This window comes from Notothenia rossii (assembly GCF_949606895.1).
Source record: "Notothenia rossii genome assembly, chromosome: 2".
In the NCBI taxonomy this organism is placed as follows: domain Eukaryota; kingdom Metazoa; phylum Chordata; class Actinopteri; order Perciformes; family Nototheniidae; genus Notothenia; species Notothenia rossii.
This window is the reverse complement of record NC_136904.1, coordinates 43078762-43202232: the sequence shown is the minus strand read 5'-3', so window position 1 is coordinate 43202232 and position 123471 is coordinate 43078762. Positions and strand designations below refer to the sequence as shown.

The 123471-nt window shown below is 40.7% G+C and overlaps 6 protein-coding genes across 10 annotated transcripts; 3 read left to right on the top strand and 3 right to left on the bottom strand.

Annotated features, from left to right (window-relative positions):
• Nucleotides 1-8988: 8988 nt before the first annotated feature.
• Nucleotides 8989-20270, bottom strand: LOC307029097 (tryptophan 5-hydroxylase 1-like). Of its 4 annotated transcripts, XM_079664707.1 has the most exons (12): nt 19404-19488; nt 18555-18594; nt 16799-16939; nt 16470-16653; nt 16223-16320; nt 16065-16132; nt 14787-14983; nt 11806-11941; nt 11567-11693; nt 11047-11142; nt 10426-10559; nt 8989-9819 (listed from the first exon to the last, which is right to left on the bottom strand). In XM_079664707.1, exons 1-12 carry the CDS (start codon nt 19427-19429, stop codon nt 9645-9647), a joined length of 1422 nt encoding a protein of 473 aa, XP_079520833.1. In that variant the 5' UTR covers nt 19430-19488; the 3' UTR covers nt 8989-9644. The 4 variants fall into 4 exon arrangements, with proteins under 4 accessions (XP_079520833.1, XP_079520832.1, XP_079520834.1 ...); XM_079664706.1 differs by lacking the exon at nt 18555-18594 and having other exon boundaries at nt 19404-20270; XM_079664708.1 differs by lacking the exon at nt 18555-18594 and having other exon boundaries at nt 8989-9784; nt 19404-20270.
• A 2261-nt stretch (nt 20271-22531) lies between these two features.
• Nucleotides 22532-58955, top strand: LOC307028142 (AP-2 complex subunit alpha-2-like). 2 transcript variants are annotated; one of them, XM_079662946.1, is made up of 23 exons: nt 22532-22778; nt 24547-24615; nt 28944-29086; nt 29212-29405; nt 29985-30114; nt 31442-31543; nt 31648-31756; nt 33131-33281; nt 34734-34902; nt 36975-37112; nt 37196-37378; nt 39932-40029; nt 41149-41380; nt 42292-42456; nt 42685-42777; nt 48057-48220; nt 49021-49103; nt 49287-49377; nt 50346-50468; nt 50548-50664; nt 52009-52078; nt 53907-54041; nt 56221-58955. In XM_079662946.1, exons 1-23 carry the CDS (start codon nt 22712-22714, stop codon nt 56296-56298), a joined length of 2904 nt encoding a protein of 967 aa, XP_079519072.1. In that variant the 5' UTR covers nt 22532-22711; the 3' UTR covers nt 56299-58955. The 2 variants fall into 2 exon arrangements, with proteins under 2 accessions (XP_079519072.1, XP_079519073.1); XM_079662947.1 differs by lacking the exon at nt 42685-42777.
• A 4091-nt stretch (nt 58956-63046) lies between these two features.
• LOC307030234 (protein C19orf12 homolog) lies at nt 63047-70862 on the bottom strand. Its single transcript, XM_079666545.1, has 4 exons — nt 70678-70862; nt 68790-68895; nt 67070-67236; nt 63047-63854 (listed from the first exon to the last, which is right to left on the bottom strand). The coding sequence occupies exons 3-4, from the start codon at nt 67227-67229 to the stop codon at nt 63589-63591; spliced, it is 426 nt and encodes a 141-aa protein (XP_079522671.1). The 5' UTR covers nt 67230-67236; nt 68790-68895; nt 70678-70862; the 3' UTR covers nt 63047-63588.
• A 6340-nt stretch (nt 70863-77202) lies between these two features.
• On the top strand, nt 77203-83184 carry LOC307029293 (tumor protein p53-inducible nuclear protein 2). Its single transcript, XM_079665109.1, has 4 exons — nt 77203-77403; nt 78998-79137; nt 79243-79384; nt 82074-83184. Exons 2-4 carry the CDS (start codon nt 79017-79019, stop codon nt 82300-82302), a joined length of 492 nt encoding a protein of 163 aa, XP_079521235.1. The 5' UTR covers nt 77203-77403; nt 78998-79016; the 3' UTR covers nt 82303-83184.
• A 17-nt stretch (nt 83185-83201) lies between these two features.
• Nucleotides 83202-89378, bottom strand: LOC307029292 (uncharacterized protein F13E9.13, mitochondrial). The gene is made up of 6 exons (XM_079665108.1): nt 88572-89378; nt 87830-87912; nt 87564-87744; nt 86708-86858; nt 85742-85869; nt 83202-83446 (listed from the first exon to the last, which is right to left on the bottom strand). The coding sequence occupies exons 1-6, from the start codon at nt 88642-88644 to the stop codon at nt 83256-83258; spliced, it is 807 nt and encodes a 268-aa protein (XP_079521234.1). The 5' UTR covers nt 88645-89378; the 3' UTR covers nt 83202-83255.
• A 49-nt stretch (nt 89379-89427) lies between these two features.
• Nucleotides 89428-97423, top strand: ccne1 (cyclin E1). Its single transcript, XM_079665107.1, has 12 exons — nt 89428-89565; nt 90094-90144; nt 90360-90447; nt 90756-90818; nt 91121-91287; nt 91544-91679; nt 92583-92729; nt 92922-93017; nt 94603-94737; nt 95625-95736; nt 95845-96002; nt 96426-97423. Exons 2-12 carry the CDS (start codon nt 90131-90133, stop codon nt 96654-96656), a joined length of 1347 nt encoding a protein of 448 aa, XP_079521233.1. The 5' UTR covers nt 89428-89565; nt 90094-90130; the 3' UTR covers nt 96657-97423.
• Nucleotides 97424-123471: the final 26048 nt, after the last annotated feature.

Sequence of the window (123471 nt, the reverse complement as noted above, 5' to 3'; positions counted from 1 at the left end):
TCTCACCCTCGCAGTTGGTTACAGGCAGTGTCAGAAAAATCCTGAGCGCAACAAAAACATTGGGGAATGTTGTCTGTAGTCCATGTTTAAGCACTACCTGCAGTCTGATTGCAGGAGTTGTATCTGGCTCTGTGCTGACAAAAGACCTAAACTGGATCAGCTCATCTCCTAATGACTTATCCAAGTCAGTAGGATATGACGAGGGGAGAATATTGGCCCGTCTGCGGAGATCAGTGTCATCACAGCAAATGTCAAATAGGACTCCAAAGTGATCATGTATGTCTTTGTATGCATCCAGGCATTTGCTAAGTCCTGAGAGCAACCTGTCAATAATTACATTGAATGTCTCAACCTGGATTTTTTTACTGCCAGTCAGTACCACCTCGTGCTCCACTGTCTCGTCATCAAATACTCCTCTTTTACCAACACGGTGAGTCTTGTGCTGGTATGTCTGTGTCACGCCGGTGACGGCCCGGGCAGATGTCTCAAAGTCCGAAAATGTCCCTCGTAGTGATGCAACATAAGTGCGCAGCGATTCCAAAAGTCGCACAGCGGTCATTAGGTCAATGTCTTTATTTTGCAAGCCAGTGCTCGTAAGCTTGAATTGGTGCAGTACAGTGTCCCAAAATATCGTCAGCAGAGCAGTCTCTAGTTTACCAAGTTTGCCACACAGCGCAGAGGCCTCTCGCCGTGTGTCCTGACGTTCTTCGTCATCAGCCACCAACGTTCGTAAAGCCCCTCTTATTGCAGTGTAATTCTCACAAAGAGCTCTTGTGGAGTCTCCTCTGCCGCTCCATCTTGTACAGGAGAGAGATGTTGGCGTCAGTATGACGTTTTCAGTGAACACTTTATTCCATCGGTGGGTAGAAGCAGAGCAAAAAGCATAAAGTGCTTGAAGTATATCAAAAAACTGGCTTGCTTCACGACAACTATTTTCAACACAGTTGACACCAACCAAATTCCAGGAGTGTGCTGCGCACGGAATGTAATGTATGAGTGGGTTGCTTTTCTTGAGATGAGCTTGCAGCCCTTTATATTTTCCTGACATGTTGGATACGTTGTCATAAGCCTGGCCATGGCAGTTTAAGAGATCCAGCCCCATATCAATGACCATATTCATCACACAGTCAGCCAGACTTGACCCATTGTGACTGTGAAAGGGTTAAAATCCAATAAATCTCTCAATAACTTTTCAGAGGAGTTCAGCCTGAGCACCGCGGTGTCCCGCCGGCACAGCATTTAGTCAATATCCAGCATCCAGGGAAACAGAGCGGGAAATCCACCTCACATTGTCCGCACCGGGAGCCTCACAGGGCGGACTCCTAAACTGCTCGGGAGTCAACCCTGGCAGAGGGTGTGCCTATTGTTCTATAACTGTGTTCCAATTGGTCCATTTGGACTTAACGTAAATATGCCCCGGAAGAAAAAATGGAAAAAGAAAAATCTCCAACGAGGCTTTCTGGGGCAGCATAGACACGTCTTTTCTGTGTTAGAGTTTTACTCGCTACAGGGTGTAGCCTACTTTGAGGGTTTGTGACTTTGCATACCGTTTACATGCAGACAAAGCTACATAACACACAAGGGGACGGGTAATAACCAGAAAAGCATATGATGGGACCTTTAATTTACAAATATTTATTGTGGCCTTGCTGTAATAATTATCATAGTAATAATAGCAAGACATTTGCTTCTTGATTGTGGGGTAAAGTGATGTTATGGGTTAAATGCAGATTTTTATTTTTACTTAATATTGTATTTGAATGTCAGAAAGGTAAAATGTTTATAAAGAGAGGAATTTAATCTGTATTCACTGTGTCTATGGCAGTGCAGCAAAGGTTTGTATATACACACATTTACATATATGAACATATGTAAATATAATTAATGAAAAAATGTGCCTCCTCCGCTTGGCTAGATATTTCAAAAATATATGCATTAGGGCTTCATATTTGGCTTTATTCAGATACTGCCAAGAAGTTGTATAAGCAAAAACAACATTTTAGTTCAGTATTTGTAGTTTCATATGTTGGAGGCACATCCATTGGGCGTTTCTGTTGTGGCAATAACTATGTCCTGTAATGGTCGGTTAAAAAAGATCAAGAAAAAATATTTACAGTTGATGAGTTTTATAATTAGCACTTATTTATATATGAACCAGTATTGTTGATAGGGGAGCTGATATGTCAACTATCTTCGTTAAATAACTTGTATCACATTCAGTCACATTTGATAATCATACCATTTAAGTTATTTAAAAAAAAGTTCATGACAATTGTATTAATATTTATTAATATGGGTCTCCATTGTATTTATACTCCGTCCTGTAGAAGCAAAACATTATACTGTCGCTTCACAATGTGCATCGTTTGTGAAACATGTTTTATGTGTAGTGAGGTCCGCTAAGGTACACAAAAGGGTGTTACCACCATTGTTTTTTCACTGTTGTGTGCACCCACTGAACTGTTAATACTAGGCCACACATACAGTTGAATGTACTGTTAATTGACTCCCTTTAAAAGATTATGCTTGCTTATTTTTATGTCATTACTAACTAATACTGCTAATGAGTCCCTCTAATTGTTTGAGCAATGCTGTATACGCTGCATAGCCTGTGCTGCTTAATTTGACTAACACACATGAAATGTGCTTTCTCTACATCATTTATCATTGTAAGATAATTGTAGTTCAATGCATTCACATTACATGTAAGTGCGTTAGTTGCTTAATATGCCTATTTGTTAATTATCGTATACTCACACACAGTATATTTGCAAATAGCTGTCCACCTTGTCAAATGAGTGGTTGCTTTGCTCAGCTTTTCCTAACATGAGATCATTTATTGTGGGTAGCTTCTCGGAAACCATTGTGGTTGTTACGGTTCCACCTTGTGGTATGAGCAGTGCATAGCAGAAAACTAGGTGATGACATGTTTGCATTTTTAGTATTAATACCACCATCCATTTGTATAGACTGATTAATGGCATAAGATACCCTGAACATTGTGGCCCGAATTGTATCATTTTAATGTATTTAAATAATACAATATTTTAAATGTCATTATATATATGTATACATTGTTGACAGATCTGCTGTTTAAGTGGCCGTGACAGACCTCACTTTTACCTCACCTACCTCTTACCATTGATACAAAATGCTAAATTGGCTATAATTTGGTTTGATGGAAAGGATGTACAGTATGTCTCAATAATGTCTTATCAGACATGTGAAACTAGACAGAACATCCTGAACTCTTGACCTATACACATTATGCATTTTAGAAGGTGCAAGCAAAGCATAAAAGTTCCAACCACAATTCTAGGAAGGCGTTTTTGACACCTTGACAACGATTACAATGATTGAGGACAACAATGCACACAGGATGAGAGTGAACTGTGTGCAGACTTGATGATTTTAGGTCCAACATCCAGGAGCGACACATCTTATGGGGCTTTCACACCAAGGCGGTTCCAGGGCCGGTTCGGAGCTAGAGCCTGAAAAGCACAGTTTTTTCCCGTTCACACTGCAGCGGAGCCGGCTCTAAGCTCCAGAATCAGGTTTGTTTCAAGCACCAAAAATGTGTCGTCTAGAAGCAATACGTCACGCTTACGTCTGAGGGGGGCGAGATTAACCTGAGCTAACAGTTAAAGGCGAGTACGGCAAATAAAAGTTGTAACAAGCAGTAGCTCTGAGAAAAGTGACTAGAACCAACCCAGTCTCACGGCATTTCGTGTTATAGTCACAACATTTAATCTATTGATTCGTATTCACCAACACGATTTTCCTCTTTTTTTCGTGTCACACAGAACGATTTTAAAAGCAATGTATTTCTATTGGTAGTATGTTTCGTGCCTGCACCACATCTTTTTGTCCGATCGGGTCTTGGAAGACCGGAAATTGTGTGGTTCATAAAAACATTTTCTTACTCAACATCAAGCCACGATTATTGTTTTTATTTCAAACCGTATAATGTCAGACTTTTTTTGCCGTCCGTTAGGAAAATAAATGGGGCTCAGAGCCTCAGAATATTGAAATCTATATTTTTTTAATCTTTCGTTCCTTCTAATTTGTTATTCTTTTCTAAATAACACACCATTATTTACTCAACAATAACAGACAATTATCCTTGTTTTTATTTATTTGTTTAATTCTATAATCTCTGGCTTTTTTGGCATCCGTCAGGAACTGAATTTCAGAATAAAATAACCGGAAACCGACGTAGGCCTATAAGGGAAATTTCGAACATCATTGCGATACACACCGGGGGTGTTTCTCAATGTCGAGGACGCTTGCTTGGTAGCACATGTCTTCCGAGTCACTTGCTTCAGAAGCGAGGCAGGAATCCTTCCTAGACTCGGAAAACGGATATTTGTGGAACAGGCTAACAGTTGTGCAGGTGCGCATCATATGCGAGGCCCCGCCTTAAATGGAGCGCGATTTCCGCCAAAGATTTGGAAATTGGTCCGTGCGCAAAGCATTGTGGGGATTTTAAGACTGCGGAGTCTACACATGTACAGCAAAAAGTCTTTCCGGGCCGAGCGACTGATACGGAAGTGTAGTACCGCCGTTTAGCCACAACAAATATTTTCCTCAGTTCGGCACACTTCCTGTGGGCTTGATACACACTCACTGAACTGATTACCCAAGATCCTCAGCTATGGTTTAAGCTCGGTGATTGGATGTTTTAGCCGCAATGCACGTTGGGATATGGTGTTAATGCGATATGAAATCCGAAAAACATTTCGGAGTTTAGGATGGCCGAAGACACTACACTACCCATAATCCCCAGCTATCGTTTGGGACTGCAAACCCCGTGATTAATCTTCAAGCTCTGGGATTGGATGTTGGAGTGGCAGTGCGCCAAGGTTACGTTGAGTGTCAAACAGCTCTTTGAAATCGAACGAAACCACGACAGACTATCCAAAACTGGACTCGAACGGGACCAGACCCTCCCTCCGAACTACACATGCTGGCTATTGTGTTTCGCAAAATGTTCTATGGGACGTCTCTACTGGGAACGTTTTCGTTTCCCACAATTAGAAGTTGCCAGTATTAAACACACTGGTGTTATCAAATTTAAAACATATAATGAATAAATGGGTGAAAAATGCTTGTGTCCACAATGGGCAGCATTAATATATACCCACATGACAGCTCATTGTTACTTTGTAATTCTACTCCACAACAATTCAGAGGTTAACCTGGTATTTTTATTCCACTACATTTATTTTAGTTACTTTGCAGATTCTGATGAATGATGTGAAATATAAACAACCCTTAAAGCAGACTTTAGTTACACCTGAGTAAAATTCAGGGAAGGTGATTGTCAAGTGCCAACAATCAGGAGAGATATTTGATAGTTGGTGCTTGAGAAGACTAAACATTTATCTGCAGATCTCTATAAAATATATTCATTACTCGTTATTCTCTACTAATAGTTAATTAAAGACTATAATGGCTATTTTGCACATCCCTTTCAAGATTTCCTAAAGTTTATTGACATATTACATTATATGTTAGATGCTTTAATCCAAAGCGATTTACATGCTCAATACTGTTGACAATCCCTACAGGAGCAATTTGGGGTGAAATGTCTTGCCCAGGGACACAACGACATGCTGACTGCAGTGGGGTTTGAACCTGTGACCCCCTGATCCGAACACCTAAAGACAACCCACTACGCCAAACGCCTCACGCCTCCGTCATATCATATCATAGGGAGGCTTGTCGTGCAGTGGATATATAGTCTTGGTGTTGGGAGTTGGGAGGGGGTCACAGGTTCAAACCCCACTGCAGTCAGCATGTCGTTGTGTCCCTGGGCAAGACACGCTCCTGTGGGGATTGCCCACAGTATTGAGTATGTAAGTCACTTTGGATAAAAGCGTGTAACAAGTAACATGGAATGTAATGTAATAATATACACAACTACATTGAAGTTATGCAATGAATGAAGAACTTGGGTCGCAGGTTCCTCAACAGTGCATTACAAGACATCTATCAATATGTGTGTGTACCTCCACCATTAAACTGTCATATTCTGCACATTTCTTATAATATCTACATACATCTTATAACAGTATAATTAATATGTATAATATAAGTTAAATTAAGTGCTTCAACATAGTTAACATTGCAGGAAAGCAATATATTAGACGTTAAGTACTTTGTCAGGCTTAATATTTATCTGTAGATACCCCCAAAGCTTTTTTCTTATTTAAAAGAAGACCTTAACCTAAAGTATTCTTTAATGTTTAAATAAAGGTTAATTCGTTTTTCTGTTTTGCACATCCTCCTATTAATATCTTTGTACTTCCGGCACTAAACTGTTATATTGTAGAGATAACTTACAGTATATTCTTGATTTTTTATATTCCATATTTCTATCATTGACCTTCTACTTTCCCCCTATTTTGTATGTACTCTTAATATTTTTTTTCATCAAATATAACATGTTAAAAAAATAATTCAATAACGTGCTTTAACCACTAGGTGGTACATTCTTATATTCAAAGAAAATCAGTAATATCTTTAAAAACTACAAGTCCTTTTATATCAGCTGTGCACCGTTATGGTGTAAATATAACCTATCTACCGATTGGATCAAATATAAAAGTCAGCCGAATTACTATTGATACTGCGAGGAGACGTATTTTGTGAAAAGAAATGTTGCTGATATATTTATGATCCACGTCACATATTCAGTTTCGGTGGCAGTTCTTCCAGTTTGTCTAGAAGTCTTCTAATCAGGGCTCTATAAAAAAATAACTATGGCGGATGTGTGATATTTAATGCATTCGAACCGTGTGATGACTTCCAAAGAGAAAATCAAGCACATTCGGAATAAAGTATTATTTTCTTTAAAAAATCAAATGTTTTTCGGATTTCATATCAATGGGTGTGTATCGCAATGATGCTCGAAATGTCCGTTATAGGCCTACGTCTGTTTCTGGTTATTTTATCTTGAAACTCAGTTCCAAAAAAGCCAGAGATTATAGAATCAAACAAATAAATAAAAACAAGGATAATTGAGTGTTATTGTTGAGTAAATAACAGTGTGTTATTTAGAACACACCAACACACCATAATACTTCACCAACCTACTACCAATAGAAATACATTGCGTTCTGTGTAACACGAAAAAAAGGGGAAAATCGTGTTGGTGAACACGAATCAATAAATGAAATTTCGTGACTATAACACGAAATGCCGTGAGACTGGGTTGCTAGAACGCAATCAGGCTTTGTGTGATTCTGTTTATTTGTACCTTACTTTGACCATCAGTTCGCTGTTATTGATCATTGTGGAGAGCAGGCAGACGTTTTGTTTTGTATTATAGCAGTCATCGGATGGAATCAATACATTGGCTGCACAGGTTGTCATGTCCGACTATCACAAGCGGAATCATAATGAAAAATATGCCAGTAAAATGTGCCTGTAGAAAACGGCTTATGCCACAATAGGATAGCAACAACAAGTAGTCAAGATAGTCAGTTTAGTTAGTTTAGGTTGCTATGCTAACATCACCCATTTTATACCAGAGAAACTTTCAGCGTTGTGACGCTAAACAGCGTCAATTCAGACTGACACACATTCACTTATGGGGAATTGGGGATATGTATCAGCTGCTTGTGTGACAGTCGGACAGTGAATACTTTACAGCGGCCACTGCCGTGTGAGCTAACCCGGAGCTAACGGGAGGATAAACTCCGGTGGGAGAGAAGCACTGCAGCGATCGGTAAATGCCGCTGAAACACATTAATAAACAATGAACCACGGAACTCGGGAGAAAAGCATAAGCTTGGAGAAGTCGTTATTTTATTTAATCTGGCTTCGTATGATTAAAAGCAACACGATCATCGACCCGACTCAGTCCCCCATTGTTGTTGTAGTGAACGCCGTTGGGGAGAAAATCAGCGACGTAAACGGTGACGTCAAGACGCAGCAGCGGCAGCACCAGTCGGGCTCAGGGCGGTGTGAACAAAACGGGGGCTGAAAAGAAAAATCGGTTCCGAACCAGAAAAGCTCTAGCACGGAGCTAGAACGGGAACCGCGTTGGTGTGAAAGCCCCATGAGAGAAAATAGTGACAATTTTGTTAAGTTTGTTTCTGTTAATAAATTAAAGTATAAAGTTTGCATATTTTAAATTGAAGTTAAAATAAATCTAAATTCTAAACATGACATTGACAATGTGTTCTGCTTTCATGAAACATTTTCCTATCCACTTTTGTTAAAATTTCATATCATTACTATAGTTTTTATTTGTTCCATTTTAACTTTAAATTGTAATTGTTTCATTCAGTAAGAGTTGAACCTATGTGACCTCCTTCTCACTCAAAGAAAGGAAAGGGAATGACACCTGATGAAGAGAGGGAGGAGGGAAGAGACTATACAAGATGACGAGTGAAGAGAAACGGGAGAGCTGGGGGGACATTTTTTAGGCTTGATTTTGGGTCTTGGCTCTTGGGCCTTGGGCCCTGGGCCTGGGCTTGCTTTTGTACTTTTACCTTGTGTCCTAGTAAAACGTTTGTATATTTATTTTTGCTATTTTTTGGATCTTGTAAATCCTCTATTTTTGTTAAAATACCTAATAAAACTGGTTTGTACTTTGTACGTTTCTCCTCCAAGGGCAATTTAGATACTGTTCTGGGGTCTTACCATCCCACCAACACCTACTGCACTACACTCTCCGTTTTGCCATCCTGGCGGTCGGACATCCGACGCTTTAGTACCTGAAATAAGTGATACGACGGGCAGCTGGTGTTAGAGGCCACGCTGTTAGCTGCCCCTCTAAACAGATACGATGATCTTGCGTTTATATTCTGGGGGGTTTACTCCTGAAGGTAGGACGGCCGTTTTCCGGAGCCTTATCAGCATCGGAGCTCGGTATCGGAGACGACCTAGATATTAACATTGGTTGTATCGAAGTTAGATTCCTTTTCAACATATACAACTTAAAATAAATTACTACAGCTATAAGGTACCCCTTAAGGCAAGACATTATCCCTCCACTATTGTGTTATGATAAGTGAAATCAATCATAGAATTATGTATTCTCACATTACTTGTTGCATTTATTACATTTTAAATTGAACAGCCAAGTTCTAAGCTTTTGTTTGGTGTTCAGGTAAGTCTACTCGACTTTAACTAGCCTCAGGCCCAATACAATAAATGCATGACACACATAAGACTTTATATAGGAAGTTGACATAGTCATCTTTTATGGATAGCATTTTGAAAACCAAAATATATCAACTCACGATCATGAACTGAAAAACACATGAAAGACGAAAACAAGGACAAATGTATGGAAGTGACCTGGCAATATAAAATGTAAATGCTGCCAAATATATAGATTTAAGCATATTGTTGTGATGCATACCTGTGTAAAGACGCCAGCAGCATCAGTCGGGATTAACATGCTTATTTAACTGATTTTTTGGGGGAAATACAGCACGGGTCTTTTTACTTGTTTGATTAAACCTCTTCTTAGGGCTGGATGGTCGTGTACATATCCCTCACTTTCCTGTTAGTTTTTTTTAACAGTCTGCAGCTTTACACAACATTTATATGTCTGGCCAATCATGAGGCAACAAGTACTGTTTAATTATAACTTGATTAAACTCCATATAGTGTTTTCTGACCCCTCCTCAGTCCTTCAGATGTTTGTGGAGTCGGTTTAGGGCGTCTTCTACAATGTCCAGCTCATGTCGGATGTCTTTCACCATGCTGTTGATGCTGTTGGTGTCCTTCAGGACGTCCACACTCTGGGTGTAGGGGTCGTAGCGTACTGTGAATGGACGCCAAATGGTCTTAGCAAATTCCCTGCAGACACAGCAATGTTTCTCTATTAGTAACCCAGATAAATGTTTCACATCACTTTAACAGCGTCGAAATACAAAAACATTCAACAACCATATTGTTGTGTGCGGCCAATTAAAAACATTTGAAAAGTGAAATTCAGAATTCTAAATACAGTACAAGTTCCGAAAAGGGCAAAGGAAGGACTTAATAAGAAGTTACATTTAGAAATGCAACATAAACAACAATACTGTGAGTTATCTCCTTGGGGAATACACAACAAAAGGAATTGTTAAAGCTAAGCTAATGTTTTGGTATGCTAACAAAATGTTTAGGTAGGTTACAGATAGAGGAAATGCTGTTGTTAAATAAATAGTTTGACATTTGGGCAAATTCACTTATTTACTCTATTTCCAAATGTGACAATTGACAATTGATACTAATCTCATGTCTGTGTGCAAAGTATAGAGCTAGAGCCAGGAGGTAATTAGCCTAGCTTAGCATAAGCAATTTAAAGCAGACTAATTCAACTCTATGAAACATGTTACAGTGCTAGGTAATTAATTTATGCAAGATAGGTTGCCCATTGCAACTGGGATTATTTAAAATGTTGGGCGGAATTCTACTGACCTCATTTTGTTCTTGGCGTCCTCAAAACTCTCAGAAACAAAGTAAACGTCTTGGAACGTAGTTATTTTGCACTCCTGGTTACAGGTCACCACAGGGTCAAACTGAAGGATATGGGCCTTGCCAGACAAAGCATGCTGATGGAAGAAAGAGACATATTGTAGACACATTTACATATTGAGAGAATGCCGCTCCAAACCTGATCGGTCATGTAACATGGTTTTGGCTGACCGAAACATTCAAATGTGAAGTACCCCACTCAAAATTCTCCGAAGTGCTAGTAAAAGCTAGTTACAATTTCCCCCCCAACACTCATTGCTGTGTATGGGCTAATGCTACAGGACTGACTGATAAGGTCAGTATTGGTTCATTCATATAAATTGAGATCATTACAAAAATAAATAAAAATACTGTTGCTGTATTAAAAATATATGGTTTTGTTATAAACCAGGAACTGTAATGTGCAAAGAAAGTGTTTTCTGGCACGAAATCTCAAGTAATTTAATTTTATAAAGATTATGAAAGAAAGCCTAAGCAGAGCCACAGTTAGTTCAGAGTATGAGCATAAAGTGCAGTAGATGATTGTGTATTGTATGAAGCTAGACAAAGGATATCATGTGTTACCTGGAGTTCACTGATGGAGGAGAGGAGTCCAGCTCCATAGGCCCTGAGCCTGCCCTCCTGCTTACAGAGACCAAACTCCACTGTGAAGAAATAACACTAGAACAAAATAGGTTGTCATTTGGACATTATCCTATTCATCCACAGTATTAGAATGTAAGTAATAGATGTCGTTGAAAACATTTGTAAATTCAAACTTTAGGGAACTTTGAACAAACATTAATGCGATATTGAACAATGGCAAGCCATTGGCAATTATCAGTAAGCTGCTCAACAACAATCCATTTTATAAGAGATTTTGTGCTTAAATCAAACCGAGGAGACAAACACACTCATAATGTGAAACTGAGAGCTGGTTTCAATAAAATGGGGGCATTTCACTCAAATAAAAGTGTCAATGTGTAGTAGTATATATAAGTGGACAGTATACTGTATACTTCTTTGGCTTTAGTCTCCTCTTTGGTTTCTTTCGGTGGTGTGTGTTTGCATGTGTGTGCATTTGCGTGCCTGTGTGTGTTCTCACTGTGGCCAGTTTCTGAACAGCATCATCTGAAGCTCCCAGCGAAGCTAAACCAATCTCCTGAGAGAACTGGGCGAAGCTGGGCTCAGCCAGCAGAGGAACATGACCCAGCAGTTCATGGCACGTGTCTCTGCATCAAACACACATTTGAGAAGGCAAATGTGGGTAGGTGTTTACAACTCGTGATCATTGCAACAGTAGTACAAAGTGAAAGTCTTGTGCGTCTGCACATTTGTACTCACGGCTCAGGAGTGTACAAAGGGTCGGAGCTGTGACGGACATACTGAGTGCAGTGGAACACTCTGAAGGCCAGGCCCGCCAGAAAGTCTCTGGGGGAGAGGTACCCTGCTACTGGCCGAATGATGAAGCCTGAGCGCTCTGCACACACACACACACACACACACACACACACACACACACACACACACACACACACACACACACACACACACACACACACACACACACACACACACACACACACACACACACACACACACACACACACACACACACACACACACACACACACACACACACACACACACACACACACACACACACAGACTGCCTGTATGTTTCTTTGGTAGAGGTACTTTCCATTGAAAACATGAAAAAGCCAAGTCTGTGAATTACCTGGATTATCAGGAACAATGGGCTTTATACAAGAACCGCAAACAGAATTAATCTTAAATAATCCCTATAAAGTTTATTCAAGTGAATGCAGGTAAACAGTCTGTGTGAAAGCATTGGGATAAATTCCCCATCGTCTGACAGCAATTTAGCATATTGACTTTTGAGTAAAATAAATGAATGAAACCAAAAATAAGAACTGTTTTAGCTCCATTTTACTTTCCATTTTACTTTCTTCAATTGATAATCAGACAAGTAAAAATTACATTAAAAGGGAGTCTTGGCCCATATATCAGATGGCTACAAAATGAAGCAGTAAGTCCAAGTGACTTTCACTGGAAACTTACCTAAAATGTAAGTGTTATCAGCTTATTTTAGTAGTAGTAGTAGTAGTAGTAGAACCTTTATTTATCCAGGAAAATCAATTAAGAACAAATTCTTATTTACAATGATGACCTGACAGGAGGCAAAAGCTTCCTGAGGGGATGGGGTTTGGGAGGAAAAAAAAAAAAAAGACAGACTCCGGGCACTACAGAACCCAGGAGACAACACAGACACATAGAGCAAAGATGACAGGCATAGCAGTTAAACATATAAAAACTCTAAAACAATATTGCTGTGGTTCAATCAGTCATTGAAATCAGCATCAGGCAAAGCTACATGTGTGTACCAGGGTGTCAATAATAGTGACATTGAAGGTGAGGGGGGAGACAAAGATTTTCATTTTCAACGTTTTTTGAATGACATTCCAGCTATCTGCTGCTGCAAATTGAAAGGCGGAGCGGCCAAAGGATGTATGGGCTTTGGGGATCTTTAGCAGGATGCTTGTAGCTGACCGGGTGTTGTGCGTCGGGGGTGGGCGGAGTTGCAGTAATTGTGTGAGGTAGAAGGGGGTGAGGCCTAGGAGTGTTTTGTAAACAAACATCAGCCAGTGGATGTTGCGCCTGGTCTCAAGAGAGGGCCAGTTAGCCAGAGAGTACAGGTCACAGTGGTGTGTCCTGTAGGGGGCATTGGTGGCGAAGCTGATGGCGGAGTGATACAGAACGTCTAAATGATCGAGAGCTCCTTTACACGCCGAGCGGTAGATGGTATCGCCGTAGTCGAACAGAGGAAGGATAGTCATCTGGACCAGAGAGAGTTTAGCAGATGAAGTGAATGAGGAGCGATTCCTATATAGAAAGCTGAGTCTAGCTTTAACCTTGGTCTGAATTTTGGAGAGATGTTCTGAGAATGACAGATTACTGTCAATCCAAAATCCCAGGTATTTATAAGATTTAACTATTTCGAGGTCCCGGCCATCGGCGGTCACAATAGTGCCAGTTTGGGAGGCACCACTGCGGCCAAACCACATGATCTTGGTTTTAGTGGTGTTCAGGACCAGGCCAAGGGCAGAGAGATGTGACTGGATTCTCTGAAAACTATCCTGAAGAGTTTTTAGGACAGTATCTGGGGAAGGGCCAGCAGTGTACAGAATCATATAGGTGGATAGAGGAGTTGCCCACTGATTTCTCCATGTCATTTATATATATTGAGAATAGGATGGGTGCTAGAATAGAGCCTTGTGGTACTCCCTTAGAGATGGATAAGGGCTGTATCATCAGATTTTCTGATTTTACACACTGGGTGCGCATGGACAGGTAGTTTTCAAACCAGGCTATCGATTGGTTAGAGACACCAATGCATCTAAGCTTTCCCAGAAACAGTTGGTGATCTACAGTGTCGAAGGCTTTGGTAAGATCGATGAAAATGGCAGCACAGTATTGTCTGGAGTCAAGGACATTGATGATATCATTTAGGACTTTGAGAGTCGCCGTCTCACACCCATGACCTGCACGGAACCCAGACTGCATGTCAGATAGTATCTTGTAAGTCTTCAGAAACCATGTTAGCTGTTTTTTTAACTATGTGATTGTCCGATTCCTCCCGATCTTATTGCAGATGTTGGTGTTTGCAGCATTTAGTTTTAATAAACACTGCGCATGTTTCATGAAGTTGGTGAATGTTTTCTAAATGCTGCGCATGTTATCAAGTTGGTGAAGATCTTTCTTCATTTGCATGTGCACATGTGTGCTTTTATATTTGCATAGTTTTTTAAACTGTCGCGTGTTTCTCCTAATGGAAGTGTTTTGGGCCGTTCTAACGCGTTTGCCCCTGTCGGCCACCGTATATCCGAAGCCCTGATTATACTAAGGTTACTTACCATGAAAGTGCACCTGCTCACGTACAGGTGGTATAGACACAGAACACAATGAGCACTCAAAAAGTAAAAGAGCTTCAGGAAAGAATAAAGAAATGTTCTTGCATGAGGCCCAATTTTTTTTTAGGCCCATTGTTGTTTAAATACATATACAAATGAATCTTTGACCACAACCAACAGTCCATTTACCGTTATTGTAGAGATTAGAAGCACTCCCATACTTGATTCTAGACATCATAACTCAGTATTGTAAGTCAATTTAGACCTTTCGTAGGGAAATTTGGCAGAAAATACTGATAGTGAATACTGAAAAATGTTGTGGCTTAAACACTCTGTTTGTATCGTGTTGTTTGCTGAGACCCGCAGAATGATCAAAGCGGGTTGAAACGTTACCTTTGAGGAAGTGTGAGACGTCCTCCAGCTGTGGGATGTTGTCCTCGCTGTAGTTGCAGTATTTGGTCAGCAGGGGCAGGTTCTTCAGGTACTCCTTGCAGGCATGGCCGGGGTACAGCTTGTTGAGCTCCCTGTACACCACCCCCCAGGTACGCACCTCCTCTGAAGTGAAGTCTACACGAAGAATAGGATCGCCACTGACATACAGAAAGAGTCAGCTTTGTGACGTCAATACAATAGTATAGAATATTGGTGTAACAATGTAATGAATCAATAAATATTGTGTTATTTTGTGATACTGTATTATTGGATCTCAACAAGTATTACTTTGGTTTAACTCGTAACTATATAACTGATCCAATTTTCTGTCATTGCAGTAGGTCATTGAGAAAGCTGTACCACCACCACGTTTTTCCTTTCAATTTTTTACATTTTATATTTGTAATTGACAAAACTAATTTTTGAATAGAATCCCATATTAGAAAGTAACTCAAATATCTTTGTCCTTCTAATGTAGTTTACACTAAGGGTTGTAGCCAGGGCAAGATTCTTAAGATGCATTAAATTGGTTAACAAGTAATTAAATGACATGAGTTGCTTTTTGTTTTGAAATGCTTTTACGTCAAACATTCTTCACATTTTAATTCCATCTAGCTTAATGTAGTCTGACACACTGAATTAGTAATCAAGGGACAAACAAAGTTTTGTTTAATTCAAAACTTATACAAAACTACAACCTTTCCTGACGTATTTGCTTGTTCACCCAAATTCTTTTGAGTTTGCCTTTATGCTTTATTTTCCTACTTGCTTTCTATTTTTCAAAAGTTATTTTTCTCAAAACTATTCATTTGATTTAGCCCTTCGTTGCTCTATTTATTTTATGTCTTGCAGGGATGACATCTTTTGGTGGGCTGTCCCAGAAGTTAGCATTGCAAGGGTTTCTCAGACAGTCTAAAACATGACCTTTGGCTAACAAATGTTTATGATACTTAATTTATTCAGCAGCATAATCTTCAAATATTAACACCACCTTTATAATAGTACTATATGATGCTCATGACTTCATTTAAAAAATGATTACTTTAAGACGAGAGAGCCCTTAAGTGCTTAAACGCCATTTCCAGGTTTAGGACTAGAAATGTACTCGTTATGTTTTGGGGTTGGTGTTCCCTGAAAGGGTTTATCCCTAAATGTTGAAACTGGTCACCTTCATTCGTTTTATTCATCAATGCAAAATGAAAGTGTTTGCATGACAGTCAAACAAACAATGAAACTTACAGTTTGTAGCTCATGGCCAAATCAGCAAAATATGTTCTTCTTTTACGGTACATGTTGTCTTTAAATCCCTGCAAAAACACACTCACAATATCAGTATCCATCTTCATAACTGTCTTATTCTATTAGTAAAGAAGCACCTCTGTGACTGCCCTACATACCGGATGGTCAGCATCTAACTCAGAGCCATACATCAAAACCCTGTTTGCTGATAGATCCAATTCAGAGATCTTCTGTGGGAACCAGGGGACAGCCATATCTGAAACACAATATAGAAATATAGAAATATGTTAGGTTCTGATTTTCTGTGTCGATATTAACAAAACAGCCCCTGCATTTTAACCATATACAGTGATAATGTTTGTTGTAAGGTTTTTTTAGTACAGTCAAAAGTCATCTATGGCTTACCATCCTCAGGTATAGTGAAGTTCTCTGATGGAGTTATCTCAACTATATCAGTATGCTCCCTTAGCAGCTGAGTCAGCTCCTTGAGCTGTTCATTGTCAGTGTCACAATCCACAAAGATCTCAAAGTCGGAATTTCTACGTTTGGACTTGCGGGACTCAATGTGAACAAGGTTGACGTGTTTTTCCTGCACAAACATAACATAAAAGATTAACTTAACAAGTGTTAAAGGTTTGAAAACATTGATCAAATTAAATGAGATAAGAGAATTTCAACCGAAAAAGATAACAGTTAACACTTTGTTAAAACATAAGAGTTAATAAAACACTCACCTGAAAAAGCCTAAGTGCTTTGATGAGACCACCGACTTCATTTTTCAATGAAAATATTATGGTTGAAACATCTCTCTTGGAGCTGGTGGGCCTTCCAGTGGAGACGGTCCTATTGTCTTGATGCTCTCCAAATGTACTGGCCTTGAAAAATGGATATTGTAAACATCAGTGAGCAACAGAAATAGTGAGACTGTAAATAAAAATGGATCGAAAACTTTTAGTGTAAACATAAAAATAAAACTAGTTCTTATGGCATGTTTTGGTTTAACGCATGCTCATTTACATTGTATTCACACAGAGCGTTCAACAGCGCTCTCTTGAATTACATGTTGAAATTCTCTCTGCATGCACTTTGCATCACATGCGCGTCCCACACTACTGCCCTGTCTGAGCCAAAACACATCAGGTAACGTTTAATTATATTACTGGAGCGAATATATTTCATATTTTCTATTTCTATTTCTGTTAACATGCGGATCATAGCTTCAGTCAAAGTGCACCATTTATAACTTGTTAAAATATTATCATTTTTTTCGCTAGCTAGCTTACTGTGACCATGTGGGATGTAGCTTGATTAGCATGCTAATTAAAGAGTTTGAATTAATGTTTTTTCATAAATGTTTTTTGCACTTTAAACTCTTAGTTTGCACAAAGACATATTGTCATCTTACATTGTTAAAGTTTCTTTCCCCATTTGTTGTTAGCTTGTTAGCTGGCTAACTCACTACATGACACTTCACATAGTATATGACAAATTGATGTCTATTCGACAAATGAATGTGCAATGTCTGCTTGTGAAAGGTTTGACCAGCCGTGACATCAACGCGTTTCAGATTTGATTTTAACCTATTTTAATTTCTGTCATCATGGTAGAATGTGGTCCTGGACACACCAAGGCCCTAATCCGTATAAACCCTAGGAATTTAACTGACGTCAATGTCTAAGTGCATGAGTTTGAGAGAAAGCGGGTGCTTTAAATGGTTTAATCAGGAACTAGACACTTCGCAGATTCTGCAATCACACAAAAAATCTGTTTAAAGAGATTACACTGAGTCAGGATTAGCCTGCAGTGCACAGCAGCACTCACACTACATGGCAGCATTCAGGTAGGTGACTGTTTCATGACATACTGCGGAGCAAAGGTCGGCCCAGGTGACTGTGTCACAGTCGATAAGCAGCTTGTGCCATTTAGAAGCAGCTTTTATAATATCATCTAGGCAAACCAGCAAAAATATGAAATACAAGTCTGCTGGATCAGTGATGCAAGGTTGCCTCTATAGCATTGAGAGAGGTGGACGGGAGTGAAAGTTCTCTTACTGTTGGAATCAGACAGATAGGTGATTAATATGCGGTGCCCCCACAAATAGAATCAAATTCTGTGGGAAACACTAACGGCCATAATGAAACAATTTAAATCCAGGGGTTTCAACTGCTCTTACATTTGATTCAACAATACTGTAGCTATGCTCAGTTCAATCAACTGAAACGTCTTTTTCCTTCCTGAGCCTAATGCATGAAGCAAAATGGTGGATAATAGGGTGAAGGGAAAGCAAGATTTGGAACGGTCCTACAACAGAACAAAAAGTAGACACAATTAATCAGATGACGTGCGCCTACACATGCATAAGAAATAAATGGCCCATGGTGCTCTGGCACAACATGCTGGATGTTACCACATTACATGCTTACAACACCTTAACTGCACGCCACACCCTGGAGATTGCATTGCGGGTATAACACATGCACATTAAAGTACCTTGGCAAAGAGCTTGCTAACGTCACAAACGAGGAGGCACCTAGAAGACACACCACATCGCCACAAGCACATTGAAGACACTGATCAGGGGTGGGAAGAAGTTTCACAACCCAGCTATTGCCCAACAACTTGATGAAGTCTCACAAGTGAAAAGGAAGAGGTCGAATGCTTGAATGTCTGCAGCTGGTGCTCACACTGCCAAAGACCTGGATGCAAGTATCACAACGGCTACCAACCAATTTTTTTCCGAGTGCATGCACTGATAGAAAGTACAGTGGATATTAAAACTGTTTGTTTTGACTTGTCGTACTTTTTTTATTGTTAGCAACAATCTTAATTGCTAGCTGTAATGATTTATGTGATTCTATTTTTATAATGGCAGTCCTAATAAATACATTTTTAATTGTATTATTGGCTTTTAAAGTCAAAATCGCTGCAAAAAACCATACATTGTAAAAGGTAAAAAAAAAGGTTGATGTGTGTCGATTAGTAGAAAAAGAACAAATACTTTGTTCTTTCGTTGCTTGGTGAATTTGTACCCATATCTGGAAGTTTCATTTAGATTTGTAAAAACATTTTGTTTTCTCTGCATGGCAATACAGTTAAAGTCATATGAGGACATATTAAAATAAAAACATTTATGTTTTTCCTAAAATTCTGGGTGCTGAAATATTTTTGATTAAAAGATATTACAAGAAACAATAAGCTATGTTTCAAATAGTATTGAAAACTGGTAATCCTGTACCTGTATTGTGCATGGAATAGGTTAAATCAGAGGGTTAAAACAACTCCTGAGAAAACAAACATTATTCTTTTGTTAAGGCTTTTTATATTACCATATGGACTTACTTCATTGTTGTGCTGCTTCTCCTCATTAGCAGGGTTTACAGAGTCCAAAGACCCTCCTCTGAATGGCACCTGTTCTTCAGACTTGTTGACATACATGCCTGTTTCTAGATCAGCAGTAGAAATGCAGTTGTTTCTCAATAAAGTTGTTCTGCACAAGCAACAGCTAAGTTTGAAGTAGATGACAGTTAGTTCTTCGAAGGAAACACAGCCTTCTCTTGGCAGCAGAACAGTGCAGTAGTAGTTCAGCTCAGAATGAGTGGCCAGCTGTACTGTTGCACAGAGCAAAATGCTGAGTGTTTATGAAGCCGCAGTGGGTGGGGGGCATGGAGAGGGAGCAGCCATTTATTCCAGCAGAAGAGAGATTAGTACTGGACACGATTAACACACTTCGGGGAAATGCACCACAATGACTGCTTCAAACGTGGCAATTACGTTTTTTTGTTCTTAAATTATTGGTAAGAATTATAGGAAGGATAAAGGCTTACAAAGCACTTTTCCTTTTCAAAAGTTCAACAAGCTTCCAAGGAAAGAAAGCACAAACTAAAAGTCTAATAAAAAAGAGCAACAGCAATGCCATTCAAACATAAAACCAGCCAGAAAGAGGAATAGAAGAAGTAAAGATCTTATGGCGCGTTTCCATTTAGATATCATTGTTTTGGTCTGAATTAACTAGGCCGAAAGGTTCAGTCACCAAACCAAGCTTCGAAATCAATTCGATACATTTGTAATTGCACTGTCAATTTTTGTTTTCACATGCCAACTTTTAAGAGTTTTCTCAAGTTGCACTGTTTCACTGTGGTGGTTTCGAAAATGCTGTTGACGTTGTATTGCTGGCTTGTTCCTTATACAAACTGTACATTTAGTTGTTCTGCTCATCAATCCATGCTATGGAAAGATCTTGTGAGTGTTTCCCTCAATCAATTGTCTTTACATACTGTTGCCAAGGTAGTTATTTCCAACAGCTTTAGTTGGTTATTCACCAATATACCTAGAAAGCATGGAGGGTTAAGGTTTTTACTGTTATGAGCAACCATCATCTTTACTAGTTCTGGCCATCAGTAGCGGTTAGGAGTAACATTTATAAGGTTTCCCCTACTGTAAATGAGTGAGTCAGACATCCTCATGGAGTAGCTTAGGATTTGTGGCTGCATTCATCAACTTTATTTGCGTCACACATGCTAATATACTGCATTGTTTTACATCTGTGCATCTACTTGCTTTATATATAGCTGAAGTATGTGTATGTGATTTCTAAATAATTGATTTATATCAAATATGACATTGACTCCCAACGTTCAAGAAAGAAGTAAAGCCATGTTCTTAAAACTATAACTATTTTAAGTATTATCTGGCCTCCTCCTGGGAACATAACAAAGACTGAGGATGTGGCTTAGTGATTTGCTCTCACACGATGAATGTGGGTTTATTAGGCTAAGAGAGGACAGATGGGATAAAACCACACAAATGTAATGGTTGAGTAGTCATATTGTGTTTAAATATTCAAGTGAAAAGTCAATATATATTATATCCATGATTGTTTTGTTTTTTTATCTTCTGTATGTGCTTATTTGGCAAAAATTACAATAAAGACGAAATTCAATTGTATTTACTCCATTGTAACAAATTATAGAGGATTTTTCCAGGAAACGAGAATTATTGGTTGCAACGAACAATGTAAATATACTGATGATTTAATTCAATATCTGTATGGCTCTGCAGTTAACCAGCTGTAGGGCCAATGTCGACCGATGGAGCAGTCTTTACTTGCATGTCTCACGGATAACTGACGTAACAAATGCTCCAGTATTGGTTACGGTGTATACATTGATCTTACTTTTACTATTCATCCCTAATATCTTTCATTTGAGGTGAAGGCGAATCCAGCTTAAAGAAAATGTTATGAAAGTCTATGAGAAACTCCTCATCCTTCTTACTTGTTTTTTTCCTCATTGAAAATGTTCCCTAAAAGTTTGAGGTCTTAATTTCTGGTTTAAACATTTTTGCAATACTGTATGATGTTTATCTTGTAAACTATAATCCCTTTTAGAGTCTAAAAGCTGATAAAGCAGGTTGTGCTTTAGAGCAGCTATCTTTTGATTGACAGGTCGTTACCACGCTATTGTCAAATATTTTGAGTTGTCTGTGTATTCTGATTGTGTAGTCAGTTTTTAGTTCATTTGAGTTTATTGTAAGATGACTGATCCTGCTGATCCATTTAAGAGGAGAAGGACCCCCTTCAGTCCAGGGCCCAGGGCACATGTTCACTTCACCCATGCTGTTATCCATCTATGATGAGTAATTTTAATTATATCAAGAGACAGGAAGTCTCCAGCTGGTTCTTTAATTGTGTCTTAAACAGTAGCCTAGTACCTCTAGGAGGCTCCATATGAGACCTGGCATATTTAAACACATTTACAACCGGATCTGAACCAGATTTGAGAAGCTTGATGAAAATCAATCCTAGTGTAATCCACCTGCTTTCTGTTCATACAATTAGAGAACACAGACCTTTGTGCAGAACTGATTGTTTCAGGTATCCAATGTATCCCACTGTTGTATAGTCTCTGTGCAGGGTCATTCCGAAACACATGTGTTTTTTTTGTTAGTTTATTTTATTATGCTGTAGCCTACTGAAACATAGTAAAATAATTTACATGGATGATATATGTAGCAGCAAATCACTTTTCTAAAAAACTGATTGAATGCTACTCTTTGTGTTAAACTCAAAAAGAAGCCAAGAGACTGCTGTGAAGAATAAAATAATCATGTGTATAAAATATATACACATGTATATTCCGAGACTCTCATTTCACTAAGAATGGTAGGGGGGGGCTAAGAATTAGGAAAAGGACACAAATGACCAAAAACTGTCTGCAATATAGGCTGGATTGTACAAGCTTTTGGGAAGACAACTTTTCCGAAATCGTCTTGTAAAGATAGCCAGCACAACTAAAATAAAGTACGAAAAATACATTTATTTTTTAAATCTACTTTCCCCCAAGTCGTGCACATATATATTTGTATGTGATAAAAATGTCTCATTCGCCATGTTGTTTACTCCACATGTATGGAACGCAGCCCTTCTTTTTGGATGTAGGTTGGCTTGTAGGTGTAGGACTCTAGAGGTCTGTATGAAACCGGACGCAGCCGCTCTGGTTCCTGTCGATCTCCGTCATATATCGGGGCTCCCTGTCCGGTACTGCTGCGGTTGCTAGCTGCTTAGCACACTTTAAAACAAAGTTACTCTATATTGTTAGGCGTTTTTTAATTCAGAAGATTAAACGTAACGTTAAAAGGGAGTATACAACATGCCTGCAGTCTCAAAAGGTGATGGGATGCGTGGCCTGGCCGTGTTCATCTCTGACATCAGGAACTGTAAGTTTGTTTATCACACACACATACACAGTTGTTGGATAGGCATGTAACAAGCTAGCTGGTGTAACGAGGATTAGCTATATGACTGATGGTTTTCAGAACATGTTTCCCATGCCCCTTACTCATACTTTTTGTAACTTCGGCGACCTTAGACGACTTTACTCGACCACTTTGCTGGCTAGCCCACACTTGCTAATTAAAGCTAGCCGCTAGCTTCCACTTGCTAACGTCACGTCGAAGGGCGTGGACCGACGGTTAAATGGAGATAATGCCAAACTGCCCATTTTATTAGCCTTTTGCATTTTAAGTTGGTGTGTTTTATAGTTTTCTGCCAGAAACCAAGCGAATCCTTTCCAACACACTATATATATCTATCTGTTTTTTGTTTCTGCTTTAACGTCACAGCTGACAGTTGAGCCTTTGTGAGGACGTGCACGTATTCAATGATGAACTGAAAATCTGTGGTCAAGGATATTTCACATGTTGCCAGGATCTCTTTCTCCTAACATAGGCTAAAAATCCGCCCAACTATACTTAAAAAACGTTCACTGTGTTTTCAGGCGTCCAGCTAGAGACATTCAGAAGAAATGTCTGTCAGTTGTACACTAATGTTACCATATGCTTTGCTTAACATTTCCTTTCTCCTTAAGTGTTTATTCAGCATTTTGGATTCACTTGCATTTATGATGTGCGCTCAAATGAGGAAACAGATTTCAGTCACCAAAGAAAATACATTATTATGAGGTGACTTTTGCATCCTATATAGCCCATCATGATTTATTATCTTGTTATTATGACCTAGTCTTATAATATAAAGTCATCACCCTGTCATTTCACGGCTTAATGATTTTAATTATTTATGAGATTGATTCTTGTAACAATGATAACTGTTTCAGATGATACTGTTCACAGCTGTATCAGAGTACACTTAGGGGCCAAACCAATGCAATGGGATTCCGGATAGTTAGTAAGTGTAATGGCTAGCAGCTACATTATAATCCCCACAGGTGTTTATGATCACTGAGTGCTGATGCGGCATCTGAGCTGCAGAGGTTGTTGAAGGCAGACTCACTCTCATTAAAGACAACAACTGTTTGCATCTGCTCACCTCAATCTGTTTCCTCAACACTGAAACGTATCTGTTAACAGTTTCCCTAAAAATATCTTCTGTTGAGCTGTTCTGTAAACCCTTTCCTAATGACCCTGTTGCCATAACAACACATTACCTAGGTTCCCACGCCTACACTCATAATCAGCGACCCTCTTCTCAAAATGAGGATATACACAAATGGATCTCGAAGTAATGAGGGTTTTTATTGTATACATGTATTTGGAGATAAGTAATGAAATAGTGATCATAGAAAAACATCTACAATTGTCTCTGTAGAATAACAACATGGACTACAATCTCAAAGAATGCTTCCAGCACCTTATTTAAATCCATGACACCAATCATTCAGGCTGTTCTTGGAGAAGATGAAGCTACCCAGTACTCTAAGTATCCTAATGAAGTGGTTTCTAGCTGTAGCCATTACCAATATGTCTCTGTATAGTTGAGCTCCACCGTCCTTTATAAGAACCTCATAGAAGAGCCACGATGTTGTATTGGCGGACATATCGTTGTGCATGAGGAACACCTAATGTGGATTTATTTCCTCTTGGCTCATAAAATGAAAAAAACCTCATTGTAAACAAGAATAGGATCTATTCAAATGTCTGAGTATTCACAGCAACATGTAAAATGCTCAATGTCTTGATCTATTTGTAGGTAAGAGCAAAGAAGCAGAGGTCAAGAGGATAAACAAAGAACTGGCCAATATCCGTTCCAAATTCAAAGGTAGGTGAACAACATAGATCAAATTGTACAAGCACCTGCTCTGTTTCTTGATTCAAATCCTTTTCCTTCCATGTCACATGTTTTCCTGTTGCTGTTTAATCTGCTCTGCTAACTCATCTTGTGACTGTGTCCCAGCTTTTTTTTTTTTTCCTCACGTTTGTTTTATGTTTCTGCGCTGTAAAAAGTCCACACACCTCTCTGTGAATGTGTGTGTCCTGTTGTGTGTTGTTTCTCCTGCCACCTGTTCCATGCTGCCTATAATTAGTTTGCTTCAGAATGAATCTGCCCAGCATTCAGGCCTATGTTCATGATAATGTGTTCTCTATGGGCCCTTCAGCCTGTACAAGGCCAACTTTTCAACTTGATCAATGATCTCATTGATTGTTTATGTTATGTGCTCTCTCAAGTTACAATTTTGGTTACGTCAAATCCAATGTTGGAAAGTTGTAGGGGAGAAGGTCTCAGATATTGTTTGACTATCCATCAAGCCCTTAGGCCCCAGCCACACGAGGACGCATACGGCTAAACAAATAGGATTAACGCAAACGCAATCGCAAAAAAGCTTCCGTCCACACGCAATGTTCACCGGATACTGTCTGTCCACACAGACAGCTCCGTTTAGCTCCAAGCACTGGAGAAGCTGCAGTACATATGCAGGAGCCTTTATGTGGCGCTGTAACTTCCTCCACCAAAGCAGCGAAGAAGCATGGTTGTCATGGTTGCCCTTCTGTTTAATCTCCGCGGTGGGGGCCGAGGGAACCGGGCAGAGTTTTTCGCCAGTCAACGTGTGTTAAAGTTGAAATCTTCCGGACAAAACTATAAAAGTGCCGGTCAAAGGTCTTCTTTGTTATTTATTGAGTTTTAAAACAAATGAATAACGACTCTATATAATAAAATAATATAATACATGGAGCCTCTCTTTTTCCTCCCTCTCTTCGGACAGCGTCATTGTCTGTCTCAAGCAGCAGCTGATCCAGAAATGAGTGACCCGACAGTAAACATAAACATATTTATAACTAGTTTAGGTAGTTTGAGAGGTAATTAAAATAGCTAAGGGTGATGATCTGACTTGAAGTGTGTGTTTTGTTCAGTTCACCGCTGCATCACAGCGGGAGGAGCTGCAGGTGAGCAGAGCTGCGTTTCTCCGTCCTGTCAGATTAGACTTCACTCGCGTTTATGTCCATATCGAGAGAAAGATAAATCATCTGAATTCATTGTGCAGTTTACTTTGACGCGGGGCTGAGCAGCAGAGGTGGGGAGAGGCGGGGCTATTGCCTCATCATTATCAGAAAATGATCGTATAGGGCAGGGGTCTGCAACCTTTTTGACCAAAAGAGCCATTTTGCTCCTTTTTCCCAAACATTTTTTTGTCTGGAGCCGCAAAACATATTTCATAGCTTGATAGCTAATAAAGTTGCATTTATTGTTATATCAGACAAAAACTACAGTTTTTTTGCATTTATTAGGCTATTTATTACATTATATAAAACTGTTAACCTCTAATAAGAAACAAAGAACTCCTATAAGGACTGCTACAGGATTTGATTTGTAGATTTGATTTGTTTTTGATCTGTATTTTTGAAAATTATGTAACTTTTTTATTTTATTTTTAGCATATTGTTTATTATATTATAACTTAGTACTTTTTAGCATATTGTTTATTGTTTATTATATTATAACTTAATACTTTTTTTAACGCATTTCAGATATGCTACACTAAGCTGTCTGTGGCTCTTTCCTGCCGTAACGCTGCAAATTTCCCCTCTGTGGGACTAATAAAGGGATTCTGATTCTGATAAGGAGAATTAAAAATAATACACAGGCCTACTTTAAAATAAATTAAACACAGCACTTGGGGAGTCCTCTGCACATTTGAAGGGAAAAAATATTATTAAAATGGGCCCACTTTGAAATAAATAAAACATATAGCTGCAACCTAAAAAGAGTTAAAAGTAGGGTAGGTAAGAATGGAGAAACCAGCTCGAGTGCGCTAGAATTTGAAAATACACAACCGGAAAAAATATGCCTCTTCCTTCAGACTTTCTTACAGAGTCCCTCCTCCAACACACACGAAGGCGCATCATCAATGAGGCCACGAGATAAGTTTGTGCACAGATGGAAGGCTGACAGGCAGGTAGGCCATCCAGTTATTTTAGCCGGGCCGGCTAAAATGATTGGTCGTGCTTTTTACAGCGCTACGGCTTCCAGAGATTAATTTTTGTATGTATTTATTGTCAAAGCATTTAATATATTCATTGCTATCGGGACGTTAAGAGCATTCCATGGAATATAACAAAAAGTGTTTTCTGAAATGAATTACATACCCGATTGAATTAAGACTGAAGATTGTCAGCTGTCTTCCTCTCCCTTGTTGTTCCTCGATACGTAAAGGCTGCAGCACCGTTGACAACTTCTCTCTACATATCAAACATACCGGTAAACCAGCATCGTTTGCTGTGAAAGCATATAACTCTGTCCACGCAGAATTAAATCCTGTGTTCCTCCGGTACTTTTCTTTGATTTAACCATAGTTCGCTCATCGAGCCGGGGGTCCCCGCGCGAGCGCCTCCAAGAAAAGGCGCTCGCGTGGGACCGTAGCAGGATGTGACGCATATTTTAGTTGAGTTGACCTAATTAAAACCGTTTTGTTTTTTATTTATGTGTGTCAGTATCACCTCAAAATACAAGATACGAAACATTTTCAACCATGCAACAAAATATAAATAGTCCTACAAATACTTTTATTTTATATCCTTCTTATTTTTGTCTAAGCTCAAGGGAGCCAGAGCAGAGGGCTTAAAGGGCCGCATGCGGCCCGAGGGCCGCGGGTTGCCGACCCCTGGTATAGGGCAAACACACGGAGCCGTTGGACCCCCCAGAGCGTTGCGTATGCCATTCTATCCACCTTGGGACCCGTTATCGTTTCCGCAGTTGTTTACTGTCATATTCGGTCGTCTTCGTGTGGCTGAACGGTCTATATGACACTAAACAGAAACGCAAACGACCGTTTTCGTCCTCGTGTGGCCGGGGCCTAAGCAATCTGACCACGTTAGTGTTTTTCATCAAATGTTTGTGTGGGGTAGCCCAATATTTGATCAGAGCTTTGTTATGCATCTGCCAAGGCTTTACAGTGTGTGTAGTGTCTAGTGTGTGATTTATTTACAAAGACTGACCGCCTCAACAACTAATCTAGTCTCAGATGAAATGTGTACTGGGCATTATTATGAACGAGGGAAGTAACTGGCTGAAAAAACACGATGATTTTCAAACGTTTAATCACAAGTAGTGAGCTAATTCAAATTGTAGCCATAGATGCAAGTATTTAAGATAAATTTTTCAGCAAAATACAAATCAGCGTAATGCTTACCTTTTTTTTAATGAATTACCAATCATTCCCCCCTTAATCATGCCACCTCCCTAAACATTAGCCCCTAAATTGTCCTCTGCTTTTGTTCCATTGCGACAGACTAACAGAGCTGTAAGTAGCGGGAGAGATGCTCTGTGGTGAATAACTATGACCAGGATGCACCCTTTGTGTCCAATGTTAACAGTTAACACCTTTTTATTAATCCCAGTAGGGACATCCAGTGACCGAGCAGCAACAGCATTAAGAGTAAAACACAGGATAGGACAGTAAAGAGTTCACACAAGAGTAGTTGAGTTTACATTTATACAAATTAAAGTCAAGACAATTATGAATATGAATAAATATTTTCAGTGCAAGCCATATGTCATATCACAGATGACCAACGTAGGCTTTCAAAACGGATTCCTTAAGGGTAAACATGAGACTCACTTAGGCTTTTTCAGGAGTTAAATGTGGTATAGCCATAAATAATATTCACATTCTCACAATTGAAGTTAAGGTTTATTTAAGAATAAAAAAAACTTCAGTAATAATAAGTATTTATGAAGATTAGAATACTGCACCTATGGATGCATTAACATCCATAGGTGCAGTATTTTAACCCTGAATTAGCCCTAGATATCCTAATAAATCATTTTAGTCCCACCAGTCATTTGTCTTTTTAAATTGAATGAATAAAATCCAGCTTTTGTTTGTATTCTAATCAACTTTTGGTGTGTGTGTGTGTGTGTGTGTGTGTGTGTGTGTGTGTGTGTGTGTGTGTGTGTGTGTGTGTGTGTGTGTGTGTGTGTGTGTGTGTGTGTGTGTGTGTGTGTGTGTGTGTGTGTGTGTGTGTGTGTGTGTGTGTGTGTGTGTGTGTGTGTGTGTGTGTGTGTGTGTGTGTGTGTGTGTGTGTGTGTGTGTGTGTGTGTGTGTGTGTGTGTGTGTGTGTGTGTGTGTGTGTGTGTGTGTGTGTGTGTAGGAGACAAGGCTCTAGACGGCTACAGTAAAAAGAAGTACGTCTGCAAGCTCCTCTTCATCTTTCTCCTGGGCCATGACATCGACTTTGGACACATGGAGGCCGTCAACCTCCTCAGCTCCAACAAGTACACAGAGAAACAAATCGTAAGTTTGCCCTCATGATCACACACCAAGCTGCCATGGAAATATGTTTGTGTACAGGTGTGGGACTAAGGAGTATACAAATATATTGTAATTACACTAAAACATTCTCCCATGTGCCTTTCCAGGGGTACCTGTTCATCTCAGTGCTGGTGAACTCTAACAGCGACCTGATCAGTCTCATCAACAACGGCATCAAGAATGACCTGGCCAGCCGCAACCCCACCTTCATGAACCTGGCCCTGCACTGCATCGCTAATGTGGGCAGCAGAGAGATGGCTGAAGCTTTTGCCTCTCAAATTCCCAGCATCCTGGTGGCAGGGTTTGTACATCATAATGATTTTGTATGAAGACATTTCAACTGGTGAAGTCTCAAACTCAATTCATTTGATCCACAAGCAGTTTAAAAATGCAAATGTGAGCCTGAAAGACAAATACGCCCTCTCTGGGCAAGACCTTTTTAGATATTTTCAGGTAAGACATTTTGTTAAACCCCAATTTCCGTCTTTTCCACATACACCCCCAAAATGACCTCGTGATTTGGAAATTGTACATAACAAAAAGGGTTTCATTTCAGAAATGTATAATCTTCTTATGACACTGAACGCTCATACCCTCGCTAAGAAAAATCTTGGGAAGCTGAATTATGGTCAAATCTTAGAGATGAGTTCTGTGATGCAGCTGAGAATATATACATCAACATCCTGTGCACGCCTTGGGCTGATACAATTGAATGTCCTGCACCGGATGCTTAGTTCTAAGAAAGAAATGAAAATGAATGAAGATCATGGTCTCAATTGGGACCCTGTATGATTGTACCTGTTCCTTTTAATAAATAAACTGAAAAATACACGTGTAATCATAAGACATAATGGTGTATTGGATTGACTTGTGCCTGCAGGGACACGATGGACAGCGTGAAGCAGAGTGCAGCGCTCTGTCTGCTCCGGCTCAACAGGACCTCTCCGGACCTGGTGCCCATGGGAGAATGGACCGCACGAGTGGTGCACCTGCTCAACGACCAGCACCTGGTAAGACTGTCCCAAGTCCTTTCCGTTCCATAAGGAGTCTGAACAAGTGTGTCATGTGTTCTCCTGGGGTGTGACGGTAAACAAATCTCACGGTTCAGTTAATACCCCGATTTAGACCCCATTTACAAGGGAACGTTTGTGTTTACGCACCGTATGCGTTTTCAAAAAAGTCTTCCATTCACACGCATTCGGCTCAATTAACGTGTCCGTTCAGACGAGACCGCTCGACCCGCTGGAAACGCTGTAGTACATATGCCGGGCCTATAAGTGGCGCTGCTGATGCCACAAAATACACCTAAACAAATATTTTCCCTAATGGCAACAGGTCGCCATTGCCTTTTTAAGAGATAATGTGCAGCAAGTCACTCAGTCGCGATCCTGCTCACCCTGTCGGTGTCCTTAGCAGCAGTCTGTTAGTGGAAAAAAGTCAGACCCTTGAAATGAATTCAGAATTGAGTATTCAGCAAAGACGTGTAATGGAAACACAAAAAGCATCTCTTATGGCTGGATTGTTTAAAAATAAAGTAGCATCTCTTATGGATGGGGTATACAAATTTGCATTCAAAAAGCATCTGGCTACTGCTGTGAAATGATATCATGTGTATTCCTTCCTCAACACATGTTGGTAACACCTTCAAGAAGTTTCCGAGCTTGTTAACTTAGGAAACGCAGAACGTCCATCAATCTACATGCCTTGAGTTCTGCACCAGACCGTGACGCTACGCTAACGTGGGCTGGTTTGTGACGCAGTGTTTGTTGTCTTTGGAGTCTTGATTGTGTCATTTGTTCACTGAAATGTTACACACAACTCACTGTTTGGTTCTTACCCATAACTGTGCGTCATGGTTTCATGTTCAATACAATGGGGAAAAAACCCTTTGTTTCATTTCTTCAATGGTTTTACAGGTTCAAGTTTCTTAGCTTTTTGAATCTGCATTCACTGCAACAATCTACGTACCATGTGTTCTGCATGCACTGTAACTTCATGTCACAGCGATTAGTTTTGTCTCTCCATCTCACCCCTCGTGTGTGTGTGTGTGTGTGTGTGTGTGTGTGTGTGTGTGTGTGTGTGTGTGTGTGTGTGTGTGTGTGTGTGTGTGTGTGTGTGTGTGTGTGTGTGTGTGTGTGTGTGTGTGTGTGTGTGTGTGTGTGTGTGTGTGTGTGTGTGTGTGTGTGTGTGTGTGTGTGTGTGTGTGTGTGTGTGTGTGTGTGTGTGTGTGTGTGTGTGTGTGTGTGTGTGTGTGTGTGTGTGTGTGTGTGTGTGTGTGTGTGTGTGTGTGTGTGTGTGTGTGTGTGTGTGTGTGTGTGTGTGTGTGTGTGTGTGTAGGGAGTAGTAACAGCAGCTACCAGCCTCATCACCACTCTAGCCCAGAAGAGTCCTGAGGACTTCAGAACATCCATCTCTCTGGCTGTGGCCCGGCTCAGCAGGGTCAGTGTTTCTGTCTCTTTACATGATAACTTCATTCACTGAGGTCAAAGATCAAATCTAAAATGAAGCTATATCAATGTGTTACCTTGTTCTTTCTTGTCCAGATTGTGACTTCAGCATCCATCGACCTACAGGACTACACGTATTACTTTGTTGCTGCACCATGGCTGTCTGTCAAACTGCTACGCCTGCTACAGTGCTACCCTCCACCTGGTATGTTATTACACTTATGTGTTTCTGAACCACAAATGATTATCCAGTGGAGAAACATACAGTCCTATCACCTGAAAAGTAGTAGAACTTAATCACTGGTGCGGCTTTCACACCAGCGCTTTTCCCGTTGTAGCTCTGTGCTAGAGCTTTTCTGGTTCAGCTCCGGTTTCAATTTTCTGCTCCTGCTTTGTTCACACCACACAAAGCCGGGGTGGTACTGCGTCATTGCCTCATCGTTTGCGTCATGACGTAACCGTTTACGTGCCTGCTTCCTAAAAGCCAAACCGCGAGGAAATCCCTCACATCGACAACAACAACAATGGCCGATTTGTATTGAAGCGCTGTTCGCTTTGGTTATGCTCTTACGAAACAAAATGGAAGGCATGGGACGACTTTACAAGGAACGACTTTGCAAGGGACGACTTTACTTGGACCTTTCCAAACATCACATGCGAAATTCAAGACTTCTTTGCGGTCTTCAGGAGGTTGATCCCGCCCATGCCCCTGCCGCCGCCTCGACGTAAGAGACGTAAACGGCGCCGCCTCTTAGCTCCGGAATCTTGCTAGACCGCCAATTTTCTGGAGCTGGAAACGAACCGGATTCCGGAGCTAAGAGGCGGCACCGCTGCAGTGTGAAGAGGAAAAAAACGGTACTTTTCAGGCTCTAGCTCCGAGCCGGCCCTGAAAACGCGTTTGTGTGAAAGGGGCATGGGTAAAGTGGGCAACTTTCTTTCTCCAATAATATTTTTACACTATTTAATTGGATGATCAAACATTGAGGGTAAATGTAGTCAATAAAAGCAATAGATTCCTCATTGCTACTCTGTGGAAAGATACATCAGAATTCTCCTGCTGCTCAAGAGTTGTAGTTAGGCACCGTGTTTCGCCTAAAACAAGAACCACAGCATTTTCCCCCAAAATTGTGCCGGTCAACGTGTCTGGAGATTTCAGTGTTCCAGGCCAAATGTCTATCAAACATTATCTGTGTTTATGATTTAGCCTAAGAGAAAACGAATAAAGGCTTTATAAAGAAGGACTTCATCAAGGCAAATGACATGTAGGCTTGTCTGGCTTTTTTTTCTTCTTTTCTGTATGAATGCCATCAGAGACAAATGTTTGGACACCCTTGTTTTAAATGAATATAATTTCAATTTGTATAAAATAGAATAGTTGCATGAATGGATTTTTGACACTAGATGGCACCAGAGTAGGCAAATACATTTCAGAAAAAAATACATTCTATGAGATATGTTCAAATATATCAGCTTTTCCTACTATTTTGGATATGGAAGTGAAAAACCTTGCTTTGAGTCCCAGCTAAATGTCTGTTTTTAATGGCTTGAGTTGTTCAGGACACGCTGTCTGTTGTTGCAGAGGACGCAGCGCTGCGCAGCCGCCTGACAGAGTGTCTGGAGACCATCCTCAACAAAGCCCAGGAGCCCCCCAAGTCCAAGAAGGTCCAGCACTCCAACGCAAAGAACGCTGTTCTGTTTGAAGCAATCGCCCTCATCATCCACCACGACAGGTCGGTCATACTCCTCATGTAACTCTGGTTAATTCCCCGGGGTTTTATAATTGGGCCACTGGGTAGACTTTTAGTAAATCCTGTTGGATTCTAACATGTTGTGTTCAGTCCTGTAGCCACATAGCATCTGCGCTGTTTTGCAGAAAGGCACTTGACAGAGCCCCCCCCCCCCCCCCCCCATCCATTGTCAATCAAAAACAAAATACTTCCAGGCTTTTTTAAACTAGTGTTTATGACAATGATCTCTTGAGAACATAGCCCTGCCAATATAGAAAAGATTTGACCACTTGTCTTTTATCTTCCTATTTAGGCTACTTTACATTTGTTGGTCTTTATTAGGCCTGCAACAAACGACTAATTTGATAATCGATTAATCAAACGATTAATCGACTATTACTGTATGCCTTGCACAATTTCTCAAACGCTCTTATTTAGCCATCAACTTTTAGATTTAGCTTGAGGTTGTTTTAGGCATGTGGAAACTAACAATGAAGACAATAAAGATGAATACTTGATTCAAAAATACATATATTATTAAATTAACTAAACACATTTTGAACAAAATTAACATTGCTTTTTCCTTAAATTAAATAAATAATATTTCACATCAAAAGAAACAACAGTTTTTTAACAATCGTATTAAATAATGTGATAACAGAATTGTAAACAGAATAGCTGAAACTTTAACAAAATAAATAACTCAGTTACCTCGAATCATTAACCCATGTTTGTATAATGTAGTTAACTCCGTGTGTTGCTGCTAGCATACATAACACCTGACGTGGAAACGTTACTCGTGGATGGGGCTACAGAGCTACTAGAAAGATAGTCGAACCCGGTGCATTCCTCCGTCTGAATGAGGTGCACTTTTGCTAAATGTTTAGACAAATTGCTCGTGTTACCGCCCTTACATGATAAACTGTTATTGCACTTTTGGCAACGAGCATTGTCCACATCGAGACGGGTAAAGTTTAACCACACCTCGGAGCACGTTCTCTCCGCCATCTCCGCAGTGTGTTGCTGCATGTAGCAGCTACGTGTGTGTGTAAACTGACCCGCCCCCTCACACACAGGCGGAGAGAGAGATCTCGTCTGATCGAAAATACATCATATACGCATTTGTTTGTCTTTTTGCATATTAGAAACGAGTTGGCGGCACTAGGACTGCGATATAATGTTTTTGTAGCAATAATACATGACATATATTTTTTAAATGTCTCCAGTACCGATAAAAAGACCAATAACATTGGAGCTTAACGGAGCGTAAAACACACGTGATGACGTCACCAACGATTCAACGACTGAATTAGTTGGCAACTAATTTGGTAATCGATTTTAATCGATTAAGTCAATTAGTTGTTGCACCCCTAGACTTTATTTGTCACCTATGTGGGGTTCTAGATGTTGAAATGTGTGTTGACTCTTCATCTAGCTGTTGTTCTGGTCCCTCAGTGAGCCCACCCTGTTAGTACGAGCCTGCAACCAGCTGGGCCAGTTCCTGCAGCACAGGGAAACAAACCTGCGTTACCTGGCTCTGGAGAGCATGTGCACGCTGGCCAGCTCCGAGTTCTCTCATGAGGCGGTGAAGACGCATATAGATACTGTGATCAACGCTCTGAAGGTGAGGCCTTCGTCAGCTGTCTGCTTTGATAAGCTGTGATGTGGAAATGATGAACATGGCTTTTTCTTTGTTTTTTTTTCCACCATTTGACTAGTGTTGGGCTATAGAGTCTGTCATGCCACTAAAATGCAGTGTTTTCTTCTACTAATTGATAGTTGTCCCTTGACAAATGTTGAATTGTACTTCTGTTCTAAGATGCAAAGCTGTGATATGGCAATAAGTGAGCTGTCTGTTATGGACATTGGTATATCAGCGTTTATGAAAACACAACAATAATGAACAGCCTATTTGAATGGCTGGCAAGTTCATACGAACAATCAGTTTACTAACAGATGAACTGAAGGTTCTTATAAAGCAGGACTCCAGCTAACAATAGTTTTCGTTAGGGGTGCACCGAATGGGAAATTCTTGGCCGAAACCGATACCGAAAATAGGAAACAGTTGGCCGAAAACCGAATGCCGAAAGGCCGAAAATGATTAATAGAAATATATATAATGTATACATTTTTTACCAATGTTGTTCAGCTTCCTGATTATGGAAAAATACATGATTATGGCTAAACTTAACTTAAATAATAATCACTAGTATGGGTCCATAAAACATTTATTCAGCACTTTTGAATGCATACAGTACACTAATTCCAAGTCAAGTCCATTTTCTTTTCTCTGTAGGATAACTACAACAAAGTGCATTCAGAACAAAGCCAAGGTGCTTTAAAACTGCATAAACATCTAGGCCAGTAGGCCTGCAACAAAATAGTGTAAATAAAGACTAACAGCCAGGCCTTCAACAACAACAAATGCACCTATAAGTGCATGCATACAAATGTGCAAAATTGATAAATCCACATGAATGTAACTATTTACAAATGAAATTACAATTGAATTTCAAGAATCTGTAAATAAGGCTGTCTGTCCTCATAAGCAAAGTAGTAAACATTGTATAAAGATACATAAAGTGAAAACTGGATACAAAATCCACAACCAATTACAAATTAAATTACAATTTCAAGAATCTGCAAATAAGGTGGTCTGTCCTCATGAGCAATGTAAACAACATTGTATCATTTAGATACCGAAAGTACAATATATTGAACACTGTGCTGTCATTTCCCCCTAATGATAACTTGAGATGGTGAATTATAACTCACAATGAAAATTGTTCAGGAAAGTGGGTATAGAGTAGACATGTAGAACTAGATAAGCTTATGATAAGCCAGCCTTGTCTACTTATTAAGGAAAAGTGGGAGGTTCTTTTGAATGAACATTAGCTTCTCTGCTTTATCAGCCATAAGTCTGCTCCTCTTCTCATCAAGCACATGAGAGGCAGCGCTGAACAGTCTCTCGCTGTCAGTGCTTGTGATTTGATCTTACTCCGCATATTTGTCCGGGTGTTTTGATTTCAAGTGGTGGATTAATCCCGAAGTGGTGAAAGTCTTTGCAGTTACACCCCCTCGAGAAATGTCAGCTGAACACGTTTTACAAATCGCAATCCGCACCTCTTTCTCTGATATTTTTAAATATCTCCAAGCGCCAGACATGTTGGCTGTGAGCCAGCCGCGAGCATGGTCGCGCGCCGTGCTTGTCGCCGCGTTTTGATTACGTCATCACAACAACACGTTAGCTTACCAACGTAACCCTGTTCTCTGACATTCGGTGATATTTTTTCGGTTCTAAAACCCTTTCGGCCGAAAGAGCCTTTTTAACCATTTTCGGCCGATCATTTTCGGCGGCCGAATATTCGGTGCATCCCTAGTTTTCGTTATTATATAATCTGACAATTTTTTTCTTGAATCATCTATGAATTATTGAAATGTATGTATCTATGATTTTGTTGGCCAACAATTTTTAAATATCTTGATCACTGCCGATATTGATGTCTGCCTGCTCTGCTCACATAAAGCGCTTCCTAAACTAACAGAGCATTAAGAGATAGAGAGAGCCTGAGAACCTTCACTGAAGGTTGCTAATGCAATCGCGAGTAGAAGAGAAATATGTTGTATATCAAGCTTTGTTTTCTTATATTGTTGGCCATAATCATTTGTCATACATTTCTGCTGATTTGTATACAGACAGAGCGAGATGTGAGTGTACGCCAGCGGGCCGTGGATCTGCTCTACGCCATGTGTGACCGCAGCAACTCCAAGCAGATAGTGGCGGAGATGCTGAGCTACCTGGAGAACGCAGACTACTCCATCAGAGAGGAGATAGTGGGTCATCAGTACAGGCCTGGTCATCATTTTCTTCTTCTGTGTATGCCTCTCCCCCTGACTCACTTGCTTTTCTTCCTCAGGTGCTCAAGGTGGCTATCCTGGCTGAAAAATATGCTGTAGACTACACCTGGTACGTGGACACCATTCTGAACCTCATCCGCATCGCGGGGGACCACGTCAGCGAGGAGGTGTGGTATCGAGTCATCCAGATCGTCATAAACCAAGACGATGTCCAAGGATACGCCGCAAAGACAGTCTTTGAGGTTGGCATGAAGATATCTGTCATCACACTCAGAATCTTCCTCTTAAGAGTCCTCTTATGGTCCACCATCATGTGTTATAAGGCCCCTGTTCATGAGGACATCAAGGGGAATAAATAGGGACTAAGTGGCAATTGGCTGAAACATTCAAATTTCAGCAATTAACTTGTCTTTTTTCGTTTAAAAACTGTAATGTCTTTTTTCCTGGTCTCCAAAGGTTCCTAAGACTAACGGGACTTACAGAGCAGCAGCCATGAATGTCCTAAATCTTTGTTTGCTCTAGATCAGGGGTGTCAAACTAAAATACACAGTGGGCCAAAATAAAAAAATGGGTACTAGTCGAGGGCCGGACTGGTTCAATGTTTATTGCAAAACTTATTGAAATTAACTTATTGCACATATTAAACCTGGAACTAACAAAGCTTAAATGATTGCCTATAAAAACAACATTAAATAATCAGTTGCATTAATTTCTTATGGCTCTATCTGCAGCTTGTCCGGGGTCATTTGTTATGATCAGATTTTTCCACAGGCCAACAACAGCTTCAAAAAAACAATTTCCCTCAAAGAAAACTAGAAATGCTAGTTCAAGCCAAATTACTTGGCATCTCATCTTGGGTGCAAGTTCATCAATGTTTGGGGTCAGGCTCTGAGCTGAGGAAACCCTCAGGATTGACTGAAGGTGTGTGTGCAATATACCGGCGGGCCAGATCTAATAGTAATTAGAAACTAGAGAATGCAATTCCTGAAGAAATTGCTAGTGGGAATGCTTTGTGCTGAAAAGCTGACGCTAAACTGCTATGCTGAAATGTAATGTGCAAGAACAAAGTGAAGACTTTAGATTGAAATGATACATGAAAACTGGGGGCTTGAATGTGTGATGAGAGAAGAAAGTAAAAAAGCTTGGAAAAGCAGCAGAATGTTTGAACTGCAAACTTCTGAACTAACTTGATGGCGAATGATCTGTCGCCATGGCAACTGTGTTTGATGACACTCCATAATATGCCTAGATGTGTTGATGGCTGCATCGTTACCAAACCTGTGAAGTTTTGGGCCATTTGGAGCATTTTCACTGAAGTTATGAGAAAACCGTGTTTCATGGCGAGCCTTGTGTTACCATGGCAACAGCATTTGAAGAAATCTCAAAACTCTCACGTAGATGTCTTCACGGCTGGACTGTTGGCACACATGTGAAGTTTGAGCACTTTTTGAACATTTTCATAGGACTTAATGTAAAGCGGCATCGTCTTTTATGGCGAGGGATGCGTTGCGATGGAAATGGCATATGATGATACCCCATAATTGACGTAGAGCTATTGAGGGCAGGACCATTAACCATTATCTGAAGTCTGCTGCTCTGAGCATGTCAGTTGGAGTTATGACATCATCGTGTTCCATTACACAGGTGTTTATATTTGAGCTAATGAGGTGTGCAGAGATCAAAGATTTCCATTGTTCTGAATGAGAGATAAACCTCTTACATGTGAACATTTTGTTGAAGAACCGTAACAGATATCTGTGAAATTTTAAAGCGTGAAGCATGTCAAGGACCTTGAGTATCTGAAGTGTTACTTTTGTGTAGTTTCGGGTTAATAATGTGGCCTTCTTGGCAGTTTAACTAAAGATGTGCGGCTGCTGCTGTGAGGAAATATTAGCCTGAAATTACAATGGGCTTTAATGGAGGCATGTTGAAAGTTTTGGTCACTTCATGCCCTCAAGAGGCATTTTGCACAATTTTTTTTAATTTTTCAAGCTACGAGATGTTTTCCTATGTTTGTCATGAACAATTATGTCTCAGGAATGTAGGCCAAGGGTTTGGGAATGATGGCAGGTTTAAAAAATATATATATATGAAGGCGAATTTCAAACTGTCCTCCACTCTAACTCTGCCTCGAGCTGCGCAATGTTAAAGTTAAAATGTTAAGCATTTGATGAATTATGGGATGTATCTCGGGAATTATGAAAGTTATGAATGAGAAAAGTAATAGCCATCGATTCCCGACTGAGCTGAACGAGTTTGAACGGAGTTTCTGCCATGTGGAATGTGGGAGAAGAAGAGGGTCAAAATAACAGGCGGAATAATAAAGAATTTTGTGCGTAGAAGAACAGATAGTTGGAGGGCCGAAATTAAATCCACCAAGGGCCTGATTTGGCCCCCGGGCCTTGAGTTTGACACATGTGCTCTAGATGCACATCTAGGCCAGATGTACCCCTCATGAATGAGGGAGTCATTTGAGATAATAACAGGAAGCCTGCAAAGGAAAGTTGTAATGCATTTCTCTTAATGCAGAGTTATACAGCAAGTAACTTTACAAATGTGAGCTACCTATAAACTAAGATCGCACTGTGAAACTGAAAATATATATTGAATTAAACAACATTTAAAAAAAAAAATGGTATACTTGTGCTTAACATTTTGACTTGTGCTTAACATTTTAACTGTGTGGAGCCCATACTGACAATATTGGGTGGCTGAGCAACACCTCTGCTTGCAGTAGATATTATGTATAGATTGTGTTCCAACCCAATGTTGTCATGCTTTGTGAACTCTTGTAGGCACTGCAGGCTCCAGCCTGCCACGAGAACCTGCTGAAGGTGGGGGGTTACATCCTCGGAGAGTTTGGAAACCTTATTGCTGGGGACCCACGCTCCAGGTAAACTGCAAGCATTCATATGGTTTTGTTTTCCACATTTTGAGATATTTGAATAGAATTGTTTTTTAACAGCAAATGGAACAGCTGTGTCTCTTTGAGAGAATTAGTGTTAATTTCGTTGACTAAAACTGACGAAATATGTTCCTCAACGACCTTTTTTCCATGACTAAAACGAGACGATGACGAGACGGCACTGACGGCAGTAAACAATAACTGTAACAAAATCATCATGCAATATCGTTGACGAAAAGTGACGAGACGAAAATGTAGTTTACTAAATAAAAACTATGCCAAAATCTCTCTTTAATTTCGTTGACAAAAAATGAGGAGACTAAATATTATCAAAGATAACGTTACATTTCTGATAGTCAGTTCTTTGGGAGAAAGAAATAATGTGATGGGCCCATTTTCGCTACAATGAGGCGGAGAAAAAAAGCGAATGCATTGTTTCATCAGAAGAGAAGCAATGTGGCCATAACACAGCTGGTAAAAACACCACAAACTGATACTCTCTGCAAAGCTTCTTAATCATTCAACCTGTGTTTTTCATCATGTGAAATAAGTTTGACTAAAATTATTGGTTTTGGCTAGAATAGTTTGACTGAAATGTTCTATATAATCTGATGACTAAAAAAGACTCAACAGTTTTCATTGACAAAAAGTAGACTAAAATAATTAGTTTTCTTTGACTAAAATAAGACTAAAATGCTCAGACTTTTAGTCGACTAAAACTTGACTAAATAAAAACAGGATGAAGGTGACTAAATATGACTAAAACTAAAAAGGAAATTTAACAAAGGACTAAAACTAAATAAAAAAATAGCTGATGAAATTAACCCTAGAGAAGTATCCCCGTTTCTCTCAAAGTTTTCACCTGGACTATTTCTTGTTTACAAAGTACTGTTAATGAAGTCAACACTACCTGCACAGCTAGATGAGACAAGTTCTAATTAAAAAAACATTTTGTAATGTTTGTGTAATCTGGGTGAACCTAAACTAAACATGGTGCTGTGTTTTCCATAGGAAACAAGCAGCAGTGTAATATACAAGGGACATATTGAGTTAGTTTTGTGAAGAGTCTCGATCTGACCTGAATGTTTTTGTGTTCTCCTCCCTCAGCCCTCTGGTCCAGTTCAACCTCCTCCACTCGAAGTTTCACCTGTGCTCGGTGCCGACCCGGGCCCTGCTGCTGTCCGCCTACATCAAGTTCATTAACCTGTTTCCAGAAGTGAAGCCCACCATCCAGGACGTGCTGCGCTCAGACAGCCAGCTGCGCAATGCTGACGTGGAGCTGCAGCAGAGAGCCATCGAGTACCTGAGGCTCAGCTGCATCGCCAGCACTGACATACTGGTGAGGGGGTTCTGCAGGAAGTACACCAAAATACTGATTACGCCAAATTCTATCAGTCTGGCCCACACTCAAGCTTTCACAAAAACAGGTTAAAAAAAAGTCAGCGTTGATTTACATAACAATGAAGATCTGTACCAAACAAGGACTTTTGATTAAGTTTGTGGAATACCGTGTGTTGCCTGGCACTTCTTTGTAGCAACACAAGACTTCATACCAAATATTACCCTTACTGAGATTTGGATATTGAACTAGTCCATATTGCAACTTTTTGATAACCTCTTTTTTACAACATAGACTCAATCAGAGCTCGACGCTCGTGAACTGTCAACAGGAGGGCCGGGGGAGCCTCGCTGTGGGGAAGCAGTGTGTGCGGAACTTAAATGATGCCGTTTAAACAAATTTAAATAATTGGTTTGAACGGCATAATATTAATGACGACCGTCCGTTCTGTGATTCTCCAGAACACACAGATGGCCAATCCGCCCCTGTGTAGCATATTATTTCGCCCCTGATCGTTTCACCACGGAGGAAAGCAGCAGCAAGTCGTCTGAAGTTAAAGAGAGCGTGGCTGCGTTGCGTGCACGGCTTCCTCCTGCAGGTAACGGGGAGACGCGCTCTGGCGGCGGTCTCGTTCAGGATCCGAAAATACAATTAAAATATTTTGCTTACTTCTTCCACTTATTCCTAGTGTGCCACTGGTTACGCTGCCTCGTGCCAATGGTTGCCGACCCCTGCTCTATATGTTTAACCGGCCACTCCTTTGGTGTCTTATGCAAGATGAAATGTGATTACTCAATATCTGTAAAATCCCTGATTTCTGATAATAATAACAATAATAATTACTGCTCGTAGTACAGAGGTGCAGCAGCTGTGTGTATTGCCCAGTCCTCACTGTCGCTGTCCCTCCACAGGCCACGGTGCTAGAGGAAATGCCTCCGTTCCCAGAGAGAGAGTCCTCCATCCTGGCCAAGCTGAAGAAGAAGAAGGGCCCCGGCAAGGTACCCGACATGGACGAGGCCCGCTGGAATGTCAACGGCAACACGGAGCACAGCGAGAACACGGAACCAACCAACAAGGTAACTGCACAGCTTTCTGTAATAATAGCTTTATGTTAAAATTGTAAAAATGTTTATTCTTCACAAGTATAGAAAACCTATATCGTGTTGCTTTTACTGCTTAGCCTTCATTCTACCTTTATTCCTCTATTATAACATTTCCTTGATCTTCAACTGTACTTGTCTTTTCTCCTACTTCACCTCTTCACCCTTCTATCTTCTCTTCTTTTTCTTTTCCTTCTCCATCAGTCTTCTCCTCCTTCTCTGGTGGCAGACCTGCTTCCTACCAACAGACCCCGTCCTGCCTCCTATAGTCCCACAATCCTCTCTGCTGGGAACATGGTATATCGATAGCTAGAATCCATACGAATTACAGATAGGAATTGCATAAGAGGTTAATGAAGAGTTTGACATTATTTTGCTGGTTTGGATCACCCTAATTCAGTGTTTGTTTTGGATATAGTCTTGGTCTTACACTTTAGATCGGAATGCTTTCATTACTTTTACTCACATTTTGATTAATTGAGTCTAGTTTTGGTTGACCAACGTTTTTTTATAATTTTGTTTGTAGCCTTTATTTAACCAGGTGAAAATCCCATTGAGATCAACAATCTCTTTTTCAAGGGAGATCTGCAGCACATTGGTTACACATAAAAACAACAGAAAACGAAAAGGACATCAATACAACATAATTACAGGGGTATACATTAGCAACCTATTCACAATGACAGATATCTAATAACATTTCATCTATCCAAGCTTTAAAATGATGCAAGGGAACCAAAATGCTCAGTTTCAATTTTTTGTGCGTAGTGTTCCAAGCTAGAGGAGCAGCACACATCAATCAATCAATCAATCAATGTTTATTTATATAGCCCAATATCACAAATGTTACATTTGTCTCAGTGGACTTCACAGTTTGTACAGAATATCAGTATGACAATACGACACCCTCTGTCCTTAGACCCTCACATCGTACAAGGAAAAACTTCCAGAGAAAACCCCACAGTTTAAAGGGAAAAATGGGAGAAACCTCAGGGAGAGCAACAGAGGAGGGATCCCTCTCCCAGGACGGACAGACGTGCAATAGATGCCGTGTGTAAATTGAAAAGATAATACATTTGCAACATAGGTAGTCCAAATGTTTGGAAATGCATGTGTGTATAATAGGAAGATGAATCCACGAGGATATCCATCCAGGACTTATGATCCAGGACCGCAGCCACGACTCAAGATCCAGGACTCGCAATCCATGACACAGGACCGCAGGATCATCCATGACTCCGGATCCCGGCGTATATAGACACCAAAAAGAAAGAAATTTGGGGAAGCTGGGTTAATCGGAACATGAGAGTACACAGGTATAGACAGAGAGAAGGAAGAAGTAAGATGTCCCCCGACAAACTAAGCCTATATCAGCAAAACTAGGGGCTGAATCTAATCAGCCCTAACTATAAGCTTTATCAAAAAGGAAGGTCTTAAGCGCACTCTTAAAAACGGATAGGGTGTCTGCCGTCCGAACACAAACTGGAAGCTGATTCCACAAAAGTGGAGCTTGATAAGAAAAGGCTCTGGCTCCCATTGTACTTTTAGAGACTCTAGGAACAACCAACAACCCTGCATTCTTGGAACGCAATGCCCTAGTAGGACAATAGGGTATAATGAGTTCTTTAAGGTAAGATGGCGCCTGCCCATTAAGGGCTTTGTAGGCGAGAAGAAGAATTTTAAATTCTATCCTGTGTTCTATAGGGAGCCAGTGTAAGGCAGCCAGAACAGGAGTAATGTGGTCCCTTTTCCTAACTCTGGTTAGTACACGAGCTGCAGCATTTTGAATCAGCTGAAGCGACTTGACTGACTTCTTGGTACACCCTGATAATAAGGAGTTACAATAATCCAGCCTTGAAGTAACAAATGCATGGACTAGTTTCTCTGCATCGTTTTGAGGCAAGATATGCCTGATTTTTGCAATGTTACGTAGATGGAAGTAGGCGGTCCTTGAAATGGATTTTATGTGGGTGTTAAAGGATAAATCCTGATCAAATATAACACCAAGATTCCTTACAGTCTCACTGGAGGCCAAATTAATGCCATCCATAGTTAATATATCTTTAGATAATTTGTTTCGTAGATTCTTCGGGCCAAGTACAATAACTTCAGTTTTGGTCGTGTTTAACATCAAAAAATTTAAGGTCATCCACGTTTTTAAGTCCTTGAGGCAGTCTTGAATTTTATTTAGATGATTAATTTCATCAGGCTTGATTGATAAATATAGTTGAGTATCATCCGCATAACAATGAAAGTTTACAGAATGATTCCTTATAATATTGCCTAACGTAAGCATATATAGGGTGAACAAAATAGGTCCAAGCACTGAGCCCTAAACATAAAAGCTTTAGTACCTAAAACAGTCCTAGCACTTGGCAAATGTAATAAAAACACATCCTGGGATATCAGGCAATAGCTACTTGCCACTCTCTGTGAGATCAAAGAGCAGATATAAGGTGGTAGTTTACCCAACATGGCTTTATAGATAAACATGTACCAATGGCTGAGCCTCCGTACAGTTAGTGAAGGCAGACCTGCCCTGGCATACAGGGTACAGTGATGAGTAAGTGCCTTACAGTTAGTAACAAATCTCAGTGCGCTGTGATAGGCGACATCTAACTTTTCCAGGCAATGGGCAGGTGCATTCACATAGATCAAATCACCATAGTCCAGCACAAGTAAAAAGGTCGCAGTGACTAGCCTTTTCCTGGCCTCAAGCGAGAAATAGGACTTGTTTCTGAAAAAGAAACCTAGTCTAACCCTCAGCTTTTTAAGCAGGTTATTGACATGAAGTTTAAAAGTAAGACAATCCTCAAACCAGATACCAAGGTATTTATAACAGGTAGCCACTTATAGTACTTGTACTGCATAGTAACAATATCTAAAGCAGTCTCTGGAGTCTTTTTTGCTTTTGAAAAAAGCATTACCTTGGTTTTCTCAACATTTAAAAGAAGCTTAAGCTCAGCGAGCTGAGTCTGAATAATGTTAAAAACAGCCTGTAATTTAACACCAGCCTCCTTAATGGAGGGACCTGCACAATATATCACGGTATCATCCGCATAAAAATGTTAAGTAGGTTCATCCACATTTTCCCCTAAACTGTTGATATATATGGAGAATAAAAGTGGACCTAAAACAGAACCTTGAGAGACACCATTAGCAATGTTTAACCACTCAGAAGACAGCCCATCAAAGTGAACACATTGGGACCTTTCAGAGAGGTAGTTCACAAACCACCCCACTGCATGGCTGGATATGCCAATACTGAGTAGCCTCTGCTTTAAGATGCGATGATCGACGGTATCAAACGCTTTAATAAATCAATAATAGAGCTGCACAACTCGGCTTATTATTTAAAATACTCGTAATGTCATTCACCACTTTCATTGTCGCAGTGATGGTGCTATGTTGCTTAGTCTTAGTCCTCTCTCAATTGTTGGATTGTACTCATCAGATTATAATGAACATTTTAGCATGTCTAGTGTAGCATAAGCCAATCATTGTTTACGTGTTTAACAGACAGAGAGATGGGAGGGGACGAGAATAAGGGGGAGCTTTTAGTAAATAGTATAATATTAGTGTAGCCCCATATTTATCTGCAGTTGTGCACATATACAGGCTTTAAACATAATAATAATAATGTCAGCCAATAACAAAGCTGCAGAGCATTCAAATGTGTATGATGTTCATTTGAAATTCACCATTACAAATGAAGCATCTAAAGATCTTCAGTCATCGGCCCCTTACAGAAGTTGACCAAGTGTCTAAGAATCAGAATCGGATTATTGCCAGGTTCGTTTATACATACAAGTGTTAGTGTTTCTTGGTGAAAACATAAACATTATAAATATATTATTTTGAAACTATTCAGCATTAAGAAAAAGAATGAAGACAAGTTTTTAAACCAAATTTAAATATACAATAGAAACTAAACTTAAAAAAAGAGTACAATGAATATATATTATACAAACTGCAGTGTATTATATTATATTTTAAGGTGGAGGGTTGTGCCGAAATGTGCAAATACATATGAGCTTCAGTTCCGCTTAAATGTTTCAGCTCTAGAAATCACAGAATTAATTACATTATTTTAGAATTGTATTTAGCCTGCCATTGTGGCCCTCATAGTTAATTACTACTTGTGTAAAAAAACGACACTTCAGTTCCAAGACTCAAGGCTTTATAGCACATGTGTCAAACCCAAGGCCCGGGGGGCCAAATCAGGCCCTTGGTGGATTTAATTTCGGCCCGCGGGATAATTTTTAATTACTATTAGATCTGCCCCGCCGGTATATTGCACGCACACCTTCACTCAATCCTGAGGGTTTCCTCTGCTCAGAGCCTGAGCCCAAACATTGATGAACTTGCACCCAAGATGAGATGCCAAGTATTTGGCTTGAGCTAGCATCACTAGTTTGTTTTTTTCTTTGAGGGAAATTGTTTTGTTGAAGCTGTTGTTGGCCTGTGGAAAAATGTAATCATAAGAAATGACTCCAGAAAAGCTGCAGATAGAGCCATAAGAAATGAATTTAACTGATTATTTAATGTTTAATGTTGTTTTTTTTATAGACAATAATTTAAGCTTTGTTAGTTCCAGGTTTAATATGTGCAATAAGTTAATTTCAATAAGTTTTGCAATAAACATTGAACCAGTCTTGCCCTCGACTAGTACCCATTTTTTTATTTTGGCCCACTGTGTATTTGAGTTTGACACCCCTGCTTTATAGAATGGTGCAGTGACGAGCCCTAAAACCCGCAAGTGAGTTAGCATTTTAACCACTTCCTGTTCCCTCGTCTCAAAGAGTCAATAGATTTCTCCATAGGATTTTGGAAAATAGCTGGAAATAAGGTCTGTGGTTGACAAATATTTAAGAGACGGATCATGTTTTCTTCGACAACATTAAATAAATCCGCAGTGACACCACTGGTGATTTCTGAAGAGTTTAAGTGTCTGAAAAACAATGGTTGTTACCAAGTTGCTGATTAGGACTACAGAAGTTGTCGAGGACGTTGTACGTCATTACGCCGAACACGTAAACACTCCTCTAAGTTTGTCTGCCCCTGGTCTGCTTGAAAGCAAGTTCATGCCTCCTGCAAACTGTTAAAACAAACGCTTCAACTTGTACAATTTTGAATCGGTATTTTTGAATATCGATCTTAAGTTGGCTTGACGTTGAAGTCGTGCGACCCTGCTGTACTAGGCTGTAGTTCGTTTATAGCATAACGTTAGCATTTTGCTTCTGGCGACTAGATTTATGATTCGAAAATTATAAAAGTAGGTTAAACATGTGGAGATTATCCGGCTGAAAAAAACGTGCATTTATCTAACAGGTTCGTTTTCCACAGACCTTATTTCGAGCTATTTTCCAAATTCCTATGGAGAAATCCCGTTGCTTTTTTGTCGAGGCAACACATGCGCAGCTTACTTCCGGGTAAATACGTCACCCCTGCACCACTCTATAGTCATGTGCACAGTAGCTACAGTGTAGATATGGCAATGAAAAACGTCCTCCCCTTATTGTGCTCGTGTGTATTAGGTGTGTAACAGTGCATGTTTGCTGGTGTTTCTCTGGCAGGCCCCCAGCCACCCGTTCACAGACCTGCTGAACATGAACTCCAGCCCTGCAGCTGGAGCTAGTCTGTTAGTGGACGTCCTGTCAGACCTCTCCTCCCCCGCACCCACCCCCACCACCGGACCCGGACCCGGACCCACTGATGTGTGCGAGGAACACTTCTCCAGGTGAGATATATATTAATATGAAATTGTGATTTAGTATGAAACAGATTAATATAAAAAAATCCAAACTACAGATGCTGAGGTATCCTGCCACTATTCTCTAGTACTGGATATTGCATTTCCCATAATGCAACTGGATAGTTTATTTTATTGGACCCATTTCACTTGCTAAACCCTCACTCCCCTTGTATGTTTTTAAAAAAAATGTTTACCATAGATGGTACATATTTGATTTAATTGTATCAACATGTACATGCCTCTGTATTGATTATGTTAGTTTAGTCATCTTATCTTAGCCTTTTGTATCTGCAATGGCCCTGCTGAAACCATGTGCATTTTTAAGGCTATTGGATCAATTAAGGATTTACGATTTATATGTACATATTTGAAAAGCCTGTCTGCATCTTTTACAATTAATCTGAAATATTCTGCTAGCGTTACATTTTGACACAAAGTTATAATAATAATTCATTGAATTTAGTTTAGCACTTTTCCAAGTGCTCAAAGCGCTTTACATACATATTAAATATATTGGACATAGTAATTCATTGACTACTGTAGACAATACCCAAGGGAGCAATTTAGGGGGAGGTGTATTGCCCAAGGACACAAGGGCATGTTTACTGTGGTGGGGGTCAAGGTGAGATTGAGCCTGTGCTTCCCTGCCCCCCCGATCTGATGATCAGCACACTAAACCTCCCCCTAACTAAGCATATGGGTTGACAAAGTGCAAACCATATGTTCTCTATGCTCTTTTTGGACCCTAACCCTTATAATCATGTTGTGCCTTTTTTAAATTCCAGGTTTGTTTGTAAGAACAACGGTGTTATCTTTGAGAACCAGCTGTTGCAGATTGGACTGAAGTCTGAGTACAGGCAGAACCTCGGTAAGTAGATATTAGTCAACAGTATTTATTTTGCATGAGTTCTGCATCTGTTCCTTTTTTTTCTAATCTCATCCGTTGGTAGCATTAGAGATGTAGAAAATAACATGTGAAATGGGATGAGTAATCATATGACTTTGAAATGTAGTGCATAGTGTAGATAGTTTACCTTCTATCCTCCCACAGGTCGCATTTACGTGTTCTACGGCAACAAGACATCTTCCCAGTTCCTCAGCTTCTCCTCATCAGTGACAAGCAGCGACACACTCAAGACTCATATCCTTCCACTGCTCCGACTTCTTCTTACAGACCTGAGTGTACTTAAAGGGATCGTTTGTGTGAGGTTGTTCATGGTTGGTGTATTAAAACCACTCAATGGTAGTTTCCCCACACTCAGTTTGGAGAAACAGACAGGATTTGTGACAGGAAGGCAAAGCAATATACTGCCCACTAGTGCTAAGACCTTGTTAAAAAGTGTAAGCTATATTAAGAATATTTCACTGCTTTACCTTGCTGTCAGACAGCCCTTTCCGACGTGTAACTGATGCCGGTATATCCATCTATGCTCTCACCAATGCCACCAGACACAATATGAAAAAAAACATGATGTTGTGATGCTGGTCAACTGCTGCCTCCACCATTCAGTTTGTTTGAGTTAATGCTTTCCTTTGGTTTGTTTGGATTCAACAAAGTCACAATCACACAAACAAGCTAACTGATGAAGACAGCACTATATCAGCAACTCCTGTGTACTGCTTTGTAGAATTGTATTTGTTTCTCAATGGAGTCTGATGGGTATGTTTGACAGCATAGAAAACTCCCAGCTCCCTTTCGGAAATGTGGACTGTTTAGCTGTCATATGGCAAGCAGTGAAAGCATTCTCCATATAGCATACACTTACACAAACATCTATTTGTCTTTCTTGGTAGGCCTTTCTTTTATGTTCCTAAAATATTTGTCCTGCTGCCCCTGACCACAGCGGTACATTAGTATTGGCCTCCATGTGATAACTCCCATCTGTTTCACCAAACTGGGGGTGTGCCAAGGGTAATTGACCTTACTTCATACAAAACATCCAAATGAAGTGTAAAATTGTCAAGGACTCTCTGCATACCACTCAAACTGTCAATAAAAACAATTCGAGATTCAAACAAAACAAAACCTACGATGTGAATAGGTGGTAAGCTTTTTTATGTTTGCCAGTGTCATTTAAGTGTCTGTGGAGTCCTTGACCTTATCCCCACAGCTGAACGTCCACACTATGCCAGTGGACCCCACAGTGGAAGGGGGGGCTCAGCTCCAGCAGATCCTCAACATCGAGTGTTTGTCAGACTTCTCAGACACACCGGTCCTCAACGTCCAGTTCAGGTCGGTGTCTGAATCAAACTTTTGTTTCTCGTGTATCAGGTTCCTCTATGTGCTCATTCCCGACTCTGTGTGTGAACAGATACGGGGGAACTCTTCAGAACATCGCAGTGAAACTCCCTGTGATGCTCAACAAGTTTTTCCAGCCCACGGAGATGACATCAGAAGACTTCTTCCAGCGCTGGAAGCAGCTCGGAGTGTAACGCTTGCTTTACATCATCAATGCACCACGGTCCCGTGCTTCCATAGCATTGGTCTATGACAGTGATCATCAACTGGCGGGCCACAACCGGCCCGCCAGACATTCTCATCCGGCCTGCACGGCAGGGGTGAATGTGGCGTTGGCGGAGTGGTTAGTGCGTTCACCCCCCACTCCGGTAATGTGCATTACCGGTAATGTGCATTACCGGTAATGTGCATTATCGGTAATGTGCATTACCGGTAATGTGCATTACCGGAGTCCATCAGAGAGGCAGCAGCTGCGGGAAAGTAGACTGCGTACTGCGTAGCCTTCCCTGCCCTGAAGAAGAAGTGATCCTTCGTTAGCATGAAGAGTCAGCGTTATGTGCTTCGCAGTACCCGAGCGTGCTCTCCCTCCCCGGTCATCAACTTCAACCGGTTTAAAATTCTGGGCTATATATTAAAATCGCTGGCCCGCAAAAGTGTCTATTGGACACATTTGGGCCCTTGGACAAATGTAGTTGATGATCCCTGGTCTATGAGCATGCAAGAGTTTACAGAAGAAAAAAAAAGGCCAAACGGATTTGATATTAAGCCAAACATTACACATTTTACCACTAGGTGGCAGACATTAATCTGCGGCTGCTCGGGACCTTTATCCTGCAGTGTTTACACATTTTTGGCCTCCCCCACCTCTAATTAAATCTGATCTCCTTCATGTTGTCGGCCTGTAAGACACTAGTGGCTACGTTAGTCCATTCATAAGCATATTATTTTAATCACGTTCTCATATTGCGATTACTAATGCAATAGGTAGGATTTAGTACTGACGACACACATTGCTTCTTTTACCTTCCATAAGCTAAATGTGTCAAATATATTTAGTTTTTTATCTCAAAGAAGCTATTTCAATATGTTAACTTTGGCTTCGAGAAATGAGATTTTCTTTTTAAATGAATTATGGACCAAATAATGTATTAATTTACCAAAGAAATAATCTTTATATTGAGTAATACAAAGGTTCAGATGGCCGGTTTTATATTAGATGTTGTTCCAAGAGGATAAAACATCTGGATTATCCAGGCCAAACATTGTTCAACACTCGGGTAGCTGGCCTTTTATTTTGAGCTGCTTCTGACCGTTCTCCTAAGTTTTAGGTTAAATTACCTGTACCTAATTCATATTAAAAGAATGCTTAATCCACAACATTATAATTGGTTCTCACCCACCATTAACTTGAATTTGTAAAGAAAATTATGAAAGTAAAGGATGAACAACCTTTAATTTTGTTTTAGAAATATTCCTTTAAATAAAGTTTTCACCCTTTTAATAAGTCATTATGCTGTCTCTTCCGTCTCCTCAGTCCTCAGCAAGAGGTCCAGACAATCTTCAAAGCCCAACACCCCATGGACACAGACGTTACCAACGCCAAGGTACAAAAAACTGCTTCACTGTACCTGAAACCACTGTGTGTGTGTGGGGGGGGGGGGGGGGGGGGGGGGTTTAGGACTCACCACTGCGGTTTCACCACTCGAGAGACTCTGAACAGATCATTTAACGGTTCACTGAATTTATAGCAGCTACAGTAGTTTTGTAACCAGGTGAAAGTTTAAGTGACCTTCAGATGGTCTCGAGTGCCTTTTTTGATAATGTTCTGCAGTTAACCATCTGCACCAACATGAATGTTTTGTGACCATCTCTGTAACACTGGTTATCCGATAGGGTTGGTCAGCCAGGATATAAAAGTCAATCCACATCTTGAGTCATGGTCTATTAAGACCACATTGTAGTTGACTTCAGCTCAACTCTTTCTGCAATGTGATATAACGTAATCCAAGTGAGCCACTGCATTGACCAATCACAGACTTGCAAGCACACATTCCTGGTAGATCACTTTCCAACATGAGCGCAGTATTTCTACTGTTTACCAAACAACTCGTTCATCTGGTACTCCTTGTATTATAAACTACCTCTGGTGTAGACTGGGATTTTAGCAGTGGCAAACCGTCAGGGCCTTCAAGGTATTCAGAGACTACCCTGGAACACTTGGATAAAACAAACAAAAAAATCGATTTAATTATATGAATAAATGAGAATCTGTGTTGTTGATCTGTAATATTAGAGTGTTACGTTGATTTGTTTGTCCTTCTCAGACCATGCACTACGCATTTCAGTGGTTTTGTGTTAGAAAAGAAAGCAACCAATCAGATCTTGTTCTGGGTCTCTGGGTAGAATATCCTTCAACCAAGGTATTCTACATCCTTGATAGAATGCCCTGGCCGTTGCACTGAATGAGAGCGTACGTTTGGACTGACAGTTTGATCAACCAATCATATATTGATTTGTAGCCAATGGGCGTATTCTTTCAGAGTTTCCCTCGGTTCCAGGGTACTCTAGAAGGCCCGCTAGTTAACTGGCTCGAGACAGAGGATCAGATGAATGCGACGAAGCAATTCATGCCATTTTATTGTTTTTAATGTTGGAATGACAAGTGCAACAGGTGAAGATGAAGTTGTTGCGGAATTGTTGTGAGTACCCTTTTCAAGATGACAATTCAGTGAAAAGACGGACATTATAATGGCGGGGGGTGTGTGTGTGTGTGTGTCTACAGAAGGTCCAGTTGTGATAGACACGGTTCACCACTGGATTTTAGCCTTTGCAGACCATTTACTTGCACAATAACCTACACACTACAGGGAAGGGAACACTCCAAAAAGCAGAACAGGGCCTCTTTAAGACTACACTTACTAATGTTGGGGGTCCAAGGTGATGGTCAGCATCACAAAACACAATTCTAACTTTTTCTGACAACATAGTATTATCAATCAATCAATCAATGTTTATTTATATAGCCCAATATCACAAATGTTACATTTGTCTCAGTAGACTTCACAGTTTGTACAGAATATCAGTATGACAATACGACGACACCCTCTGTCCTTAGACCCTCTGTCACATCGTACAAGGAAAAACTTCCAGAGAAAACCCACAGTTTAAAGGGGAACATGGGAGAAACCTCAGGGACAGCAACAGAGGAGGGATCCCTCTCCCAGGACGGACAGACGTGCAATAGATGTGTAAAATGAAAAGATAATACATTTACAACATAGGTAGTCCAAATGTTTGGATCGTATGATGAATACGATATGAATACTCGGCCGTTTTTGGGCAGACAGGGATGTAAACCCCTCCTTCACTGGTTGGTGAGTGTGATATTTCATGTTTATTTTGTCCTCTTCTCTTCTGTAACTTACTCTGCAGATCTTAGGTTTTGGGGTAGCTCTGCTCTCTGGGGTGGATCCCAATCCTGCAAACTTTGTGGGAGCTGGAGTCATTCACACCAAGAACACTCAGGTGGGCTGCCTCCTCAGGCTGGAGCCCAACCCACAGGCAGAGGTACACACACACACACACACACACACACACACACACACACACACACACACACACACACACACACACACACACACACACACACACACACACACACACACACTATGGCTGACCCGAATACCATTTTTCGGGCTCCGGATATTCGGTAGTAATCAGCAGCGAATATTCGGTGCGGAGAGATTTGTATTTTTTTTTCCAAAAGGTTTCATAACACGCTCAGAATTCGAGACACCTGACAACACGCTGTTAAGCAGAAGCGCAGAAAGAGCATACTATTACCATTTTTATTTATTTATTGTCTCAGTACTCGCAAACATTAAAACTAAATGTGTCCTCTGCATTTAACCCAGCCGCAGTGCAGCGCCCGGGGACCAAATCTGGTTCCAAATTCCGTCTATAACATTTTACAACCTGAACAGTCAAACAAAGATACAAAACACATATTTCTGTTATAACAACAATACTTTTAATAATATAGCCGTAACAGTAGGCCTAACAGGGTCATACTTGTTACCTTGTTACCTACTTGTTAAATTAAAAAACTAATATAAAAAAACAGTTCGGTTGCCTGCTTGTAACTATTTTCCAAACAAAGTAAGTGCACGTTTTTATCATGTGTAACGTTACTGTTTAAACGGCGGATAAAGCAGCTTCCTCATGGCAACTTGACAACAGCTAAGCTAAGCTAGTCTACTACTTACAGCATCCAGGTGACTTTTCAGAGTTGTTGTGTCACCGTGGTAGGCCAGTTTCTTACCGCATATTTGGCACACTGCCTTCTTCTTACCGTCGTCCAATTTAAAATGGTCCCACACAGCTGAAGTCTGCGGCATTTTGTGGGTGAAGCGAGGTGAAGCGTGCCGTTTGCGTTCGTGACTGTGAGTGAACGCGATGTCAGGAGCACAGGCTGAGATTGTATATATTTCCGCATTTTAACAGTGCAATTCAAAAGTATAAATATAGTATAAGAATATGGCAATTCGCCTTTATTAATAGCATACATTTAGAAAAAAAACAAAAAACGAATATCCGAATAATGAAATTGAAACCCGAATAGTTGGCCAACGAACGAATATTCGGGTACGGCACACACACACACACACACACACACACACACACACACACACACACACACACACACACACACACACACACACACACACCTGTCCTTGTTTTGTACCATCAACCTTAAGTGGGTTTGCAATGTATGTTGGAATAAAATGAAGATACATATTTCAACGAGTGGTGAATTCAATATAAATTACTACTTGTGAATTTAAACGAGTAGTACATTTCTGAAAGCTTTCCCATCTTATGTATAGCATCACGCTGTCTGCCGTAATCTGTTTCTAATGATATTATAAGGCGGAAGTCTAAACAAGCCATTTGGTATGGTAAAAGATTCAAATGACGCATCAAGCGCCCCCTATGATGTGACGGCTCACAGAGCCTGGGTGAGAAAGCTTGAGTTGATAACCACCTTTGTAGAACCTGTAATGATCAGAACACCCACAGGGGGAGCAGATCAGATGGTTCTGCTCACCTTGTGGCCCTTCTTTTTTTATTAATGACCGCCTCGCTGCACATTATCCCGCTTATTACATGGTTACGCACTAAATAAACCAAACTCTTGACTCACAATATTGATTTAAAAGGATTTCATTGATTTTAAAAATGATCATACTGCTTCCGCTCATAAAGGAAGTGTGTTCCACTGCGTCACGCTCACTAAACTGCGGCGACAGCATCATGGATCCAAAGCTTCCTGCTCTCCACAAATATGAAAATGAATATTAAAAAAGAATGGTGCTTTTCGATGGAGAATACTAATGTGGGTTGTCAACAGCTGACATGACATCTGACATTGTCCAGACTTCTTTCTGCCGATTGATACGACTGCACATGGTCCCTTGATCCTTCTCAGAAACGGTCTGTTCTCCTACCAGACCTCTGGAGTGTCCAAATGTGCCATCAGAATTTAGTATTCAACTAAGCAGTGTAATAACAATAATAATAATAGTAATTATTTGTAAAGCACCTTTCATTGCTAAAAGCAATCCCAAAGTGCTACAAGGGGCATCAAATACATACTTAAAAACACAAGTTTAATAGTTTAGTGTAATAACCGTGGCTCTGCAGTACCCCCCCCATGTCTCTGTGTAACTATGCTGTCCCCCTGCAGATGTACCGCCTGACGCTGAGGACCAGCAGGGAGTCGGTGTCTCAGAGACTGTGTGACCTCCTCTCTGAGCAGTTCTAGCTCCTCACCTTCTCTCTCCCTTTATTTAGCAAATGATGTATTGTACAGTGTAAATTCTCTTTTTTATTTGACCTACTCCACATGTAAATGGAGTGAAATGTACTTTCCACACGTAGCTTTACTAATGCGTCACTGCTTTAAACCTGCCTTGTACTTTGTGTGTGTGTGTGTACTCGCACTGAGCCCCCCTGTTCTGAGTGTGTGTTTGCTGCTCACTGCCTTTCTGTCAGACATTGTGAAGAGTTTACTAGGACCCATAATTAGTTATTTCACAATCCAGTCTATAAAGCTTAATTATCGCTTATAGCACTGTATAATTAGAATTAGAAGCCCTCGTTAATATGCATAATGTTATGTCATTATAAGGTACTCTAATTGTTTGTTCTTTGCTTTGAGTTACAAAATAATTAAATCTATGCAAAAACAACACACTAAACCTAAGATGAATTGTGACTCGAAGCAACCAATGAGCTCTGTGTAATTTGTTATTGCATTGTAATGCCTTATGACTGGTCATAATGTATAACAGTTATGGAATTTATAATTCACTACAATCCTTGAAACAACAAAACAGTATAAGTCATTATAAAATGCTTTGTAATTTACAGCTAGATGACAGCAGGATCTATAAACAGCGCTGTCAGCAGATTATAACACATTATTAGTGAGTGTTCAAATGCGTTCTATACATGAACTGTAGGATCTTTCCACTGATCTCAACACTGAATCCAGTTGTTCTGATCAGAGCTGATCTCAGAGGGTTTCCTCCATTTCTCCCACACTTTGCACTCGCTTGATAAAACAGCTAGATCACAAGAGTACATCAGAACATTTCACTTATTGTCATCTCAGGAGGAAAAATAAAGCTTTATATTGTGATACTTTTTGGAAAGTAAAAAATAGCTTTGGATGCTACCATTTCTTTTCCTGTAGTGAGAATTGTTGAGCTACGTTGTGCTAACAAATTTACACCAGATTGTAGGCGGTTGATGAGAATGTCAAAAAAAAGAAATAGTTAGGAAATGGACCCATTTGATAGTTAAGAAATTCACTCTAATAATGTTATCTACTTAACTCCACACAGCTGTGCCTGTTTGTTACTCGGCCAACAACAGAACACGCCTTTCAATACGGAGCAATGTTATATACATAACTATATAGACATGTAACCATGCCACACAAAGCACTGCCACACTACTACTTGCACCTAAATGCATCTGTTCACTGCCCAACTGGTCGTTTCTATATTTCAACAGTGTATCTTCTGTTTTATTAAATATACTTTTATAATCCTTGACGGCATATCTGATGCTTTGCTTCAAAGACTGGCCTAAATGTGAAACAAAACGTCTTTCCACCACCTCTAAAGCAGTGTACAAAGGAAACTGCCGTTTTCAAAATATTTACAATTGACCTGATAAGGTCTCATTTTACACTGCTCTTTGTATGCATTTAACAAAAAGGACGTGTTTCGCTACCATTGCACTGAGCTAGGCTAGCTCAATGCTACGCTTACCATCTCCTGGCTGTAGCGTTATATTTAACAGGCTGATATAAGAGTGATATTAATCCTCTTAGCAAGAAAGGGAATAAAGGTATGTTGATGGTTCATAATTATTGATCAGTAACATCAGTGTGAAATGGTTTGGCTCTAAGGGCACCTTCATCTGGACCTGAGAAACTTTATGTGAGCTCGTTTTAACAACGGCTACGGGCACATAACCCATCATAAGGTTTCACACTGTGATGGTCCCTTACTTTACACCGGCTCAGGAGTTTTCAGAAAGATATCCCAGTGTCACGCTGCAGCTTCATTCAAGAGAAACGAAGGGATTTAAAACAGGGTGAAGCTGCATAAGACCAGTAGACAATAAGCGCTGGTGTTCTTTCACCCTGTTTAGGGAAAGGTAGCATTTGGTCAACATGTGTCCTGTTGGAGGAACTAACTACATGTTCAACTTTGTTTTGCTGTTGCCCGGAAACACCACTTTAATTGAATGCTGAAATGTGAAATAACGCTTGTGTTAGCTAACATATTTGCCTTTGTTGGAGTCTTTATAAGATCATATATCAATGTATGTAGTGCTTAAACTTATATGTATCATTATGGCATTAAAATGTCTAAAAATGACAAGACATATTATATTTGTGTTTACATTATTTGAACCCAAGCCAACCCAGAGAAATGGGTAATTTTCTGTAATAGCTTTTTTTCTCTTTAAAACCTGGATTTACCCACAAATATTTGTTTAATCAAGTTTAATTTTACTCAGTTACTAGAATTGTTTTCTCTCTTAAATTTAGGAAATAATATCTTACAGTTTAGGCCTATCTTTACTTAAATCTCCAACTAACTGCTTCCTGCAGGTACAGTTCTGTTCAGGTGAAGTACGATGTGATCCTGAACCGTGCTTTACAACTCTTTGGTTTGGAGTTTGGGTCCTCGGTACTTTATCTAGTAAACACAGTGGTTACTATCAGTGGATCAAGTTGTCTCGATTCTGATGTTTTCGGTGCCTTCTGAGGTGTGTTCAGTCTCTGTGCTGGACACAGATTTGAAAAGAAGAAAAGGCTGGATATCTTGTTTCTATTTAAATGTAATGTCATTTCAACATCCAAAAAGTGTTTTCATGAATAAAAGATGATGCCTTTGTAAACACATTAAAACGTACATTGCTTGTTGAAGGTTAAATGAACAGTATTATAGAGTACAGTGGAAAATGTGTATATCACTCGGTTTATGAAGATTTTGAACTGAATCATTCTTATAAATGCTGTTTCAATATTTTTCTTATTTGTTATCAAGTACTCCATACTACAGTACAGTGTTTTAATTTGCAAGTAAATTGAAATTTGTTTAAATCTGTTAAGTCTCATGATATAGTATAATACAATAAAAAAAAAAAAAACAGTCAATAAGATAGTATAAAGAAAGAGAAAATGCTTATAATTATCTGCATTCATCAATTTGACCCAGAGAAGCATGATCACTGTTTCCACTATACTGTATATTCAAGATAACTTGACTCACAATTAAACATATGTTTCATATTATATTGCAGGCCCTTATATACTCAGTTCAGTGGAGCAGGTAGAGACAGATGTGTGTCTCTTTGGAAGAGTCAAAAACAGCTGCAGCAGGTTCCCTCCATCACCTGTGTTTTAGAGAAGCGCTGACGGGGAAAGAGAAGTGGTGACGGCTGATATTTGTATCCCGATTTCATTGGATATGTTAATAGTAACACGTTTAAATATTAAAGAGGACATATTTTCCTAGTTTCAGATTCACATCAGTATTTGCTGCCTCTACTGTGACATGTCCCCATGCTTTAATGTTCAAAAAGCTCTTTATTTTTCTCATAGTGCCTGTGCTGTAGGGCTGTGCCCGAATATTTGTTCGTTGGAGTAGGCTACTATTTGGGTTTCAATTTCGTTAATCGGATATGTTTTCTCTTTTTTTTTTTTTACTGCGGCTGCCAAATTGAATTTATTGAAATATCCAATATCAACGTAAGAGCTTGTGCCTCTTCGGGGGGTGCTAACACTTAATCATACACTTTATTCTTTACTTTCTCCGTCTTAATATGCACGTTGTTTCCATAGCAACAACAGTTCCTGTCAACAGCGCTAACGCTCCTTCAAAATAAAAGCATGTCCATACAAAATAGGAAGCCAAGCCAAATTACACTTAAGACATATAAAACTGCAACAAAAGTAACAAACACAATGCAATATCCTTTTCAATTTCAAAGAACACAAATTGGGTTGTACATTAACAAATCTATAAAACAACAGTACTGTAGAATCTACAGTATCCTCCTGGGACCCGAGGAAAAAATGTGTCTTCCAATTTCCTTTTTTTTTGTGATTTCCTACCTATATAGGGTTAAAAAAAACATATTGCAATTTAGACTTTTTTAATTTTATTTTTAAATGTTACAGTATGTCCACTGTAGAGGACGTCGGGACCATATTATTTTTGAAAAGACAGCCACAATTAACAGATAGACTATGTAACGTATTATGGTTATAGAGTGATATTAATACAATAATACATTCACCTTTATTTAAAACATGAATAAGTAATTGATCTGAACATTGCTGTTTATTTGGTCAATAACAATCTAAATTGTTTTTAGGTGAATCTTTCCAGATCTTCAAAGACTTTGTAGTCAATGTAGTGCGAAAAGTACCTCATTGACTCCAGTCGGCACGGGCTGTAGGGTCATCTTGACTAGTTTTATGGATGTGGTCTCCATTTGACCATGCTTATAGAAGCAAAGCTTGCATTCCTGAGGCAATTTTCATTTGTCATGGCTCCACTTAAAATAAAAAGAACAATAAGACATGCGTGCTACTCTTGGCCCACAGAGGGCCATGTCTTTCCAGCTCGTCTCTCTCTCTGTGCGCTCATGGAGCCTCCTGCATCTCCCCCCCCCCCCCCCCTTCTTCTTCACCCTCTTCTATCCCAGGTGGTGTGAAATCCTCATCTCTCTCATCATCTGAGAGCTCAAAATCCTCATCTCCCTTAACTATCTGCAGTCGCGGCTGGTGGAAAATATTTTTGGTGGGGCTATGGAAATGGTGACAACCATACTAGGGCATTTAAAATCAGGAGACTAAATACTTGCCAACCCTCCCGCCCGCATTTCTCCCGATTTCTGACCAAATCAGATTTACTCACGACTGTTTCCACTCGGACTTTAATACAGCTACACCATTGTTTGGTTTCCATGGTAGCGCGTCTCAAAGTCTGAGAGGGTGAGGAAGATGAAAACTGAACAACAATCGACAACTCGACCCTCTGATCACTCCTTTCCTGAAAAATACAGGTCCAGCCCACACATATGCTCCAAGGTGCCACAGGCATTGCCCTTACAACTACAATAAGCATGTAAATGTTAATCTACAGCTCCGGCGATCCACTGGCACCGGAGTCTACACCTGCAGACAACTACTGTAGCGTCACCCTGGATACGAGTCCAAACAACTCACAGACACACAAGCCAGGGCGCTGAAAGGGCGCCCTTTGAGCATCAGATCTAACGACGCTGATTGGCTGAAATTATGTTTCGGCGGCATAGTTTACAGATAGCAACAGTCAGCTTGTTGGCTGCTGCTGCTCTGGCTGAGGGCTCCTTTCTACCGCCCGGACGAGAGAGGGTAATGATACACGCTGCGGCCAGGCAGGAAACATGTGACTTATCAGTAACTTTAGACAATTTTAAACGAGATTTTATTGTAGATTATACATTTTACTGATACCAACTATATAATATTTACCTTTTTCTTTAAAAATAAAAAATAAAAAAATATATTTTTTGGAAATATTTTTTTATTTATTTTTAATTTTTAATGACAATCAAACATGTGGGAAGAGGGGGGGCGGCGCCCCTATGGGCCGGACGCCACTGACTATCTGGTACAGAAAATGTCTGCTTCAGTTCCATCTCTTGCAACAATATTGAGTCATAAAGTCCATTAATTGGTCCTGACGTCCACTAGAATGGACATTTATAAAAGAGCTGTTGAAAACTTGAATTATTTAATTGCTTTCAGAACTAATTATATAGTTACTCACATGTTAATAAACAAGAACATATATGATTTCCATGGTAAAAATTACAATTATTCAACAATATTTGACTTTTCCTCCTGCTTAACATTTAGTTTTTGGTATGCCAGCCATTTTGGATGAAAATAAATAGGAACTTCCCAGCCAATTTTAACCAATGACATATCACTGGAAAGACCAGGATGTCCTCTGTACAGTACATCAGGGATTGATTGAGTAGCTCAAGAGTAAAAGGAGATGCATGTTAACAAAATGCCCACTACAGTGGACATTTTCAATGGGCTGGGTCCCAGGAGGGTATTGTTTTATAGTAAATGTATACAACCCAATTTTTGGAGTAGAATAACAAAATGAATGCCGTGAATAAAACCAAAATACACGTGTTGAAGCAGTTCGCTGCTGATTACTACGCACGTCACCCCATTCAAAGTGAATGGGAAGAAGCGTTGACGCTTCAACGCAAGCCGCCGTGTGTACGGGCCGTCACTGTTCAAGAAGTAACCAAAGGAGTCCAATGGAGCCATTTCATACACGTTCACACATCGTTGGCCATCAGCAGCAACCCAAGGACACATCGATATGTTGACTGCACGGCTGGGATCAACCCACGACCTTCTGGTTTAAAAACGAGCGCACTCCCTCGTAGCCACAGTAGGCTACATTTAAACATGGGACGTTGTTGCCTGAAAGGAGCTGTCATGAATTGACTTTTTAGTCAGTGTAAGCCAAACTTTAACCGTCCATACTTTAACCTGATCTAATATTCAAGTGATCAGATGTCTGGATCTTAAGTTTTCAGAGAAACTAACGATATCCTCAGACAAACCGCATTGAAGAAACACTGATTTTGAACCTGCTTTATTTCAAACTTTTAATCACTGTTTTTGCACGTTATGAAGAGGAGACGCCTGCTTTCGGTTCCCAGTAAGAATCTCTAAAAGCGTGATGAATACTAACTGGGAGAAATCTGACTACAAAGGCAAACTAGGATCCCATAACACCACCAAACTCTTGTTATTGTTTTTGATTCAGAGACCCGTAGGTGCAGATTAGTGCTTTTTAAACTAAAATATACACTCAACTTGAACAGAAACATTCTTGCGGTTCTTATGCAGACATTTTTTTTATTTGCCTTCACTTTTGGAGAACTTTAAATCTGCAAATAAACAGTCAAAAGCTTCAAAGTGTATTTTATTTGAAATTCCTAAGCAGAGGTACACTGATACAGAGTATATGACTCTTCAGGCACAGTATTTGAGTGCATTTAAAAAGGAAGACTTGATTGTCGCATACAAAAACATTATTTGTGCTAATGTCACAATCCATCCATTAGGTTTCCATGGTGACTGAACAATGATGAGTTCTTGTTAGGCAGATGTAGAGGAAGTACTCAGAACTTTTCTTGCGCTAGTAAAGTATTGATATTCAAATACACTTTCATCATCAGAAGTACTCATTATGCAGAATGATATATACTGGATTATAATTATAGAGGTGGAGGTGGTGCTACCTTACATCCAATCAGGAAGCTTATATTTGCCTCCAAATTGTAAGTAGGAAATAGTTGTTGTTGTTGTTGTGTGGATAGCCACTTTAACTGTTTCATTTGGCATGGTCATGGCAGTGAAACCTCCAGGATTCAAATGTTTTCAGCCAAGTACAAAAATATGGAAAGGTCTCTGGTTGTGGTCCTGTGAGTCCAGGTGGAGCAGGATTCAGTCCTTATAGCGCACCTCCGCTCTGAGCTCCTTAGTGACGTAGTTCAGCAGCGCCGCGGTGACCTGTTGCTGCAGAGTCACGTTGCCCATCACCAAGGAAACTAGCTGGGCCGCATCCATCCAGTCCATGTTGTCCAAGACGGACACGATGTCATCGTAGAGCTTCTGTCTCTGGGCGGGGGGCAACTCCATCAGGATCTGAGGCAGGGGCCGGAACTGACCGCTGGTCAGCCAGCTGCCCAGCAGCCCCCCCACTGCTCCACCTGCCACATACAGAGGGGAGGGGGGGGTCAATAAATCACAAGGGCCATCAATAGCTGTAGGCATGATGCAGGCATGGAGTCAACAGACATCAGAGAAGTTATAGAATATAAGTACTTTTGTGCTGCTTTCCAGTGGTTTTGTATCTCTTTTAAGTCACTCTGTGTTTCTGAAGTTATTTTGTGTGTCTTTGTAGTTATTTCCTTTCCCTCTGTAGTCCTTGTGCCTCTCCTTGTTGTACGTTTGAGTCTCTTTGGAGTCATTTTGTGTGTCTGTAAAGTCTCTTAGTGTTGCTTTCATGTATCTTTGTTTTACGTTTGTGACTTTTAATTGGAATGAGCTCCCCATTGAAATCAGGACAGCAGATAGCTTGCACATCTTCCGGCGCAGACTGAAAACTCATCTCTTTCGACTCCACTTCGAGCGATAGAATTACTAATAAAGAACTGCTAACAGAGCACTTATATACTAATAAAGGACCGGCTTATCTATAGCCAGTTGAGTAGCACTTGAAATGTTTGGCTCTATGAAACCTGAGGCCTGTACTACGAAGCTGGTTCAACCTAACCTGGATATGTTTGAGTTAGCCGGTTGGCCTAATCCAAAACATACGCGCTCTCTCTAAACGGTCCTACGACGCGGGTTATCAAGTGGATCGCTCAAGCCAGCCGTGTCCTCTCTAGTTAGGTGCGCGTTCACATGAAAGGAGTGGTATTTGGAGCTTTCGACCAATCACAAACATGGAGAAGCGTCATACTTCCTGAATGAAAAGTCAACTATATAATTAGACAAATATGAAGAAGTTAAACTTTAAATATCCATGACTTAAACACTTTATCCAGGATAAAAGCCACATAGCTGCACCTGCAAGGTGAATACAGCTGGTAAAAAAAAAAGTGTTTGAATGCGTACATTAACAGGTTTATGATATCACTGCCCCGTCTAAGACACGAGTGGATCTGACTTTAATTACATTTGTCTCGAGTGTTTCGTCAACTTAATGTGTTGCTTAAAATAATACTTGTGCATACAGTAGGCTATGTGACACTGTGAGTGTTGCACGGCCAGATACGGCTCAGCTGACTCAGATAAGGAAATATATGATACATTATGATGTGATATGCCGAGGACTGTACGTAATGTTACTTTGATCTGGTTAGTTATGTTGTGGCAGATATTTAAGTAAGCTTTCTAACGCTAATGTTATATTAGTCAGATTGCTCTGAAGATGGGAGGTGATATTCTATTAATGTTCACGTTCACACAGTCTGTGATTTTTGCCGGCCGTCTTTCCTGCAACGGCAGCTTTTCTGTATTTCCTTTCTCCTGTAATATGACTTGATCGCTTTAAACTCTGATTGGTTAGCAGGCAGTGCTTTCACTGAGTTGAGCTCTTAGCCTGCAACCTAACCTGCTCCCGACAAGGGGGGTATACTACGAATCTAGTTCAACCTATCCTGGATATGTTTTGAGTTATCCGGTTGACTCGATCCAAAACAAAGCCGCTCTCGCTAAACTGTCCTACAACGCTGGCTATCAACTCGTTCGCTCAAGCCAGTCGTGTCCTATCTAGTTAGGTGCACATGAAAGGGGTGGCATTTGGAGCATTCGACCAATCACAAACATGGATAAGAGTACTGACAGCGCAGCGTCATACTTCCTGAACTAAAAGTCAACTATAATATTAGACAAATATGAAGAAGTTAAACTTTAAACATCCATGACTTAAACACTGTATCCAGGATAAAAGCCACATAGTTGCACCTGCAAGGTGAATACAGCTGGTAAAAGAAAAAGTGTTTGAATGCGTACATTAACAGGTTTATGATATCACTGCCCCGTTTAAGACACGATCTGACTTTAATTACATTTGACTCAAGTGTTTCGTCAACTTAATGTGTTCCTTAAAATAATACTTCTGCATACAGTATGTGACACAGTGAGTGTTGCACGGCCAGATACGGCTCAGATAAGGAAATATATGATACATTATGATGCATGTGATATGATGTGATATGAATGATAATGGGACACATCGACGTCTGCACTCACAGTGCAGCGGACTGTAGGCTACGTAATGTTACTTTGATCCGGTTACTTATGTTGTGGCAGATATTTAATTAAGCTTTCTTAACATAATAGTATAATAATAGTTATAATAGTCCGATTGCTCTGAAGATGGGAGGTGATATTCTATTCATTTTCACGTTCACACAGCGGTGATTTTTGCCGGCCGTCTTTCCTGAAACAGCAGTTTAAACTGTATTTCCTCCGCACACTGAGCTCTGATTGGTCAGCAGGTGTGGTGCTTTCGCTGAGTTGATCTCTTATCCTGGAACCTATCCTGCTTCGGAAGACAGACTAGGTTCCAGGATAAGTCACCATGGAGATCTAGTCCGCTAAAAATTGAACCAGTTTCGTAGTACCGGAAATCCCAGAAGTTATCTTGCCAAAAAAAAATCCTGCTTCGTAGTATACCCCCCTGGTTAGCCGCACAGCATAAGTTCCCATGGAGATCTAGCCCGCTAAAAAGAGAACCAGCTTCGTAGGACCGGAAACCCCGAGTTTTCCCTGAAGTTAGCCGGCTAAGCGAAAATCCTGCTTCGTAGTATACCCCCCAGATGTACTTATATGATTCTGTTTTCTTCCTGGTCGAATGTACTTATTGTAAGTCTCTTTGGAAAAAAGCGTCAGCTAAATGCAATGTAATGTAATGTAATTGTCATTTTGTCTCTTGTAGTGCTTTAGTATCTCTTCGTGGTCATTGTGTCTCTTTATAGCACTTGTATGTCACTTGTAGTTGTTCTGTGTAAGTTTTGTATTACTTTTTTTGTATTTTCGTGGTCAATTTGTGTCTTGTTGTCGTCATTTTGTGCTGAGAATGGGTTTTTCTGTTTGGATGTGTATCTCCTCTCTTTGGTCATTGAGATTCTCTTTGCTGTTGATGTGCCTTCTTGTGATCTACAGTCTATTGTTCGTACACATCTTTGAGTGACATTCTGTAGATGTTGGCCCCCTGACACTTTGGGACCACGGCTTGTGCCCTTAAACCCCTTTCTGAAAACTCATCCATGTATGGAACCCACTAATCTCACAATCTTGAAGCCCCCTGGCAGGATGGGCTACATGTGTACCCTCTGATCAGGCAGACGTACTGTTTCCCTCAGAAACAGGGCAGTTTCACATACTATCATTATGGTTTATTTTGTATTCTTACCAACAGCGATCCCTGGAGGTCCACCGAGCAGCCCGCCTAAAAACGCAACTCCTCCGGCCGCCAGCGCTCCTTTGGTGGAGTTTTTCACTGCCGCTTTGATCTTATCGTGAGCAGATATTTCACAGCACAGACGCATGACATCATCGATCCGTGGAGCCATCCCTGCGCTGAGACATTGAACAGAGAGGACAGTCAACAATACTGAGGGATCGTCACTGAAACAACAGGAACACACACCTGTAAACCTTGATTAGAGGTAGACAAACCTTTACCCTTCAGTTGAAGCAGATTATTCATGTGGAATATTCACACAGAATAAACAGGTTTAGCATTTACCAAACCTAGTCCAGCTGTTTGAAGAAAAAGTTCAAATCACATTTGAATTGAATTAGGAAGAAATCGTATCTTCAAACAGATATTTTATTGTTTCACATTCTCTACAGACTATTTTATTGTCACATGGAGATGTCCTTAGGCAATGAAGTAGCATAACTAACCATGTTGAATGCCATGAATATAAAGGCATAACAGGCATATCAGTTCAGTACAACCTGCAATGAAACTTCTATGTATTTATTTTTACTTCAAATAAAGTGTGTTATTTTGCAATCATTATGTCATGATAGATTTTGACAAAAAGCCCTTTACCAAGCATGGAACAAAACCTTTTCACATTGACATTCAGTTGTGCAAACTATAGTGACAAATGTGCAATTAAACAACATCTAAACACAGCTCTTAAGGCTTTAGACAGATGGCCAGTTTGTAATTCAGCATTAGACATAGCCATTTTTAGTACATTACCATTACTGTAATTCCAAGCTTGCCATTATGACTCCAAGATTTTAAAATCGTATTTTATTGAAGAATATGCTTTCAGATAAAGAAGACAGACCCTCTCCGTTAGGCTAACACACAGTGCACTTTTAGATCCCTGTAGATGCGATAACTTAAAGTCAGGATCTCTCAGAGTGAAAGTAGACAGATACTGTATTCGTCTCTCAAACTGGAAAAGGTGACAAAGGAAGAACAAAGCAAAGACACGTCAGAATACATTTGGTTTCACTTTTACTTTAAAATCCAAATTAGCCTCAACATTATAAAATAACAACACTTGAATAATTAAATAACGCATATAAATATGTCCATGCGTTTTACAATTACTCCCAAAAACATATGATTTTTAAATCAATGATACATTGTCTTACATTTATGTAGAGTAGTACTTAATCATCTATTACTTTCATTAGTTAATTAACTTTAACAGTATGTGAACAACTGCAAACGTATACTGAACATTTGTAAAATATGACGAGCTGTAGGCCACGTGCTCTTAAAGGCTTGGTATTAATATCCATTATTAATTTAAAACAACCCGCTTTCTGACTGGAGCTTGGCTTGTTAGGGGTTTGTTATTGAAGTGTTTGTTAGCCGAGTTCACTGCTATGAATTAGTTCTATAAACTGACTTAATTTAAAAAAAAGTGGGCACAATAATCAATACGCTATTAAGTTTTTTTCTTAAAATATAGAAAGACAGTAGATTCGATCATAAACTGTTTAATACCAGTACAACACAGGCCCGCGTTTCATTTCTATTTTAACAAAATAAGAGTCCAAAGACCTAGGGATTAATTTCAGAGTCTTATAAAGCACAGAAAATAGATAGAACACAGCTGTCATCAACTTTGTATCAATAATTATCTAATTGTTGTATTTACCTTCAGTCCTGTCCCGGATAAATACAGGCTGGGTTAGAAGTAGAAGTTTTTACTCTTCGCGTGCAGTCGGACTCGGAGTCGGCGCATACTCTCTGCGATCCACTTCCTGCTTTCAGACAATCAGAGAGTAAATAACAGCTAATCGAGACAAGACAGATATTTTCAACAGTTTATTTGCTGTAACTCTATAAATAATTAATATATATCGCTGAAACTTGAACATGTTGTGTCTATAATGATAGAGTACTTCCTTGCTTACTCAAGTCTAAATTACTTAAAAAAGGAAAGTCAAGACTTTAATTGTTCAGCTCGGACTGGGTTCATCTATTTTTTTATTTGGAGATACATGGGAATCAAAACCCAAATGCCATTCAAACTTCATAGCTGCTGTCATTCTGTCCCCACCAAGTCTCTGTCGGAGTGTTTTCTTCTTTAACTTTAGACGTCACTTCGGTAAAAAACCATATCCATATACTATATATAAAGGTAAAAACAGCTTGACTTAAAATAACAACATCTTGCACATGCGCACTAAACAAAACATTGGAGTGGTGATTAGTGTGGGAACTATCTTGAAAAGTCTTGAACATAAGGAGGACAGCTTCTCACCAAAACTTGAACAAGTAAATAATCTAGCCTTCAGGCTTGCATAGCCAGACCTATCTCAAAAACTCTACAAGACAAGTTAACTCTGGTAGCTCACAGCTAGGCTGTCCGTTACGTTAGCCATTGTAACCAGTTTTCACAGAATAATATTCTTGTTTTGCTTTTCACGTGCAGCTGCTGCCTAAAGTCAGCACGAGTGGAGTTACGGGGATGGATGTAACAGTACAGCATAACGGGGAATTTTTTCGTACATTATGTTGTTTGCAAACTCATTTACTGTTCCCTTCTGATAGCTTGAGAACTGTGTAAACGCCAATGTGGATAAATATGAAAGACAAAACGTAATATTTCAGTCCACATAATTTGTTGTCACATCAGTGGGTTGTTTTGTGGACATGTAACGCAGTAGGCTTGTTTGAGACAAGCGAGACCTGCGCAGACCTGCGCAATTTCGATCAACGTCTTGCGAGTGCGTTGCATGATGGTTAGTCATTTTTGTCCGACTTGCTCGGTTATGGCTAGAAAGGATCCGTCTAGTAGTGTAAAACTCTCGCGAAAGTTTGCAAGTCACGTGGCTGAATGTTTACTTTTGGCAGGCAGCCTTTCAGTTACGATCGTTAACATCAGTGGGCCACAGCAAATGATGGTGAGAAGCTAAACTATCTATTAATTATGTCAATGACAGGGAGTGTGATTGTTGAAATAGAGTGTTAGCGGTCTTGCTGTTCAAAGAAGAATGACTGTAGATCACCAACACTATGGTTTATTTTTTATTCACAGGCAAGTCAATGTTGTCGCAGTAAAAGTCCCAAGATAGCTCCTGGTGCAATAAAATGTTCCCTTTCAGTGTTTTACTATTATCCTGCTGCTTTAATGTGTATGTTGCATCATGTTACTGCTGTAGATGTGTTTCCAAGCCGCTCCAACGAGAGTTACAACGAGAACATGACGTCATATTTACACAAGACGGATCCTTTCTAGCCATAACCGACTTGCTCTCGAGGCTCGCCTACATGAGACGTTGAAATCTCGCGGGACAAAGACGCCCGCAGCCTTGAGAGCGAGGCGAGGCGGCGCAGTTCCTCTCCACGGTTACGGCCCGTCTACACTACAGGTATCAAAAAATCTTGAAGCTGGGCGTGTCTGAAGCTTGGCAATTTTTTGCGAGCAACGCGACCAACAACCAATCACATGAATCTCCCGCCCCCCGACATACAAAGCAATAGCAATGTTAAAACGAAGTAAACTGGATATAATCTCTCCAAACAGGCGAAAAACCTACCAGTTTCACCCACTGTCTCTGCCACCTCTCTCCATGCCTGGTTCCTCCGGTTTGTATCCCGGTAAATAGTTCTGGTCGTAAAGAACAGGGTGATTTGCTACCGTAATATCTCGTTTGGAATATGAGGAAATGAACTGCGGTCTGGCTCTCCCAGCTTGCACGCGGTTTGATTGGCTGCGCTTGCACTGGCGGGATTTGCATAAACGGGATTTTATTGGCTGATGCCAAGCATCGAGCCTCAAAAGTTGAACATTGTTCAACTTTTGATAGATGCTCGTGATGCTAGCAAAGCCATGCCATGCTCCCCACAATGCAGTTCGGCGAAGATTAAAAATCTTCTACGTCACCCCATTCAAGTGAATGGGCGAAGCGTTGAAAGCATTTTTCGATGCCTGTAGTGTAGACGAGCCGATACGGCTAGAAAGGATCCGTCTAGTGTAAATTTGACGTCACGTTCTCGTTGTAACTCTCGTTGGAGCGGCTCGGAAAAACATCTACAACAGTGACATGATGCAACATACACATTCATGCAGCAGGATAATAGTAAAACACTGAAAGGGAACATTTTATTGCACCAGGAGCTATCTTGGGACTTTTACTGTGACAACGTTGACTTGCCTGTCAATAAAAAATAAACCGCAGTGTTGGTGATCTACAGTGTTGTCATTCTTCTTTGAACAGCAAGACCACTAACACCCTATTTCAACAATCACACTCCCTGTCATTGACATAATTAATAGATAGTTTAGCTTCACTGATGTTAACGATCGTAACTGAAAGGCTGCCTGCCAAACGTAAACATTCAGCCACGTGACTTGCAAACTCTCGCGAGAGTTTTACACAAGACGGATCCTTTCTAGCCATAACCCCTTTCCACGGGCTGCGGAAGCGAAATGCTTGATGGGAAACGACTCGCTGGTATCTCGAGCTGAGCGCTCATTGGTGGTTTTTACCACGTGCTGGTGATGAAACTCTCCAATTGGCTCGGCAAAAGTTTGTTGTTGTTTTGTGTCAGTTTTACATCGCCCCCTCCATTAACATTTTTCATAATTGTTCCACAATATTTATCATCATTAAATTAATATCTATATATGTTATACCAGGGGTCACCAACATTTTTTAGGATGAGGGCTACTTTCAAAAAATAAAGCAAGTCGGGGGCTACTTTTACTCCTCTTTTTTTTGTTTTTTGCAGTGTATATATTTTATATTTATATATTATATGCTTACCTTTAACCTTTGTGTGCTGTTTGGGTCTGTGGGACCCGTTTTCAGTGTTTACTAAAAGAAAATGTATGCAATTTAATAATTTTAACCTGCTTTATTTGGGGGTGGACCTCACATCCTCTTGGGGGGGCCTCACATCCTCCAGGGGGGATCTCACATCTTCGAGGGGGGTCCTCACCTCCTCTAAAAGATTTTTTTTTTAAATGTTGAAGTGAAATGCACCAATCTGCTGCACTTTGAGTACAAAATGAATTTATGGATACAGCTCTCAACACTCATATGAAAGGGAGCTGTATACGTTTCAATACTCCAATCATCTTTAGAATATTATCACAACCAATAAAAAATCATTTAAACTGGTTTATTCTTATCTTATGTTACCTAATTAGCATTCTTTCTTTTTATTTATGCATATTTTACTAATCACTCCCCTTTTAAACTGTGTTTTCTACTTTCCTATAGTACACACTGGAATGACTTCTTACTTTATCTATATTAAATAGATAAAAGTGTGCTCTCCCTAGCTCGCTCTCTCGCTCTCTCTCTCTCTCTCTCTCTCTCTCTCTCTCTCTCTCTCGCTCGCTCACAGAGGCTGTGTGCTCCTCCTTGGCGATGACGGGTTGCGTTAAAAAAAAAATAATAAACATATTTGTAAAGTGGGAGGACACAAACGGGATTTCGAAAAGTGCGGGGGACATGTCCCCAGTGGAGATTACGCCATGCCTGTGTGTGCGTCAAGTGGAATAAATATATATGCAAGTTACAACACACACAGAGTAAAACTCTGCTCCTCATGTGTTGTATAGAGAGGCGAAGTCCCTCCCTTTCCGGGGGAGCTCATGGGACCCCGGAAGCGGAAAATTATACATTGAATTAAATGGAGAGAGAAAACGTATCTTTTGATCCCGTTTGAATTGTGCCACGAACTACACATATGATGTTTGTCAATTTAAAAGAACATTTTGCAAGTCAAAAAAATAAAAATGTGTCGTAAAACTGTGAAGTAACACATTTTTTTGTGTTAAGCCGCTCAGTGAACTACATGTCTCTGGTCCCGCACAATACGCGTCACCAACACAAAGATGGCCGTCACGTTGGCACATTTCACCTCATTCTTTCAGAATGAGAATAAAAGTATAAAACGAGGTGAAAATCACTACAAGTCTGGGCATGTTGAGAGCTGTACATACACGAAAGGGGAGTTAGTCGGTTCTGTAAGAGCCAGCATGCGGGACCGGCTTTACAAGGTTTCGGTGAGTAACATAAGTGCAATGTTTAACGTTAATGTCAGTCAATAAGGAGGAGAATGAAAAAGAAGATGATGAACCACAGACCCGGCATATAATGAATGCAGTGTGCTTAATTTATGTTACTGTTATCAATAGCATTAGTTGACTGAGAAAACCGTCAAGAAAAAAAGTTTAGCGATGTTACGAGTCGACTAGTATAATATGCCCACGGCTGTGATTGACAACCTGGACAGCCAGTCAGAAGCTAGAATGCCAACCTAGAGAGCCAATCAGAACCTAGAACGGGTGTACTGTATACGGGTGTGTATGCTATGGATAACATTAGTGTTCACAAGAACAAGGTACACTCCCGTGTTTTGTTTTAGTTGCTCTTCAGATTGAAGCGGCCAGTTTTATATCAACTATATGTGTGATCTCCTTTTTACATCTCGTTGTGTCATTTGAGTTTATTTGCTGTGTGTAGATTCAAGGATTTTGGTTATCTTGTCAATTTGTTTGGTTATCTAGGCACAGCTGTGTGTGACTCCGTCTGGTACACTGGTATGTGTTTTCCTAATGTAGAGAGCATTGATTAATTCATAAACTACACACTGAGTCTAGATCCTGACCAAATCCTTTTTTTTTGATCAAATGTTTTTCAAAAATGTAATACACATTTAAAAAAATACAATGTACAATCACAACCAATACAACACAAATGACAAAAAATACAGAAAAAACAAAAAATAACAACAATCAGACAAGAGGAAAAAACTATGGAAAAATAAACCCTCCCACCCCCAGATCTGGACCATCCTTGTATTGCTCATTCAATCTATTATAGCATGTTAACAAACATGGTACTTACTTTATTTGTACAGATCTACATGGGAGAGGATGGCGCGATGCAGAGCGCTGTCTGTGGTTGTGCACGGGGGATGTACAAATGCAGCCACGCTGCAGCATTGGCAATATTTGCCATGTGGCAGATCAGCTCCACAGAAGTTGAGTGCCAGTGGAGGAAGCCTGGCACCGGTGTCTCAACTCTACCAACAGCAAGAGGAGACATACAACCCACTGGCCAGAGACATCGCCACTGAGGAAGTAGACTGGTTCAGGTCTGCACTGAGGGGCGCAGCGTGGCATGGCATGGCTTTTGTCACCTGAGCCAGAGCTGCAGCCTCAACATCAGGCCATTTTCAACGTGCCGGAGCTAGTGAAGGAGCATGGGGGTCGGGGGCTTGAGGCAATTCTTGCCTCAATGCAACTGAGCAGAGACCAGCAAGCTGCCATCCAGACAGCCAACGTAGGACAGCGGACAAATCCTCCGTGGCAGTTACACAGGCAGGGCAGGTTGACAGCCAGCAATTTTGGTGCTGTGCTGAGGTCGGGACTTTCATCCACTCCATGCGCGTCCCTCATGAAGAGGGTGCTTGGGGGGTACAATTTAGACGGCGTCATGGCTGTCAACTGGGGAGTTGTAAACGAGGTGTGTTTGGCCAGTGTGTTTGGCCTTTTAAGTGTGACACATATGTAGTGATAAATGCTTCACTTGACCACTGTTCCTAAATAAAAAAAGTTTTCTGCATCGTAAGTCATTTTTTCCAAATAATTACCAATATTTCACAAATTCTTCATGTCAACTTAAGAGCACAGCTGTATGTTGAGTGTCAGCTTTGCTTGGTTCATCTTACTGGGGGCAGCTACATGGATGTTGGTGCAGTCCACAATCATTTTGCAGTTGAAGGCAGAATGAATTTATTATTGACTCAGAATGAAGCACAACTTCATGTCATACAATACATTGACTTTATTTGTAATTGTGTAAAAAGATAAAGCATTGATTAGCAAGCAGGACCTGCAGGAACAGAGAACGGTGATGGATGGAGCTGGGAAGAGAGAAGAATAAAGAAAACAGATCAACTTTATTATCGGATATTAAAAATTCAATTTCAAAACAAGTTGCCGCTCCTACAGTTTTCTAGTATGTAAAGATGATTTCACATGACCTATGCAAAATATCACACTCAATACATGTGTCTCTCTGGGGGGTGCATTGTGCCTTTGATGTATATAAATAATATACCATAACCAAATACTATTACGTACAGTGGAAATCAGGTTGCCAGAGCAGGTCAGTGTGCATGTTCCTCAGGGTCTCAGCAGTTACAGGTGAGGTAAAGAAAATAAAAGAGAAAAAGGTCAGTAACAACACTTTAAAGTAACAACACTGAATAATTATCTCTTTTAATAATTTTCTCTCAGTAATCACTCAACTACTGTCTTTCCAACAAACAGATTGACTCACCCTCACTGTCATCACAATGACACATGTCCAGAAGAATGTCATGCAAAGCTGCCTGCCTGCCTGCCTGCCTTCCTTCGACTCTCCCTGAACTGCTTCCTGAGCACCCGGTGGAAGGCGCAGTAGGCTACTCTTCAAATGTTTCACGAAATACTTACCATGATGACTACTCTTACTGTTTAACATTTTGGTGTACTTCATGTAATAAAATAATAACTTCATGGTAAGGCTACTAAAAATGACAAGGCTAAGTAATGTAATGCTAACTAACGTGCTCGCTACTCGTCGCTACTAGCTAGGTAGCTAACTTGACTATGTTCCATGCACAACATGTATATTACCTATGATATTACCTGATATGTCTGATCCAGCGACTCCTGGTCCTTTCATAAGACGGGAAGTGATAGAACGAGCAAGTGGTATGATCACTTTTGTGATTACAACATGGTACAAAGCACACAGGCTTCTTGTAAAAGTGAATTTATTGGAGCAATCTCTTTTATTTATTGGAGGGAATAAATCAGTTATGAAATGTTCTTCTTCGCTTTAATTACGAGTCTCAACCACTTGGAGCATTATCGCCTGTGACATCACATACGCGACCCAGAATGGGATTTGGGATTTGTAGTCTTTGTAGTCGCGTATTTTTCATAATATTATATTTCAACAGTTTTACGACAAAATGTGACTTTTTTAACATGGAAATGATTGTTTAAGATTGACAAACATCATATGTGTAGTTCGTGGCACAATTCAAACGGGATCAAAAGATACGTTTTCTCTCTCCATTGAATTCAATGTATAATTTTTCGCTTCCGGGGTCCCATGGACCGGAAGTAGATGGGCGTGACTTCGCCTCTCTATAGGCTGGCATAGGCTGTTCAATGGGGCTGTTATGTTGTGTAGATTCTGCCAGAAGGAAAATCAGCGGGGAGGTGCCACATTGCTTTTCTTCCCGACTGCAACGCTGGTCCCGCAAATCAAGCAAAACGTGATTGGTCGATATTCATTGTGGGGGTGGGGGAGGAGGGGTGTTAGATATATATAGAGTTGTAGTAAGTAGATAGAGTTCCCTATGATTTAGGTTTCGTTTATGCATAGAGTAGATTATTTTAATTACATTTCCTTTTTTGTTTTGGATTTGCTTGGCGAGCTATTTTTAGAACATGCCCGGCGGGCGACTCACGTTGCCCCTGCGGCGACTGAGTGCCCGCGGGCACCGTGTTGGCTACCCCTGTGTTATACTATACTTGCACTGCTTACCGTTTTCATACGTTATATATCTTAGCATATTCATACACACTGTTCATACTGCTCACAGGCTGCTGTGTATATCTATTCATACCCCTCACTGTTTATTCATCATTCAATTCATTCTATCTTTTATTCTGTAGATTGTGTACATTACTTTTCACTTTACTGCTTGTTGCACTCCTGGTTGGAAGCTAAACTGCATTTCGTAATGTAAGGAATGTAAAGGAACAAATGTATTTACTTAGTACATATCTGACATTAACGATTAAACACATTTGTGCACTCTTTATAAATGCAAACCGAGTCAAGCCGACTCCGGAGGTGGCGGTATGCACCTTAAAGTTGTTTGCAATCTGCCAAAAAACCGAGAGAAGAAGAAGAAGAAGAAGAAGAAGAAGAAGAAGCCGACTCGGAGCTGTCCGACTTCAGGCGAGCTTTTGGAGACCTCCCCCGGCTGCGATCGGCTATTCTCGTCTACTTTCAAGGTGAGCCGCAACGCGTCTCAAACAAGCCTATTGACTGACGTACAACTGTCCCGCCTCAGAGGGCGTGGCTTGGTGACGTTTCAGGACCGTATGTTCAGGACACAGGGAGGACTCTCCGAAAAACAACTTTGAGATCAAAACAATATCTGAAGAACAAGCAACACAGAAGGATCATTTGGGTATAAAGGCCACACCCGAGGAAAAACATTTATTTTTATTTAATCAGGTGAGTCATGATGTAGATATAAGCAGCACGGTCAAATACTGGCCTGTTTTAATGTTTGGATGTCATTTGTCTTTTGTTGTCGAAGTGCAATCCTCTGGCCAGTGATATGTCTTTGGTTTGTAATGCATGTTATCGTTGAATTTCCACCTCCACAAATCCACCCAATGCTATTATTATGATTAAATAAAACTGCATCGATGTGCAATCAGCTGTTCGTCCTGTAGATATCAGGTTATAATAGACCGGCCAGACAGGGATTATGTGTGTGTTTATAGGGAGGGGTCTGGTGACATTAGATTCCGGGCAAACACTGAAGGAAGTCATCCAGACACTGACACGGGTAAACACGGGTCGGTTTATGGAACTATGTTTGTCTTGAACAAACATGCAGTGTAGGCTATATATCTTTCACATAACACTAGAATTAAGGTAAAACAGGAGAAACCCAAAAGTATTTTTTTATTTTATTTTACGTAGTGTTTTTTTGAGTACCTTAAAAATCGCTTTTTTAATCAAATGTATTGTTATTATTTTCCTTATTTAATAAGCCTTATTTATGTTGCCTAAGAAGGACAGGGGACTTATAAACACACATGCAGTGTACATAATACACTTCCATAATGTTACAGGTTCATTGTTTAGGACAAAATGTCATCCAGCTGCGGTTTTAGGTCACGCCTACAACTTTTCTTCATGGGAGGAGTTTAAAGCAGTGTCGCAGGTTATATCATATTTTTGAAACCAGTCAAATTCTAGCGTCTTGTATCATCATGTTCCCTCAGCAGTAACATCTTAGGCTCGTGAGTCTGCGTCATGAAGCGACCTAGCAGCTCAGGGCTCAGGTTCCTGTGTTGGCGCAAGGGAAACATTGTTGATGCAGAGCAGGGGTTAGGTGATCACTGCAGAAGATCTGTGGGTTTTTATTAGCACAGCCTCACCGTGGAGCCCCCTGCTCTGCTCATGTGGACATATATCCAGGCGGAGAGGAGGTTCAGGTGGAAGAGGATTAAAGTAATACTTCACCCACACAATCACACATTTGTATCAGTTACCCTCGCTGTTTTACCTTGAATTGTTCTTGCATGAGAACAAAGAACCCAAAAACAAATAGTTCACAAACATGAGACACTTTGATGTTTAGCTGTATCATTAAAGACATAAACATTGTTTATTTTCCGTTCACCATACAGGCATTTATTTAAACCTTTTTTTTGTCCAGGAACCTTTGAGTGAGTAATTCATATTCAAATAGTTATTTATTGTTTTGTATTCCTTCATTAAAATGTGCTAATTCTTAACATCTTTTCCCTAAATACATATTTGTATTCTATTTTTTATTTTTAAGTGGACCTTCTGCTATAACTTCATAGGTTAATAAAAACCTCTGCTTTGTTTTGTATTTGTATTGCAATTTTTTATATATATTTGTAATGTTTTATTTATTTAATTCTGATTGAGGTTTGTGAACTCAGAACTCACTATCACATCCAAAATATGGAGTCACCCAATGTCCCCAGCTGCCAAAACCCTTCCAAAAAGAATTCACAGTGTGTTTTGTGCATTGTTTGATATTCTCACTATTGTTCATTCCCAGATAGCACCTGAGTCTGAAGATGTTCGGAAAGCTTCTCTCTCAGCTGCTCTGGAACGCTGGGGAGGCTTTTGAGGCAGTGGACTCTTATGAGGAGCTGATGGAGAGTGAGGAGGGAGGATGGATCATCGTTAATCTGCCAGGTAACAAATAAACCCTTCAGAGTCTGTGGCATTCACTTCTACATCATCCACTCAGTTTGGGTGCAGTGTGTTCTGGGATGTAAAGAGAAGATGTCCTCATTGCAGAGAACGAGCCCCTGTCGGCCCCCCCGGCGGGCCCCCTGGAGAACCTGCTGATCGAGCACCCCAGCATGTCCGTGTACCAAATTAGATGCATGATGAGCGGAGAGGAGGTTGGCTCTGACGAAGAGGAAGAGGACACCTCCAGGTTAGTCTTCATTCAGACACACTCGCCTTAGACATTGATGTATTTATTAGTTACCACACCTGGATGTCATCTTTCACGGAAACCTGTGAAAATCCCAAAGTGTGTTGTGTTTTCATTTTAAGAATCAAGGCTGGATTACAGAAGCTAACAATGTGTATAAAGTTTCAAGAGCTCCTTTAACTTGCATTAGTCAAATACAGAAGATTAATTAGCAGCATTTGTTGAAATAATGACCTTAAGGTTTTTATATGTGTAGTGGTAGAAGGAGCATTCAGCGGATTTATTTCATCTGTGTAAGTACTGCACTGTTAAAATACTCCATTATAAGTTCAAAGATATCAATCAAATGTACTTTAACTCTCAAAAGTAGTCATGGTGTATTGCACTCATTTTAATATTAGTATATATTGTTATAAATTATTGATTATGCTGAATTTTTTTTAGGTATGGTTTTCTGTTGTAGTTAGTCGATATAGAACTATTAACCAAATCAAAGTACAAGTGTGCAACCTTTCATTGACTCAATAGAGTGCCACAGTCCTAAAACACGGAAGTAAGCTGCGCATGGGTTCCCTCGACAAAAAAGCAATGGGATTTCTCCATAGGATTTTGGAAAATAGCTGGAAATAAGGTCGGCGGAAAACCAACCTGTTAGATAAATGCACGTTTTGTTCAGCCGGATAATATCCACATGTCTACCCTACTTTTATAATTGTATTACTACTTTCATTAATAATTATAAATCTAATCGATAGATTTATGATTAAAAAAATTATAAAAGTAGGGTCGACATGTGGATATTATCCGGCTGAACAAAACGTGATCCGTCCCTTAAATGTTTGTCAACCACAGACCTTATTTCCAGCTATTTTCTAAAATCCAATGGAGAAATTCCATTGGTTTTTGTCGAAGGAACCCATGCACAGCTTACTTCCGGGTTTTAGGACGCGTCACTGTGGCACTCTATATCGATTTTGATGTTTATTAGGATGCTGGATAACGTAACATTCCTGGGAAGGCTCAATCTCAAGAACAATTTTTGGGATTTTTTTCAAATTTTGGAACAAACATCCACGTTGACTAAGTGACTGAATGGATTTTGGTTGATGAAGCTCAAAGTCACTCAAACTGAACATTTTCCCACCAATGTCTAACAGTGTATAGATGACGTCGCAGATATGCATGTAAACTGCAACTTGACTGGTTACAGGTGGCATACAACCGCAACACGTTCTAGTTTAACATCAAATCTTAAATGAGATACTTAAAGCGATGACAAATATTTAGTGAAATAAAAGGTAACATTTTTACTACCAGTGAAAAGAAGTTTAAAGTACCACACAATGGAAATACTTAAGAACAAGTGTTTCAAAACTATAATTGGGTAAATTACTTGAGTAAATTAATACTAGATAACATAAACATAGAAAGAGTATTTGAAATTAAGTTCCTTGGTGTGGTTTTAGACTACAAAATCAGCTGGAAACCTCATATCACTCATGTAAAAGCAAAACTGGCTAAAACTATCGCAAAATATTGGAAAAAGCCAGACACATTCTGGACTACAACTCATTGTATACTCTATATAACACACTGATATTACCATATCTGATTTACTGTGTGGAGATTTGGGGAAACACGTACAAAACCAACCTACAGCCGTTATGCACATTACAAAAAAGGGCTATAAGAGTTATCAATAATATTGGATATCTTGAACACACTAATGTATTATTTTTGAAGTCACACATATTGAAGTTTACTGATCTGGTTACATTTAAAACGGCACAAATCATGTACAGAGCAAGACATAATCTACTACCAAGGAAATTAAAAACATTGTTCGTAGACAGAGAGGGTGGGTATAATTTGAGAGGAAATCTACATTATAAACAACTCAAGGTCAGAACAACTCTGAGAAGTATGAGTATAACAATCTGTGGGGTGATTTTATGGAATGGTTTGGAGCAGGAGTTCAAACAAAGCACAAGCATAATTCAGTTTAAAAGGATGTACAGAAACACTTTTTTGAAAAACTATGAGAATGAAGAGAGGTGATTGAAGATGAGAAATGATTGTAAATGTATGTATAAATGTAAAGATGTGAGTAGGAATAACTTGCAGAAATGATTTAAAGGATAATCATTGATTAGCAGTAAGTAAGGGGTGGGAATTAATAAGCATTTGCTTCCTCCTGCTCCCTTTCGGACCCTTATTATTATTATGAATATTTTTTTTTTGAATATATAAATATTATTATGAATATTGATAAATAATGTATTCTAACAATACGGTATTCTATTTTTCACATTTATTATTTTGTATTTGTTTTTTGAAATCTGTTCGAAATAAAGATGAAAAAATGAAAAAAAAATATTGCAGTCTCAAGATTAATCTAAAACTATCCTCCTAAGAACTGTCATTCTCCTACAATATATAACATGTATATTACAATATAAACAGTGTTGTATTAGTATGAACACTGGATTGCACAGTTAAAGAGAGCTTTAGCTGGTGAATTAAGTTCAGTACAGTCTATTGAAGCTCTTGGGGAGAAGCGAAACAGTCTGCTGGCCACAGGCAGGAGGAACTTCCCGTGGTGCGTCTTAGTATCCTATCAGTGAACCTACTAACCTATCATCTAATATGCCATCAACACACGCTCTAACCCTCCCCTGTGTGTGTGCAGGCCGGTGGTGGTGAGGCGGCACATCTCCTGGCGCCTGGCTGCCTGGGGGGTCCCTCTGCCCGGCCACCTCCAGCTGCTGGCTGTGCAGAGGGCCGGCGCCCAGGCTGAGAGGAAGAAGCTGAGCCACGGAGGCCTCCACAGGCAGAACCTCGCCAAGATGCGCTTCTCCCCCACAGAGAAGCGCTACGGACACTTCAAGCAGCCCTGCCAGCGCCTCTGCAACAACTAAACAGGAAAGGGGGGGGGGGGGGGGCTTCAAGGTGCCTCCACCACAGCCCAGTTGTGCAGCACAGTGCCTTGACTCTGAATTACTCAGGTTTTCAAACCATTGTTTCACCTCACACAGATAATTTAGCATAAAGCAAAGCACAATCAGATTCACCACTTCCTGTGCAATCTGATTTAAATGTCATTATCCTGCACTGCAGCTGAAACCACTGAGAACAATCATTCTTGGACTCCTGATAACAGTCCGTCCCTCAGGTTGGAGAGCATTAGTTTAGATTCCTTAGATATAACCAGAGGTAGGGCTTCTAGGAAGTGTGTGTGTGTGTGTGTGTGTGTGTGTGTGTGTGTGTGTGTGTGTGTGTGTGTGTGTGTGTGTGTGTGTGTGTGTGTGTGTGTGTGTGTGTGTGTGTGTGTGTGTGTGTGTGTGTGTGTGTGTGTGTGTGTGTGTGTGTGTGTGTGTGTGTGTGTGTGTGTGTGTGTGTGTGTGCGGGGGGGTGGGGGTGGGTGTGTGTTTCTAAAAGTTTTGTAACTGTGAGCGAGGATTCACATATGAAAACTTCAAACCTGTAGAGTGATTTTTAATGCAATATCTACGATGCCGTTGGATTATCATGGCACAGTTTGAATGTTTTTTCTTGGTTTTATTCAGTATGTATTATTTCATGTGCCTTTGTTTTAGATGTTCTTGTAACAAGTGTTTTAAAGCTCGTACCATGCCACGGTGAGCTGTACAGTAATTATGTCGGGTGAAAACCCCCGGGTTTGTGTTTTGATTACCCACTATTTTCATGTCACAGAAATTGTTCATTTTAGACGAGTGTAAATACAGTCGAATATTATGTTTTTCTATTAGTGTATTTATAAAATGTACAAAAAAATGAAAGTCTTGTTTTCTTAAGCTGTTGTTTGAAGGTCTTTAATGGGGCAGCAGACACAAGACAAACACCTTCTCTGTTATTGTCGAAGCTCACGTATCTTTTCCATGAACCTCTTCACTCGCTCCGGGTCGACGGCGTTGGCCCAGTGGCCCCCCTCCTTGAAATGAGAACCGATGATCATCCCATTTGCACCAATGTAGCTTTCAATGTTGTCATAGGTTACCCCAGAACCAATCAGCACTGGGATCCTCACAGACTTGGAAACCTCTGCAAAAACAAAGAAACATCTGAACAGGGGTAACTTCTCCAACTCTAAGAAATGCCCATATTTAATGATACACTTGAACAAATAAAGAAAATAATAAATGATGACTTATGGATCTTTTAAAGGGATAGTGGTTTTGAATTGAGCTTATGTAAGGTAGGTATCCATATTAAGTGTATCCTGAAGATGTTTTTTATGCTGTCTTCAAATCCACCAGATTTTATTAATCTTTTTGAAAAAAAATGTACTTTAACTTGCAGAACCTGTGAGTCGCTAGCCTACAATAACACACACACAAACAAACTGGTCAAACTAGCCTTAGACCAGCAACCCTCGGATTCTGTTAAGTTTTTTTTAATGGAGTTTAGTGGCTTTTGCAAGAGCACATTAGAGACAAATAACAGCTTTAGTTTCCCGTCAGAAAGGGCTGTCTCCATGCAAGTTACCGAGGTGAGAATAATTTGAATATAACATACTCTTTACCCATTTATTTTTTAAGGGTGGGCCTCTTATTTTTTTTGATGGATAAAAGCAGTACATTACTGCTGGTGTGCTGACGCAATTACTGCAGATAGTACACCGACTATAAACAAGTACCTAAAATAACCCCACCTCAAAACATCCAGACTATTCCTTCAAAGCATACAACAACTTGATTTCCTTTCCTCACCATCATATGCACATGGATGGATTTCAAATGTATTCTATTCAAATCCACACAAACAGTTACTGTCAAATGTGGTAATCTGAGATAATTTATTATGTCGATGCAGCATGCTATTTTTTCAGATCTGGATCCTATCCATATATGATAATGTTAATGAATGTCAGTTGCCATGGCGAGAGGAGGCTGTGGCACACCCAGGGAACTTTGGACATTTGGCATGTGAGCTTCAGTATCATTCTGTCTGACCCTTGTCTGCGTGCTTATGGTCCCGAGATAGAGCGTGCATGTGTGTGTGAGGGGAAAAGATGGGGTGAGTGTGTGCATGAAACCAATGCTGTGTGTGTGTTAGGCTTAGAGTGTTTAGAGTCGTGTTATAGACTAAAATAGCAGGCCTGGTATCGCTAATATTAGAAGGACATGGTCCAGATTTACAACCCTCTGACTCTCGGCAGATACAAACGGCAGGGCCTTCAGCTCCCCGTCGTCACTGATTAAGCCACTGATGGAAGCAGTATTCAAATTCTAAATATATATGGTGAACATGTTAACTATAAATATCTAAATGAATCATCCCCAGTTGTTTTGTATTTATAAAAATATATGTTTAAATCTGCATATGTGGCATTTTCTTATTATACAGTCGTTTGCATAAGTTTCCAGAAAATAGATCTGGAAATTGTAAAAGACAGTTTCATAATTCTTGTTTTATTTTGTTAATATATGAGTGTAAGGTTCTTCCAGAAGATATTTGAAAACCACACATAATAATCAACACCAGTTTACTAGTGCCGTATGATGTTTTCAGCTGTATTCTTATCGTATTTTTTTTTAATTCTAATTGGATGTTCTTGACCTTAACTTTGCTTTATATGATTTTTCTCTTCATGTAACTGTATCCACCAAACAGCATATCAGATTGGCAGTGAGTCACCTACCTGCCAGTAATCCTTGTTCTGAAGCTATATTAGTAAAAGGTCAACGTGAGTTGGGTATCACTACAGGACATTTACAAAATGAGTTTGATGCTAAGAACATATTTTCATAGACTTTGACCATAGACTGTTTCTATATAAAGGGCTTTACTAAAGGTGAGGGTGACCTCTGCTGGACGGATGAGGCAATGACTAAAAATGACTTACGGTCGACAGCACAAAATGGTTATAGTATATGGTGGAGAATATCCGAGAAAGTAACTAATTGTCATTGTAATTATTTTGACTGACACTGCGGCTGAGATATGATTCACTATCTTTGAAGGATTGATCATTTTTGTATAGTTTTTCTGTACCAAACTATTTTGTTATTTTTTAAGTCTGGGGAATGTAGGCCGGGATATCTCTGCTGCTCCACAAAACTTTATTCAAAATGGTATTTGAACACACACTTTACGAGACCATGTTGATTAACTGTGCAGCCCAAGGATAGTATTTCTCAAATCTGGGGAGTTACTGCAAATTTAACATCAAGTAGACTCAATTATGCATTGACAAGATTAATGTCAAATCAATCCAATGGATGTTGCTAACAGATTTTGTTTCAGGCCTGTGTTGTTAACTTATAGGACAATTAGATGCTAGGCAGTGCCTGATAAAGCGTTGATGTGCTCCTGGCAGTCTGGAGGGTGCGGTACCTCTGAGCTCCCGCAGGTCAGCCTGCTGTCCTGTAGCTGCTCCTGTGATGATGAGTCCGTCTGAGAGGAAGAACTCTGCTGCATGTGCCGTCTCTTCAATGCTCACGTCTGAGGTCAGGGCATGGGAGCTGGGGAAACAAACACACAGTTTACATACACAAGCAGGACATGGCCGAGTAAAACTGGCTGGAGATAAAACTTTGACTGGGAAGACCATAGTTACATGAATTCCATTACACTGTAAAACGTTCTTTATAGAACAACATAGAACAGGGTGTCAATTTACTATCGTCTGTATCTGTCAACTGTAACTTAAGCTACACTATTTGCAGCAAAGTGTAGGAGTAATCGATAACTTACATCTGCCTCATTCTCCACTCTTTAACAAAGAGTCCTATATATACTTATATAGAATTCTAAATAAGCAAATTATACAAATTGTATAACCAAAATAATTAATATACATTACAAGAAGTATATAATTTGACTATTTTAATATATTTTCACCCTTTTTTGCTGTTGTTTGTTTTTCGTTGATGAGGGGAATTCAATTGTACAAACCTGCAGCTTCTTGACCTATCCTGTTACATCAGGTATATTTTTGATATTTCTATAGATCTTTTTTTTTATAAATAAATAAAAGATTAGTGACATGTTATCCTGTACAAGTCTTAATGGCTTTCCCTTTTGTAATAAGTTTATTTGACAACCAATGGAATGCACATTTGTCAAGGCTACTAACAAACTGTTACACCTCAAATCTCCAGATCTAATATTTATCCACCCAGTCACTATAAATCCTCTTTTCTAACAGGGGGGCTTGGTTAGGGGCTTGGTTAGGGGCTTGGTTCAGCACACTCGGTGAAATGTTTAAGTAAACGACTAAAGTTGTTGCAGCTCTTTTTTGCATCTAAGCGGCACTTATAATTCTAGTTACTAATGAAAATGGAGAGATGGGGATCTCACCTGTGCTTCTTCTTGATGTCGGTAAAGATCTGCACATGCTCAGCTTTGATCTGTTTGCGGTACCTCAGTAAGTCCCCGGCGCAGGCGTTCAGGAGTCCTTCATCAGCCACGTGGGAAAAGACGAAACCCTCGGCCCTGATGAAGTCCAGACCTGTGAACATAGAGTAACATTTGAACACTATGATCCACTAACAAGCAGCCTCTGTGTCAGATACAGGTTTCTTTTGACCAGAGGTTCAGAAATCAAGTACATTTACTCAAGTACTGTACTTAAGTACAGTTTGGTCTGCTGCACATTACTTGAGTATTTCCATTTCATACTACTTCCTACTTCTACTTTCCCCTAATCATTTATATGATAGTTTTAGTCACTTTGAAAATACATATTCAGATAAACTATACTAAATATAATCAACATATAATTGATCATGTGTTATATATACTATATGGATCCCTTGGGGAAATTCACAAGCTATAAGGCAGTATATATTGTAAAATGATAAGAATACAATTGTCCGTCTTGATTAATCAGTAATGTTTTTTGTACTTTAACTATATTTTCATGCTGATACTTTTAATACTTTACCGCGTGTACTGTGGTATCTCTACTTTTATTGTTTTAAATGTTCTTACATAAAACACTAAAGGACAAACACACAGCATCTTATTTGACTGATAAACACACCTTAAATCATGAAACCCGACCAGACCGTAATGAGCTGATATTAGTCAGAAATTCTGTTTACAGTTGATCTGATACATGATTGATATACCTATGTTCTAAACACTTTTACTGCAGATGGTTACGGCATTATATACACAGCACAACGATCATTCAACGATGTAAAGACTGAACCTGAAGCCAGGGCGACTGCCAGGGCCTGCTGGTTTGCAGAGGACAGTATTTGCACTCCGAGCGGCAGCTGTGGACAGATGTTCCTCACAGCCGAGCACACTGCGGTCAGACAGGCCGTCACCTCAGGGCCCACAGAGAACGAGTAAGGGATGTCATGCATGTTCTCGATGACCACAGCATCCTGAAGAGGGGTTCAAAAGTAACTGTACTGGCTCGCTTAAGAATACTTAATATGTTAGGAATTTACACAATGTACAATAACTTACAATCCCTGCATCACGGTAGATTTCTGCCTCCCTGCAGGCTTCTTCTGTGATTCGGGACATTTTCATACAGCCCAGGGGGGTGCCTGTGATAGACATCAAATATGGAAACAATAAGTAAGAGAAATGACAAATAAAAGCTCCCAAAGGTAACCAAATACCTTTACCTGAATACTGCACCTATAAGTATACATTTGAAATATTTGTACTTTTCTTAAATAGATTTTTACTCTAATTTGCTATCGTACTTCAACAGTCAGCACCAAATAATATGCTTTTACCTGACCATGTTAATTTGAAATATAGGATTTCACAGACAAAATGATATGACAGTTTTGAAAGGAGTATTTTTGCAACCTTTACTAGATCCTGAGGCGCCCAAAGAAAATACAGTACGACCCAGAAAGAGGAAGGCAGATGTTGCCATTGTAAGTAGTCTGAATAATATAATAGGCCTAAACCCCATGTTTCAGGAGTGTCTAGGTTGTCACATAAATTCATAATTGCTGGCAAAAACTTGTATATGCAGCTGGATTTAATAATGATTTGTATTAGTGCTTACAAAACAAAACACCTATGGGAAAATGTGTAGTTTCTACTTTTCACCAGCTGGAGATTGATCTGATTTATGTGTGGGTTTTGAAATACAGACAAATGACCTTTACAACCTTTACTAGAGTCAATAAACTGAATAGTTCATTTACAACAGCTAAAATGTAAATGTTAAGGGTCAGGTCAGTCTTACCTGGTAAAGCTTTAACATGAATCATTCCAATAACCACAGATTTCAGTCGCCCAAAAAGGTTCAAAAACGTCATGTTGCCGTTTTTGTGGGGCAACCAGTTGAGCAGAGACAAATAATCTTGCTTTTTGTCTTTCTAAGCATGTGGATCACGTGACTGGCCAAGGGTCAGTTTTGTTTTTGAGCAAAATCAGTGATAATAAACTATCTTTAAAATCCATATCAAACCAGTAGTGCCTAAAACAATTATTTATCTTACATAACGCCATCACCTGAAGTAAAAAAGTATTTAGCAGTGCAGAAAGTGTGTTAAAACAAAAAGCTTTACGTGGATATAATACGGAGATAGCTGGAAATGGGCGGTAGAAGCATCCGCCGGATAACATAGTTCTTTTTTTTACCTAAATAACTGATGCGCCAAGCGTGACAGCGCAAGACAGCCATATTTGGAGTTCACGGAATAAACGTACCGAGTTACCTCACAACATTATGGTTGTATTTCATTGTATTTTAGGCTTAAATCTAAGCACTACGGCTTTGTTTACATCTGACAGACTAGCCACGCGGTGCCCAAGCACTTCCTCTTTGGAAGCCCCGCCCCTGCAGCTGTCACCGCGGCAGACACGCCTCCAGTTTTGCCGGCAAATTTATGAACTCATTTTCCCTCCTCTTTGTCATAAAACATATCGATTATATACAAAACACGAATTCTGTACACGATAAGGATGCGAAACGGTGGTGAATTGGGAGAGAGTTTGATTACAGAGAGGCGGTGAAGCTGTGAGTTTAGCGCCAAGTGAAATCCACTCCTCTCTGACGTTGATGCTTCAAGTCATCTGTTCACTACAAGGCGCCAGCTCAGAGGAACTAGCACGGCCTGGGTACACGCACACTCGGACACAGAGAGCACCACTGCATCCGAACAACAGGCTTTGAAGTTTTACATTATACATATTTAATTTTGGACAAGAGTAAACTTCAAGGGCAGCATCTTGAGGTGAGTGGATAATACGAAACTGTACCATTGCATCGTGTTTGGGAAGCTAGGTGCAACTTTTATTGCTTAGCTGAATTGAATGCTAACTAAACCGCAGCAAGTTAGATACTGGATTCAAGGTTTTTATGGATTCTCGTACTTAAATGCCTGGTGTTATTACTGTTAATGTTAAATGTTAAATTGGGATAATAGGCGTCTCAGCTGTGCCCGTCGTTCGGCCATTATGTGGCAAGCCAGCTGTCCATATTTAGTGGGGGAAATAACCGGTTTCCCATCAAAAATGCGCTAAATAAAAACCTCGGGGGGCTTATAATACATCTTGTGTTTGCCACCGATTAGTTTCGTGAAGAAATAGCATTGTTTGGTACTTTTAAGCGACTTTTTACATTGAGTACTGTTTCCATTTCCCCGCGCCAGGCTGAGTTGGGCTTTGTCAGAAGGAGGGAGTCGAGAGTGGGGGTTGGGAGTGTATGAATGTGTTGTTTTAAACCCCAAATAACAAACGTTTTAAACACTTCTCATTCACAGGTTTACTCTGAAACTGACACATACCCCTCTGAGTATAATGCGAAGACAACGGTGAGTTTCATACGCATTTCATTCATGTCTATTTTAAGCGCGTCAATCAAAGTGTGTGACGAGAGAGAAAAGTTGATGGAGCTTTAGCCATCCGGCTAGTTAGCTTGTTGCTATTTGTTTTAGCCCGCATTAACATATTAGGCCAAGCATGTTAAACTGTTTATGTCGGCTCCGGAGACTAACTGCAAGTACGTGTTTGTCTTTTGTTGTTATAGGGAAGACACAGAAGCGAAGTCTGTAGCTCCCGGGGCGTTCAAAGAAAATACAGTACGACCGAGAAAGAGGAAGGCAGATGTTGCCATTGTAAGTAGTCTGAAAGGCTCACAGAGCAGCCTATAATGGGCCTAAACCCCATGTTTCAGGTGTGTCTGGGTTGTCACAAATGTTCATGATTGCTAGCAAGTAGTGTCTGTGCTTCATTGGAGTATTTCTTGTACAACTGATATTGCTGGATTTAATAATGATTTTCATTAGGGCTTGCAAAACAAAACATCCCTGGCTGGGGCAATTAGCAGTTTCTACCTTTCACCAGCTGGAGATTGATCTGATGTATCTGTGCTTTGAATGGAAGACAAATTGAACTTTAAAATATGTCCATCTTTGATCCTCAGTATTTACAAGATCCTGATGAGGAGGTAGCAGAGATGACGAAGAAGAAGCAGCGTGAATGTGAGGTAGGCATAACCCACCCCTAACTAAGTTCACCTTTTATATACATTTTGGTTACTAAATCTTGCCACTTGGCTTGTATTTGATGAAATGTACAGCTGGTATATAAGTAGGTTGCTCATTCCCAAAGTAATGTTTTGGGGTTATTCTGCCTTATGATCATACTTCATCAATTAAACCCATATTAAGGGTATCTATAGTTCATTTTTTGACTGTAATGTAAACCATCCGGCTTATTGAGTTGTCCGGGCCAATACTGTGCCCTCCCCCTCTCATTTTTCATTCCTCACATCTCTTTCCTGTAAAGCCGGGCTGGAGTCCTGATGCTGGTTACACAAGTCCACAGAGGTGCATCCCCACACCTGATCAGGAAGAGGACCCACCCGTTGCCCTGATTAACGCAGGTTTCCCCCACTACAACTTCCACAACGTCTATGTAACGCCTGTACGGTGCGCGCCGCTTCCTGCCCTGTGGTGAGTACTGTTTTTAGAATAATTATCTTACAGCAACCTGTTTGATATAATATAGCACATGTCTTTCTCTGTGGCCCCTTTTCTGAGATTGTGGCTAATAGTAGTTGTTGTTGCTGGTCTTGTGGTTAACATGTCTGCCCATAGAGCATCAGACTACTGCTTAGCACATGTTGCATAACAAGGGGGACAGTCATGAGTTAAATATTTGATGTTTTACAAATTTTTTTCTTTTTATCTATCTCTATTTTGTTATCAGCTGGGCCTGTAAGGATGTCGTGTGGAACAACATGTTGGAGAAGGACAAGACGTATGCCAAGGATGTCCATGTGATGGAGAAACATCCTCACCTACAGCCCAAGATGAGAGCCGTTCTCCTGGACTGGCTCATGGAGGTGTGTACTATGTCCTTGTAACTAGTCTAGAATTTGTCTCCACCTGGCTTCCATTTTGACCATTTACGCATTATAGGTGGTAAAAGGAAAGGCTGTGTGTATAACCAACTACTGACTTGCCTTTCCTGATTGAATTGGCTAGACAGCAGGATAATACAAAAGCTAGAACCTTAAAGAACATCATACAAAAAGTTTCATGACTGTAAAAAGCCCGAGAACACTAATGCCTCTTACTGGTGCTGAGCTGGACAATTAATCTAATTATTGAGAAAATACAAATGTGTTTTTTGGGTTATTATCTGTAAACACCCTGTGGTACAAACCATCGAGTTATTAAGGGATAATCAAGGTCCCTCTGCTTCGTGCCGGGCTCCGTGTTCTTTTTCCAATAATGACTGCCTCGCTGCACATTATCCCGCTACACGGCCACAGATTAACGACTTGACTCCCGTATTGCTTACGCTAAGAAAATAAAACCATTCCACGGTGCACCAAAAGCTGGAACTCCGACAACAACTTAATTTAAAATGAAGACGGCTCTGATTGATGTTTTCTGTGACTGTCCAAGTCTGTTTACAGATTATTTTCCACAAACAAGTCCTTAAACATAGGACACACAACACAAACAATCATTTATGGTGCATGTCCTCCAAAATCTAAATGCTTTTCAATCACTTCTAAATCTTGCATTTCTTTTTTTTTTTTCTTTTTTTTTTTAATAAAGGAAAATGGAATAGTAAAAAGGTAAACATGGCTGTTCCATCTTACAGTAACAAAACGTTGTCATGTGATGAGCTTCTCCCGATGGGTACTATTTCATCTTCCTGATGCCACTTCATGTCCATAGTGCCAGTGTCATGGGGCGGTCCTATTCCTGCATTAATGTTCTGTTTGTGTTTTTAGGTGAGTGAGGTGTACAAACTGCACAGGGAGTCTTACCACCTCGCCCAGGACTACTTTGATCGCTTCATGGCCACCCAGAGAAACGTCTTCAAAACCACGCTGCAGCTCATAGGCATCACCTGTCTCTTCATAGCTGCTAAAGTAGAGGTGAGAAGGGTTGGAGAATCCGGGAGAAAATCAAACCCTGTGCTTCAATAAGAACCCTGTGGTTATTTTTGGCCTTTTGTTGGATATATCATTGTACTCTCACTGCCCCTTCCTCCTGCAACATCTTCCACTCGTTGGTTTGGTATGAGTGGTTGTTATAAAGGTTGTCTCCTGTGTCATTGTGTCCCTCAGGAGATGTATCCTCCCAAGGTCCACCAATTTGCCTATGTTACAGACGAAGCCTGCACCGAAGATGAGATTCTCAGAATGGAAATCATTATTATGAAGGTAAAAACACACACACTTGGCTCACTGACATCAGTAGGATCTGCTCTGTATTTGTCCAAATATCATATAGCCAAACTAACCAACTGATGATATTTTGGTTTATCTCGCAAACATAGTAAGTGTCTTGTTAAAATATGCCTTGGTTACCCAAGTCACAAACGGTGCTTGTTCTCTTCCCTATTCTTGTATTATTTTACAAATCCATCAATCCCAGGGTTGTTTTTAATAACTGAAATAAGCACTGAAGAATACTTGCAACGGAAAATAATACTAACGCATCCTCCTGTTACATTCAGCATCAAATTGACCCGTATTCAATTTTGAAAATCTACAATAAATACTTAATTTTTTTGTATGAAACTTCTTCTACTTGCCTTAATTAGTGCTATAAAAAAGTAAAATGGAAATGGTTCATGTCATGTATTTGGAATCCCCCCCTGCATGTTTATATCACAGAGATTGACCCGGCAGTGAAAGTGGAGACTCAGAGGGGTCAGAAGTGCAAATGGGACACACACACACACACACACACACACACACACACACATATACACATACACATACACATACACATACACATATGTATGTATATATATGTATATATATATATATATATACACACACACACAATAAAACACTTTCAATACAAATCCTTAAGACTCATTTGGCTTGATTCTAAGTGAACAGGTGAATTTGACCCTGAAGAGAAGAAGTGTCTCGTCTCTATTTATCAACATTAACTGATTGGAAAAAAAGTAATTAGAAATGTTCATGTTGTGCAAAAAGGTATTTTATATCAAGGTTTTTCCTATGTAAAACAAATAATAGAGAAATGTCTTTGAATGTATATGTTTCGTGAAAAACAAGTGACTTATTCCAATGGGCCCATGATCTGTGAGGTGAATAACACAATTGCACTACATATTGATTTAATTGATAGTAATAAAAGGTACAAACAAAAAATCTGGATTTTGGGGTTTCTGACCATTTTTGGATAATTAAACATGCACTGGGTCAAATAGACCCGGGAATATTATTGCTGTTATAGAAAAACGAATATAACGGGAGGGTTAAGAAAACTCTACTGACATATGGTTTAAAAAATAAATACGTTTAAAAAAAAAAAGTTTTGTCTATAATAAATGACTACCCAAAATAGGAAAAGCACGAAGCTCCCTCAACTCGTGTGATGTTAAATTACAGAACTGGAACAGGCTAGTATGTTAGACTAAGACTAAGAAGATGACATGAATATTGTAGAAAATCAAAGGCCATTTAACCAACCGGAGGTCATTTTCTGTTGGTAGTGTAAAAGGATTCAACTGAATTCCCAAATATAAAAGATTGTGACATTAGGGTTAACACATCCCAATTTGTTATGTATATTTTTGGAGCTACATACCTTTGAGATATAGCTGGCATTTACAAAAACGGCTAAATGTATAAAAAAACGAAACTTTAGAAAACTGGCAAGCACACAGTTTTTAAACCAAAAATATAATGAATAATCAAAAGTATTTGAACCTAGGTCAATCCAGTTGAATGTTAACACGGCAGGTTGTCCTCTCGTTCTGTTCTCCCCCAGGAGCTGAACTGGAGCCTCAGCCCACAGACTCCCATCTCCTGGCTCAATGTGTACATGCAGGTGGCTTACCTGAAGGACACCGACGAGCTGCTCATCCCCAAATACCCCCAGAAAACCTTCACACAAATCGCACAGGTATGCTGTTTGTGTTTTTTTCATTTCAAGTTAATTTAGCACGTGGGTATTTCAATAATACAGAAAGAGGACAGAAGTGTTCACACTCACTTAAAGCTTTGTCTATCTTTTAGTTTGACAAATATTTCAATTCTGGTAGCGCCACGGAGTGGCTTAGAGTGTGTTTCTTGTAAGCATTATTACATTACATTGAATTTAGCTGTTGCTTTTATTGAAAGCGACTTAAAATAAGTGAAAGAAAGCATACAAATAAAATCTCAGAACAACAAGAAAAGTGCTGGTGCATTGGCTTCCAAGTGCTTTTAAAAATATATATACTATACATGGATGTATTTTTGTTCAAGTACATTAACTCTGCCTTCTTTGAAATGTATTTTTTTTTCTTTTATGGCGGACCATGCTGTTCTCACCTGTAATGTTTGACAATGATGCTTCACAGCTTCAACTGGCATGGACAGTGACCTGAAATGAACATGCAGTTCCCCTTGTTTATTTGATTAGGAATATGGTTGGATTCATGTAATAAAAATACTTGTGTTTTGAAACATTTTTTTCAAAGAGCTTAAGATTGAAATGCAAACTTAATTGAAAGAAAATCAGTAATTTTCGATGAATCTGTCATCATTTGGCTTCAAGGCATCACTGACCTGCCTGGATGGTAAACTCATTCAGAAGTCGCTTCATGTGTTCTTTGGATCGTCCTACAGTTGATCTCTTTCTAAGTCACATCCATGGACTCTCACATACTGTAGATCTAATCGGTTATTGTCCCTCTATGGGTTGCTGCCCCTCGGGGTCCCCAGCTCTGCAGTGTAGCTTTAAAGAGCAAATGTGATGGTTCAGTATCATTGTGAGGCAGGCTCTGATGTTTCCATTTTTCCCTCTAGTTATTGGACCTGTGTATTCTCGATGTTCATTGCCTCGAGTTCTCCAACGGCATCCTCGCTGCTTCAGCCCTGTTTCATTTCTCCTCTCTGGAGCTGGTGGAAAATGTCTCAGGTAAAAAAAGAAGCTCCTCCTGAACTCCTCTGGCTTTACTCTTCTTGAGCAAAAGTGATCCTAAAGCATACTTTATCATGTCCTCACTTCATCCTTCTGTGCTTGCAGCTCTGAAGAGGGTGGAGGTGGAGGAGTGTGTGAGGTGGATGGTGCCGTTCGCCATTGCGCTGCAGGAGGTCGGTGGTTCGTCTATGAGAACATTCACAGGAATCTCTGCAGATGACATGCACAACATCCAGACCCACGCCTCCTACATCACATGGCTGGTAAGAGAACGTTTTTCAATGTTAGAAGGTTTCACAGGCAGGGAGAAACTAGGGGCTGCCCCCCTCATAATGTTCAACAGTCGGCAGCTTATTATTCAGACATCCATCCATTGTATTGACTATCATCAATCATTTTAAAGCTAGTAGCATTGGTGATGACACACTGTTGTTCTCTAAACGCTCATCAGTTAAAGTCATGCTGTAGTTATCTTGCTGCCTTTACAAGCTTCAAAATGTATTTATCGTCTGAATATGGCGATAATAGTTTCACATTCAGAAAGCAAAGTCTGAAGAAGGAAATCCATATTTGATCTCGGAATTACTGATTTTAGAGAGCTGGATTTCTTAAAAAATATCCAATTTCATCCTGAAGAAGTTTTCTCTAGTCACAGTAAATGTAATCCTTGTATTTGCTGTCTACAGGACAAGGCCTACTCCTACCAGAATGTGGAGTTGCAGCGTCACGGCAACTGTCCTGTACCCTCGGGTGTCCTGACCCCCCCGCAGAGCAGTGAGAAAACTGAAGAGCTGGTCCCGGTGGACGCTGCGGTGCTGAAGATCAAACCAGGATTCAAACTCCATCCCCACAACGACGCTGTCCAAAGCAGCAACGCCATCACTGAAACTGACCAGATGACGGCAAATCCGAAATAAATGTGTCTAACTTCTGGCTGAATGGAGAAGAAAAGCACCTCTGTTGTGTTGACTCTGAACAGCAATGATGGATTCTCAGTGGGAAAACATTCATGGAATTTGTATTTTTTCCTTTTTAACTCAAGCCAACTACATGGATTAAGTTGCTTTTAAATATTGGGAGCACAGTGACTTTGACAAAACACTGCCACCCAGTGGACAGCTTTTATCCCTGCAGGATTATTTAACCCTTCAGTCAAAGAGCAAAGGATCTGTTACGGATGCGACGGCTCAAGAAGATTTTCAACAGCATTGCACCCAAATGCTTACGTGAATTACAACCACACCTACACATTTGTTGGTTGCAATTTTTTTTTTCCTATGCAGAGGCCAAATTGAATGGACATTTTTTCTACTTTATTAAGTGTGTTTGGGGTGTGGGGGGGATGATTGCTGTTTTTAATCAGTGGCCTCATTTGCCCAAAAACTTTTCCTAGGGTCATACTTGTCCCTCTGTGCTGCTATAAAAGTGGGCTTTGCATGATGGCGAGTGTTTGCGTGTGTGTGTGATGCAGTGTGTTTTGGATGAACTCTTGCCGTGTTGTCGTTTTGCTTAGGGACCAGTAGCTTGGCTACCTAAATGGACGAGTGAAACAGCCAGGCTTCAGAAGCTAAAGTATTGATTGTATTTAACTTTTATTTTTATCCTAACCTGCGTTTTTTCTCCCCACCACCAAAATGTTTATTTTACTTTTTAAAATAAAATGCTGCTACATATTTCAATTAAACTGTTTCTAAGGACTTTTAACAATGTTTGGTCGTTTTGGGGATTTTTTTTTTTGTGACAAGCCTCTTCTGAAATCACACAATTGTTCCCAAAAAAAAAAATTAAAATATTTTGGGTGTTAATGTTTAATTTACGATGGCTGCAACCACGAGTCACTATTATAATCAATTATTCCTTATTCATGCAACATGTGTAGAGAAGACACGCCGTAAACAGTCTTTTCTATCATGTTAATGTGTTGGAGTTTTGGATGGCCAAAATAGGATCTTTTAAAGACATCACCTTGGACATTTATTATTTTCTGTAATTTTAGAACAATCAATTCATTGTCAGATTAACCAAAAGTGAAAGAAATAATGATTTGCAGACCTGTGTAGGTTGAACTCTTTCCATGTACGGTCTTCTTTATTACTTATGAAGTCATAGATGCACTCTGGCTGAATTCACTAGATGTCCGTGTGTCCTTCTCAGCAAGAACATGGAACATGCTGCCATTATAAAAACAATAATCCATGAACAGAAGAAATAAAAAACAACCCACTTGGTTTACACACTGACAGCAAAAGTCAATATTCTGTTCTCAAGAATAAATACTTATGTCTGCTCTAAAGATTGTTTCTCAGCTCCAGTTATCTCCAGAGGTCAATCAATCAAGTTGTTATGTTTATTTATATAGCCCAATATCACATTTGTCTCAGTGGACTTCACAGTTTGTACAGAATATCAGTATGACAATACGACACCCTCTGTCCTTAGACCCTCACATCGTACAAGGAAAAACTTCCGGAGAAAACCCATAGTTTAAAGGGGAACATGGGAGAAATCTCAGGGAGAGCAACAGAGGAGGGATCCCTCTCCCAGGACGGACAGACGTGCAATAGATGCCTTGTGTAAATTGAAAAGATAATACATTTGCAAGATAGGTAGTCCAAATGTTTGGAAATGCATGTGTGTATAATAGTAAGATTAATCCACAAGGATATCCATCCAGGACTTATGATCCAGTACCACAGCAACAGGCACAGCCACGACTCACGATCCAGGATCGCAGCAACAGGATCATCCATGACTCCGGATCATATAGACACCAAAAAGAAAGACATTTGGGGAAGCTGGGTTAATCGGAACATGAGAGTACACAGGTATAGACAGAGAGAAGGAAGAAGTAAGATGTCCGACAAACTAAGCCTATATCAGCAAAACTAGGGGCTGAATCTAATCAGCCCTAACTATAAGCTTTATCAAAAAGGAAGTTCTTAAGCGCACTCTTAAAAACGGATAGGCTGTCTGCCGCCCGAACACAAACTGGAAGCTGATTCCACAAATGTGGAGCTTGATAAGAAAAGGCTCTGGCTCCCATTGTACTTTTAGAGACTCTAGGAACAACCAACAACCCTGCATTCTTGGAACGCAATGCCCTAGTACAGGGGTCGGCAACCCGCGGCCCTTTAAATCCTCTGCTCTGGCTCCCTTGAGCTTAGACAAAAATAAGAAGGAAATAAAATAAAAGTATTTGTAGGACTATTTATATTTTGTTGCATGGTTGAACATGTTACGTATCTTGTATTTTGAGGTGATACTGTGACACATAAATAAAAAACAAAACGGTTTTAATTAGGTCAACTAAAATATGCGTCACATCCTGCTACGGTCCCGCGCGAGCGCCTTTTCCTGCGGGTGAATAACCTGACCCCCGGCTCGATGAGCGAACTATGGATAAATCAAAGAAAAGTACCGGAGGAACACAGGATTTAATTCTGTGTGGACAGAGTTATATGCTTTCACAGCAAACGATGCTGGTTTACCGGTATGTTTGATATGTAGAGAGAAGTTATCAACGGTGCTGCAGCCTTTACGTATCGAGGAACAACAAGGGAGAGGAAGACAGCTGACAATCTTCAGTCTTAATTCAATCGGGTATGTAATTTATTTCAGAAAACACTTTTTGTTATATTCCATGGAATGCTCTTAACATCCCGATAGCAATGAATATATTAAATGCTTTGACAATAAATACATACAAAAATTAATCTCTGGAAGCCCTAGCGCTGTAAAAAGCACGACCAATCATTTTAGCCGGCCCGGCTAAAATAACTGGATAGCCTACCTGCCTTCCATCTGTGCACAAACTTATCTCGTGCCCTCATTGGTTATGTGCGCGTTCGTGTCTGTTGGAGGAGGGACTCTGTAAGGAAGTCTGAAGGAAGAGGCATATTTTTTCCGGTTGTGTATTTTCAAATTCTAGCTCACTCGAGCTGGTTTCTCCATTCTTACCTACCCTAGCTTTAACTCTTTTTAGGGTGCAGCCAGTGGTTAATTTGAGCCGGATCCTGCCGGAACAGGATCCGGCACCTCTTCATTTTGGCCACCCTGTGTTCCGGCACCTATTTGGGCAGATCCGGTACCTCTCACAAAAAAAAAAAAAAAAAAATGGTTAAAATGAAATAAAATATGCAGATATTAATTTACAGAAAAAATCCCAAGAATTGTATGTCGTTTATTAAGATTAAGATTTGAAAGAGTCGGAGATCTGTGTTGACGCACTGAAAAGCTGGACCAACGGACAAACGTCTTTCACTTTTGAAATTCGCCACATGAGGAGCACGTCGCAGAGAGGAAGAAACGGTGACTCAATGCAAGCATTTCAAAAAGACAGTTAAATTTACTGTCTTTCTTCAAAAAGAAGGAAGAGGTAATAGACACTTCAAAACGAGTCAGAAAAGCCTCCACAAGCAGCGACGAGGGCAGCTGCAGCGGTCATGTTGATGGTCAAAACCAGGAGGAGGTTAGCGCCGCAACAGCTAGCCAGCTAGCTAACCGACAGCTAGCCAAGCCCGGGCAGCGGGTCAGGTTCACCGCCAGCCGGAACAGGAGCCAGCTACCGTCAGCCAGGTGGACCACCAACAGCAACGGGTGGGTACCCTGGCATCAACTAGCCCGGTACAACAGCCGGAGCAAGAGGCGAGCGGAACTGCGACATCAGCTGGCTTACAGCAGGAAGATTCAGTAGGAGAGGAGAGCGCATTGAGCGTAGAAGACTGTGGGACGTCCAGCGACAGGTCAGTTTTTTCTAACTGTGGCCAAGAACTTGGAGGACCGTATGTTATCTCAAGGAGGCCGGATGCCAGATAAAACTGGATATAACAAGTTCATTGAGGAGTTGAAGGTGCTTTACGCACAATACTGGCCCAAGGACGCAGGTGCGCTGTATGGAGAGACTGAGGTCGAGTCACTGTGTCAGCGCTTCAACATTGCCAACCCGCGCGCAGTCATACGGGCCTACAGAACGTACAGAGACTCAGATGGTAAAGACACCCCCGATGAGCTGATGGAGTTACTTGTTGCTGTCAACAGAATTCCCATTGCAAGTGCTGAATGTGAGCGCTGATTTTCTCAAATGAACTTGATTTGCACTCCCAACCGTAGCTCTTTGCTCACATCCACCATGTCATCTTTACTCTTCCTAAATCTTGTTGGACCCCCCCTGGCTAAATTCAATCCAGTCCCGTACGTGAGGTCCTGGGTGGCCAAAGGACACAGAACTGCCACAGACACACGCAGTAAAAGCAGAAAAAAGAGATAGAGGACAATCCGGACATGCTCGTGATGTGGGGTGTTTTAAACAACTAAATATGGTGAGCAAACATACTGTCTATTAATAGGCCGCCGTGCCAATCTTTGAATAGGCCTAATAAATATTTTTTTTACACGTTAAACCTGTTGAGAAATTAATTGCTGGCTGTATACTGAAGTCCCACCTGTGGTGATGTGGGCATTTGCCTATGTTGTGCGTACTAGCCTAAACAATTATAAATGATCGTCATAACATTTATACCATAGATACTATTTGAAATTGAGGCTTGTAAGTCCCACAGCGTTGCAAGTGGACATTTTCATGTTGTTTTCAGCACCTTTTCTGTATACGTTCCGGGACCTGTACGCGTCTCGTCATCCCTGAGCTGTCATATGTACTTTGCGTTCCGGCACCTTATGATTTACAAATTAAGCACTGGGTGCAGCTATATGTTTTATTTATTTCAAAGTGGGCCCATTTTAATAATATATGTTTTTCTTTCAAATGTGCAGAGGACTCCCCAAGTGCTGTGTTTAATTTATTTTAAAGTAGGCCTGTGTATTAGCTATGAAATATGTTTTGCGGCTCCAAACAAAAAAATGTTTTGGAAAAAGGAGCAAAATTGCTCTTTTGGTCAAAAAGGTTGCAGACCCCTGCCCTGGTAGGACAGTAGGGTATAATGAGTTCTTTAAGTTAAGATGGCGCCTGCCCATTAAGGGCTTTGTAGACGAGAAGAAGAATGTTAAATTCTATCCTGTGTTCTATAGGGAGCCAGTGTAAGGCAGCCAGAACAGGAGTAATGTGGTCCCTTTTCCTAACTCTGGTTTGTACACAAGCTGCAGCATTTTGAATCAGCTGAAGCGATTTAACAGACTTCTTGGTACACCCTGATAATAAGGAGTTACAATAATCCAGCCTTGAAGTAACAAATGCATGGACTAGTTTCTCTGCATCGATTTGAGGCAATATATGCCTGATTTTTGCTATGTTACGTAGATGGAAGTAGGCAGTCCTTGAAATTGATTTTATGTGGGTGTTAAAGGATAAATCCTGATCAAATATAACACCAAGATTCCTTACAGTCTCACTGGAGGCCAAATTAATGCCATACATAGTTAGTATACCTTTAGATCAGGGGTTCCCAAACTTTTTCAGCATGAGACCCAAAACAGAAATGTTGTGGTCCTAAGGGACCCAAGCTCAAAAAATTTCATGATTTTCCATAATATCTACATTTATAAACAAAGAATGCAACACACCATGAATTTAAAATGTAAATGAAAATATTTATTTAATTATAAAAGTGCATTGCAGCAATTAGGTTTCTCACCATAACAACCTTCCCTTTGAGCTTGTCCAGAAAAAATAAGGATCAAAGCAGAAAGACGAAACATGGGACGTGCAGTCAAGTATATAGAGTCAAAATCAAATTTCAATTATACAATTATCAAAAGTGCAATATTAAGTTTATCGCTAGCTCAAAAACTATGTACACACCATTTTAAACTATTGTAAATGAACAAAGAACAAACATGTTGTAAACACTAACTATATGAAGTGCAGTCAAGTGTATACAGTATCACAGGTTAAACCAAATTTAAATGATCAGAAGTGCAACATTAAGTTTGTCACTAGATCAAAAACTATGTACACACATTTTTTAAACACTTTTAAATGAACAGAGCTGTTGTAAAACACTCTGAGAGACAAATAAACTCCAACACTTGGCAACTGATTAACTTTTTTTTTGTGGAGGCTGACTTGATAGGATGCCCACAGTGCCCCTCTGTTCCCTTTGAATTTCTGAAAATAACAGAGAAGATATTATCATTAACATTTCTGGGTCATTGGGTGATTTTTAACACCAGCCGGCGTACGCTGTATACCCAATGTGGACCTGGCAACCGCATTTATAGCTCATTACATTACATGTTACTTGTTAGACGCTTTTATCCAAAGCGACTTACATACTCAATACTGTGGGGAATCCCCACAGAGCGATTTTGACAGGGTTGTTGCACAAAAGATCCAAGCGCGCACAGAAGAAATCTGAGAGCAGACATTTCACGAGCGCACAGAAAGAGAGTGCGAGGAGAAGGTTTTAAGCTGTAACACATCTGTAAGCAGAAATATATCTGAGTGCAAGCGTACAGTTTGAGCAGAAGCAGAGCAAATCTAAGCGCAAGCAGGCACTATTTGAGTGTGAGGACAGGGTTTGAGGGAAAGAAATACCTATTATGAACGTGAAATCAATATGCTCTCAAATTTAAAGACCACGCTCTTGAATAAAGATAGGGAATAACCTTCATATGTATTCCTATGTGCATCACACTGCAGCAGTCACGTCCGTGCGGCTGATACTTTCTCTCGCTTTCCTTCTCATACTGCCTGTCACTTTCCCTCTAATCTTCCTGTGGTTATTGTTTCTCTGCTTTTCTCCCGGCCGTTTTAAAAACATTTCAGGCTAGTAAAAGTTGAAACACCGCTCTTTGCCGCTGCAGAATGTAGTGGACTCGCGGGAGCCAGTAGAGGACGCGCGAGAGCGCGCAGCTGGCGGTCCGCTCCGGGGCTCAGTCTGCATTTCATCCAACTTTGCATTAACGAAACAATTTCACAACTGACCCTGACAAACTCACAAACACACAAAACAAATGATTAAAACGAGTGACTTACTTTTCCGCCGTCAAAACACTGCTTCTTGAAAGACTCCTCTTTGCAGATGAAAAAATCCTTCGATTTGGGCCGATGCAGAGGATGTTTTGTTTGGAGATGCCGGTCCAATTAATTCATTTTCAAGCTTTCGTTACTGAGCACCTCTCCACATAAAACACACTGAGGCCGCTCCTCTCCATTTCTAACAGCTTTTGTGAAGCCAACGTTTAAAAACTCCTTTTTGTATCGTCTTTTTGCCATCATGTACGATCGGGATTAATCAACAGACAATAAACAGACAGCGCGAAAACTTTCGCGGAGGGACAAATACAATCTTTTATTTTTAGTTTATTTGTATTTAGAAAATTAAATCATTCAATATACAATGCTATATTGCATAATTTCATTTTCAAAATAAAAAATAAAATACAAATTTTTTATTTTTTTTTACTTGCAACGCAGCCATCAGCTCTGACGCTGTGTGTGTGTAGCAATGCATTTAACTGGCGACCCGTTTTGGGTGGTGTGTGGACCCTTACATAGGGGGGTCCGGGGGAAAGCTCCCCCGGGAAGATTTTTAAATATTGAAGTTAAAAGCATCAATTTGGTGCACTTTGAGAGCAAAATTAAGAGATCTATTGATACATCTCTCAACACCCATATGAAACAGAACTGTAAACAGATTTACTTTTTCTTTATGGATATTTTACAAATCACTCCCTTTTAAACTTTATTCTTTTTTTAATGTCATATAGTATTTCATACCTGTTTTTAATTTATTCTCTTATTTTTTTATAACTATAATGATCATATAAACGTGTGCCTCGGAAATATTTGTTTACATTAATGGTGACCAAAACATTTGAGACCCACTGAGATAACACTGAGAGAGTCCTTTAGCTCACTGAGGCTCTCAGTCTGACAGGAGAGGACTCTCCTCCACTTTGTTGTTGAAAAAACTCCTTATATCCGTTAGCGTAGCTCGCTAGCACCAGAAGCTAACAACAACGATCTCCGGTACCGGTGCGCTCTCTCTCTCTCGCTCGCGCACGCACACAAAATGTCTCGTTCCACACTCACACAGAGCCGAGCTTTAATGAAACACAGAGACCCATACGTAATAGTACTGTATGATATTATTTTCGAATCAATAATATTTTCAAAATATGATTTTTTTTTTTTTTAATAACCATTTTTCCTCCTGGTCTTTCGCGCCCCCCCTGTCATGCCTCTGCGCCCCCCTGGGGGGGCGTGCCCCCCACTTTGAGAACCAATGATCTAGTGTAATATTAGAACTTACGTTTCCGGGAGCTGTTAATAACACTATACTGGTCAAAGGCAAGAGGTCATTAATTTTGTTTCTAAGAGTAACAATTTTATCGTTAAAAAAGCACATAAAATCATTACTACTGAGTGCTATGGGAATAGAAGGCTCAATCGAGCTGTGGCTCTCTGTCAGCCTGGCTGCAGTGCTGACAAGAAATCTTGCATTATTCTTATTCTCATCTATTAATGAAGAGTAGTAGGCTGCTCTCGCTTTACGCAGTGCTTTCTTATATTCATTGAGAGTAATATGTTAAATTAAACGAGATTTGGAACGCCATATCCTTTCAAGTTGTCTCGACGCTTTATTTTGTGGGTTTCAGCATTATGCCATGGAGCTAGTCTATGTTGTTTTATTTTCTTCTTTTTCAAAGGAGCAACAGAGTCTAATTTTATTCGCAGCGCATCTGTAGCACTATCAACAACATTATCAATTTGGGGTGGTGTACATTTTGTAGAAGTTTCCTCCCTTACATGCAGACATGCTATCGAGTTAAGTATTGGTGGAATCTCTTCCTTAAATTTGGCTATAGCACTAACAGATAGGTTTCTGCTGCAGGAGCTTTTGACTAATGCTTTGTAGTCTAGTAACAGTACTTCAAAAGTTACTAAGAAATGGTCGGATAAAGCAGGATTATGCGGTTCGACTAATAGTTGCTCAATTTCAATACCATAAGTCAGAACAAGGTCGAGAGTGTGATTATAGCAGTGGGTTGGTTTATTTTAGGGGTGCACCGAATGGGAAATTCTTGGCCGAAACCGATACCGAAAATAGGAAACAATTGGCCGAAAACCGAATGCCGAAAGGCCGAAAATGATTAATAGAAATATATATATATATATATATATATATAATGTATACATTGTTTACCAATGTTGTTCAGCTGCCTGATTATGGAAAAATACATGATTATGGCAAAACTTAACTTAAATAATAATCACTATTATGGGTCCATAAAACATTTATTCAGCACTTTTGAATGCATACATTACATTAATTCCAAGTGAAGTGTATTTTATTTTTTCTCTGTAGGATAACTACAACAAAGTGCATTCAGAACAAAGCCAAGGTGCTTTAAAACTGCATAAACATCTAGGCCAGGAGGCCTACAACAAAATAGTGTAAATAAAGACTGTAACAGCCAGGCCTTCAACAACAACAAATGCACCTATAAGTGCATGCATACAAATGTGCAAACTGGATAAATCCACATGAATGTAACTATTTACAAATGAAATTACAATTCAATTTCAAGAATCTGTAAATAAGGATGTCTGTCCTCATAAGCAAAGTAGTAAACATTGTATAAAGATACATAAAGTGAAAACTGGATACAAAATCCACAATCAATTACAAATTAAATTACAATTTCAAGAATCTGCAAATAAGGTGGTCTGTCCTCATGAGCAATGTAAACAACATTGAATCATTTAGATACCGAAAGTACAATATATTGAACACTGTGCTGCTGTCATTTCCCCCTAATGATAACCTGAGATGGTGAATTATAACTCACAATGAAAATTGTTCAGGAAAGTGGGTATAGAGTAGACATGTAGAACTAGATAAGCTTATGATAAGCCAGCCTTGTCTACTTATTAAGGAATTAATTCTCTACTTTATCAGCCATAAATCTGCTCCTCTTCTCATCAAGCACATGAGAGGCAGCGCTGAACAGTCTCCCGCTGTCAGTGCTTGTGATTTGATCTTACTCCGCATATTTGTCCGGGTGTTTTGATTTCAAGTGGTGGAGTAATCCTGAAGTGGTGAAAGTCTTTGCAGTTACACCCCCTCGAGAAATGTCAGCTGAATACGTTTTACAAATCGCAATCCGCGCCTCTTTCTCTGATATTTTTAAATATCTCCAAGCGGCAGACATGTTGGCTGTGAGCCGGCCGTGAGCATGGTCGCGCGCCGTGCTTGTCGCCGCGTTTTGATGACGTCATCACAACAACACGTTGGCTTACCAACGTAACCCTGTTCTCTGACATTCGGTGATATTTTTTCGGTGCTATAACCCTTTCGGCCGAAAGGGCCTTTTTAACCATTTTCGGCCGATAATTTTCGGCGGCCGAATATTCGGTGCATCCCTAGTTTATTTACACTCTGACGGAGCCAATAGAATCTAATAAAGAGTTAAATGCAACAGTAATGCTATTTTTATCATCGTCAACATGAATATTAAAGTCACCTACGATAATTACTTTATCTGTTTTAAGTACCAAAGTTGATAAAAACTCAGAGCATTTGGATAAGAATTCTGAATAACGACCTGGTGCACAGTACACTGTAACAAAAAAGATTGGCTGCAAAGTTTTCCAGGTTGGATGCGTAAGACTAAAAACAAGACTTTCAAAGGAGGTATCATTTAATTTTGGTTTAGTATTGATAAGTACATTTGAGTCAAAGATGGCTGCAACTCCACCTCCTCGGCCTGTGTCTCGAGCAATATGGGTATTGATCTGGCTGGGTGGAGTGGCCTCATTTATGCTGACATATTCTTCATGTCTCAACCAAGTTTCAGTGAGACAGCATATATCAATATTATAATCTGATATTAAATCATTTACCAATATTGCTTTAGATGCTAGAGGTCTTATGTTTAAGAGACCACATTTAATCTTCCTGTTTTGTTGCACTGTAGTAGTTGTTATATTTACTTTTGTTAGGTTATGTATGACACCTCTATTAGGTTTTACCTTAAATTGTCCTTGGGCAGACACACACACCGTTAATATTGGGTATTTTATTGGGTTCGGGATTCCTTTAGATGACTGCCTAGGGGAGAGCGCAGAGAAGTGTGTAAGACTGCGACTCCGCCTCCTGGTCTCAACTCCAGTTTGTCATGGATTAAGTCCACAAAGCCCTGAAATGTTTGCCGAAATTAGATTTGCACCTTCCAAAGTAGGATGAATGCCGTCCCTCTTAATCTGACCAGGTTTTCCCCAGAAGGCTGTCCAATTATTTACGAAGCCCACATCGTTTGCTGGGCACCACCAAGACAACCAGCGCTGAAATGATGACATGCGGCTATACCATAGACTGTATATATAAATGGACGTAGAGTCCGTGACGTCACCCATAGGATTCTGCAGTTGCCGAGAAGCCCTTAGTAGGCGGAGTCGGCCACTAACGGCTCGACAGTGACGTCAGAGTTCAACTCCCGCCTGCTCCAAATAAGGGCAAAGAGGCGGGACCTCCTGCCACGGAGCTGGAAGTTCCAGAGCTAGCTGAAGCTACCAAGCTAAGCTAACATGCTCCCCATCTGCACACTGCCGTCACATTTTACGTTTCTAAGGTAAGCGGACATGAAACTATTCAGCAAAACTATAAATAATAATCTAAGTTATTGAGTTTTTAGCATAATACTTCAGAATCTTAAAATCCCTTAACGTTTGTATGCAATTGTGCTAAATTCAACACTGGAATCAAGCAAATATTAATATGTAGGCATGACATTAGTTATTTATATAAGCTAAGGTACATGTGATGGTAGCTAGTTAGTGCTCTTACCTGTGAGGCCTCCTCCAAATAGCATAATAACCAGACTGTATCATTAAAACTAAGTACCAGTTCTAGATCCTGGACTTTAGACAAACAATCTAAAAAAACAACAATCTAAAAAAACTGAGCAACTCAACAGTCAACTTTATATTTCTTATTGTCTAAAGCAGGGGTTTTCAAAGTGTGGGGAGGTGAGCCTCCCTCAGAGAACATAAGAACAGCCGCGCCCCCCCTCCCAATTATTATTGCTGTTATTATTATTATTATTATTATTATTATTATTATTATTATTATTATTATTGTTGTTGTTGCTATAATGCAGGGGTATTCAATTGCATTTCAAAGAGGTCCAGTAAGAGAAAATGTAATTAAATGCTCTGTTTTCGCTGTCTACCTTCCGCCATTTGAAATTACTACGACTGTTTCTCTCCTCTTGTCGTGTCTCTGTGTGTGTTTGAATCTATCGTGCTGACTGCACCGATTTGATTGGCTGAGTAGCGTCACCTCCTTAAAAAATTAAAGAATAACTTTTTTAAACCTTTTTATTTTTATGTTTTAAACATATTGTATAAAACTCCCCCACTACTTGGACTATTCCTTGCACCCCTCTAGAATAAGCCCGAATGGTCTCAACCATATTGCATCAGTAACGTGCACTTGTTATTATAACAAGATCGCAAGGACGCTGGTAGCGATCGGAAAATTGAGTGTTGTTCAGTTTGTGTGTTGTGGAACATGCGTGTCCGTGCATGGAAATATACCACACACCCAATTACAATTGCATGTTCAATTCACTACCCTGGAAGTTAATACAGTTGTTAAAGTTGGAACAGCCTGTGGACAGCCGTTCTTCCTTGCATGTCAGTCGCCGACACCTTCTTACAGAGGACAGGCACATCTAGCTGCAGCACGACCCGTATATTTCTGCACGCCGTGTTCTCAAGACATATTTTTTTTTTACATTTTCAACATGGTGGATAAATCCTTATGCTCCCGGTAACACACTGAACGTCAACTTTGCCTCCTTATTACACTCACCCCTACTTTAGTGGGAACAATGAGTCTGCGTCTTTGATGCACAGAGGAATAAACGCAGATCATCCTCTGGCTGCAGCCTTGACCGGTACTTGCTTTTGATCAAAGTCAATGCGGAAAACCTGTACTCACACAGGTAGGTGGAGGTGAAGGGAATGAACACTTTTACAGCCTTTTTGGCGAGGTGGGGGAACTCGGTCTCCACAGACAGCCACAAGTGGGCAAGTGTCACTTTACTCATGTTTTTCTCGTTCTTTTGTGTCTCACGATGCGCCTCCCCTGAAGCTCTCTGGCGCCCCCCAGGGGAGGCGCGCCTCACACTTTGAAAACCGCTGGTCTAAAGCATTTATTATTTTCATTTTCCCCCTCTCATTCAGTGTGGACGGATTGAGACAGCGTGGTGTCCAGAGAGCTACTGAGACTTCAGGGAGAAACCTCCGTGTGATGGACGTCCTGTCTGTTGGTTTGGAGAGGACTGAGGGTCTTTCATCAGCGAGGAGGACCAGACCTGATGGAGGAGCTGATAAAATTAACGGCACTAATTATTTTAACGCGATCAACGCATGTGTATTTTTTGTCCTCGGCCGCCCCGTAGTTTCAGAGCGCATCGAGTTTAAAATACCATCTACAAGCTGATCCTGACAGCCCCGCTGATGCTGACAGCCCCGCTCTTGCCGCCCGCTTGTGGAAGACCACACTTCCACGCTCACCGGCAGGCCCTGACTGGCCATCGGGAGGACCGGGAGGGTGTGTGTATGTGTGGCGCGAGCGAGCGAGAGAGAGACCTTACGTGTATTGTTGTTGTTAGCATCTGGTGCTAGCTAGTTGCGCTAACGGATATAAGGAGCTGTTTAAATGAAAACAGAGGAGCGACATTTCGCCGACAACTGCGCCGAGCACTTGACTTTATGCAGGTAGCCAGACAGTGGGACATTGTACGAAAAGTCAGCACACTCAGCACGGGTAGTGTCACACTTGTATTTCATGATCCGCAAAAGGATTCACACTTGTATTTCATGATCCGCAAAAGGATTCACACTTGTATTTCCGGGTCCATGTGTTCTGTTTCATATACATGTAAATAAAATCCAAATACAGAAAAAAGTTGTGCATATGTATTTTTGATCCTCATATTTTTTTTCCGTTTAAAACCTCTGAACCTACAAACACAAACCGCTTTCTGTGCCCGGATCGCTGTGCATCCGTGTGTGGGTTTTTTGAGACTCCTCTGACACTCACCCGATTCGTACTTGTAATTTTTTCTATCTATAGCCAATCAGATGTCTCCTTCATTCTAGCGGCCCGTCCACACAGCAGCTTTAAAAAAAATCTTCCAACGCTTCTCTGCCCATTCACTTTGAATGGGGTGACGTCACTTTGCCTCGTTTTTTGCCGAACTGCATTGTGGGGAAGCAAAGCGAAGATTTCCAGGATTTTCAGGATTCAAAAGTTGAGCAATGTTCAACTTTGGAAGCTGAGGTGGAAGCGTCAGCCAATCAAATCCCGTTTATGCAAATCTGACAGTACAAGGGCTAGCCAATCAAACAGTGTGTAAGCTAGGAGAGACATACCGCAGTTTATTTCCTCATATTCCAAACGAGAAATCACGGTAGCAAATCACCCGGTTATTTACGACCAAACTATTTACCGGGATACAAACCGGAGGAACCAGGCATGGAGGGAGGTGGCAGAGACAGAGGGTGAAACTGGTAGGTTTTCGCCTGTTTGGGGATTTTATATCCAGTTTACTTCGTTTTAACATTGCTATTGCTTTGTATGTCGGGGCGGGAGATTCTTGTGATTGGTTATTGGTCGCGTTGCTCGCAAAAAATCCCCAAGCTGATTGTTGATGTCCTGCTATCACCCTGAAGTGAAATGAGTCTTTGATACTGGACAGTTTTGATTTTATTCTCATCTAAACACAGAGGGAGGATTTTTTTTGACTCTACCGTAATGCATAGGATATTCGCGCACCGCAATATCACGTGAGGGTTGGCTTGACTAGGTTTTCCCGAGTGGAGGCTGGCTTGACCGCAGTTAGTTTAGCATACTCAGCCCGACTCAGCCTGGTTGTTCCTGGCCCTAGAACCACGATTTTATGGGGCCATTACATCACCAGAAGTCCCAATTTAAGGGGTCATTTCTCCCAAAAAAGATTTTTTTACTGACTATATCAACAGCCCCACCAAAAATATATTCCACCTGCCGCCACTGTCCAGGAGTGTACCAATATCAGCAGAAGGTGTGCTTCACCTGTGGACAGGCCGACCACTGGTACAAGCTGTGCCCACAGGGAACCCCACCACAGAGGGGGCGGGGACAAGGGGGACAGAGAGGGCATGTACAAGGGTACAGAGCAGACATGCAGTATTTCCAGAAACCCCATGAGGCAGCCCCACAGGCGCAATACCAAAACCAGGGTCACATTGGACCAAATGCGATGGCTGCCCCCTATGGCCAGTTTGTCCAGTACGAACAAGACTATTACCCACCACAATGAGGTCGCCCAGGGAACCCTGAATGTACGGGCCTGGCGGATCCTTACATGGACATGAAAGGATAAGAGAATCAGAGCATTACCCGACACCCTCTAGATAAGTGAGATGCCTTATACATCACACATACGGCCAAACCATGTGGATACACAAAAGAAAGTGTGACATACAGCAGCAGAGTCAACCAAAAACATTCCTTCGGCACAAGAAAAAAACATTATGCATAAAATAACAATAAAACAAAACGTCAATCCTATGCCACCCCAATTTCTCACACATGGATAACAGCACCGGGGCCTGAATCAACCCCTAGAACAGACTCAAGTTGTGTCATGGACTCAGACGACACACTGGCCTAAAGATTCTGCCAAACCGAGAGGCGAGCCCCCCATTGGCAGTCGGACACTGCTGTGGACCAGGATGGGCAGACAGTGACTGTGACAGGGGAACAGGGATTGGGGCAGGGACATCCAAAGCAGGGGACGTTTCCAGAGAGGGAGACAGTGGACACTCTGAACTAACTGAGCCATCAATGGAGGACTGTTCGTGGACCCATGAGGCAGTGCGGCTATCTGCCCCAGCCAACAGCACTTGAAAGGGAACCAGCAAGAGACGATCCGGCAGCAGCAGCTGTAGTATCCCACTCCGAGATCGCAGTCTTGTGCAAATCAGTTGCAGGGGGGACATCGGCCAAGCTAACAGTAGGCATGGACAAAGGAGCAGGACTGCCATTTGAGGCCTCTTCCAGGGGCAGGAAGTCAACCTGGAGCAGCAGGTTCCGATGGACAACACGTTCATTCCCTTCACAATCCTTGATCCGGTATATATGCAAGGCAGGTTTTGAGGCCACCACGGTGTAAATGATGGGCATCCACTTGTCAGAAAGCTTACGTTTCCCCCTGGCTCCTTTGTTCGCCAGCAGCACCCTGTCACCAAGAGACAGGGGATGACCTCTGACCCGTTTATTGTACTGGTCACATTGATGTCGTTGCTCATCAGTGCTGTTCTTTTGAGCCAGCACCATGGCGCAGTGAAGGTCATCCAAAAGGGATTTGACATACTGTAGTCACACACTGTGTCATCATGCAATACATTCTTGAAAAGAAGGTCAACCGGCAGTCTGGGGACCCTCCCGAACATCAAATAGAAAGGCGCAAACCCAGTTGTCTCATGAATGGTACAGTTGTACACAAAAGTCATGGTCTGGACCATTTGTGGCCATTTCTATTTGGAACGGAGGGGTAGAGATCTCAGCATGTTGCCCAGGGTGCGATTAAACCTTTCAGTACTGTCATTACCCATGGGGTGGTAAGGTGAAGTACGAGACTTGTTGACGCCTGACAACTAAAGTAGCTCTGCAATCAGCTGACTTTCAAAGTTGGCCCCCTGGTCAGAATGGAGGCGCTGAGGGAAGCCATAAATACAGAAAAAGCTATCCCAGAGCTTCTTCGCCACCCTTTTAGCGGTCTGATCCTGACAGGGAAAGGCATGAGCCAACTTGGTGAAGTGATCGGTGATCACAAGAACATCCACAGACTTGTTGTTATCATCCTCAGCCGACCAAAAGTCAATACACACAAGTTCCAGAAGGGCAGAGGTCTTAATACTCTCCAATGGGGCTCTTGCGGAGTATGCATCTGTGACATCTCCTTACATGATTGCGAAGATCCTTTTCCATATCATGCCAGAAGAATCGCTGGCGGGCCAGAGAAAGTGTGCGGGGCTGACCCTGATGACCAGCATGGTCATGAACACCAGCCAATGCATCTGCTTTCAGAGTCTCAGGCACAACAAATTGGAACTTTTTGTGTTTTGTCAGAGGGTCCTTTGCGACCCTATAAAGGATGCCGTTCGTGAGTGTCAGTCTTTCCCACTGCTTAAGAATTCTCAGAGTTTCCAGGCTCTCGTTGCAACGTTCACGTCTAAAAGGCCTGCGTTTCCTGTCAACATAGAGAACAACCCGGGAGATGACTGGGTCCTGTTGTTGGTGAGACCGGAGGTCAGCAAGAGACAAAGATGGCAACACATCCTGGCCAGGAGGCTCCAATGAGGTAAGATGACCGGCTAGAGAGGATGCACGTTGCCCGGGGCCAGAATCCCACTCCTCGAACGAGGAGAGGATTGAGGAGACATCCTCACTGGATATTGAGACATCAAGGGCCGACAAAGTCAATGGGTGTGTCAGTGATTGTGGCTGGCAGGTGAGACGGAAGGAGTCCTGCAGGAATTTGTCACTGACATCACAGGCCCGGTCCAGCAACTCAGAGTAAGGCTCGAGCAACAACTGTTCTCTCAAAGGCTTCACAAACGGTTCCCTACTGAGAGCATCTGCAACCACATTCAGCCTACCAGGAATGTGTTTGATCTCAAAGGAGTACGGTGCCCATTTGGAGACCCAACGCTGCTCACATGCATCAAGTTTGGGTTTGGTCAAGATGTATGTGAGAGGATTGTTGTCTGACCTTGACAGTGAACCTGTGACCCATCAGCCAATGACTGAATCTATCACATACTGCCCATTTGAGCGCCAAGAACTCAAGCCTGTGAGTAGGATAGTTGAGTTGGCTGCGACTGAGAGACTTACTGGCGAAGGATATGGGCCTAGCCAGCGTAGAGTTGAGACGATCTGTTTATTTTCTGACAATAAATAAAACAATCAGTTTTACATCAGTTTCCCACAGTCACTCCTCTCACGTGGAACGTTTACAAAAGGGCAGAGGAAACGTGAGGGACAAAATATATATGGGGGAAAGTCCTCACAACAATACACTCCTGACTACAGCGACCACACTTCAGAGGTTCCGCCCACGGATCTCCGACCTTGCCAGGTATTTAACAATCAATAAAATGAAGAACACAGAATAAAATAATATAAAACACAGAATTTGTGTGATTATACAAGAAACAATTAGATAAACCCCACTGCATATTTACATCTGTTACAGCTGCATCTGTTGAACTCACTGATGAACAACTCTATTGGTACCGTAAGTCAGCTGAAGCCACACCACACATTTCATTAGCTATCAGGAAGGGCTATGAAGCTAAGGAACTTGGTCCTATGTTAAAGACACAGCTAGAAGTCGAGGATTGGGAACCAACACAAATAGCAGCACTCACATACTCTCCCTCACACAAAGCTTATGCTCTAAAAATCTGCACTCAAGAACGCATCTTCATGGAGAGACATGAAGTGGATATCATGAGAGGACTGACCATCCATTCACTGATGACATGTTGCGTGACCTCCCACCTGACCTGGTCATCTGACTCTCATGACGTAGGTTTCTGCTCAAAGGCTGCACCAATAACATTTGAGGTGAGCAGCTCTGTGCCTATGAATCTATCACAGTACACTGTTAAACCACAGGCAAAAGGGGGTATCAGCAAGGCAGTTGAGGGACTAAAAAAAGCAGGGGGGTTGGAACCCTCAAAAAGCAAGTGGAACACTCCAATCCTCCCGGTAGCAAAACCTAACGGCGAGTACAGGATGGCTCATGATTTGAGGACCATTAATGCTATCACAACTACAGCTGTGGTACCAGTTCCTAACCCATACACAGCTATCTGTAATATTTCACCTGAACATACATGGTTCACCTGTATTGACCAACGCTTTCTTCTGCATACCTCTGGCGGAAAACATGAGACCTATTTTTTCATTTACAATGGGCGGGGAAAAACTACAGTACACAAGACAACCCCAAGGCTTCAGTCTGTCTCCAGGAATATTTAACAAAATAATATGGGAACAGCTAGACAGCGTTTCATTACCAGAGGGGGTGGTCTTGATCCAGTATGTAAATGACCTTCAAATTGCAGCACCCTCCGCAACCTCTTGTTTAGAGGCCACAGGAACCTACTGGTTCGCCTCCACGCAACAGGGTTCAAGGTCTCCAAGAAAAAGCTACAATGCACCCGTAAAGAGGTGACATTTTTTGGCAGAGTTAGCTCTCCAGCAGGTACAGGCATGTCAGCAGCACATCAGGAACTCATATTGCACCACCCTAAACCCAAGACAGTCAAAGACATGCTATCTTTTCTGGGTCTCACAGGCTACAGCAGACACTACATCCCAGAGTATAACCCAAGAACAGCTGTACTGAGAACACTGATCAATGAGAAAGGCATGCGCAATCTCACTGTCACACTGGACTGGACACAAGCTGCAGAAGCTGCGTTCATTTCTCTCAAACAATCCATGTCCCAGTTCACCTCTCTCGCCTCTGCATCCTATGCATTGCCATTTTTCCTTGATGTTTCTGAAAATGAAAACACAGTAAATGGTATTCTATTTCAGAAAAAGGGGGGATGTAGGTCAATACTGATGTACATTAGTATCACACTGGACAGAGTGGAGAACAGAGAACCTCCATGCACAAGACATGCAGCAGGTACAGCACGGATCTTAAATAAAATGTCACACTTTGTTATGAGACACCCTTTGACAGTACTGACAACACATAGCATTGTCTCTTTTGTGAACTCAAGTCCATTCACAATGACTTCCACAAGACAGACCAGGTTAGAAAAAACACAAGCACACATCACCTACACACATGAAGGAGTTAACAGCGCAGACACCATTGGCAGCGGAGAACCCCATAGGTGTGAGGAAAGAATCATCCAGGATGTGAAGAAGAATAGATGTCAGAGACTAGCCTATGCCACATGCAGAAAACCTGTTTACAGACGGCTGTTGTTTCAGACACCCCACCAACGGGCTCCAAGCGGCCTACGCAGTGGTGGGTCAAACAGCTGAGGGACAGTTTGAGGAAAGATCAGCAGGAGAAGTAACAGGGAAAGTCTCAGCACAGTTGGCAGAAGTAATGGGAGTCATTGCAGCATTAGAGCTATCAAAAGGAAAAGATGTAAACATCTATACTGACTCAGCATATGTTCATGGTGTCATACATGTGGAAATGCGCCAATGGATGCGAGACGGATTTGTAACATCCACCAATACCCCCATCAAACACGAGAAAGAGATCAAAAGGCTTGCAGAAGCAGTGATGTTACCCAACAAACTAGCTTTACTTAAGTGTAAAGGTCACAGCACGGCAGACAACTACTTGGCTTGGGGTAACAATGCAGCAGACAAAGCAGCTAAAGCCAAAGCAGGGTATATACCCCAGTTTCAAATGCTGGTCACAAAATCTGCTGACTTACTGCCCGCAGTAACAGATGATACTCTTAAAGAAGCTCAAGCAGCAGGGTCTTCTCAAGATAAAACAGTATGGTTAGACAGAGGAGCGACAAACAAAGACGGGATATGGTACTCCCCAGATGGTAGACCAGTGATACCTCCAGGATGGATAAGATCAATGCTTGAAGAAGCGCACGGCCCAACACATTGCGGTAAAACTCGGGTGAACTGACACCTCACTCATTGGTGACACCCCTACCTACCTGACATGATAGCTAATTACCTAGAAGAATGTGTAATTTGCTTAACCCATAACATCAGAGCCACTGTAAAACCACACCAGGGAAAGTTTCCTTTACCTAAGATGGCAGGAGAAGAAATCATAATTGACTACACTGACATGATTGACAAAGTAAGAGGGTTCAGGTACTTGCTAGTTGTAGTAGATGCATACACAGGTTGGCCAGAAGCTATGCCATGCAGGAGAGAAGATGTAGACTCAGTGATCAAGTTCTTAGTCACGCTTTACATTCCACTACATGGGTTTCCTAGGAAAGTGAGTTCAGACAATGGCAGCCATTTCAAGAACCATGACCTACTCACAGTAGAACAGTCTTTAGGACTAAGACACAGTTTCGGAGCTGTCTATCACCCCCAATCTCAGGGAAAGGTAGAAAGGATGAACCAGAACATCAAAAAGAAACTCAGCAAAGCATGTGAGGAGACAGGCATGAAATGGTTAGACGCCTTGCCTCTGGCCCTTATGTCAACCAGGAGCTCTATTAACCGAGGGACAGGTTTCTCCCCATTTGAGCTGACACATGGCCATCAGTTCTCTGGCCCAGGAGCCTTGAGTGTAGGAAAGGAAGTAGAGCTCATGAGTTGGAAACCCTATTTCCAGCAACTTAAGGGATTGGTGTCAGGGTTTTCCACTCGGGTTGCTGACGCCAAAGGGGGACCCGAGAAGCACGAGGCCAACACAGCGGAGTTCGTCTGGCTGAAGGTCATCAGGCCCAAGTGGCTCAACCCCAGGTTCTCCGGCCCATACCGAGTGACCCAGCGGACATCCCATGCCTTCCGCCTAGAAGGAAAGGGGGACATCTGGTACCACTGGAGCCAGTGTGCGGCGGGGAAATCACCTGGAAGGACCCTAGACGACATCAGGACGGACCTGGCTATCGTCAAGGAGGTCGACTAGGAAGCTGCCATCAGCGGACTGGAGGAGAAGGACCTCAAGGACATCCCTACAGCAGACGGCCCAGAAGTCGCCATCAGCAAGCTGGAGGACCAAGACACAGGACTTCACGGGGAAACAGAGGAACCTACTTCCCTCTGATCAGGTTGCTATAAGCTACACATAGCACCTCAGTTATTAACCCATTTTTTGAGGGAAGTGGTATCTTAACCCACAGTTTAAGTCCTTTTATTAACCCATTTTTTGAGGGAAATGGTATCTTAACCCACAGTTTAAGTCATTTATTAACCTATTTTTTAGGAAAAGAACCCCATTTATAAGCCCACATTTAGGGAACTTGTTTTTGTAAACTCACATTTAGGGAGTTGTTTTCTAAAAGAAAAAAAAAAAAAAATTAAGGGATGTTTTTGTTTTATTTTATTTTTTACCTCGTGTAGTGCTGACACAGGGACCAAAACATTTCAGAGAAGAATAGAAAATGTCTGAAGGAGCCCTGAATTTCCTGATAACCTGTTGGTTGCTACTAGTATTAGGAGTAATAATCTCCTTTTTCGCCCTACTGTATGTACATTGTAACCTTTAAAAAGTCATGGTTAAATGACCCATTGGTCCACAGCACTCTTAATAACTTGGGTTTTTAATACCATACGTTAGCATAGACGTTTTACTGATACCAGAAGAATTGGAGCGAACAGCATAACTATGTATGGTAACTGGAAATGTCTCGCAGGCTTAGCCCTGTTTTCTACTGTGACTGTTGCCATTATTTTTATTTTATGTGATTCCATTGACCACCCAGACTCCACTCCCCCGCCAGATGAATCCGTAACTAGGGTCAAACGGGCCAAATATGAGGTAGTAGTTACCCCAATGTCTCCGAAACAAACCTTCACTTTCCAAGCAGGTAGTGATGGAATAGTACGAATCGACCTGTGCAAAATTGCCCCCTGCAGAAACCTTGACAGGACCTATTCCTACCTAGCCAAATACGTCTGCTTAGCCCCTGCGGTATGTAACAGAAGCATCAAAGATAAGGTCAAAGGCGGTCCTTACACTTACAGAGGCAGTGCATACGAGTCCTGGTCCAATGTCCTAGCAAATTCGGGTCCTGATGACTGGGGATACACGCCATCTTACCGATCGGCGGAAATTGTTAGATCCCTCAAACATAGAATGAACGTGGTTAGGAGAAACCCAAACGTCCCGTGCTCCGCTAGGTTTTGTAATCCGGTACTCATAACGCTAAAGAATGTCGTGCTCTCCGACGCTGGACTTTATGTCCTCGCGGTACATGCAGGAAAGGGTTCACCACAAGGCCTCTTCGAAATTAAAGTTAAACCCAAGGTAGAGCAAAACCTTCCTCATGCAGCATCTAATATTAAATACCTGTCTAAAATCACATGTACGGATAAATGTACGGGGGATTATAGCCAACTTCAACCTCTAGACGTCATCCAAATGGCCACAGGATACACAGATGACAATCTATGGTTAAAATGGGTGGCCCGAACAGCCCAAGAACAAATGGCAGGGGATTGCCTAGCCTGTGCTACGGCCCGCCTGCAATTAGTCACTGACCCTGCGCCCCTGTTTCCCACAGATACCTGGGGTTACAACTGTATGTTACAACTGACCAAGATGGCTAGTCCTCCTAACTGCGCCACCCTAGCCAATGTTTTCCCTCCAATTGGCAATGACACTAGGACAGGCCCATTTACACCTAACAAAGGCGCCGGTGGCTACACATGTTTCGCCATGGTCCAAAAATCTCCACGTTTTGACCTAGGAAATGCCTCTACGGATTGGTGTAACAACACCGTGTCTAGCACTAGTATAGGACATTGGGCCAGGGCTGGTCTCTACTATTAGTGTGGGGGCCACCGCCTGTTCACCCGTATCCCCGAACTATCTGTAGGATTGTGTGCTATGGTGCGCCTCCATGCACCCCTAATGTTACTTGGCGAAAAACTGGTGCCCACGGACCCTAAAGCCTCCCTCAACACCATCCTCATCACTCGACGTAGGAGACACGTGCTGTCCAAACGCTACGCCCCGGGCTCCTTTGATTTGTCTGTCAACTCTCCCACCTACATCGATTCCATAGGAATCCCACGATGGGTCCCAAACGAATAAAAACTAGCTGACCAAATAGCTACAGGGTTTGAAAGTTTGCCAATTATCTCTGCCATCTTCCCTGTGACCCCTATCAAGAATGTAAAAAGGATCAACTATATACATTACAACATACTCCGATTGGCCAATCTCACTAGGGACGCGGTAGAAGGTCGAGCTGAACAATTGGGTCCAACGTCCCTTATGGCTGTGCAAAATAGGATGGCGTTGGATATGCTTCTGGCGGAGAAAGGGAGTGTTTGCGCAATGTTCGGTGAGATGTGCTGCACGTTTATTCCCAACAAAACGGCTCCGGACGGTTCTGTCACAAGGGCTTTAGAAGGCCTTCCTGCCCTATCTAAAACTATGCATGAACAATCAGGGATACACAGTCCCTTAGAACAGTGGTTCTCAACCTTTTTCCACCAAGTACTACCTGAGAAAATAGTTGGCTCTCCAAGTACCACCATATGACCAATGTTAAAATACAGTCTATGCAAAGTTCATGCAGGACTCGGAGGCAAATGTATTCATAATAACATTATTTATTGTGCTCTCTCTCTCTCTCTCTCTCTCTCTCTCTCTCTCTCTCTCTCTCTCTCTCTCTCTCACTCACACACCACAAATGAGAATATAAAGAACAAAATAATAACTTATTCTCACACAACAAATGTCAACTGTAGACAGACACATGACATTTCCTGGACCTATACCAAAGTGTGAATGTAGGCCTCCTGCAACAACCCACATCGTAACAGAAAATGTCCTATTGGGAATTCAGTTCCAATAATAATGAAGCCTCCAGGAGCAGATGAGCCTAAGGGCTAATAGCTCATCTTCAGTCTGCTGATGTTTGCTATTGCCATTTCTGTGGTGGCAAAGTAAAAAAAGAAAAAAAGAAAAATAAGAAAAAAGATAACAATTAAGGACAAGTGTGCTTTTTCAGCTTTTGACCTCTCTCCATTCTTTGAGCAAATGCCTTCTTCCTGAGTCACTTCTCTCCTCCATCACAGCGGCTCTGCATATCACTTTTGCGTTGCTTGCGGAGCCTGCGCTTGTGCTCGGTTGATGACTGTCCTCTTCCTCATTCACTTTTTCACTTTCACTGGTAATATTCTACTTCTCTTCCGAATACCTCCCGTTTTGAGCCACGGTTTTAACATCATTCAGCTTTCTTCTTTCTTTAGCTTGCTTGCAACGCTCGCTAATCGTTCACGGGTAGTATGGTCGTCATTAGCAACGCTAGAAATAAAAAAAAAAAAAAGTTTTAGTTTCTAAATAAAAAAATAACAATAGCCTATTAGAACTAATTTAAACCACAGTTTCAATTATCTCAAGCTTATTTTCATTCGTTGTAGTATTTTGATAGTATGATTTATTTTTTAATTAATGTTATTCAATCAAGCCTCAAACTGATGGCACTTGTCCCTATAGCCTGTTTTAAATTGAAGTTGTCTGAGGTCCTTACCATCAGCTGCTCTTGCAGTAATAATAGTGTTTTTGTTATATTCCATGGAATGCTCTTAACATCCCGATAGCAATGAATATCTTAAGTGCTATGACAAAAAATAGTCTGACGTCAGTGACGAGGAGCTCCGCCTATATGGCCAACTCTCCACCAATCAGGGGAATGAGAGGTTGCCTGGCATGGTAACAGCATGGTAACATGACGCTCGTAACTCAGCCCCCTCCTTTGCAGGGGGGCGTGGTCAGCTGTGGCGCATGCAAAGACAGGGTGGAGGAGAGGAAAATAGAGCGAAATGAGGCTTGGCTAAAATGCATGATCTGTTTAGTATTTCGAAAAAAAAAACGTATAATTATACCTTATATAGGTATGGCCCTACAATATATTATTCAAATATAGCATGATAGGTCTCCTTTAAGTAAAAAAAATATATATATATTTTTAAAATATTTATTTTTAAAATATTTATTATATGTCAGATTCCTCCACGTACCACTAGCGGGAGCTGGCGTACCACCAGTGGTACGCGTACCACAGGTTGAGAACCACTGCCTTAGAAGAATGGTTTACTAACATGTTTGGTCAATGGAAAGGTTTAATAATGTCTTTTTTTATTTCTGTAGCTACTTTTATGGCCATTTTAATAACATGTGGTTGTTGTTGTGTGGCGTGCATCCGCTCATTGTGTGTCAGACTAATAATTTCCACCATTGAAGGAAAAGCTGCTCCTCCCCCACTGTACCAAATGCCCTTGTTGGCATATGCGGAGGCAGTGGCGGCGCCAGAGATTTTCTCTAGGGGGTGCTGTGGGGTAGCTTGAAATTTCATAGAGGGTGCTCAAACATTAAGGGTTTCCCATTAATGCACCAGCGCTACAGTTGAATTTTCTACTGCAACACTCCCCACACGCACACACAGTGTACCCGCGACTGTTACAATGAAGGCTCGGTATTCAGCTCACGGCATATAGGTGTAAGCAGGGGTAAAGTGCTATTTTTACAAGTGGGGAGTGGACCTCACCTCCTCTAGAAGGGTCCTCACCTCCTCTAGTGGGGTCCGGGAAGATTTTTTTTTAAATATTGAAGTTAAAGGCATCAATCTGGTGCAATTTGAGAGCAAAATGAAGAGATCTACGGATACATCTCTAAACATACATATGAAACAGAACTGTAAACAGATTTTCTATTTCTTTATAGATATTTTACAAATCACTCCGCTTTTAAAACAAACCGTTTGAGACCCACTGAGATAACTAGACTAAAGTTAGCTATCTAAACAGGGGTACTCAAGCTTTTTTGTTAAAGGTCCACTTGTGAATCTTATACAAGGTCAATGTTCCAGATCAATGCCAGTAAAGTCACCCCCGGAGCGGAGCAACGAAACTGAAATTAAGAAGCAGTTTTGGCGCGTAATGCCTGGGGCCCCCTTGAGGGGGTTTCCCGACATATCGTTGCAGTAAATTAAAGGGTGTTTCATGTTGTCGTTGCTGTGGACCTTCTTAATATTTTTTTATGTTCTTTTTTTTAAAAAGAAAATTACATTTTGAA

Coding starts and splice junctions, on each gene's coding strand:
- LOC307029097 (XM_079664706.1), bottom strand. CDS start 19,499: ATGTATGTCAACAAGTCTGAAGAACAGGTGCCATTCAGAGGAGGGTCT. Junction 16,654..16,798: donor AAGCACTTAGGCTTTTTCAG/GTGAGTGTTTTA, acceptor ATGTTTGTGCAG/GAAAAACACGTCAACCTTGT. Junction 16,321..16,469: donor CTTCACTATACCTGAGGATG/GTAAGCCATAGA, acceptor ATTGTGTTTCAG/ATATGGCTGTCCCCTGGTTC.
- LOC307028142 (XM_079662946.1), top strand. CDS start 22,712: ATGCCTGCAGTCTCAAAAGGTGATGGGATGCGTGGCCTGGCCGTGTTC. Junction 49,104..49,286: donor TGAGTACAGGCAGAACCTCG/GTAAGTAGATAT, acceptor ATCCTCCCACAG/GTCGCATTTACGTGTTCTAC. Junction 50,665..52,008: donor CGCTGGAAGCAGCTCGGAGT/GTAACGCTTGCT, acceptor CCGTCTCCTCAG/TCCTCAGCAAGAGGTCCAGA.
- LOC307030234 (XM_079666545.1), bottom strand. CDS start 67,229: ATGGCTCCACGGATCGATGATGTCATGCGTCTGTGCTGTGAAATATCT. Junction 63,855..67,069: donor ACCTCCAGGGATCGCTGTTG/GTAAGAATACAA, acceptor TGTATGTGGCAG/GTGGAGCAGTGGGGGGGCTG.
- LOC307029293 (XM_079665109.1), top strand. CDS start 79,017: ATGTTCGGAAAGCTTCTCTCTCAGCTGCTCTGGAACGCTGGGGAGGCT. Junction 79,138..79,242: donor GATCATCGTTAATCTGCCAG/GTAACAAATAAA, acceptor TCCTCATTGCAG/AGAACGAGCCCCTGTCGGCC. Junction 79,385..82,073: donor GAGGAAGAGGACACCTCCAG/GTTAGTCTTCAT, acceptor GTGTGTGTGCAG/GCCGGTGGTGGTGAGGCGGC.
- LOC307029292 (XM_079665108.1), bottom strand. CDS start 88,644: ATGACGTTTTTGAACCTTTTTGGGCGACTGAAATCTGTGGTTATTGGA. Junction 85,870..86,707: donor GACATCAAGAAGAAGCACAG/GTGAGATCCCCA, acceptor TTGTTTCCCCAG/CTCCCATGCCCTGACCTCAG. Junction 83,447..85,741: donor TGACCTGCGGGAGCTCAGAG/GTACCGCACCCT, acceptor TTGTTTTTGCAG/AGGTTTCCAAGTCTGTGAGG.
- ccne1 (XM_079665107.1), top strand. Junction 91,680..92,582: donor TCCTGGACTGGCTCATGGAG/GTGTGTACTATG, acceptor TTGTGTTTTTAG/GTGAGTGAGGTGTACAAACT. Junction 92,730..92,921: donor TCATAGCTGCTAAAGTAGAG/GTGAGAAGGGTT, acceptor TGTGTCCCTCAG/GAGATGTATCCTCCCAAGGT.